This window comes from Cherax quadricarinatus, chromosome 51 (genome assembly GCF_038502225.1).
Source record: "Cherax quadricarinatus isolate ZL_2023a chromosome 51, ASM3850222v1, whole genome shotgun sequence".
NCBI lineage: Eukaryota > Metazoa > Arthropoda > Malacostraca > Decapoda > Parastacidae > Cherax > Cherax quadricarinatus.
In genome coordinates this window covers 29,316,449-29,460,627 of record NC_091342.1, presented here as the reverse complement: position 1 = coordinate 29,460,627, position 144,179 = coordinate 29,316,449, and the positions used below count along the sequence as shown (strand labels likewise).

Sequence of the window (144,179 nt, the reverse complement as noted above, 5' to 3'; positions counted from 1 at the left end):
AGCAAAAATAAAATTAACCATTAAATATTAGGACAATATTAGGACCGATACTGCTTCTAAAACACTTGAATAAATTAATTTAATAAACTGTGTATCGTTGTTTGTCGACGACGTAAACCTAATAAGAAAATGAACAGAAGACAACGATAACCCTCAGGGCGACTTCAACAGACTGCATATGTGGTCGAACTGGTGGGTTCTCGAGTTCAATCCAGAGAAATGTTAGGTCATGGTAGGTAGCGTAGGCAGATAGAACACAGCACAGGTGGAGAGAAGCTGCAGGTTTCAGACAACGAAAATAACCTAGGTTTAAATAAATACTAAACATAGCTTCAGATATTCACACAGAGAATAACATGTACAAGATAAGCAAACCTTAGAACAGCATTCAGGAACTTTTCTATAGAATCCTTCCACACTTTATATATGATAAATGTTTGGACAATAATTAAGTACGCAGGCACAGCATGAAGCTCACACCTAGTCAGTCACATGAGCAGCTCAAAATGGTCCAAAGATTTCCAACCAGACAAGTACCAGAACTGAAAAGAATGCACTGTCAGAAAAGGCTGAATGAAGTGAATTTGACGACCTTGGTGGAGTAAATGGTGAGGGGAGACAAAATTATGGTAACCAAAATTGTAAGAGGAATTAACAGAGCAACAGGGGCAGTGAGAGTTAAGATCAGGATCAAGGGGTATGTAGGTGGAAGATGAAAACACTGATAAACCATTGGAGTGTAAGGCAATATTTTAATCTCAAAGAGGTTGAAAAGTGAAATGACTTGAATGAGAAAGTGGTGGAGGCAAACTCAATACACAACCTAAGAGACCAGAGATATATAAAAAAAAATGCCAATCAAGTATTCTAGGAGGCGGGGCCAGGAGCAGAGTCTCAATCCTCACAAAAAAATCGATAAGCACAACTCGGCGAGCATGCATGCATACATTCATATTCATTTTCTTTGTCTCTGTCTGTCTCTGTCTCTGTCTGTGTCTGTCTGTGTCTGTCTGTGTCTGTCTGTGTCTGTCTGTGTCTGTCTGTGTCTGTCTGTGTCTGTCTGTGTCTCTCTCTCTCTCTCTCTCTCTCTCTCTCTATCTCTCTCTCTCTCTCTCTCTCTCTCTCTCTCACACACACACACTATTCTGTTCCAGGTAATTTTCCACCTTCTGGTCTGTACAGAATTGACTTGATCTCATAGTATAAACAAGGGCAGGGACAAACATTATCCACATTACCCAATAATAAGTTGCAATAAGCGCAAGTTATTTGATGTGGCCGAGTGAAACTCAAAATATATAATGGAAATCACAAAGGCAAATAAAAAAATGGGGTGGTTGAGGAGGAAATAACTGAGTGAACAGAGAAAGACCTGATGCTAACTTGATACTGATGCAAGATGGAGGAAGAATGAAAAAGGATAAAGAAAAGTTTTGGAGGCAGTAAACACCCTAGAGAAAATGGAAATAGCAATTTTCGGAAAAATGCACAGAGTGGGAGAGGATCCAAGGAAGCTGACATTTGAAGGATAAGGGAAGAAAGGCAGAGACAAATGAAAATGACAGGTGGTGAAACTGAAGGAAAGAGGGTGAAAAAAAAATTGCAGAAATGCTCTTGGGAGACTGAAAGGCACAGGAGATGAGGAAATTGGAATTAACAGACAAAATAATCTGTAGGGAAAGATGGGAGGAAAGAGGGCGACCCTAAGAGAAATGGCACGAGTCTGAATTATGAGAGAGAAACCACTATTAAGGAGGAGGAGAAGATATCGACAAATGTGCTTGAGAGGGACAGAGAAAAAAGGGAGAGGAAATGACTGAGGGAGAGAGTAAAACACCGTGAAACTCAACCAGAAGATATAGGGATGAGTCATATTGTAGCCAGCTGGACCAGCAGCGTCTTATGCACTGGCCTGGAGATTTACGACCCTGACCCTTACCGTGGTTATGGAAATGGATAATCGGGGCAGAATCTCATCCTCCAGAGTTGCACCAAATAAAGCCCCAAAGAAACAATTTCAAGCCCCAAACTCTTCCCCAGCACAAAAAAAGCCAATACCAAACATTTCACTCCCGTCTTCTCTCACCTACACTTACAATTCTTTTCCTTCCAGTGAAAGAACCTTTCCCACGACCATCCCAACCCTTAACCCCTTTTTTTCCCTCTACTCCCAATCTTCCCTCACCAACATGCATAATCCTAACCCTTTCTAATGAAAGAATCATCAGTATAACCACCCCTCACCCTAGCCACCATTTATCTTTTCAATTCCCTCCCATACCCATAACACACGAACATGGATCAGGACAACGAAAACTAAAACATTGTGAAAGAAAAAATATGGAAACTAGCACAAACACACGAGACAAGGAAACTACTGAGGGAGCTATGGGACCAGATCTCTTTCCAGGAAAACTATGTAGACCGCTAAACAAAATCTTCGTTAACTGATAAAGTAACTGTGGAAAACTGCAGTCTAATTAATTAAGAAAGGGGACATACGGATAGCATTAAACTATAAACCAGCTATTGAAGGGATAATCTTGACAAGGGTGCTGGAGCATTTTAGATTCAGGCAACAACCAGCATGGTTTCAGAGAATATGTACCCCGTCAGTTCCCAGAATAAGTATGGGCTCAAACCCAAAGATAAACAGTCACTCCCACACCCCGGAATACCAGGCTAGTGATAAGTTATCTCATCAACACAATATTATATAATATATATATATAATTATATATGCAAAACAACCACTGTGAAAGAATAGAGAAGTTCCTAGCGCTTTCGTAACTACTCACATTATCAAGGAACAATGAAAGTAAAGCATCAAAGGAAGGTATATAAAGGGGTAGCCCACACCTCACTATCAGATCCCACAACAACGAAGCACCTGACGCGAGACAGCAGGCCCGCCGGCCGAACTAGACAGGTCCTTCATACAACCCACCAACAAACTATTCTACCCAAGAAATAAGAAATTTAAAAAAATATATTACTTGTCCAATGTATTATTAAATTCTTCCCAAACTCTATTATTTATAAATGGATCTAATTTATATAAACCAAAGGAAATATTCATATTATTGTCAAAACTACTTTTTATGAAACAAGATTCAATTATATTCCTGTCGACCATGGACTTGCTTGATACTACTTTCTCAACTTTTCGAAAATCAATTGGATGGTTAAAATCTCTTGCATGAATAAATAGAGCATTGGAATCTTGTCCAGTTCTAATGTTATATTTATGTTGTTTTAATCTTAGTTCGAGATTTTTACCAGTTTGACCGTAATGAACTTTATCGCAAATTTTACAAAGAACCTAATACACACATCCATCAGCATTTTGGGGGGAATTCTTTATCAAAAGATTTTTTTTACAGTATCAAGATTTTTGAATACAACTTTAATATTAAAAGTCTTAAGAAGAGAAGGCATATCAACCAAGTTTTCATGGTAAGGGAGAACCAACATATTTTTAGTTGAATAAGGCTGGTTGTCCCTTTTTGGATTGTAAAAAGTATTTTTAGCAACTTTAAAAGATTTATCAATTACATTTCTTGGGTATTTCAAATCATTAGCTATTTCATAAATTTTGGATATTTCCTCATCTATGAACTCTGGACTACAAATTCGTAAAGCTCTCAAAAACATTGAATTTGTAGTCCAGAGTTCATAATGTGAGTAGTCACGAAAGCGCTTGGAACTTCTCCATTCTTTCACAGTTGTTGTTTTGCATATTCTGAAATCACCTGTTTACTGTGTTACTGTGATCTTATTGCATATATATATATATATATATATATATATATATATATATATATATATATATATATATATATATATATATATATATATATATATATATATATATATATATATCGTGGTTAATAGGTAAAACTGGCCAATTAGCAAGAACTCATTTAAAATAAAGTCCTTTCTAAAATTTTCTCTTATACGTTTAAAGATATATATTTTTTCATTAATGTTGATGTAAAAATTTATAATTTTGCACCAAAAGGAACTTAGAAAACTTATCTAACCTTATTATAACAAGCGCAATTTATTTTAGCCTAACCCAGCCAAATATATTTTAGATTTGTTTACAATAATTTAATACTAAACAAACACAGTGAAATGTACTTTTTTGTTAGGTTCAGAATGATTTTGGCGAAATTATTGCATACAAAAATTTTCACTTGTCCCATATGGCAAGATGAGCGTTGCTATTTAAGCCAAGATAGCAAGTTCTGCCTATTCGGCACTATATATATATATATATATATATATATATATATATATATATATATATATATATATATATATATATATATATATATATATATATATATATATATGCAAAACAACCACTCTGAAAGAATAGAGAAATTCCAAGAGCTTTCGTGACTACTCACATTATCAAGGAACTAGTTCCTTGATAATGTGAGTAGTCACGAAAGCGCTTGGAATTTCTCTATTCTTTCAGAGTGGTTGTTTTGCATATTCTGAAATCACCTGTTTACTGTGATCTTATTGCATATATATATATATATATATATATATATATATATATATATATATATATATATATATATATATATATTGAAAAAGAAAGCTCAAGAGAGTGGTGAAGCAATGTAAAAAGAGAGCAAATGAGTGACTGGGTGAGATGTTATCAAGTTCTGGAGTGAGATTAGTAAATTGAGGAAGCCTAGGGAACGAATGGATTTGACGGTTAAAAATAAATAAGAGAGGAGAGTTATTAAATAGAGAGTTAGAAGTATCGGGAAGATGGAGGGAATATTTTGAGGAACTGTTAAATGTTGATGATAGGGAAGCTATGATTTTGTAGGGGTGAGGAAGAGCCAGTTGAAAGTGTGGAGGAAGTTCGTGAGGCAGCGGGTAGAATAAAAGGGGGTAAGGCAGCTGGGATTGATGGGATAAAGATAGAAATGTTAAAAGCAGGTGGGGATATGGTTTTGGAGTGGTTGGTGCTTTTATTTAATAAATGTAAGGAAGAAGGTAAGGTACCTAGGAACTGGCAGAGAGCATGCATAGTTCCTTTGTATAAAGGCAAAGGGGATAAAAGAGTGCAAAAATTATAGGGGAATAAGTCTGTAGAGTATACCTGGTAAAATGTATGGTAGAATTATTACTGAAAGAATTAAGTATAAGACGGAGAATTGGATAGCACAAGAAACAGGAGGTTTTAGAAAAGGTAGGGGATGTGTAGACCAAGTGTTTACATTGAACAGTAGTTACAAAAGTGTAAAGTGGTTTTTGTGGCATTTATGGATTTGGAAAAGGCGTGTGGCAGGGTGGACAGATTACGAGGATAGCGAGGCTGAAGTTAGAGTATGTACGAGAGAGATTATTTATCAGTAAAATTACGCCTTAAACAAGGATGTGTGATGTCACCATGGTCATTACATGTATTTATAGATAGGGTTCTAAAAGAAGTGAATGATCAGGTGTTGGCAAGGGGTGAGGGGTTAAAAGATAAAAAATCTAACAAAGTGGGAGTTGTCCCAGTTGCTCTTTGCTGATGACACTGCTTTTGGGAGATTCTGAAGACAAGTTTCAGAGGTTGGTGGACGAGTTTGTTAGGGTATGCAAAAGAATATTAAAATTGAATATAGGAAAGAGTAAGGCGATGAGGATAACAAAAAAAAATAGGTGACGAAAGATTGGATATCAGATTGGAGGGAGTATAGAGGAGGTGAATGTATTCAAATATTTAAGAGTGGACGTGTCAGCAGATGGGTCTATGAAGGATGAGGCGAGTCATAGAATTGACGAGGGGAAAAAGGTTAGTGGCACAATTAGGAGTCTGTGTAGGCAAAGAACTTTATCCTTGGAAGCAAAGAGAAGAATGTAGTACGAGAGTATAGTAATACCAACACTCTTACATGGGTGTGAAACATGGGTGGTGAATGTTGCAACGAGACTGGAGGCAGTGGAGATGTCATTTCCGAGGACAATGTGTGGTGTGAATATAATGCAGAGAATTCGTAGTGTGGAAATTAGGAGTAGGTTCAGGATTACCAAAACAATTATCGAGAGGGCTCAGGAGGGATTGTTGAGGTGGTTCGGACATGTAGAGAGGCTGGAACAAAATAGAAGGACTTCGAGAAAGTACAAATCAGTAGTGGAGGGAAGGCAGGGTAGGGATCGGCCTAGGGAGGGTTGGAGAGAGGGGGTAAACAAGGTTTTGTGTGAGAGGGGCTTGGACTTCCAGCAACCATGCGTGTGTTTGAAACGAGCAAATGAAGACAAATGTTTTTTAGGACTTAACGTACTGTTGGAGTGTGAGCAAGGTAACATTTATGAAGGGATTCAGGGAAACCAGCAGGCCGGACTTTATTCCTGGAGATGGGAAGTACAGCGTCTGCACTCTGAAGGAGGGGTGTTAATGTTTCAGTTTCACATCTGTAGTGTAAGCGCACCTCTGGGAAGACAGTGAAGGAGTGAATGATAAAGTTTTCTTTTTCGGGCCACTCTGCCTTGGTGGGAGACGGCAGATGAGTCAATAAAATAATTATAATAAATATAAATATAAATATATATATATATATATATATATATATATATATATATATATATATATATATATATATATATATATATATATATATATATATTAGTGTGTGTGTGTTTTAATTACCTATATGAGCTCACCTTTGTGACTGCAAGGGCTGAGTCTCCATTCCTGGCCCTGCCTCTCAGCTGACCGATATTTGGTTTCTCCCCTAGCTCTGTGAACCCTATCATACCTATTCTTAAACCTATGTATTAATCCTGCCTTTAACACCCGTTTGTCGTTTCACTTTCTAAGGCTAAAGAAGTATTTCCTAGCGTCTCTCTAATGCACATGCATTTTTAACTCTCAGCAATACCCACGTGTACCCGATTCCCGCCTATCGAGAAGACTGACTCTGTCTACCCAACCAATTCCTCTAATATTCTGTACTTCTTTATGTCACCCTCGGTCTTCCGTCCTCTGATGTAATCAGGTTAAACTCTTTTAGTCTTTCCTCATGGATCATTCCCTTTAGTTTTATGACCTGCATGAGTGAGCGAGTGTGAGTGTGCACACACCTAATTGTGACTGCAGGGTTCGAGACTCAGCTCCTGGCCTCACCTCTTCACCGAGTGCTACTAGGTTCTCTCTCTCCCTGTTTCATGAGCTTTATCATACCTCATTTTAAAGCTGTGTGTGGTTCCTGCCTCCACTACATCACTTGGTAGGCTATTCCACTTCCTGACTGCTCTATGACTGAAGAAATACTTCCTAACATCCCTTTGACTCATCCGGGTCTTCAACTTCCGAGTGTGACCCCTGGTTTCTGTGTCCCTTCTCTGGAACATCCTCTCTCTGTTCACCTTGTCTATTCCACGCAGTATTTTGTATTTCGTTATCATATCTCTCCTAACCCTCCTGTCCTCCAGTGTCGTCAGGCCGATTTCCCTTAACCTTTCTTATAGGACATTCCCCTTAGCTCTGGAACTAACCTTGTCGCAAACCTTTGGACTTTCTCCAATTTCTTGACGTGCTTGATCAAGTGTGGGTTCGAAACAGGTGCTGCATACTCCAGTATGGGCCTGACGTACACGGTGTACGGTATCTTGAACGATTCCTTACTAAGGTATCGGAACGCTGTTTTCAGGTTTGCCAGGCGCCAATATGCTGCAGCATTTATCTGGCTGATGTGTGCTTCCGGAGACGTGCTTGGTGCTATACTTGCCCCAAGATCTTTCTCCTTGAGTAAGGTTTGCAGTCTTTGGCCACCTAGCATATACTCCGTCTGCTGTCTTCTTTGCCCTTCTCCGATCTTCATGACTTTGCATTTGGCGGGGTTAAATTCGAGAAGCCAGTTGCTAGACCAGGTGTCCAGCCTGTCCAGGTCTCTTTGAAGTCCTGCCTGATCCTCATCTGATTTAATTCTCCTCATTAACTTCACATCATCTGCGTACAGGGACACTTCTGAGTCTAACCCTTCCATCATGTCATTCATATATACCAAAAATAGCACTGGTCCTAGAACCGACCCCTGTGGGACCCCGCTCGTCACAGGAGCCCACTGTGACACCTCATCACGTACAATGACTCGTTGCCTCCCTGTCAGGTATTCTCTGATCCATTGCAGTGCTCTTCCTGTTATACGTGCCTGATCCTCTAGCTTCTGCACTAATCTCTTGTGAGGAACAGTGTCAAAGGCCTTCTTGCAGGCCAAGAAGATGCAATCAACTCACCCCTCTCCTGACTTACTTCTGTTACTTTATCATAAAATTCCGGAAGGTTTGTGACACAGGATTTGCTTTCCATAAATCCTTGCTGGTTGGCATTTATACTCTTGTTCCGTTCTAGGTGCTCCACCACTCTCCTCCTGATAATCTTCTCCCTGACTTTGCGTACTATACACGTCAGTGACACTGGTCTATAGTTTAGTGCCTCTTTTCTGTCTCTTTTAAAAATGCGAACTACACTTGCTGTCTTCCATACCTCATGTAGCTGCCCGGTTTCAAGGGATATGTTGAAGATTGTGGTTAGTGGCACACACAGCATTTCTGCTCCCTCTCTAAGGAACCACGGGGAGATGTTGTCCGGTCCCATGGCCTTTGAGGTATCAGTGTCCCCTAGCAGCTTCTTCAACTCCTCCTCAGTTGTATGTATGTCATCCAACACTTGTTCGTATATTCCTTGCTGGTGTCCCCCTCTGTTCTGTCCTCCCATAGGCCTTCCTGTCGCCACTGTAAATACTTCCTTAAATCTCATGTTGAGCTCCTCACACACCTATTGATCGTTTCTTGTGAGTTCCCCACCTTCTTTCCTCAGCCTTATCACCTGGTCTTTGATTGGTGTCTTCCTCCTAATGTGGCTATACAGAAGTTTTGGATCACACTTGACTTTCGAGGGTATGTCGTTTTCGTACTGTCGTTGGGTCTCCCTCCTTACCTGTGCATACTTGTTTCTGACTCTTCGACTAATCCCTTTATTTTCCTGGGTCCTTTGCCTCCTGTACATTTTCCATTCTCTAGTGTACTTAGTTTTTGCCTCCCTACACCTTCGGGCAAACCAAGGTGTGTGTGTGTGTGTGTGTGTGTGTGTGTGTGTGTGTGTGTGTGTGTGTGTGTGTGTGTGTGTGTGTGTGTGTGTGTGCACTCTCTCTCTCTCTCTCTCTCTCTCTCACCTACTTGTACTAACCTGTTTGTAGTTGCAGGGCCCGCCTCTTCACTGGTCCTTTTATCAAACCTCGTCTTAAAGCTATGTATGGTTCCTACCTCCACTACTTCACTTGATAACTATGACTGATGAAATACTTCCTAGCATCCCTTTGACTCGTCTGAGTCTTCAACTTCCAACTGTGACCCTTGTTTCTGTGTCCCATCTCAGGAACATCCTGTCTGTCCACCATGTCAATTCCTCGCAGCATTTTGTATGTCGTTATCATGCCTCCCCTAACCCTCCTGTCCTCCAGTGTCGTCAGGCCGATTTCCCTTAATTTTTCTTCGTAGGACATTCCCCTTAGCTCTGGAATTAGTCTTCTTGCAGTCCTTTTGCACTTTCTCTAATTTCTTGGCCAGCTTAACCAGGTGTAGGTTCCAAACTGGTGCTGCATACTCCAGTATGGGCCTGACGTACACGGTGTACAGTCTTGAACGATTCCTTACTGAGGTATCGGAAAGCTATTCTCAGGTTTGTCAGGCGCCCGTATGCTGCAGCAGTTATCTGGTTGATGCACACCTCAGGAAATGTGCTCAATATTATACTCACCCAAGATCATTTTCCTTGAGTGAGGTTTGCAGTCTTTGGCCACCTAGCCTATACTCTGTCTGCGGTCTTCTTTGCCCTTCCCCGATCTTCATTACTTTGCATTTGGCGGGGCTAAATTATCCTCATTAACTTCACTTCATCTGCAAACACACACATTTCTGAGTCTATCCATTACTTCATGTTAATCACGTATACCATAAATAGCACCGGGTCTAGAACTGACCCCTGTGGAACCCCGCTCGTCACAGGCGCCCACTCTGACACCTCGCCACATACCATGACTCATTGTTGCCTCCCCGTCAGGCATTCTCTGATCCATTGCAGTGCCCTTCCTGTTATGTGTGCCTGATCCTCTAGCTTTTGCACTAATCTCTTGTGAGGAACTGTGTCGAAGGCCTTCTTGCAGTCCAAGAAAATGCAATTTACCCACTCTCTCTCTCTCTCTCTCTCTCTCCTCTTATTTCCGTTACTCTGTCATAAAACTCCAGTAGGTTTATGACACAGGATTTCCCATCACTGAAACCGTGCTGGTTGTTGTTGATAAGCACATTCCGTTTAAGGTGCTCCACCACTCTTCTGATAATCTTCTCGATGACTTGGCATGCTATACATGTCAGTGACACTGGTCTGTAGTTTAATGCTTCGTGTCTGTCTCCTTTTTTTTTAAAATTGAGACTACATTTGCTGTCTTTCATACCTCAGGTAGCCGCCCTCTTTCGAAACATGTGTTAAGATTGTTGTTAGTGGTACACACACTGCCTCTGCTCCCTCTCTCAAGACCCATGGAGAGATATTATCCAGCCCCATCGCCTTTGAGGTATCTAGCCTCGCTTAGCAGCCTCTTCACTTCCTCCTCGGTTGTATGTGTTGTGTCTAACACTTGGTGTACCCCACCTCTCCGTCTTTCTGGTGTGTGTACACTCACCTAGTTGTGGTTTCAGGGGTCGATTCACAGCTCCTGGCCCCGCCCATTCACTGGCCGCTACTAGGTCACTCTTCCTGCTCTATGAGCTTTATCAAACCTCTTCCTAAGTTATGTATGGATCCTGCCTCCACTATATCACTTCCCAGGCTATTCCACTTCCTGACAACTCTGTGACTGAAGAAATACTTCCTAACATCCCTGTGATGTGCGTGTGTGGTGTGGGGGGAGAGAGAGAGAGAGAGAGAGAGAGAGAGAGAGAGAGAGAGAGAGAGAGAGAGAGAGAGAGAGAGAGAGAGAGAGAGAGAGAATGAGAATGAGAATGTATGTTTATTTAGAGAAAATCATTAGAAAATTCATTAATATATGTTAGGCAAGAGGACAGAACAACAATTAATGGGACATTTATTACGGTTAGCTTTCGTTACGTAGCTGTAATAACTGTCATTACTTGCTGGCGAGTCCTTTTACCTAACATGTTGTCGATAATTCTGCCAGTGTTTATATTGATTAATGTAGCTGAAACTGTAGTCAGCTATGAGCTTTCCCTACACCTACACCACTCACTGTGTACCTCACTGTTCCGTGTCCAATTACAGCAACACAACATACAAAGAGAATTTTGTTTCATACAAACATCATTTCTGTAACAATTTGTGTGAGGTTAAATCATTTTTAGTGGCAGATTGAGCTAGTTAAAGTTCAACGAATGTATCCACTTTGATAACGTTTAAATCTTGATTGACAATTTTTTGGGGGGTTAAATTCAATGTGTTTTCATTACATTTTTCACAATATTTGTTGAAATACTTATTTTATTTTCAACACTGTTTATTGTGTGAACTGGCACATGCTCCTACTTACTGTGCTGCCGCTTAATAAGTTGGGTATTTAAGTGTCGTGCTTGCAAGTCACATCTCAGTGACTTGGCTTACGAAGCAACGATTGTTTTGCCGAACAAGGTGAGTGAAAAATCGATAATAGCCAAGCTTGATCAACGTGTTTGAGAGCTGGGACGATGTGCGTTTTACTTCAACTAGGAATGGATGGATCCGTCCATCCATGGTGCCCAGTAGCTTGATCGCTAGCGCGCTCAGCTCAGATCAGTTCGAATCTTCGGTGCAGCTGGAAAACATTAGGGACGTGTTTCCAGAAGACACCTGCTGTCCAGGTTCACCCAACACTATGAAATGGGTACCTGGGTGTTAGTCGACTGGTGGGGGTCGCATCCTGGGACAAAATTGACCTAATTTTCCCGAAATGCTCTGCATAATAAGCGACTTTCTATATAGCAGTATGTCACTGATGTCAGCTAGGACTGTAAACCTTGTACATGTACTTGTAGAAATAAAGATATTATTGTCAGTATAGTTGCTGATCCCTGTGTTGTATAGCATATTAGTATCATCCATGTGCTTTAGATAGGAGATCCCTTTTAGGCCTGTGACTGTGTGACGTCACAGGATGCGCATGTGTACGGTCGTACCTCTGCCTCCCTCTCAGTCGGCGTAGACATCCAGGCTAAGACAGGCAGAGGCTGGGCTCCATTTCTCTCATCACAGTCTGACAATATATATCGTTACCATCCAACAAGTGTGTGTACCTTCAACCCTCGATATCTCCATTTAAGAACCCCTACGATATTATTATTATCCATATCCCCTTATTTCCCCTATCCCTATCCCTCCCCCACACTCGCATCACATCGCCTGAGGCACAACTGAATCACTGCTGACACAAAGGCGCCTCTGGTAAATTAAAAAGTATCTTTCAGAAATCTAAGAAAGGAGTCATTGACGATACTGTACGTCAGGCCCATGTTAGAGTATGTAGCACTAGTATGGAACCCACACCTCAAGTATGTTAAAAAACTGGAGAAAGTGCTGAGGTTTGCAGCGAGACTAATCCCTTCACATTAGCTGAGGAGAGTACACGCACGCAAGCCCACTCTCTTACACGAATTCACGTTCTCTGGTAGCTGCTGCAAACTACATGAACAGAGATTTCAGAGCAAGTATTGAAATGCACACATATATAGCTTGTGAACAGAAGGCAGCGGTTAATGGTAAAGAAGGTTTTGGAGTGCTTACAACCCTATGGTTCCTGACAGACGTAAATGGCCTGGCAGAGAAAATGCTATCCTATGTACCACTGTTTACGGACGCCTTAACAAGGTAACTCCAAGAGGACTTGAACAGGTTGCAAACATAGTCAAGAAAGTGCCTACTTGAATATAAACATAAGTGCAAAAATAATGATAGTAAGTGAGTGAGAAGGGCGGATATGGATTACAACTTCGGAGAGGAGATGCTGTAGACGTTGTGAGAGGGGTGAAAGTAGTGAATTGACTTGTCTAGTGAAGACCTGTCGAGTATGTTTTCATTGTTTGTGCTAACGATGTGTCAATGGCAGCTTCTCCAAGCTTTGAGCAACTGTACATTCAGGTGAGGGTAGAGCTGGAAGAAGCTGGAAAGAGGCAGCTTTTATAGAGGAGCTTAATAATGAAATCAATTAAAAATTGGTAAGCAAGAAAGGAATGACAAAAATTATGGTTCAAAACACTGCTTTACAGACTACAATTAATTAGATGTTCTAGGCAATTGGTGTCAAATGTTGCTTGGGCAAACACTAAGGATATTGCAGTACCATTCATCTACAATTGAGACAACTTCTATGGCAAAAAATGATGTACACACCAGGGCTGAAGGTCATTTATCTGAGGCTGGGGTTAAGGCACTGGCTAGTTAAATGGTGGGAGGTGTTAGTACTTTAAGTAGAATTTCTAGTTAGGGTTGTGTGGTAAAATGAAATATGACACAACAGAAGTGAGCAGTGTGAAATATCAGGGTAGCTACATTGTGGGCTCGGGGGATACCAGCTTTAGGCAAAATAAAGCAGGATTATTTGCTAAAATTGGAAAATTCGTGGCATTAGATAATAAGAGCAGCAACAGAGATAATGTAAGTGTGGGAATGAACAGGGAGAGGAAAGAGAAGAGTGGGTTTCTCTGAGATTAGTTACACGTGTGGGTAGCACTGACATATTTGCCATATTTGCTTAATTTGAAAAATCTGGTGGTGCTTGTCGAATGTCATATTGAGGGTTGATTTGAGAAGGTCCTAATCAGTATGGGTCAGTAGACTTGCTACAGTGCCTCTTATTTTCCTACATTCTTTCTTCTACTATTGGTCCCCTGCCTCTTATGTCTTCAAAATTGCTTGCGTCTCAATTTTCATGCTTCAGCTTTACGTTCTTCCAGACTATGGAGCTGAGGTCAGTGGTCACGTGTTGTCATACCTATCCAAAGCTGTCTGGGATTAGCGTGGGGTGTTACCTAGCACCATGGCTTGTTGTAGTGTTTTAAAATCTCAGGTTATAGTGTTGAAGATGATGATTCTACTTCTTCAGGACGAAAATAGGAGGCTGAAGCTTCGTCTAGATGGGTTTGGGAGTGAGTGTGGGATGGTGGTAGCTGATGAGGAGAAAAAGTTACCAGTAGTGATTTGGAGAATGGCAACCGCTTTAAGTAGCAAGTGGTTCACAATTTAGGAAGAAGGATGATAAGGAAGGTTAAATAATAGAGATGTGAAGGTAGGAAATCGATTTTCTGTTCTCCAGGACGAGTGTACTTCAATGGTTAGTGAGATTAAAGGTACCACTGACTCCCCTTGCTTATCAGGGTAAGAATATTCTGATTGTGGGAGATTCTCAGGTAAGATACTATATGGACCGTGCTTTTTGTAACAGAGATAGAAAGGTCAGAAAGAGTGTCTCCCCCAGAAGCTGGTGTTGGTGATTAGTCAGCAGCTTGGATATGTCAGGCAATGGGAGCAAGTCCATTATCTATCTTAGTGCTGGTGGAAATGACATCGGGAATGACAGGAGACAGGAGCTGCTGGATAAGTATAGGTCAGCCATAGATGTAGTCAGGTTTAAGGGAGGGATCCCAATCATATGTAGCATCTTGCCTAGAAGGGAAGTGGGCAATGAATGGATGTCTAGGGCAATTGGTATAAATTGCTGGCTAGACAGGTGCTGCAAGGATTTTGCAATCCCATTCATTGATAATTGGGACAAATTCTATAGCAAGCATGATATGTATGCAATGGGCTGGAGTTGGAATGGTTGCATTAGCCAATTCGATTGAGGGGGTCATTGATGACTTGTCTAGGACTTTAAACTGACAAATTATAGAGGTATGGGTATCTCTGGGGAACCAATCAGGCTGCAGTACTAGGGCTGAAAACATTAGATATAACCAGGATACTTCAGGGATATGTTTAAAAGACAATATTCAAAATAAAGTTGCTAGTAAAGACAAATCAATTGATCAACAAACAGATAGTAGAGGGCAACGAGTGACTAACTCCATTAAGGTTTACAATACAAATAATAGTAGTCTAAGAAATAAGATAGACGAGCTAAGATTACTTGCAAGTGCAGGTAATATAGATATTATTGCTGTAACAAAGACGTGGTTCAACTTGAAAGGTAGATAAATGCCTTCTGAATGCAACAGAGTTATAAACTATTCCATACTGATAGGGTCAACAGGAAGGGTGGTGGAGTGGCGATGTATGTCAAGAGATAATTTAAATTGTTGTGTTAGACAAGATGTAAGATTAGAAACATCGGACACAGAATCTGTTTGGCTACAGTTTCTCGAGGGTCGTGAAAAGTAAATTTTGGGAGTGATTTATAGGCCCCCAAACCTTGATAGAGTGCAGTAAGCTGCTATGGGACGGAATTCCTAAGGCATCTAGATATAAAAATGTGTTAATGGGAGATTTTAATTTTAGACAAATTGATTGGAACAATGTGACAGGAAATCTTGAATCTAGTGACTTTCTTGATACGGTTCAGAATTGCTTTTTAAAACTGTGACAGAACCAACTAGAGGAAACAATCTACTTGACTTGGTTCTTGCAAACAAAGAATCACTAGTTAATAATCTTGAGGTTAATGATGAGCTAGGGGAAAGTGATCACAAATCGCTTAGTTTCAATATATCGTGGAGTTACCCGGATAACTGCTATCAAATCTGTCCCAGACTTTCGCTTAGCCGATTTCATGGGATTGAAAAATTACCTGGGTGGGCTAAATTGGGATGTCCTGACTATGAGTCAAGTAGGTGGTCTTGGTTGCTAATATGACGTTTTTCAGAGCATAGTTCTAGCTGCCCATGCAACTTAAGTTCCGAGTAGGGAAATTAGATGTAATAAAAATTATCCCAAATGGATGAACAATATATTAAAACATCTCACTTGTGTTATACTCACTCCAAGAGCTTTCTCCTTGAGCGAGGTTTGCAGCCTTTGGCCACCTAGCCTATATTCTGTCTGCGGTCTTCTTTGTCCTTCCCCGATCTTCACGATTTTGCATTTGGCGGGGTTAAATTCGAGAAGCCAGTTGCTAGACCAGGCGTCCTGTCTGATCCTCATCTGAATTAATTCTCCTCATTTACTTCACATCTTTTGCGAACAGGGACACTTCTGAGTCTATCTCTTCCATCATGTCATTCACATATACCAAAAACAGCACTGGTCCTAGGACCAACCCCTCAGGGACCCCACTCGTCACAAGTGTCCACGGTGATACCTCATCACGTACCATGACTCATTGTTGCCTCCAATGTCATTCACGTATACCAAAAATAGCACAGTGGATAGTGGCACACACAGAAACGTTGTGTGTGCCACTAACCACAATCTTCAACACGTCCCTTGAAACTGGGCAACTACCTGAGGTATGGAAGTCGGCAAATGCAGTTTCCATTTTTAAAAGGGGAGACAGAAAAGAGGCACTAAACTACAGGCCAGTGTCACTAACGTGTATAGTATGCAAAGTCATGGAGAAGATTATCAGGAGAGTGGTGGAGCACCTGGAACGGAACAAAAGTATAAACGACAACCAGCATGGATTCATGGAAGGCAAATCCTGTGTCACAAACCTTCTGGAGTTTTATGATAAAATAACAGAAGACACAAGAGAGAGGGGTGGATTGATTGCATATTTTGGACTGCAAGAAGGCCTTCGACACAGTTCCTCACAAGAGATTAGTGCAGAAGCTAGAGGATCAGGCGCGTATAACCTGACAGGGAGGCAACAACGAGTCATTGTATGTGATGAGGTATCACAGTGGGCACCTGTGACGAGCGGGGTCCCAGAGGGGTCGGTCCTAGGACCAGTGCTATTTTTGGTATATGTGAATGACATGATGGAAGGGATAGACTCGGAAGTGTCCCTGCTCGCAGATGTGAAGTTAATGAGGAGAATTAATTCAGATGGGGATCAGGCAGGACACCTGGTGTAGCAACTGGCTTCTCGAGTTTAATCCCGCTAAATGCAAAATCATGAAGATCGGGGAAGGGCACAGAAAACCGCAGAGAGAGTATAAGCTAGGTGGCCAAAGACTGCAGACCTCGCTCAGGGAGAAAGATCTTGGGGTGAGTATAACACCGAGCACGTCTCCAGAAGCACACTTCAACCAGATAACTGCTGCAGCATATGGGCGCCTCGCAAACCTGAGAACAGCGTTCCGAAACTTTAATAAGGAATCATTCAAAATACTGTACACCGTGTGCGTCAGGCCCATACTGGAGTATGCAGCACCAGTTTGGAACCCACACCTGGTCAAGCACGTCAAGAAATTAGAGAAAGTGCAAAGGTTTGCGACAAGGTTAGTTCCAGAGCTAATTGGAATGTCCTACGAAGAAAGGTTAAGGGAAATCGGCCTGACGACACTGGAAGATAGGAGGGTTATGAGAGACATGATAACGACATACAAAATACTGAGTGGAATAGACAAGGTGGACAGAGACAAGATGTTTCAGAGAGGGGACACGGAAACAAGGGGTCACACTTGGAAGCCTAAGACTCAGATAAGTCAAAGGGATGTTAGGAAGTATTTCTTCAGTCATCGAGTAGTCAGGAAGTGGAATAGTCTAGCAAGTGATGTAGTGGAGGCAGGAACCATACATAGCTTTAAGATGAGATATGATAAAGCTCATGGAGCAAGGAGAGAGAGGACTTAGTAGCGTTCAGTGAAGAGGCGGGGGCCACGAGCCGAGTCTCCATCCTTGCAACCACAATTAGGTGCATACACAGACACACCACCCTCACACACACACATATATACCACACACACACACACACACACACACACACACATACCACCCTCACACACACACGCACACACACACATACCACCCTCACACACACACATACCACCCTCACACACACACATACCACCCTCACACACAAACCACCCTCACACACACACACAAACCACCCTCACACACACACACACATATACCACCCTCACACACACACACATATACCACCCTCACACACACACACACACATATACCTCACTCACACACACACACATATACCACCCTCACACACACACACACACACACACATATACCACCCTCACACACACACATATATACCACCCTCACACACACACACACACACACACACACACACACATATACCACCCTCACACACACACATATATACCACCCTCACACACACACACATACCCCCCTCACACACACATATATACCACCCTCACACACACATATACCACCCTCACACACACACACACATATACCACCCTCACACACACACACACACACACACATATACCACCCTCACACACACACATATACCACCCTCACACACACACACACACACACACATACCACCCTCACACACACACACACATATACCACCCTCACACACACACACACACCACACACACACACACACACATATACCACCCTCACACACACACACACATATACCACCCTCTCACACACACACACATATACCACCCTCACACACACACATATATACCACCCTCACACACACACACACACACACACACACATATACCACCCTCACACACACACATATATACCACCCTCACACACACACACACACACACACACACATATACCACCCTCTCACACACACATATACCACCCTCACACACACACACACACACACACACACACACATATACCACCCTCACACACACACACACACATATACCACCCTCACACACACACACATACCACCCTCACACACACACACACACACACACACACACACACATATACCACCCTCACACACACACACACACATATACCACCCTCACACACACACACATACCACCCTCACACACACACACACATATACCACCCTCACACACACACACACACATATACCACCCTCTCACACACACACACACACATACCACCCTCACACACACACACACACATATACAACCCTCACACACACACACATACCACCCTCACACACACACACACATATACCACCCTCACACACACACACACACACACACACACACACACACACACACACACATATACCACCCTCACACACACACACACATACCACCCTCACACACACACACACATATACCACCCTCACACACACACACCACCCTGCCAACCGTCACACACACCACCCTGCCAACCGTCACACGCACACCACCCTGCCAACCGTCACACGCACACGCACGCACGCGCGCACTACCCCTAACACTCACTCGCACACACCACCCCTAACACTCACTCGCACACACCACCCCTAACACTCACTCGCACACACCACCCCTAACACTCACTCGCACACACCACCCCTAACACTCACTCGCACACACCACCCCTAACACTCACTCGCACACACCACCCCTAACACTCACTCGCACACACCACCCCTAACACTCACTCGCACACACCACCCCTAACACTCACTCGCACACACCACCCCTAACACTCACTCGCACACACCACCCCTAACACTCACTCGCACACACCACCCCTAACACTCACTCGCACACACCACCCCTAACACTCACTCGCACACACCACCCCTAACACTCACTCGCACACACCACCCCTAACACTCACTCGCACACACCACCCCTAACACTCACTCGCACACACCACCCCTAACACTCACTCGCACACACCACCCCTAACACTCACTCGCACACACCACCCCTAACACTCACTCGCACACACCACCCCTAACACACCGCTCTCTCTCACCGCTCACACTCGGAGGATGAACATTGCAGTCACTCTGTGATGCCAGGAAGAGGTGCCAGGTTGTCTCTGGCTCAGGGAGCACCAACTTTGAGCTAAGTGTCACACGTCAGAATGGTTAATGAGAGCTCTCCACACTCTCCTCAGCGTCTCCAATTCCCTTCCTAGAACGCGCGTCCTAAATCCACCATTCTCTGAGAACTCTGGGAACTGGTGTGGGAAACGAATCCGTGTTGATAATAGCCATCAGTGAGAATGTATTGAAGTGAGCATATGGGTATGAACGTTGGGAAATAAACGTTTGGAAATGAATGGAAAAGAACGTGAATTAATGAACGTACTGAAATGAATGTGGATGTAGGTGAAGGTGGAAGATAACGTGTAAAGTGAGCGTATACGAATGCGGGAGTTTGAATTCATGGAAATGATAAATTAAGAATACAATGATATATGAATGCATGACGATGCATTCATTTTATTACTGAACTAAAAAAAAGTTAATATGAACGCACGGAAATGAAAGCGAAGGTTAAGCTCATGAACGTTAGCACGTGAATTTGAATGCATGAACGTAAATGCACGAGGAAGTGTCTCGCTCTTCCTCAAGGTAAACTAATTAATGGTGAAGAGCTTTCGAATTAAGCCTGATTACCTCTCTTTTATTTTCACTTGGGCAATCCACACTTTCAACGATGAGAGCTTATGGGTCGAGTCTGGCGAGCTTCCTTTAGAGCTCTTCCATGGGGAGCTGGGTTGATGCTACTCGTTTCATGTCTGCCATACACCTGTCAACCCAAGCTTAGCTGCGGCTTGTTAGGATGCTGCCTGCTCGCCTGGTGTAGTTTCAGTGTGTCTATGGTAAGAGCGGTTGAGTTCTCTCCTTGCAATCGTTGCACAATGCCTAATGTACGTCTTTGTAGATGGGGGATGGGAACCTGCAGGTACCAAGCTCCCATGGTGGCGTCCACTAACTCCCTGAAGTATGATTTTGTCTGTGCTTCAGGATTCAAGGCCTTTTGTTATGGGTTAAACAGCAAGGATGGTGATAGGTTTATGATTACTTGTTAGAACTCGCTGCACATATAGTTACCATAAAAGTAATTTGCTTTCATCCTTATAGCTGGTTTAAGTGGATTGTGGTTCACTGTTAGTCGATATGCAGAGTGAAACGCTGCTACAATTAAGTCTCATTAGTTACATCTTTGTGCATTTACCTAACAGGATAGTACATATTAAGATTTGCTTATTTGCAGGCAAATTTGTTACAGTAAAACAATTCAAAACAAAACCTGGAATTGTTCCTCGGATAGGTCTCAAATCTTCACTGTTGGTGTTGATTTCCCGAACACAAGACTATCTGTTAGTGGCATAGGTCTCAGTTTACCAATTTTACTGAATACTAAAACTAATTTTTATTCAAAAATCCAGAAGTGACAAGAGATTAAATAAATCTGAAAATAAAAATTATGGACTATGAACACCGACAAAGCTTCATGTACAATGTAACTCCAGAGAAGTTACCTCACAAGCAATGTCCAGTGATTGCCGTAGCTGTCAATGCATTCACACATACAGACACAAACTTATGAACATATATACATAAACACTCGTGGGTGATAAATCACGGAACATGGCTGATTTCCCGAACAGTTAGACCTCCCTAAGTGGGGAAGACTAGCAGTGAACTCTTAAATTATAAATCTAGTATTGAAGCTTCCATAGGCTAATGTATTATACGCTACTACTTTCACGCATTTACGCTAAGCAAGAGTTAGACGCACAGTAGTTTAGTTTAGTATCTGCATCACTTCTTACAGCCTACACAAATTGGCAATCGACCCCCCTTTGCTCCGGTGACCAGGCACTCAGCCCACCCAGGCTTCAATCATGACAAAACCCTGTTCGCGAATAAGACCTTTTCGTTGTTGCTTACGAAACTAATTTGTAGTTTCCCTCGTGGACAAACACAATTGCAGATTGTGACTCGTACAAGCATCTCGGGGATTCCTTCCTGAGGCACCATAGACTCTTCATACACCATAAGTAGTACCCAATGTATCATTATATGCGCGTTTCGTGTACTATTACACTACCCTGTGTAAACATAGGTAAGAGTTCAGGTAGGGAAAATGGGATGGCAGGTTTCTGGGCTGAATTCCATTGATGGTTTGATTAGATCTAATTAGTCATGACCTACGAACACCCTCTATTCTACACATGCTTGTACTTACGTATATGTCGTGCCAAACAGGTAAAACTTGCAATTTTGGCGTAAACAGCACCGCACATCTTTCCGAATAAGGCAAGCGAAAATTTGAGTATTCAATAATTTCGCAAAAATCATTCAGAACCTAACGAAAAAATGTAGTTTATTGAGTTTATTATTAAATTATTGAAAACTAATCTAAAATATATTTAGTTGCATTAGGCTAAGTTAAAATGCGCTTGTTATGAAAAGGTTAGATAAGTTTTCTAAGGTGGTTTTGGTACAAAATTATTATTTTTCATATTAACATAAATGAATATATATATATATAATATATAAATATATATATATATATATATTTTATATATATATATATATATATTATATATATATATATATATATATATCTCGTGAGGCATAGTTGCTCTGCACATTGTGATATCCGTTTACTGTGATCTTATTGCACATATATATAAAATATAAACAAGAATACGTATAGACATATGACTATGCACATTCATACATTCACAAAAATTCATATATACACACATTCACTAGTGCATACATACTACAAAGTTCATTCACGAATGCTTACATTAAACAAAGTATGCATATGCATATTCCTGCATGCGAGAAAGCATATATAAATACATGCACACACAGCATACACACGTACACTACATAGATACATTTCATATTTTGCAGCAAAAGAATTTTATCACCATTAGAATTTTGTCATCTGATGGACAATGACCCATGTAGGTTTAGTGCTAAGCACATGTGATCTCTAGGAACTAGTGAGCGGATTATTGCACGATTTTCCTGGACAAGTTAACAACGTACTTCACGAGTGTCACTTTGTAAATGGCCCAAGTCGGTCCAAAACATCGTCGTAAGCTCCTATGTGCGGGTGTTTGTTGTTTAATTCACGGTATTGTACCTTGGATCAAGAGCCCATCACTAGCATCAAGACAATAATACTAATAATATATAATTTAACTGACATCAGGTTTTCTCCCTTGCCACTTGTATGGCCTAATGCGTCTTATATGACCTAACGTCATTTATACGATCTTATGTCATTCATACGAGTTTATGCCTTTTATATGATGTAATCCGATCACAGAAATTCTCTCGATGACTGCGGTCTTATAGGCGTTCCCTCTTTGTCCGATCTGCTCGGTCTTTCTTCGCAATCTCTTGGAACATTCCGTCTTAGTTCGCTCGCTTTCTCGTTACTGAATTTCTCACAGAGAGCTTTTATTGTGTCTGTTTCGCTTACTGTAGAGCTTAAGTTAATGAACATAATAAGCTCTGGTTTAGAAAGACACGTGAGCAAACGCTAAGATATTAGAAAACGTTTCTGCCCTGGGACCTTGAGAAGTGATCAAGGTTCCAAGACCGAAAAGTTCCCTAATAAATATGTCCGTGTTTGTTCACGTGTCTTAACCAATTTGGTGGTATCTGTTACGTAACGTCGTCACAGTAAACGCTCGCTCTGTACCGGTGTGGTATACATAAACAACTTATCCCAGGAAAACAAACAAAATTAAGTTTACCGTATCTTTTGTGCGGTAAACTTAAATTTTATATATGAATCTTCAGAAGCGAATGCGAGTCCACAGCTATTTACTTCAATTAAAATTACTTTTAATTCATATTACTTAATGTAAATATACCTATAAGCCTTATAATGTTTTTTTTTCGATAAATGCATGTTTACCTGGAGAATGTTCCGGGGGTCAACGCCCCCGCGGCCCGGTTTGTTCATATTCAAACTGGCGTAACTAGTTTTAAGTAATTTCACTAAAGATAACAGTAATTCTAAGAGTAATGGTAATAACGGTAATAGTAATGATGCAGTAGTAGTAATAGTAATAATAGTAAGAGCAGTAATAATAATAGTAATAATAGTGGTAATAAGAATACCACTACAAATACCATCATACCAGCTATCACAAATACCATCATACCAGCTATCACAAATACCATCATACCAGCTATCACAAATCCCATCATACCAGCTATCACAAATCCCATCATACCAGCTATCACCACAAATATCATCATACCAGCTATCACCACAAATACCATCATACCAGCTATCACCAAAAATACCATCATACCAGCTATCACAAATACCATCATACCAGCTATCACAAATACCATCATACCAGCTATTACCACAAATACCATCATACCAGCTATCACCACAAATACCATCATACCAGCTATCATCACAAATACCATCATACCAGCTATCATCACAAATACCATCATACCAGCTATCACCACAAATACCATCATACCAGCTATCACCACAAATACCATCATACCAGCTATCACCACAAATACCATCATACCAGCTATCACCACAAATACCATCATACCAGCTATCATCACAAATACCATCATACCAGCTATCATCACAAATACCATCATACCAGCTATCACAAATACCATCATACCAGCTATCATCACAAATACCATCATACCAGCTATCATCACAAATACCATCATACCAGCTATCATCACAAATACCATCATACCAGCTATCATCACAAATACCATCATACCAGCTATCACCACAAATACCATCATACCAGCTATCACCACAAATACCATCATACCAGCTATCATCACAAATATCATCATACCAGCTATCATCACAAATATTATCATACCAGCTATCACCACAAATACCATCATACCAGCTATCACCACAAATACCATCATACCAGCTATCACCACAAATACCATCATACCAGCTATCATCACAAATACCATCATACCAGCTATCACCACAAATACCATCATACCAGCTATCACAAATACCATCATACCAGCTATCACCACAAATACCATCATACCAGCTATCACCACAAATACCATCATACCAGCTATCACCACAAATACCATCATACCAGCTATCATCACAAATACCATCATACCAGCTATCACCACAAATACCATCATACCAGCTATCATCACAAATATCATCATACCAGCTATCACCACAAATACCATCATACCAGCTATTACCACAAATACCATCATACCAGCTATTACCACAAATATCATCATACCAGCTATCACAAATATCATCATACCAGCTATTACCACAAATACCATCATACCAGCTATCACAAATACCATCATACCAGCTATTACCACAAATATCATCATACCAGCTATCACCACAAATACCATCATACCAGCTATCATCACAAATACCATCATACCAGCTATCACCACAAATATCATCATACCAGCTATCATCACAAATACCATCATACCAGCTATCACCACAAATATCATCATACCAGCTATCATCACAAATACCATCATACCAGCTATCATCACAAATACCATCATACCAGCTATCACCACAAATACCATCGTACCAGCTATCACCACAAATACCATCATACCAGCTATCATCACAAATACCATCATACCAGCTATCATCACAAATACCATCATACCAGCTATCACCACAAATACCATCATACCAGCTATCACCACAAATACCATCATACCAGCTATCACCACAAATACCATCATACCAGCTATCACCACAAATACCATCATACCAGCTATCATCACAAATACCATCATACCAGCTATCATCACAAATACCATCATACCAGCTATCACAAATACCATCATACCAGCTATCATCACAAATACCATCATACCAGCTATCATCACAAATACCATCATACCAGCTATCATCACAAATACCATCATACCAGCTATCATCACAAATACCATCATACCAGCTATCACCACAAATACCATCATACCAGCTATCACCACAAATACCATCATACCAGCTATCATCACAAATATCATCATACCAGCTATCATCACAAATATTATCATACCAGCTATCACCACAAATACCATCATACCAGCTATCACCACAAATACCATCATACCAGCTATCACCACAAATACCATCATACCAGCTATCATCACAAATACCATCATACCAGCTATCACCACAAATACCATCATACCAGCTATCACAAATACCATCATACCAGCTATCACCACAAATACCATCATACCAGCTATCACCACAAATACCATCATACCAGCTATCACCACAAATACCATCATACCAGCTATCATCACAAATACCATCATACCAGCTATCACCACAAATACCATCATACCAGCTATCATCACAAATACCATCATACCAGCTATCATCACAAATACCATCATACCAGCTATTACCACAAATACCATCATACCAGCTATCACCACAAATACCATCATACCAGCTATCATCACAAATACCATCATACCAGCTATCACCACAAATACCATCATACCAGCTATCATCACAAATATTTTAACGCCAGCATCATTTAAAAACATTAAAATACTAATGTCCAAAGACTCTTCTAAAAGTTCACCGAGGTCCCTACAAACACCTCGGAAATTATAAAAACCATAGGTAGGTTACTGAAAGCATTGAAGAATTTTTACGAGGATAGTGAGGCTCAAGTTAGAGTATGTAGGAAAGAGGGAGATTATTTCCCAGTAAAAGTAGGCCTAAGACAAGGATGTGTGATGTCACCGTGGTTGTTCAATATATTTATAGATGGGGTTGTAAGAGAAGTGAATGCGAGGGTCTTGGCAAGAGGCGTGGAGTTAAAAGATAAAGAATCACACAAAGTGGGAGTTATCACAGTTGCTCTTTGCTGATGACACTGTGCTCTTGGGAGATTCTGAAGAGAAGTTGCAGAGGTTGGTGGATGAATTTGGTAGGGTATGTAAAAGAAGAAAATTGAAAGTGAATACAGGAAAGAGTAAGGTTACGAGGATAACAAAAGGATTAGGTGATGAAAGATTGGATATCAGATTGGAGGGAGAGAGCATGGAGGAGGTGAATGTATTCAGATATTTGGGAGTGGACGTGTCAGCGGATGGGTCTATGAAAGATGAAGTGAATCATAGAATTGATGAGGGGAAAAGGGTGAGCGGTGCACTTAGGAGTCTGTGGAGACAAAGAACTTTGTCCTTGGAAGCAAAGAGGGAAATGTATGAGAGTATAGTTTTACCAACGCTCCTGTATGGGTGTGAAGCATGGGTGATGAATGTTGCAGCGAGGAGAAGGCTGGAGGCAGTGGAGATATGTCTGAGGGCAATGTGTGGTGTGAATATAATTCAGAGAATTCATAGTTTGGAAGTTAGGAGGAGGTGCGGGATTGCCAAAACTGTTGTCCAGAGGGCTCAGGAAGGGTTGTTGAGGTGGTTTGGACATGTAGAGAGAATGGAGCAAAACCGATTGACTGCAAGAGTGTATCAGTCTGTAGTGGAAGGAAGGCGGGGTAGGGGTCGGCCTAGGAAAGGTTGGAGGGAGTGGGTAAAGGAGGTTTTGTGTGCGAGGGGCTTGGACTTCCAGTGGGCATGCGTGAGCATGTTTGATAGGAGTGAATGGAGACAAATGGTTTTTAATACTTGACGTGCTGTTGGAGTGTGAACAAAGTAACATTTATGAAGGGATTCAGGAAAACTGGCAGGCCGGACTTGAGTCCTGGAGATGGGAAGTGCAGTGCCTGCACCCTGAAGGAGGGGTGTTGATGTTGCAGTTTAAAAACTGTAGTGTAAATCACCCTTCTGGCAAGATAGTGATGGAGTGAATGATGGTGAAAGTTTTTCTTTTTCGGGCCACCCTGCCTTGGTGGGAATAGGCCGGTGTCTCAGTAGTAGTAACCAGTTACCAGTAACCAGTGTACCAGTAGATGACTCGCTACCAACCGTCTCTGCCTGAGTCACTGTCTATTCATATTGCGCTGACCACAGCAGTATTCAAAGACCCCCTCACATATGGGTACTGTGGGCGGTCAGTGTTACGAGAGTGAGCAAGAAGACAAGGTTACGGCTGTTAGGGCGCTCCCCACATTATCCGTAATTATACGTACTTCCAGCCTACGTGAGTATTACTTTACCCTATCCATGTGTTCGAACCCCACATGATAAATGGTGGCACCGGTGTGGAGCGTGGAAATTAAGCTTTTTAAGGGTATTTCAAGAGGTTAGAAGACTGTTTGTGAGTAGCCGGCGGGTCAAAGGTGAACCGTCTCACCCATCTCAAGCTTCAGTAGTAGTAACCAGTTACCAGTAACCAGTGTACCAGTAGATGACTCACTACCAACCGTCTCTGCCTGAGTCACTGTCTGTATTCATATTGCGCTGACCACAGCAGTATTCAAAGACCCCCTCACATATGGGTACTGTGGGCGGTCAGTGTTACGAGAGTGAGCAAGGAGACAAGGTTACGGCTGTTAGGGCGCTCCCCACATTATCCATAATTATACGTACTTCCAGCCTATGTGAGTATTACTTTACCCTATCCACGTGTTCGAACCCCACATGATAGGTGTGTTAATAATAAAATAATATATATATATATATATATATATATATATATATATATATATATATATATATATATATATATATATATGAAAACTTGGTTGATATGCCTTCTCTTCTTAAGACTTTTAATATTAAAGTTGTATTCAAAAATCTTGATACAATAAAAAAACTTTTGATAAAGAATTCCCCCCAAAATGCTGATGGATGTGTCTAAGATTCCTTGTAAAATTTGCGATAAAGTTTTTTACGGTCAAACTGGTAAAAATCTCGAACTAAGATTAAAACAACATAAATATAGCATTAGAACTGGACAAGATTCCAATGCTCTATTTATTCATGTAAGAGATTTTAACCATCCAATTGATTTTCAAAAGTTGAGAAAGTAGTATCAAGCAAGTCCATGGTCGACAGGAATATAATTGAATCTTGTTTCATAGAAAGCAGTTTTGACAATAATATGAATATTTCCTTTGGTTTATATAAATTAGATCCATTTATAATTAATAGAATTTGGGAAGAATTTAATAATACACTGGACAAATAATTTTTAAATTTTCTTGGGTAGAATAGCTTGGGAGTGAGTTGTGCAAAGGACCTATCCAAGTTGGCTCGCCGCGCGTCACGTGGGATCTGATAGTGAGGTGCTGGCCGGACCCCTTATATAGCTTCCTTGGATGCTTCACTTTCATAGTTCCTTGATAATGTGAGTAGTCACGAAAGCGCTTGGAATTTCTCTATTCTTTCAGAGTGGTTGTTTTGCATATATATATATACATTATTTTTTTTTTTTTATTATCACACTGGCCGATTCCCACCAAGGCAGGGTGGCCCGAAAAAGAAAAACTTTCACCATCATTCACTCCATCACTGTCTTGCCAGAAGGATGCTTTACACTACAGTTTTTAAACTGCAACATTAACACCCCTCCTTCAGAGTGCAGGCACTGTACTTCCCATCTCCAGGACTCAAGTCCGGCATGCCGGTTTCCCTGAATCCCTTCATAAATGTTACTTTGCTCACACTCCAACAGCACGTCAAGTATTAAAAACCATTTGTCTCCATTCACTCCTATCAAACACGCTCACGCATGCCTGCTGGAAGTCCAAGCCCCTCGCACACAAAACCTCCTTTACCCCTCCCCCTCCTCCAACCCTTCCTAGGCCGACCCCTACCCCTGCCTTCCTTCCACTACAGACTGATACACTCTTGAAGTTATTCTGTTTCGCTCCATTCTCTCTACATGTCCGAACCACCTCAACAACCCTTCCTCAGCCCTCTGGACAACAGTTTTGGTAATCCCAAGACCTCCTCCTAACTTCCAAACTACGAATTCTCTGCATTATATTCACACCACACAGCCCTCAGACATGACATCTCCACTGCCTCCAGCCTTCCTCCCCGCTGCAACATTCATCACCCATGCTTCACACCCATATATAAGAGCGTTGGTAAAACTATACTCTCATACATTCCCCTCTTTGCCTCCAAGGACAAAGTTCTCTGTCTCCACAGACTCCTAAGTGCACCACTCACTTTTTTTCCTTTTCTATCAATTCTATGATTCACCTCATCTTTCATAGACCCATCCGCTGACACGTCCACTCCCAAATATCTGAATACGTTCTACCTCCTCCATACTCTCCTCCTCCAATCTGATATTCAATCTTTCATCACCTAATCTTTTGTTATCCTCATAACCTTACTCTTTCCTGTATTCACCTTTAATTTTCTTCTTTTGCACACCTATATATATATATATATATATATATATATATATATATATATATATATATATATATATATATATATATATAATATAATATATATATGGGGACTAACCCGGGGCAACCCCCCTCACCTGCTCGACTCCCGGAAACCCTCCTCACCTGCTCGACTCCCCGGCAACCCCCTCAACCTGCCCGACAACCCCACAACCTGCCCCCGACTCCTGGCAACCCCTCCAATCTGCCCGAATCCCGGCAACCCCCAACCTGCCCGACTCTCGGCAGCCCCCCACAACTCCCGGCAACCCTCCTCCCCCACAACTCCCTGGCAACCCCCTCCTCCCACAACTCCCGGCAACCCTCCTCCCCCACGCACTCCCAGCAACCCTCCACCCCCACGCACTCCCAGCAACCCCCCTCCCCCACACACTCCCGGCAACCTTTCTCCCTGCCCCCCTTCAGCCACACACTCCCGGCAACCCCACGCACTCTCCCGAGAGGTGAAATGCAAGGGTAGGCCTCCTCCTTGCCTCACTACCCCTTTCCTCGCCCGAGAGGCGAAGAATGGGGTAGTGAGGCAGGGAGCAGGCGAAGGAATAGGTGATGAAGTAGGGGAGAGGAGGGAGGGAGGGGAAGCGAATGAGGGGTGACGTAGTAGGAGTTTAGGTATGGGTGTCTTGGAGGTGAAGCGAGGGAGTTGTGGGGTAGGGGGAGGGCGAGGGAGGAGGCTGTGAGGGAGGGAGGGAGAGGTGAGGGAGGGAGGGAGGAGGAGGGAGGGAGATGTGAGGGAGGGAGAGGTGAGGGAGGGAGAGGCGAGGGAGGGAGAGGCGAGGGAGGGAGAAGTGAGGGAGGGAGAAGTGAGGGAGGGAGAAGTGAGGGAGGGAGAGGCGAGGGAGGGAGAGGCGAGGGAGGGAGAGGCGAGGGAGGGAGAGGCGAGGTAGGGGTGGGGGCAGTCACTCATCCTGCTGAACACCTTCACACGATTTAATTTCCTTTTCTCCAGAGAAGTTTTGAGAGTCCACTGCAAGCACTGAATGAATAGAGAGAGGCGGGAAAAAGTCAATGAATGGCTCAGTGTAGAATGCCTTCTGACTCAACTGCAAGCATTGATCTACTCCAGTTTAATCTAAGTTTTGGTGACGTGCTAGTGGCAGCGACTGCCATTTTTTATTTATTTTTTGTTGGGGGGGGGGGGTTTGTTTTTGTTTTTCGTAAAGCAATGAAGGAAGCCAAGACGGGGGGCTGAGTGGTCTCATGGACACTGACAGTAAGAGAGACGAACTTTCGGCAACATCCCGAAATACTGAAATAGGGCATTTGCCCTATGTTCTTGGGGCCTTAAAGCTGAAGTAACCTGCTCTATTCAGTTAGATTAAAAGAAAAAATAAACAGTTTTATACACTTCTAAATCTTGAAAAGGTTGAAGGCTCTTCTCCACTGGTACTTTCAGGAGGCCAATGTTATTGTCTGGATCTCTGTGAGGGTATTTTTCTTTTTAGAGTTCATACAGTAGTTGGGTCTGTAGGGGCTATGGTATTCTCACTAATAATAATCGTTAATGCTCTTGTAATATTCTCCATTTCTGTTTTCTTGCTTGTTAGTAGTTTAATTTTAGAGGATTAAGTTTTGACTTCTCCAGCAGATGTTTTTCGCAAATCGGGTAAAACAGAGGAAACTCGTTTAATGAATAAAAATGCACAATACCGTGACTGGAACAATACACAAATAATCCGCACACAGAAGACAAACTTACCAGGGAGTTATTTGTAAACGAAACCCCTTGTGGGAGTTTTGTCTGTATCTCACTACGTAACATCTGATATCAAATTATACACATCTGTTTTAATATAATCTTGGCTCCACCTCGCTCGTAGCCCTCAATGAACTTGCAGTTACTATCATAGGCGGCCTTAGTAAGCCAGTTCTCCTAAATTTCCTTGAATAATTATAATTGTTTATTAAAGCTCAAATTAGCATGGACTGTAATTTCAGTTAACATATCAGTGTTCTCAAAATCGGTTATAAGTTGCTTACTCAAAATGATTCATCACTTGTCGTTGAGTAGCCTTGCTTACCAAGCAGCTAATCAACCAGCGAGACTTGACACTAAGATACGGGACATATCTGATCCTGCTAGAGAAATGTTACTGTTGTTACTGACTGCTAGATGTTTGGTAACTGGGTGGAATCCTGCTGACCGCTTGCTACTGCTGTTTGGTCACACTCGGCCACGCTCAACTATGAAAGACTTTCATTGTCCATAATCCTTTGTCTGGTGCTGATCAACCCCGCAGCTACTAATGATTGCTGTCAGCAGTAGCTGCGGACGGTCGCTGCTGCTGTCTGAGTGGTGTTCCACCCCCACACAATGCTGCATTGCAGTGACATCTGCTTATACCCGAAACTCCTGCTCACTGAATACTTCTCCATTGACAGCCTGATAGCTATTCCTGCTCGGGTGTCACTGCTATTGCTGCCTGGCTAGTCCTACTTGCCGTAGTACTTGATAAGCGTTTGCTATGACGTTCATGAACTGGTTGTTACTGCTGCCCCCACACTTCCTTGTGGTCTATATAACTTCTCTAACTTCACATTATACATTTTACATTAACAACTTCAATACTACTGAAAAAGTTTTTGCTACTATAACTGCTAATTACTATTACTATTTTTACTATTCTATTGGTGTAGTTATTTCTACTAATACTACCACTACTCTCGTGTTTATGCACTCGTTGAAATCTCCTCTCCCCCTCTACCTATCTCCCATCTGGAGTCATCTGTTGTCCAACATTTTCATTTGATCAACTCCTCCCTCTCCCTCTCTCCTTCTCTCCCTCTCTCTCTCCCTCTCTCCCCCTCTCTCCCCCTCTCTCCCCCCTCTCTCCCCTCTCTCTCTCTCCCTCTCTCTCTCTCTCCCTCTCTCCCTCCCTCTCTCCCTCTCTCTCCCTCTCCCTCTCCTCTCCCTCCCCTCCCTCTCCTCCCTCCTCCCTCCCCTCCCTCCCTCCCTCCTCCCTCCTCCTCCCCTCCCCTCCCTCCCTCCCTCCCTCTCTCCCTCTCTCTTTCTTTTTACACAGGGTTTGACAAGGTTAGGTTAAGGATCCCTAGCTTTGACAAGCTATTTACAGGTTAAGGATTCCTAACTTTATTGACAAGCTAAGAGCTGTTACCTACATCAGCTTATTTGAAAGCATTTTTATTGTTATGAGACATACAAGTAGGGAACAGGATGAAGTTGGAGCCATCTGTGGGCCAGCATTTTCATTTGATCAACTGACTATCTCGTTGACATCATTATGCTGTACGAATGTGTTCCATACTCGAGTCATCCTGGGTATATAAGATCTCAGATGGAGTGATGTTCTGGAGAAGGGTACAGCCAGAGTGAAGTTGCTGCTTTCTGCCCGTCTTGTGGCATAAAAGCTTGTTTCACGCTGTCCTCGAAGTGGATCCAACTGTGATATTTTGACAATATTGGTCTTGTACATAACAGTAAGGCCACCCACATCCCTCCTGTGTTGAAGGCTCTGCTGAAATGACAGATCTATCCAGGATGGGTCCAGGCGAGAGATGAGACGTCTTGCTCTATTCTCTACTCTGTCAAGCAGTCGCAGATGAGAGGGGGGGGGGCAGGCAAGCCAAGAAAGTGGAGCATACTCAAGGTGTGAGCGTACTTGTGTCTCGTACAGAATTTTACAACCCCTGCTGTCAAGCAGATGCGAGATACAGCGAAGTGCTGTAAGCTTCCTGGCTGCCTTGTTTGCAAGATTTACAACATGGTTCTTCATGGTTAGTTTGGAGTCAAATTTCACCCCAAGGATATCAACTTCTTCTCCAGGTGCCAACACCCTCCCATTCATCCTTACTACTGCACCAGCATTACCATCATGGTGCCTAGAGACCATCATTTGCGTTTTCTCAGGTGCAAATGTTACTTGCCATCTATTTCCCCAAGCTGATATAGCTCTTAGCTGGTGATTGATGTAGCTTAGAGCAGCTGGCATTTCTTCTCTTGGATAAGTGAATGTCAGTGTACAGTCGTCTGCATATGCATGGGATTCTGGGATTCTCTCCTCTTCTTTCTCTCTCCCTCTCTCTCCTCCTTTCTCTCCTCTCTTTCTCTCCTCTCTTTCTCTCCTCTCTTTCTCTCCTTTCTTTCTCTCCTTTCTTTCTCTCCTCTCTTTCTCTCCTTTCTTTCTCGCTTTCTCTCCTTCCTTTCTCTCCTTCCTTTCTCTCCTTCCTTTCTCTCCTTCCTTCCTCTCCTTCCTTTCTCTCCTTCCTTCCTCTCCTTCCTTCCTCTCCTCCCTTTCTCTCCTTCCTTTCTCTCCTTCCTTTCTCTCCTTCCTTTCTCTCAAAACTTGTGTATCTTTATCGCTACGATAATCAGATATGTAGAAAGGATTCGAAACAATTTAACTTTTATTCTGAGTTAAAGTGAGGATAAATACCTTACTCTCACTTATCGTTTGGAAAACGAAATTAAATGTTAAATAATGTGAAGGATAGGAGGGAATAAATAAAGAGAAATAAGGTAAAATAAGGCTAGACTGGAATAAACTAAAGTACTGTCAAACAAGAGAGTTAAATTTATCGTTGAATATATCCTCTTCAACTTGTAGGTGAAAAATTAAGACTATTAACCCGTAAACGGTCCAAACGTATATATACGTTTTTTCAACATTTGAATGTAAAAAAAGTATTTTTTTTTTTTTACATTTGAAATTGTGTAAAAAAAACTTTGATCTACTTTTTTGTTATATTTGAAAATATGTAAAAAAAAAAACGTAGATCTACTTTTGGAGCACTACACATGTGAATGTAGATCTGCTTGGACCGTTTACGGGTTAAATATCACCACTCTTCCGTGTCAGTGCAAACACTGGGGGAGACAGATGCACTCCATGGAGGGGATGAGTTATCTGACCATTACCTGCAGATCGAGGTAAATCTCTCCCCAATGCAGTGGATAGAAACACTGGTGGTATAAACCTTGGTAATAAATACCGACAAGTTGGTTTAGAAAGACACGTAAGCAAACACTATAACATATTTATTAGAAAACGTTTCGGTCCTGGGACCTTGATCACTTCTAACATACAGAGGTAGAAAGACATTATATATATAGGCTATATATATAATGTCTTTCTACCTCTGTATGTTAGAAGTGATCAAGGTCCCAGGACCGAAACGTTTTCTAATAAATATGTTATAGTGTTTGCTTACGTGTCTTTCTAAACCAGAAACACTGGTGCCACAGTAACGTTCGTGATACACATGTCTCGTTGAGACTTGGAAAATTTCCGCAGGTCAATTGAATAACCTCGTGAAAGCACAGAAATTTTTCGTTAGAAATGGAGTACCTTGTGAATATAGAAAAGTTCTGGGTTTCAAATGGAGCGTTTCATCGAGGCAAAAAAAAAAATGTCAGATGGAGTACCTCGTGAAGATATAGAAAAAAAATATGATACAAATGGAACATTTTTGATGCTCATGATAGGGTCCTGTGACATTGTTGGTATATATGATTATAAATGTCATTGATGTTTGTAGTTTTGTTGTTACTGGATTGTTGCAATGTTGCTAATGATGAAATTTTATATGATAGAAATGTTAATTTTGCATCTAAAATTATTAGAATGGTTGGATGTGAGTGGGACTTGCAAACAAGTTAACAGGGTTATTAAGGCTTATTCCTTGTGTAGCACTTAAATGGGTCGGGCAAATATTTTTGTTAGTGGGTTTGGGTTTGAGAAGGACTTGCCTGGTATGGGCCAGTAGACCTGCTGCAATGTTTTTCCATTCTTATGTTCTTATAAGAACATAAGAATGGAGGAACACTGCAGAAGGCCTACTGGCCCACACAAGGCAAGTCATTATCAAAACCACCCCTACCCAAAGCTACCCAAGAATTTACTCCCGTACCCACGACACCAATCAAACCCAGCCCCTCCCATCAAGCCCCTCCCATCAAACCCACACGTTATGTATATAACGTTAATAGCATTTTGAAAACGCATTTAGGAGGATGAATTAATGCAGTTTATAAAGAATGTAATTCAGGTTAAGCTTTAGATGCAGAAACGAGAGGAAATTTATTTATGGCAGAATATTTGAAATAAATTAATAAAAAGGAATTTGTAATGGGGACTTTTGACAGTATTTTGAGAGAAAGACGCAAATCTATTTTAGATACAGGAAGGAATAATGTAATATATACCTCTTGTAATATGTGAGGGCGATGTGGGTGGAATAGGAGGGCGGGGGGGGGGGAAATAAATGAGTGGGGAGGTTAAAAGAGAAGAATGTCAAGATTAAACCCGATTAAGAGATGTTAAAGAGGGTAATTTACATGATTATTCTGAAATATGGGTTTTTAACTAATTTTGTTATTTTACAAGTATACGATTAATGAATGCAAGATTAAGAATACAACAGAATAATGGTTTTTATTCTCTCCCACATCCGTAAAAAACATCAGCCATAATACATTATACAACCTCTACATAGGTTTAATTTTAATGTATTTGCTGTGGCTTCCTCCTCCTCTTTGCAGCATTGCAAGCTCCTGATGTGTTGATTGCACCACGAAAGGCCTAGGGCTATCATTCAATTTAACCCCCCCCCCCGTCTCCGTAGTTGTTATGCAGTAAAATTTATGTTAAATTATCAAGTTTACATTTTAACGTCATCGGAGCTTTGCATTGCCGCCAAAGCTAAATATTGACTGATACAAGTGTTTTTTCTATCATGTTAAGCGGGTTGTCTCCTCTTATGCAGGTTCTCTTCTAGTATGTGGGTTCTCTTCAGACTCTCTCCTACTATGTGGGCTCTTTCCTATTATTCAGGTTCTCTCTGAATTTAGACAAGCCGAGCACATCAACAAGGTTTGTAAATCAAAATTATCCTTCCAGTCCAGTGACAGCTTTGATCCCTCGCTGGATTTGTATTATAACCGAGTTTTTGTCGTGTTTCACTGAAAGGAGAGTACACAGAGGCGGGAGGGAGAGTACACAGAGGCGGGAGGGAGAGTATACAAAGGCGGGAGGGAGCATACACAGAGGCGGGAGGGAGAGTGTTACAGAGGCGGGAGGGAGAGTAAACAGGGGCAGGGAGAGTATTCCAGGGCAGGTGGGAGGGGAGCGGGAGATAATTCTTTCCAGCACTATCTTCCAACCTTCTACCTTATCCATTCCTTTCTCTCTCCACCTTTTCATCTCGTCATCCTTTCATACCTCTACCCACTCCTTCCTCCAAATATTTATTTCCTTCCTCCCTCCCTCCCTCTCTTTCTTCCATACCTAAAAATATTCGTCTCTCCACCCGTCCATTCATCTCTTATGCACCTCTCCACCCCTTCACTGCCCAAGAGGTCAGGGATCATGAAACAGGACCAGATGCTCAAACTCAACCACCACCACATAAATACCGACGTCTTCAATGCCCACGTAGCCACGTATACAGCAGAAATGCGTAGCTTTATGCCTTTAAAACCTACATGGACGCACATACATCTTCAAAATCGCATGCATATGCAACAAGGACCAAGAGCTGAAGCTTAACATTAGAAAGCACAAGAATAAACGCGGTAACTGTATCCCTAGCAAGGGACTGGAAGGGAGCGTTGAAACAGGAGTCATGTATGGTATGTGGGATAATGGAGAAGATAATCCCTTCAAAGGGGTACATCGTGAGGTGAGGTGCTCTTGATCCAAGGATTGTCCCTCCTCTTCCTCGGATCAAGCGTAATTACCTCCCATGCTCCAGGTGCTTTCCTGTAATAATAATAATAGTAATAATAATAATGACTAAATGTATTCCAAAGGCTGTAAGATCAGAGAAAGGTATCCCCATATTGCAGTAACCCAGCCCCCTCTACCGCAGTGCACGCCAGCAGGGTGCAGCAGAATTTTCTAATGCAGTTAAATATTAGTACTGAAGATATGAAGCAAATCAGATGAGACATTCGCAAGACATCACATGGAAACTAATACTAAACTGAAGAGGCATTCTCTTGTTATCTCAAACCAATTTACTAAAATACACAGACCCATTAAGTTTAAAGCTGCTCGGAAGTTTAAGTAAACTTGGCAACAGCAATAAGTGATGATCGAGAAATCCGTTGTCTCAAAGAGGCAGAAGGTTTTCCTATGCTATGGCAGTCTCTCATCTACGCCTTCAGGGAAGACCTCCCAGTATTTCTTATTCTCGAGTTGCTAAACGACCCCCCACCTCTGGGGTCCCAACTTCTGCAGCCTCCTCTGTGATCACCCCTTCCACAGTCACCCCTGTCTCTAATTCTTTTGCTGTCCTGGACTCAGAGGACCCTACCTCGACACCTCATTCTGTTCTCACCTCTTTCTCTTCTCACTCAAGTTTCTGTGCCTACAGGACCTCGTACACCAACACCTCCCCATCGCCCCTCTACTTCTCCGAAGTCCAAAAAAAAAACCATTGTTAAAATCTCCTTTAACCCCTCCGATTCTTCCACCTGCACATTTTTCCTTTCCAGTCTCTGTACCTGGTTCTTCACCTCTTACTGGCTCTGTTACGAGTGTGGAGGTTCATTCTCCTCGTACAGTATCTTCCTCCCCTGTCTCCTCCCAAGTTTCTTCCTCTTCTGTCCCCTCCCAGGTCGCTTCCTCTTCTGTCCCCTTCCAAGCTGCATCTCCAGTTCCCTCTACCTTTTCGTCCCCCCCTACTTTGGTACAGTCCATCGTCGCCCCGATCTTTACTCACCCTCCTTCTTCCATCTCCAATATCGTCCCACCTACAACGTCTTTGTCCTCTGAAACACTTGAAGCTGTCTCCAAATATATTGAGGAGACTAGACGATTGATGGACACCAATCCACCTCCAGTTCCTCCTCTTCACTATCCTCCGTGTGCACAGCTCCTTTCTTCTCAGCATCCCAATCCTTCCCTGCTTGAACGTTTTCTGCCTCCACTTGTGGATTTTTCTAACCCTTCTAGTCCATAGATACCTCTTCCTTCAGATTTCTGGTATCTTTTTTTTAGCAAATCATAGCTTATTTACAGTGAAATATCTACGACCTCAGAGGTAACTGGGGCGAGCTTCAGGTGTTGCTCTCTCAGTTTTCCCGTTTGCGTTTATTTACAAGAACCAAAATTATGCTCCGCTATAATCCATCCCATCTTGGGCTATGATTTATTATATTCATCAGATCCTTTTCCCAATGGAACCTTTAAAGTGCACTTCTCATACGCACCGGTATTCCATACCATCATCTCTTTGTTCATACTTCGCTGCATTACACTGCAGCCCCCACCCACTTGAATAAGTGGTAAACAATCTGTTCTTTGTATCTCTCTCCTTCTCGGGCATTATCTATCCCAGATGTTGCATTTCTGGTTTCTTCATTATCGCTACCACTTCTGTTACTTGGCCATTTTAATGCCCACCATTTCCTCAGGGGAGGGTCTCACTGTGATTCCCGTGGCATTCAGTTGGAGGCTTTTCTCGCTTTTCTCCCCCTCTATGTTTTAAATATGGGTATTCCCACCCATTTTGATCCTCGTACTCATTCTCTCTCTTGCATCGATCTCTCGGTTTGCTCTTCCTCAACTGTATTAGAATTCACCTAGTCTGTCCTCCCGGACTTGATTGACAGCAAAATTTTCCAACCACCTTTCCTTCTCCTTTGCATTCACCACCTCCTCGTAGCCCACTCTGGCAATTTGACCGAGCGAATTGGGACCTTTACTCGCTTCAAACTACTGTTAGTGAGGATCCTTCTTCGTCCTCCATTGATAAGCTTTTACACCTCTCCTCGACCTCAGTTTTAACCACAGCTTCACATTCTATACCCCAAACCTTGTGCAGGCATTCTCAGAATTGTATGCCTTTGTGGTCTCCTGCTAGTGCTCGGGCAGTATGTTTGAGAAGCGCTGCGTGGGGCAGGTATCGGTACAATAGACCCACAAAGAGACTCCTTGATTTTATGCAGAAGATAGCCATCACTCACAGTGTAGTACATGATTCTGAACACACTTGCTGGTGGGATTATGTTTCTATCGTCACTTCGGTTTCCTCTGTGAGTGCAGTCTGGAAAAAAGTACAGAAACTGAGTAGCAAATACTCTCCAGACCCGGCTCCTGTTCTTCCGGTTGCCAGTGTCGCTATAGCAAACCCTCTTGACGTTGCCACCAAAATTGGTAATCATCTTGTCTGTATCTCTCAGGGGCTCCATCTATGCCCCTCATTTCTTTCCTCCAAGTCTCCCAGAGAGATAGAGCCCTTAAACTTTTCTTCTATCAGAGAAGAATCTTATAATATGCCTTTTACACTTCTGAAACTAGAGGTAACACTCTCCACTTGCCGGTCATCTGCAGCTGAGCCTGACAGCATTCATATTCATATGCCACAGCATTTACATCAGTCAGCCCTTGCTGCTCAATTACGACTCTTTAATCTTATTTGGTCACAAGGAGTTCTTCCTCACCTGTGGAAATCTGTCATTGTTCTCCTTTTCCGCAAACCGAGTACTACGGGACATGATGCCTCCCACTATCGTCCCATTCCTCTTACCAGTGCAGTTTGCAAAGTGATGAAACGTCTGGTAAATAGACGTTTAAAGTGGTATTAGAGACACACAATAGCCTCTCCACTAGTCAATATGGCTTTTGTAAGGGCCGTTCTACCATTGACCCCTTACTACTTTTGGATAACCACAATAACCGCTCAGTTATCGCAATCTTTTTTGACCTTGAGAAAGCATATGACAACTTGGAGGTATATCTTGGCCTAGGCCCACTCCTTAGGCCTCTGAGGCAATATACTATTTATCCTTAAGAACTTCTTAACCGAGAGACATTTCCATGTTCGGGTTAATAATATGTTTTCCCTGGACTTTGTCCAAGCTGAAGGCGTCCCCCAGGGATGTGTTCTGAGCACAACACTTTCTCCTTACTATAAATGATCTGGCCTCTATTCTTCCATCCAATATTTGGTCATCACTGTTGACGACTATGCTATAGCTTTTGCAGGTACTGACTGTCACCTCATTGCAGTTTCTCTCCAGCACCCGATCAACCATTTTTTCCCATTAGGCCACTATTCATGGGTTTAAATTTTCTAGTACTAAAACTCACCAAATTACTTTCATTAAACGTTCTGTCGTCTCTGATCGTCCATTGTACCTGTATGGCTCACGTATCCCAGAACGTGATATGGTCAGGCTTCTCGGCCTTCTGTTTGACCGTAGGTTATCCTGGAAACTTCACCTTACCTCTCTGAAGGCAACTTGTCATAGCCGGCTGAACCTCTTCATAACCCTCGCTCATCTTTCATGGGTGGCTGATTTTAGAACTCCCCTTCAACTACATTCAGCCCTAATTTTATCGAAACTATTATGGCGACCAGATATATTCAGTGGCCTCTCCTGCAACTCTTTCTAGCCTTAATCCCATCCATCACCAGGGATTACGTTGATGCCTTGGTGCTTTTCAATCTTCACTGGTTGAGAGCGTCTATGCAGAGGCGAATATAACATCCTTCTTTGTCTGTCGCCCCTGTTCACTCCATCCCTTTTCTCTTCACGTACATTCGTTCATGTCTTCTCTTCAGTTACCACCTTTCTATGTTCATGTAGCACTTCACTTTTCCCTACCTCCTTGAGAAGTTCCGACAGTTCATGTCTGTTTTACCCCATTGCCATGTGCGAAAGCCTAACTGCCGGTGGCTTCTCACTCTCATTTTCTTAACCATTTCCGATCTCATTCTCATGCCATCGCAGTTTACATCGATGGTTCCAAGTCTCGTGACGGTGTCAGATTTGAAGCAGTGTTTCCAGACAGCATCATGCGAGGGCGTTTATCACCATCGGCTAGGATTTTTGAGACTGAATTATATGCTATTCTCGTAGCACTTATCCGTATTGCATCTATGCCTGTGTCATCATTTGTGGTAGCTTCAGACTCCCTTAGTGCTTTACAGGCTATATGAAAACTTGATACACCTCATCCCCTGGGTCTTCGTATCCAACTTTGGTTATGTCATATCTATAGCAACCACAAAGATATTGTTTTTTGTTAGGTCCCTGGTCATGTTGACGTACAGGGCAATGAACAGGCAAACTCTGCTGCGCGGTCAGCAGAGTTGAGAAATGGCATTACCAGTTAAGCTTAATTTTAAATTTAAATATAGGGAACACTTAGCTGATAAAAGACAGCAAATCGTCTACACAGCCGCCCCTGCAGACGAGGTCTTGAATTGTTGTCATGATCATCTCTCAACGGGCTGGAATAGATCATATTATGTAAACAATAATTTACCCCTAGGGGGTGTTATGTCAGCATATTTCATTCACTGATGGTTGACAAACTTACTTGTGTGGACTCAAAAGTCCGCACCTTACTGCCGACTATAGGTTGATTACAAACTCCTTGTGACTCAAGAACTGCGCAGTCCCCCGTACTACAAGAAATTCGTAACCTACCTTGCTCTTGTAGCGTGAGCTATGGTGTTCTTCACACCTTCGACAGGTATCGGTGACGATAGAAGCTGAAATCTCCTTGGATGTCCACGTCTTCCATAGTCTAGGGATACGCACACTGGTACACTATGTTCCACAAGATTTGTCTTTATTTTTCACAATCTTATCACTAAAGAAGCTGATCACACTTCTCTGTAAGTGTTTATTGTGTTTTGTGAGACACTTTGTTCACACTAACGCACAGATCGTTCTTTGTTGGTTATCCTGGCGTCAGTGTCACTCTCAGTAGAGTCAAAAGTAATCTGAAGACGCCACAGCGCCCCACGCCGTTACTGCCCCCAGTACAAAGGAAAAGCTGACATAGTACCTTTGCTTCCTTGCCGCTTCCTCCATGAGGCAAAGCAGAATGTTTAAATCTTGCTGTCTTAAGCATAGACAACAATGTCCACTATCTTTACTATGGTAATAAAGTGGGAGCAGGATTTTCCTTAATTGTCCTGCTAAGGTAAGAGATGTACTGTCTCTTATTAAAATACACTCTGCAACACTGGACTGCAAGGAGCGGCGGTCGCTTGACCACAGGTCGTATGCTGGTACTGCATCTGGGATCAATTACTCACTGTAGCAGAAAACAAGATATTTGCCCCTTCTGAGAGGGCTGGGCCCCTCAGGGCTGAGAGGGCTGGGCCCCTCAGGGCTGAAGGGGCTGAAGGGGGCTGATACCCCCTTCCTGGAGAAAATTTCTCCACAACCTCCCAGTTTCATATAGAGGTGTTCCATTCACAGACTATTTTGTTGTAATTGCTACCCACCTTCGCACCCACTGGCAACAACGTTAGCCTGATCTGCTACATAAATTACATTCTATTAAACCAAGTATAGGTTTTTGGCCGTCTTCATGTCATCAGTGTCGAGGTTGGGAGACTACGCTTTCCTGTCTTTGCATCGACCACATTCTTCTTACTCATGAGTATCTCATGGAGAGGTGCTCTGTCCCACTCCGTGAGAATTGTCAGGTTCCTGGTAATGTTAGCCATATTCCGTTGGACTATCCATTCTGTCAACAAGCACGCAGAATTTACCTCCAACGTTGTCACTGCTCTACTGCCCTTACTTTACCTTCCCTTCTTGCTGATAGACCCTCCTTTAACCCAGACTCTCTCACTGGCTTTGACAGCAACTGATTTACTGCACAAACTCTGTTGATGATGCCTCTAGCACTCCTCACAGCCCTTGCTACCTAGATACCCTCTACCCCTGCACTATCCACTGCCCCATTGCACTCCATGACCTAATAATCATCCCTCCCTCTTGTTACCCAATACCAGTGCACTCTTCCCTGCCCTGCTGTATGACTCATGTAGGTTTAGCGCTTCTTTATTATCATAACATCTTTTCCACATTTTTTTCCCATTTTTCACGTTATCCTTCTCGATATTTAAAATTCTTGTTTAAATCTGCTTTCCAATTCACAAAAAAAACACGAATGCAGTATAATGCGATCCTTTAATAATGTTTCGCTTACACAATGGCCTTTATAAAGTCAAATAGGCTTGCAGCCTAATAAAACCGACTACCGTTTACCTCCATCCAAATAGGCTTGCAGCCTAATAAAACCGACTACCGTTTACCTCCATCCAGATTTCCTGTACATAATCTGTATTTAAAATTCGATACAGTTTGTTACTGACATCTCGGTGGGTCTTTATTTTATGTGATGGGCGTCAACTGCTCTGTAACTGTATTTGTGCAACAAATTATGTTACGTTGAGGGAAAGTGATGCACAATATCACTTTCTTCCGTATATAACTTTCCTCCTCCTGGGTGTCACTCTCCTGGGTGTCACTCTCCTGGGTGTCACTCCCCTGGGTGTCACTCTCCTGGGTGTCACTCTCCTGGGTGTCACTCTCCTGGGTGTCACTCCCCTGGGTGTCACTCTCCTGGGTGTCACTCCCCTGGGTGTCACTCCCCTGGGCGTCACTCCCCTGGGTGTCACTCTCCTGGGTGTCACTCTCCTGGGTGTCACTCTCCTGGGTGTCACTCTCCTGGGTGTCACTCTCCTGGGTGTCACTCTCCTGGGTGTCACTCCCCTGGGTGTCACTCCCCTGGGTGTCACTCCCCTGGGTGTCACTCTCCTGGGTGTCACTCCCCTGGGTGTCACTCCCCTGGGTGTCACTCTCCTGGGTGTCACTCTCCTGGGTGTCACTCCCCTGGGTGTCACTCCCCTGGGTGTCACTCCCCTGGGTGTCACTCCCCTGGGTGTCACTCCCCTGGGTGTCACTCTCCTGGGTGTCACTCCCCTGGGTGTCACTCCCCTGGGTGTCACTCCCCTGGGTGTCACTCCCCTGGGTGTCACTCTCCTGGGTGTCACTCTCCTGGGTGTCACTCTCCTGGGTGTCACTCTCCTGGGTGTCACTCTCCTGGGTGTCACTCTCCTGGGTGTCACTCTCCTGGGTGTCACTCTCCTGGGTGTCACTCCCCTGGGTGTCACTCTCCTGGGTGTCACTCCCCTGGGTGTCACTCCCCTGGGTGTCACTCCCCTGGGTGTCACTCCCCTGGGTGTCACTCCCCTGGGTGTCACTCCCCCGGGTGTCACTCCCCCGGGTGTCACTCCCCCGGGTGTCACTCCCCCGGGTGTCACTCCCCCGGGTGCCACTCCCCCGGGTGTCACTCCCCCGGGTGCCACTCCCCCGGGTGCCACTCCCCCGGGTGTCACTCCCCCGGGTGTCACTCTCCTGGGTGTCACCTCACTGGGTGTCACCTCACTGGGTGTCACCTCACTGGGTGTCACCTCACTGGGTGTCACTCCCCTGGGTGTCACCTCACTGGGTGTCACCTCACTGGGTGTCACCTCACTGGGTGTCACATCACTGGGTGTCACCTCACTGGGTGTCACTTTCCTCTCGTGAATGACATTGTGGCAGGTGCGTGTTGCCCTTCAGCGAGCATCACAATATTGCAAGGACAATAGAGCTCCATTTCCTTATCAAGTGCATGACAGAATGACCTGAATAGACCGGTCTGACTACAGCGCCAGCCTGAACCACCCAGATTATTTCGGCTCGCGAATCGTCACTGAAAGCTTATTTTGGCGCGCGAATAGTGCGATTATATGGCGCACTAGTAATTCGACTAATTTTTATTTGTAGACAAGTAACGAGTCGATTATTTTGGCGAGCTAATAGTTCGGGTATTTTAGACCGCGAATAATGTAAAGATTTTAGTGAGCGAATAAACATTTTGGCGCGCGAATATTGTGAGAGGTAAGTTTGGCGCACAAATAGTGTGAAGATGATTTTGACGAGCGGAAGGTGAAGATTTTATAGGAGAATAGTGTGGGCAAGTTTCTTGGAATAGAGTAGATATTTTTGACTTGGGAATAGTTTCCATTATTTTGGAGAGAAAATATAAGTTAAATAAACCAAGAGAATGGAAGTGGATAGTGTATCCCAGTTCCAATACCTTGGTGAGTGTATCCAGGTTCCAATACCTTGGTGAGTGTATCCAGCTTCCAATACCTTGGTGAGTGTATCCAGGTTCCAATACCTTGGTGAGTGTATCCAGCTTCCAATACCTTGGTGAGTGTATCCAGCTTCCAATACCTTGGTGAGTGTATCCAGCTTCCAATACCTTGGTGAGTGTATCCAGCTTCCAATACCTTGGTGAGTGTATCCAGCTTCCAATACCTTGGTGAGTGCATCCAGCTTCCAATACCTTGGTGAGTGCATCCAGCTTCCAATACCTTGGTGAGTATCCAGCTTCCAATACCTTGGTGAGTGTATCCAGCTTCCAATACCTTGGTGAGTGTATCCAGCTTCCAATACCTTGGTGAGTGTATCCAGCTTCCAATACCTTGGTGAGTGTATCCAGCTTCCAATACCTTGGTGAGTGTATCCAGCTTCCAATACATTGGTGAGTGTATCCAGCTTCCAATACATTGGTGAGTGTATCCAGCTTCCAATACCTTGGTGAGTGTATCCAGCTTCCAATACCTTGGTGAGTGCATCCAGCTTCCAATACCTTGGTGAGTGCATCCAGCTTCCAATACCTTGGTGAGTGTATCCAGCTTCCAATACCTTGGTGAGTGTATCCAGCTTCCAATACCTTGGTGAGTGTATCCAGCTTCCAATACCTTGGTGAGTGTATCCAGCTTCCAATACCTTGGTGAGTGTATCCAGCTTCCAATACCTTGGTGAGTGTATCCAGCTTCCAATACCTTGGTGAGTGTATCCAGCTTCCAATACCTTGGTGAGTGTATCCAGCTTCCAATACCTTGGTGAGTGTATCCAGCTTCCAATACCTTGGTGAGTGTATCCAGCTTCCAATACCTTGGTGAGTGTATCCAGCTTCCAATACCTTGGTGAGTGTATCCAGCTTCCAATACCTTGGTGAGTGTATCCAGCTTCCAATACCTTGGTGAGTGTATCCAGCTTCCAATACCTTGGTGAGTGTATCCAGCTTCCAATACCTTGGTGAGTGTATCCAGCTTCCAATACCTTGGTGAGTGCATCCATCTTCCAATACCTTGGTGAGTGCATCCAGCTTCCAATACCTTGGTGAGTGCATCCAGCTTCCAATACCTTGGTGAGTGTATCCAGCTTCCAATACCTTGGTGAGTGTATCCAGCTTCCAATACCTTGGTGAGTGTATCCAGCTTCCAATACCTTGGTGAGTGTATCCAGCTTCCAATACCTTGGTGAGTGTATCCAGCTTCCAATACCTTGGTGAGTGTATCCAGCTTCCAATACCTTGGTGAGTGTATCCAGCTTCCAATACCTTGGTGAGTGTATCCAGCTTCCAATACCTTGGTGAGTGTATCCAGCTTCCAATACCTTGGTGAGTGTATCCAGCTTCCAATACCTTGGTGAGTGTATCCAGCTTCCAATACCTTGGTGAGTGTATCCAGCTTCCAATACCTTGGTGAGTGTATCCAGCTTCCAATACCTTGGTGAGTGTATCCAGGTTCCAATACCTTGGTGAGTGTATCCAGGTTCCAATACCTGGGTGAGTGTATCCAGGTTCTAATACCTGGGTGAGTGTATCCAGGTTCTAATACCTGGGTGAGTGTATCCAGGTTCCAATACCTTGGTGAGTGTATCCAGCTTCCAATACCTTGGTGAGTGTATCCAGGTTCCAATACCTTGGTGAGTGTATCCAGCTTCCTATACCTTGGTGAGTGTATCCAGGTTCCAATACCTTGGTGAGTGTATCCAGGTTCCAATACCTTGGTGAGTGTATCCAGGTTCCAATACCTTGGTGAGTGTATCCAGGTTCCAATACCTTGGCGAGTGTATCCAGGTTCCAATACCTTGGTGAGTGTATCCAGGTTCCAATACCTTGGTGAGTGTATCCAGGTTCCAATACCTTGGTGAGTGTATCCAGGTTCCAATACCTTGGTGTGTGTATCCAGGTTCCAATACCTTGGTGAGTGTATCCAGGTTCCAATACCTTGGTGAGTGTATCCAGGTTCCAATACCTTGGTGAGTGTATCCAGGTTCCAATACCTTGGTGAGTGTATCCAGGTTCCAATATCTTGGTGAGTGTATCCAGGTTCCAATATCTTGGTGAGTGTATCCAGGTTCCAATACCTTTGTTGAGTGTATCCAGCTTCCAATACCTTGGTGAGTGTATCCAGGTTCTAATACCTGGGTGAGTGTATCCAGGTTCTAATACCTGGGCGAGTGTATCCAGGTTCCAATACCTGGGTGAGTGTATCCAGGTTCCAATACCTTGGTGAGTGTATCCAGGTTCCAATACCTTGGTGAGTGTGTCCAGGTTCCAATACCTTGGTGAATGTATCCAGGTTCCAATACCTTGGTGAGTGTATCCAGGTTCCTATACCTTGGTGAGTGTATCCAGCTTCCTATACCTTGGTGAGTGTATCCAGCTTCCTATACCTTGGTGAGTGTATCCAGCTTCCTATACCTTGGTGAGTGTATCCAGCTTCCTATACCTTGGTGAGTGTATCCAGCTTCCTATACCTTGGCGAGTGTATCCAGCTTCCAATACCTTGGTGAGTGTATCCAGCTTCCAATACCTTGGTGAGTGTATCCAGCTTCCAATACCTTGGTGAGTGTATCCAGGTTCCAATACCTTGGCGAGTGTACCCAGGTTCCAATACCATGGTGAGTGTATCCAGGTTCCAATACCTTGGTGAGTGTATCCAGGTTTCTATACCTTGGTGAGTGTATCCAGGTTCCTATACCTTGGTGAGTGTATCCAGGTTCCTATACCTTGGCGAGTGTATCCAGGTTCCTATACCTTGGTGAGTGTATCCAGGTTCCAATACCTTGGTGAGTGTATCCAGGTTCCTATACCTTGGTGAGTGTATCCAGGTTCCTATACCTTGGTGAGTGTATCCAGGTTCCTATACCTTGGTGAGTGTATCCAGGTTCCTATACCTTGGTGAGTGTATCCAGGTTCCTATACCTTGGTGAGTGTATCCAGGTTCCTATACCTTGGTGAGTGTATCCAGGTTCCTATACCTTGGTGAGTGTATCCAGGTTCCTATACCTTGGTGAGTGTATCCAGGTTCCTATACCTTGGTGAGTGTATCCAGGTTCCTATACCTTGGTGAGTGTATCCAGGTTCCTATACCTTGGTGAGTGTATCCAGGTTCCAATACCTTGGTGAGTGTATCCAGGTTCCTATACCTTGGTGAGTGTATCCAGGTTCCAATACCTTGGTGAGTGTATCCTGGTTCCTATACCTTGGTTTGTGTATCCAGGTTCCTATACATTGGTGAGTGTATCCAGGTTCCTATACCTTGGTGAGTGTATCCAGGTTCCTATACCTTGGTGAGTGTATCCAGGTTCCAGTACCTTGGCGAGTGTATCCAGGTTCCTATACCTTGGTGAGTGTATCCAGGTTCCTATACCTTGGTGAGTGTATCCAGGTTCCAATACCTTGGTGAGCGTATCCTGGTTCCTATACCTTGGTGAGTGTATCCAGGTTCCTATACCTTGGTGAGTGTATCCAGGTTCCTATACCTTGGTGAGTGTATCCAGGTTCCTATACCTTGGTGAGTGTATCCAGGTTCCAGTACCTTGGTGAGTGTATCCAGGCTCCTATACCTTGGTGAGTGTATCCAGGTTCCTATACCTTGGTGAGTGTATCCAGGTTCCAGTACCTTGGTGAGTGTATCCAGGTTCCTATACCTTGGTGAGTGTATCCAGGTTCCTATACCTTGGTGAGAGAACCGTGTATCAATCATTTTTAAAACCAATATGTGATGATCATCTTAGTAGGTAAGTGTGTAAGCAGCATTTGTGCGAGTTCATTGTTGATAATCATTTTAGCAAGTATCTGGTGGGAATTATTTTAGCAGGTGCTGTGGAAGGATTACTTTAAAGAGTGCATGACAGTTTTTCTTACAAGAAAATTAATTTTGGCGATGACACGAACAAAAGAAATCTAGTGCACAGTAACAAATACATTGGCGAGTGCACGAGATGAGAAAAATAAGGAAAAATATTTTGGCGAGTGCCTAAGTTACACATCGCTTCTCGTCAGAGCAGAAGTCAAGACTCCCGGCCTGATGGAATCCACTCTGTCGATCGTAACATATTAAAAAAAATATATATAAATGATTATAAATCATTATTAACGCAGGGAACGAAGTATTCAACTCTCTCAATCTGGAACCTAACCCGCCGTATTAGCGAGGTATGCCTGTATAGGAATCACATTGTCTGGAACTTAATCTGCTGTATTAGCGAGGTACGCCTCTATAGGAATCGGTTTACAATAATTCTCAGTAATTAAAGTTTCATAACTTTTTTAACTTCTGGATGTTGTATCACTTGACGTGAAGGTTCTGTAAGTAGTGAGCGAAGACTATCGCAAAACTGAAAATTTTTCTCGATAAGCCACTCCATATCATTTTTTTAGTCAATGATGTATTTTTGCACTTTTTGCTTCTAAAAACTTTCATACTTTTCTTGCAGCATTGTCTTGGTCTTCGAAGAATATCTTAAATACTCGTTTGCAGAGTAAAATTTCATTGCTAGCACTTCCATATCAAGATCACTTTTGAAGATAATCCCCACTTCCCGTCTCCAAATTTGTTGTTTCTGTGTAGCTTCACTTTTCAAATTTAGTTCTGTGAAATTTCAGGATCAATTATGCCATATAACTTGACCCTTAGCGATAGTTCATTACAATCCCGATAGTGACAACCATTTCTTTCCCACCATGTTCCTTCAAATTCAGTCCCGATAAATAATAACCCGATGAGCAACAGTCGTCCATGTTTCTAAATATATTCTTCTACAGATGTAACAAAGTCTTCCCGGGACACCTATCCTAAATTTACCCCTAAGATATAGTATGTTTTACTTTTTATTTAATCTGAGAATTATTATAATCAAATAAAGCGCTAAACCGACAAGGGTCATGCATATTTCATCTGAGAAATTCTTGTTTAGCTACTAAGCATTGACGTGATTCTCTGGGCCTCTAAGCTTCCTGGCTGTCCTGATCATTCTTCAACAAGCATCAGTTATCTCTTCCTCACGGACCAACTTTAAGGTTTAAACGTCAGAGTTTGTAATTTATGGAGTCATTCAGTATTAATTTCTTTAAATTCTTTCAAAATCTATAGTTCAAATCTGTACACTGTTTTGGATCCCCCATCTGCACACTGCTCGTGCCGGCACTCACATCTGCACACTGCTCGTGCCGGCACTCACATCTGCACACTGCTCGTGCCGGCACTCACATCTGCACACTGCTCGTGCCGGCACTCACATCTGCACACTGCTCGTGCCGGCCCTCACATCTGCACACTGCTCGTGCCGGCACTCACATCTGCACACTGCTCGTGCCGGCACTCACATCTGCACACTGCTCTTGCCGGCACTCACATCTGCACACTGCTCGTGCCGGCACTCACATCTGCACACTGCTCGTGCCGGCACTCACATCTGCACACTGCTCGTGCCGGCACTCACATCTGCACACTGCTCGTGCCGGCACTCACATCTGCACACTGCTCGTGCCGGCACTCACATCTGCGCACTACTCGTGCCGGCACTCACATTCGCCCACTGCCTGTACTGGCCAGTATATAAGCACTAATCTTCCTGTCAGTGTTTCAGATTATACCAGACTACGGTGCTCATCACCTGCTCTTAGGCTTACGAGCTGATTTCCTCAGCTGCCACTATTTTCTGTGTATAGTTCTATTATGTCCATATATTGCACTGATAAAGCTACTGGATGGCGAAACGTTTAAATGTAAAGGTACCCAGATGTTGCACAATGCACATGTGTCTAATACATCATTTGTTTAGGGTGAGATGAGTTAAAGGGATCCTTGAAGGCACAGTCTGAACTAAAGTAAGAAATATTAACTTGTGTATAAATGGTAAGTACAACTTCAACACCAGTCATAAACGAACAACTGTGTACCGGAGTAAATTAAAACCTAGAGACAAATCACACGAAACTTACAAATTTACTAGTGACTAAGCTTATAATAATAATAAATCTGTATTTATACAAGTATATATACAAGGTATACAGACTTAGCTGACATCTATGACATACTACTACTATATAGAAAGCCTCTTGTTATGCAGAGCATTTCGGGCAAATTAGGTCAATTTTTGTCCCAGGATGCGACTCACCAGTCGACTAACACCCAGGTGCCCATTTTACAGATGGGTGAAGATGGACAGCAGATGTCTTATGGAAACACTTCCTAATGCATAAGAAGGAATACCACTGTTTTGCTCCTCAGCTGACAGCGAGATAACTGACCAACAATCAAGGCAACAGAACTACAAGGCTCCCTAACTCGAAGACTTAAAACAGGTATAGCACTACCCTGGACTTGGGGAATTAATAAATAACCCAAACGTAGGAAATAGACTTATGACGACGCTTCGGTACTACTTGTACCATTAACTAGTCACACAAAGACAAGAAAACTATAACGCTAACGAGAGGGAAGTGGAGGACGGGAGTGGTAGAATGGGAGAGAGTATTATGGTAGTATTAGTGGTACTAGTAGTAGTAGTGGTGGTGATGGTAATTAGTAATAGTGGTTAGTAATACTAAGTAGTAATAACAAATATCAAGTAGTAGAAGCAATAGTAATATAGTATTAATAGTAACAGCATTAATACTAATGGCAGCAACAGTAATAATAGCAGCCACAGTGCAAGCAATAGCAATAATAGCAGTAGTGCAGTGATAGAGGTGGGAATTAGTAGTAGTATAATCAAGGGGAGCGCTAAATCCGTAGGATTATACAGCACCTGTGGGGGGGGAAGGAAGGTATTCAGGCTCAATTCAGAGAACTGGAGCACAGATCCATTTCCCTAGATCAAGAGCACCCCCCCCCCACTCCTAGCGAGTGGTAGTAGTAGAGGTAGGCTTAAAGGAACAAGAGAACGGAGAAGCACTGCAAGAGATCTTTAATGGCCCTCCTTTCGTATATATTCTAGCTCCCTTTCCTTCGTGCTTCTCTATGTTACCAGTTAATGGCTCAAGTCAGACCAAAACGTCGTCCTAAATTTCATTCTCTTACGTGAGGGTTATTTGTGAATTGTTCCAGTCAAGGTATCATGCCTTTTTTTTTATTCCATAGGGAATTAAGGTATACCTTCAAAATAACTTCATAAATATACATTCAATGCTCTCTTGAATAACTTCTCGTCCCATCTTCAAGAGACTTAAGTATATTAACTATGCAGAAGGTTGGATTAAGGGAGGATATAATTGGAAGGGTGGGAATGCTATGCCCCCAACTTGTTCTCAGCGACCTGATTAAAAATATTTCCTCACACGAAATTAATTATGCTCAGGCCTGCCCTAAATGAAAAGAAACTCTGCCTCACCAGAACATTTCGATCCGACACGACATCTTCACTAACATCCTCCTAGGACGCCAGCAAAGAGACAGCAACTGAGACAGATATAGACTCAGAGCAGCAACACCACTTCCACAACAAGCACCACCACCATCACCTCCCCTCTTTACCCTGTCTCTCTCAATCTGACTAATTCACGAACGAGAGGCGAGTTATCAAGGCAGAAGACACCCCCAACCTGATAATCAGATCACCCTGACAAATCTGCCTTACCCTGACAAATCTGCCATACCCAGACAAATCTGCACTTACCCAAGTTGAAACAAGCGGCCACTACTTGTGCCAGTAGCCTCCCTTTACAGAACATACGAGACACAAGAGAACATGGATCACTAGGAACTTACCTTAACCCAGGATAACTGACAAAACTATATTATATACGCAAACACGTGAGAATTGTGTACAAGTGGGCATCATCATCCCGGCCACTAACAATAAAATAATAACAGTTCGTTAACATAAGAGTGAAGTATGGAGAGATTATATATCATGTTCGTACAGATTATGTCAAACAGAATGAGGCAGGGAATGTAACAATAGTGAAAAGCATTCTGGGAGTGCAGAAAATGAAGAATATAACCAGTATAGTGAGAAATATACGAGTGTGATAATAGAATGAGGAATGCTTCGGCGTACCAGTAATAGAATTTTGTCTGTCTTTGTGCGAAGAATTTGTTCACTAGTTGGCTACCTGAGAAAGACATAAAACTTCTCGTGTATGTGAAATATTATACTTAGCTTATGCAATAAGCAATATCTTGCCTCGTATTTAACAAGGGGGAATATTTTTGCGATTAAGTTTCATAATAAACCTAATTTAGCATCTGTGTTATTGCCCTTCGGAATAAGTTCATTATATTAATAGGAAGGCTCTAAACCAGTCAAGAATATACAGCACCTGAGTAATAGGCGATCATTAGGTTTGATCAAAGGGAAGTGTAACTCCAATTCCATAGACCGAGATTACTTCTCCATCAACAAGGCAGTGTTCCCCTTCCCTTCCCTTCCCTTTGAATTATCACTTCAATGGAGTCCTCAACACCTGAGTGATATCAGTGGCGTTACTGCTAACTACAAGAGGAATAATCTCGAGGTCCTTCGACTGGCCTGACTTCGTAGACAGCTAGCAAACAGCTATCACACAACGGGCAGCCAAATATAACTTCACTCTGGCTGTAACCGTCTCAAGAGTTCCGCGTCATCAGCGATTATTCAGTTTAGATAGTGTAAAAAAAAAAGGCACAATACCGTGACTGGGACAATGCACAAATAACCGACACATAAGAGAATCATACTACGACGTTTCGCCCCGGCTTGGACTATTAACTAGTCACACGGACCGAAACGCTGTAGTAAATTTCATTCTCTTTCTATGTGCGGGTTGTGCTTTCAGTTTTGAAACAGACTATGTGAAGAACAACTTTTTACTTATAGGCTACGGCTGTAGATAGAGCTTTATTGAAAAAGCTTTATTTAGAGCAGTGGTTCTCAGCTATGAGTGTGAACCATCCTCACTAAAACATCCTCCTAGGACGTCAACAAGGAGACAAAAACTGAGACATTGATAAAGACTCAAAACTCCTAGAGGAAACTCAGTATGACGCAGATGGCCACTCAACCAGGAGGAAGAGGAAAAGCAGCACCACCACATAGGAGATAAGAATCACAGGAAGAACTAAAAGCCATAAAGGAAACTGAAAAAAAAATACTTCTTCTCTTATGCCAAATCTAAGGAAAAAACAACATCCAGTATTAGGCCCCTGCTTAGGCGGGATGGGACATACACAGATGATAGCCAAGAAATGAGTGAGATACTAAAGTCCCAATATGATTCAGTGTTGAGCAAGCCACTGCCCAGACTAAGGGTGGACAATCCAAATGAATTCTTTATGAACGAAACCCAAAATTTGGTCATCCCAAAAATCTCTGATATTATTCTAAACTCCACAAGCTTTAGAAGAGGCAATTAATGACATGCCCATGCACTCTGCCCCAGGCCCAGACTCGTGGAACTCCGTGTTCATCAAGAATTGCAAGAAGCCCCTATCGCGTGCCTTCAGCATTATACGGTGAGGGAGCATGGACACAGGGGTCATCCCACACTAAAAACAACAGACATAGCCCCACTCCACAAAGGTGGCAGTAAAGCAATTGCAAAGAACTACAGACCGATAGCACTAACATCCCATATCATAAAAATCTGAGAGGGTTCTAAGAAGCAAGATCGCCAACCACCTAGATATCCATCAGTTACACAACCCAGGGCAACACGGGTTTAGAGCAGGTCGCTCCTGTCTGTCCCAGCTACTGGACCACTACGACAAGGTCCTGGATACTGTAGAGGATAAACAATATACAGATGTAGTATACACAGACTTTGCATAAGTTTACGACGTGTGTGACCATGGTGTAATAGCACACAAAATGTGTGATAAAGGAATAACGGGAAAAGTTGGTAGATGGATCTACAACTTCCTGACAAACAGAACACAAAGAGTAATAGTAAACAGAGTAAAGACCCAGGCAGCCATGGTAAAAAGCTCTGTTCCACAAGGCACAGTACTCACTTCCATTCTATTCCTCATTTCTGACAGAGATGTAAGCCATAGCTCCGTGTCTTCCTCTGCGGATGACACCCAAATTACCATGGCAGTGACCTCCATCGAAGACACCGCGAGACTCCAAGCGGACATTAACCAAATCTTCGAATGGGCCACTCAAAACAATATGAAGGTCAACGAGGAGAAATTTCAACTACTCAGATATGGGAAACTTGAAGAAATTAAAAATGTGTCAGGGTATACCACAAATTCTAACCATGCAATAGAGCGGAAAAGTAATGTGAAAGACCTGGGAGTGATAATGTCACAGGATCTCGCCTTCAAAGACCACAACAATGTATCTACCTCATCCGCTAGGAAAATGATAGGATGGATAATGAGGACCTTCAAAATTAGGGACGCCAAGCCCATGATGGTTCTCTTCAAATCTCTTGTTCTCTCTAGGCTGGAATACTGCTGAACACTAACTGCCCCCTTCTAGGCTGGCGACATTGCAGACCTGGAGAGTGTACTAAGAACTTTCACGGCACACGTAAGTACGATAAGGCACCTAAACTAATGAGAACGGTTGAAGGTCCTTGATCTGTTTTCCCTCGAACGCAAGCGAGAGAGATAAATTGATAATATACACTTGGAAGGTCCTGGAGGGATTGGTACCAAACCTGCACACGAAAATCACTCCCTATGAAAACAAAAGACTCGGCAGGAGATGCAACATTCCCCCGATGAAAAGCAGGGGCGCCACGAGTACACTGACAGACAACACAATGAGTGTCCGGGGCCCAAGACTGTTCAATTGCCTCCCAGCATACATAAGGGGGATTACCAATAGACCCCTGGCTGTCTTCAAGAGGGCACTGGACAGGCACCTAAAATCAGTACCTGACCAACCGGGCTTTGGTTCGTACGACAGCTTGCGTGCGGCCAGCAGTAACAGCCTGGTTGATCAGACCCTGATTCACCATGAGGCCTGGTCTCAGACCTGGCAGCGGGGACGTTCATCCCCGAAACCCTCCCCAGGTAAACCCCCAGCACAACCACCACCAGCAGCACCACCACCAGCAGCACCACCACCAGCAGCACCACCACCACCAGCAGCAGCACCACCACCAGCACCACCACCAGTCTTCGAGGAAATGATGAAAAAGGAAGACAATGAATATTTTACTAACACGCCGTGTGACTTTGGACAGTGTTCCTGAGGACCAGTTGAGAGCCACCGATTTAGAGAGAGAGCTTATAAATACACGCTTGCTCAACACACACTAGCTCTAAACCCATAAGAGACATAAGCGCCTGGGAAATTTAAAGCATTCAGGTTAGATCCAGGGATAAAATGAGTTCAGTTCTTAGGATCAAGAGCCCCTTACTGACATCAAGGCACCTCCCTCTTATTTTCAAGTCTTGCCTTTCAAGCTGTCATTCGTGCTTCAGGAAAGCTCGTTCATGGTGTCACTAAGAAATCAAACCATACCACGGGTGGGGTTAGAACCCGCGATCAGAGAGTCATAAAATTCCAGACCGACGCGTCAGCCACTGGACCAGCTGGCTACAATAAGATTCATCCAACTAGGTATATTTGTACACAACTAAGTCACAAAGAAATTACATTTACGGTATACAATACCGATGTGTTGGTAGCTTTACCGGCAAACAAAGATACCCAAACTTTCGCGCATGTCTTATTTATCGACTTTGGAACGACACGGTTAATTAAGACGTTTCAGTCCTGGCACTCCTGTAGCTCCAGCTTTACGTTGAGTCTTTTTTAATGGTAATATAATGGTATGGATGGTAGAACAAGACTATTATCACAAAGGTTTGCTCACAGATGAGCTTTTTCAAGTGTCTTGATCATGCTCGCCTGTGAGCGAAACTTTGTGTTTGCTCGGCTGTAGGTGACTGACGGTGACTATTATCATACTCGTCAATACATTTCTGCTTTTCAAGCCATATTAAATTATGTAACTAGTAATATTGTCCACTAAGATACTGCTCAGGCTGGCTAATGACCCTTAAGAAACCGGTTAAGCTCAGTTTTGACCATTAAGATACTTCTTTTATATCAGATGAGGTAGGATAACAGCTCTTCACCCCTTAAAATCCTCCCTAAGTTCCCTCAATATCTTCTTACTTTAATCCCAGATCTACTCCCAACACCTTCCACCCCCAACCTTTTAGCCCTGATTCCCCAATACCTCGGTACGAAATCCCCAGTACTCCCTACTCCAGAAAGGACCCCAATGGAAATAAGTCACTCTGTCTGACTTTTTTGGGTTATCCTAGGTTCTCTACACATATGCTGCTATGTATGATAATTCTATGTAACTGTATTTGTGTATACCTGAATAAACTTACTTACTTACTTACTTAGATTAAAATCACTAACCTACACTCTGACCTTCCTTGCTGTCACCTAGCCCACAATCCCCAACCCACTCCCCAGCTTTCCGTTCATAATCCCTGACCCAAACTCCGTACTCTCCTATTTCTACTCCGCATTGTTCGGCCTGTAACAATAAACACTTCATGGATATAACTATTTTTTTTTAATTTATGATACTAATATACTTTTTGCCCTGGTGTTGACATGGTAAAAGAACGCTAATGAAAAGAACCGTACATATATGACAGAACGGGCTCTATAGTATATACAATTTATACATGCACACAAGCGCGGGTATTATTGAATGTAGTTCGTTTGCCTAGACTTTATTCCAATTGATACGCTGGGAATGAAGATAGAAACATACATGACAGCATATATCCAGTAATTTGGATACTCTCTCCCTTCACTGTGTACCTAGTATGAAACAGGCATTTCTTCTCAAGATAGCAAAACAGGATTTGGAAAAGTCTGTTACGCTTGATTTCCTTATGTAGTATCACATAATACACTCAAGGACTTCAGTGTGCACTCTCCTCAGTATTCAAGGGTCTCCAGTTCTTTTAATACGAAGCTATAGCATGCGGCGGGGGGCAATGTGTATAAGAGTCTTCTGGGTCTTTCTGAAATTGACAACACCATCTTCAACTTCTGTGTATGGAAAGTGTGTAATTCCAGGCTATCAGCTTACCATCTGCCCTGGGTATCACATTGAATATACAGGCACTTCTGGCAGCCGCCATGTTTAGCCGGGATTCCTTTTAGACAGTCTTGAGAGAGGCTTCTTTTTATATTCTAATTCGAAATTAGAAAAAGTGAACGAGAAAATCTTGGTTATAGTCCGTTCTACCAGATATATAATACACGTTTAAAGGACCTTTGTCAGCTTTGAAGGTGGTTTGGTTGCGTTAATAGAGTCCTTCAGTAAGTACAACTCCTACCTTGCAGTAACGCACGTCGGTTCGCGATCTGGAGAAGACCCAGGCCGGAAGTACCGGCGAACCAACATCAATCAATATTGAAGTAACACTTTCCTTTTTCACACTGACGATCAAGGTGAACTTCCTGATATTACTAGAGTAATAGAGGTACATCTAGAGAGCTCTTACTTTTTAATCTCTAGACATTTTTTTTATATAATTTGTCACCTAATAAAGCTGCTGGCATTAAACCTCTGCTTCTAGTTCGCCAGTCTCTTCCAAGATGTTTCTTAGTGGTGTATATTAAGGCAACACGATGTTGATGTTCAAGGTGATGTCCCTATCAACCAAGCTCCATACAGAATGGGTCCTGTTAGAAGGCTCTCAAAGACAAAATAAAATTTTTATTGGACGACGGTCTGACTGATTAAAGCAAAAGTTCATAGGCCTCACTATATATGATGGGATTTATACGGTAAAGTGAATGCTGTAACTAATAGATAGTTACCCTCTACCTCGAACAAATGACACCAGAGAGTCTCAGAAGCAACTTATGTCCGTCGTCTGGACCTACTTCATGGACACTACCAGGTACATCTTACCCCTTGAGCAAGAAGGTTTCTGCCTTCACCGTGCATAATGGTCTTTGCAGCTACCTCGTGATACTTTTCGGGATGCAGAATGCACTCGCCTCATTCCAACAAATTTACAGCAGCTAACAGAGGACTCAGGTGTGGAAACACATCTAGACGAAAGCAGCATCTACATTAAGAAAACTTTTGAAAAAATGGGGCGAGTTCAGATTCACAGATGATCTGAAAAGCGTGATTTTGCAGAGGCCAGAATCAGGCATCGCCTGTTGATGCAAAAATACAAGCCATCATTCAATTCCCAGTACATCATGGCTACTCTTAAACATCACGAGGTGACGGCTTCTCTCAGCATGGACATAGCTATTGTGAATATTTATTAACATTTAAAAGCCAATAGGCCAAGTGTTGCTTTTCATTTATAGCTCACTTATAGCAATTAAATTATATGAGCATATCTTTTTACTTACACCAAAAGAGAGAGGTGATTAACATTAATAATATTAAAATTAAAGGACCCTATATAATACATATTCCCCAAAAGGATCCTGGTATCTGTCAGGTTTCTCTGGGAGGTAACAATATGCGTCACCGGATATTTCCTGGACGTTAATTATATTATTTAAGACAGCACAAACATGTTAGTTTGATGCAAAGCTTGGCTATTCTGCTATTGGCCGAGTCTATAAAGATGACGTCATTATTATCCAATACCAGGCCATTTGATCCGTCTCGTTGGAAGCATAGTACATGGAAAACAAATTTGCTCTAATTGGCGTGAGTAACGATGAACAGTAATGGAAGCAATCTAATTATTTATGAATTAACCTGATATTACTGAAAGGGATATTCACCATTACATGATACTTCGGTTTAATTAGTTCACCTCAGAATAGTCACAATGTCGTCGCATGTATAGTTCAGGAAAAAAATCCTCGCTTAGGAGAGGAACTTTATGACGATGTTTCGCTCAGTCCTGGACTATTGTCAGGTCACGGCTTATGACTTCACAATAATTCGCTAAAACTCTCCTTTGTAAGAGTTTTACTGAATTACTCCTGCCATGGTATTGACAGTAATAACACTTAATTAAAAAATTTCACTTTTATCGTGTTCCTGGGATATAAGCATCATTTCCCAGTTCTTTATAACTAAACAAAATTTAAAAAAGCAATTTTGATCCTAGAACTTTGATCTTGCTGTCAGGACACTTCTGGAACACTTTCATGGAAGACTGATGTAAAACAGGGGCTCACAAACTAGCATTCAGTTCAACTCTGGCTACCTGAGAAGACACAACAGAATTGAAATGGCATCAAGAGGCTACAGTCATTATCCAGATGCATTCTGCTACGTAAGTGGTCAATTTATTAAGACGAGAGCAAAGAAGTTCTCTGTAACAGCATCTAAATAAATATGTGAAGCTTCCAAAGCATATTTTGACATGCCAGTTGTGGACCAAGACAAGACCTGGGCGCCTCATGTTGCTGGTGAATATTGTAAGAAAACATTGGAAGCTAAGAGAGCCATTAGTTATATGAAGGGTAAAATTCTGAATAGGAACCTTTTTTAAATGAAATGTATGTAGGAGAAATTAATTCTTTTGTTCTTTTACAGGATGGTATAGAGGAGAAAAAAAAAAGAGCCGTGAAGTTTGCTGTTCCTAGAATATGGTGTGAACTCACTGATCACTCAACCAACTGCTGGATCCACCCAGATACCGAACTAGGAAAATCCACCTGTTATTTCTTATCCAGATCTTCCCTCTTCTGTTGCACCAGTACCACACAGTGCTGATCTTCCTGTACCTACACCTCCAGAAAGAAGTCAACCCTCAGAAGAAGAAAGCAGAAAATCAGAAAATGAAGAGCACAGTGAACAAGACTATGATCTCACAGATGCAACTGTTGGGAGGAATCGTTACTACCCAAACCAGACTTCAATGACCTTATCAGAGATCTTGATTTGACAAAGTCAGATTCTTAGCTTTTGATTTCAAGGCTCAAGGAGTGGGACTTGGTGGATGAAAGTGTGCAAGTGACAAGCCGATGAAAATGTCACCAACAGTTCTCAAGCTTCTTCACTCATGAAGACAGACTGTGCTACTGTAATGATGTATCAGGCCTGTTTGATGCAATAGGAACTGCATGCAATCCAGATGAGTGGAGACTCTTCGTTGATAGCTTCTCCAGAAGCCTAAAAGCTGTACTTTTGCACAATGGGAACAAGTATCCATCTCTTTCCTTGGCTCATTCAGTGCATCTTAAGGAGGACTACAACAGTGTCAAACTTCTACTGGAAGCTTTGAACTATGATAAATATGGATTGGAGGTTATTGGAGACTTCAAAATGGTGGCATTTTTGATGGGACTCCAAGGAGGTTTTACCAAGTTTCCCTGTTATCTCTGTCATTAGGATAGAGCAGCACATTACCAGAGGAAGCACTGGCCTCAAACTGAGTTCTTAGTAAGAAGACATAATATCAAACATAAACCATTGGTGGATTTTCAAAAGGTTCTGTTCCCTCCATTACAACTCAAACAAGGGCTAATGAAACAGTTTGTTACAGCTCTTGACAGTCTGCAACCTTCAAGTATCTTCAAGACTTCTTTCCCAGGCTATCAGAGGCAAAGGTGAAGGTTGGCATCTTCACTGTACCACAAGTCAGGAAAATCATGTAGTGCTCAGAATTTCCAAAGAAATTCACAAAGAAGGAAAAGGAAGCCTGGGAGAGTTTTGCTGCTGAAGCACAGGACTTTCTGGGTAACAACAAGGCTGACAATTATATGGAACTTGAGACTATGGTAAAAAACTATGGTCAGATGGGCTGTAGGCTGTCCTTTAAGGTATATAACCTTGATGTTCATCTTGACAATTTCAAGGAGAATATGGGAGCATACTCAGAGGAACAAGGGGAGCACTTCCACCAAGATATAATGGACTTTTAACACATCAGGGACTGTATAATGAAAACATGATGGGAGACTATATTTGGGGGCTTAACCGGGAAGGTGATTTGTTGCTGCTCGTAAATCTAGAAAAACTGCTCAATTTTAACTTTAAATATTTTTCAGAAATTTCAAAATAAAATGTGTAAATTTTATTTCATGTAAATTTTATTTTATGTAAATTTTATTTTATTATATGTTTTTGTTTTACATCCAAAACTAGCAAAAAATATTTAAATTTACCCATTCTTTTGGTAAAAAAATTCACCCTGTAAGCCACAAAAGCAAAGTTTAAAAGGAATAATGGGCATTTTCTATCGTTTTGCAATAAAAGGAGTTGGAAAATAACACTTGCTTGCCAGGAACAAAAATTGTGTTACATAGTGTAATTCATCAGCTGAGCAATTCAGCTCATCTTTCGTCTTAGATATAAATGAGACACTTGTACAGCATTTTAGTACATTTCGCCACATAGTGATTTATTCAGTCTAATACAGAGAAAAGTGAAAGATGTAGAGAAGTTTGAGGTAATCAGTCCCTCAGCCTGGAGGGACTGATTACCTCAAACTCCTCCTCAACTGTCACGTTTGGACTGAAGAAGCCACTTCGTGGCGAAACGTTTCAAAAATAAAGATAACCAAATGTTGCACAGGTGTCACATTTATCAACTTATCAGTTTCACATACATAAAATATTAAATATCTGGAAAATACATTTTCCATAGGACTGGCAAGTCTTTGGCTCAGGCTGACAACATGGTTAGGCCTCATGTGCTATTTTTCAATGTTTAAGCTTATTTATATCGAATTAACTAGCAGTTTGCTGAGACATGTTTTTTGTCCATAACCGTATAAAACATAGCATTAGCTATTATGTAATTGTGGGATAAACAAAATCTGTAGAATTTAAACTTGATCCATTCATAAATGGTTTTATTGCTAGGTCACTTTACGACCCCCATAAGGTCGAATTTTCCCTCCTCACATCAGTCACAACCCTTCAACATATGAAACTTGGGATAAGGCAGGCATCGTAGCCTAAAATTCTCCATTATACTGGACCATTACTAGAATCCACTGTTCTCACAAAACAAGGTGACTGGATCACTGGACCATTTCCAAAGTCATGTCAAGACACACAGGTAACACACACTTGCCAATTCAGAGTAGGCGTAGGAACATCTCACACTCTTATTCCTTCTGGCTGGCAGGAGAGCCCATATCAGCGGTACAAGCAGACTAGCAAAACAGCAAACAGGTCTTGTGGTGAGACAGCAGCAGTAGGTAGTGTATCCAGGCAGGGATTGCAATATTTAATTAATGAGAAAGGGTTCTGATATGAAAATATCCTGGACGATATAAAATATTTGGGGTAAGGGTATACAATAAACTGAACCTAATAAGTATAAACCAGTCAGGTTTCACCAACAGCTAATACAAAGTATAGCTTCCACAAGGAGTATACTACGTGCTGGCCCTTTCAGTGGCCAGCACGTACATCTACGTCACTGAGACCAGGGTCCCTCTCATAGTTCAATTTAATGAGCTCAGTTAACTCAGATAAGCTGTAAGCTTTAAATTTTGGCCCAGATATATGAGAATATGTCTGCGTGGCGAGTGTCCACGGTACAAAAAATCCTGCTCCACATTTTTATTATAATCAAGGGGGAAGCGCTAAACCCTTAGGATTATACAGCACCTGTGGGGATAATGTGGAAGGTATTCAGGCTTAATTCAGGGAACTGGAGCACAGATCCAGTTCCCTAGATCAATTATTATTTTTATTATAATCAAAAAGAAGCGCTAAGCCACAAGGGCTATACAGCGCTGCAGGGTAGGGAAGGAAGCGAGGGTATTGGGCGGCAGAAGGGGGGAGGGATGATCAGTAGGTCACAGAAAACAGCAGGGCAGGGGATAATGCAGGGCAGGGGATAGTGCAGGGGTATAGGGTAGCAAGAGATTGAGGTAGAAAGGGCTGAAGGTATCAGAGTTTGTGAAGTAAGTCAGTTGTTGTCAAAAAGTCAATGAGAGTGTCCAGATGAAAGGTGGGTCCATCAGCGAGAAGGGAAGGTAAAGAGAGAGCAGCGGAGCGAAGACGACGATGGAGGTAAATTCTGCGTGCTCGTTGATAAAGTTGGCAGTCCAACAGAATGTGGCTGACTGATAATGGAACCGGACAATTCTCACAGAGAGGAGCAGGGCGCCTCTCCATGAGATATCCATGAGTAAGACGAGTATGGCCAATGCAAAGATGGGAGAGAGTAGTCTCCCAACCTCGACACTGGTGACAAGAAGACGGCCAGTAACCTATACTCGGTTTAATAGATTGAAGTTTGTTACCGAGCATAGTAGACCAACGTTGTTACCAATGGGTGTGAAGGTGGGTAGCTATTGCAGCAAAATAGTCCATAAATGGAATACCTCTATATGAAACTATGTCAACATGACCAGGGACCCAACAAAAAACAATATCTTTATGCTTGGTAAAGATGCGGAGTAGCAAAAGTTGGATACAGAGGACTAAGGGGTAAGGTGTATCAAATTTCTGTATAGCCTGTAAAGCACTAAGGGAGTCTGAGACAGCCACAAATGATGACACAGGCATAGATGCAATATGGATAAGTGCTACAAGAATGGCATACAATTCAGCAGTAAAAATACCAGCCAAAGATAGTAAATGCCCTCGTACGACGCTGTCCGGAAACACTGCTGTGAATCCTACACCGTCAGAAGACTTAGAGCCATCTGTGTGCACTGCAATGGCATGAGGAGGAGAGTGGAAGTGGTCAAGAAAAAGAGCGAAAAGTGACTATAGACAATTGGGCTTTCGAGCAAGGGAGAGAGAAAGAACAGACTCGAACAGCTGAAACTTTCCAGAGGGGTAGGGAAAAGTGAGATGCTACATGAACATAGAAAGGTGGTAATTGAAGAGATGACAAGAGCAAATGTAGGCGAAGAGAGAAGGGATGGAGTAAACAGGGGCGGCGGACAAATAAAGAATGTCTACTAATATCAGTGACAATTCTATAAATGGAAGGATTGCGGAGATCATGAGAGCATACATAGTAGCGAAGGCAATGGGCATCACGGCGATTGGATAGGGATGGAACGTTCACTTCTGCATAGAGGTTCTCAACAGGGGAAGAGCGAAAAGCACCAAGGCATAAACATAATCCTTGGTGATGAATGGGGTTAAGGCTAGAGAGAGTAGCAGGAGAGGCTGCTGAATAGATCTGGTCACCATAATCAAGTTTCGATAAAATGAGGGTGGAATGCAGGCGAAGGAGAGTTCGACGATCAGCTCCCCATGAAAGATGAGCAAGGGTTTTAAGAAGGTTCAGCTGGCTGTGACAAGTTGGCTTCAGAGAGGTAATGTGAGGTTTCCAGGATAACCTACAGTCAAAGACAAGGCCCAGAAACCTGACTATCACGTTCAGGGATACGGGAGCCATAGAGGTACAAAGGATGATCGGAGATGACTGTGTGTGTCTAGTGAAAGTAATTTGGCGAGTTTTGGTACTGAAAAATTTAAACCCATGTGTGGTGGCCCAATTGGAAACACGGTCGACCACATGTTGGAGAGAAACTGTAATGAGGTAACAGTCAGCGCCTGCACAGGCAATAGCGAAGTCATCAACATAGAGTGATGACCAAATATTTGAAGGAAGACTAGAGGTCAAATCATTTATAGCAAGGAGAAAAAGTGTTGTGCTCAGAACACATCCCTGTGGGACACCTTCAGCTTGGATAAAGTCTGGGGAGAGCACATTAACCCAAACACGGAAATGTCTGTCAGTTAAAAAGTTCTTAAGGAAGGATGGTAGATTGCCTCGGAGGCCTAAGGAGTGGGCTTGGGCCAAAATAATATACCTCCAAGTTGTGTCATGTGCCTTCTCAAGGTCAAAAAAATATGACAATAACTGAGTGGTTATTCGCAAAGGCATTACGAACATAAGTATCCAAGCGTAGTAAGGGGTCTATGGTAGAACCTCCCTTACAAAAGCCATATTGACGAGTGGAGAGACTGTTGTGTGTCTCTAAATACCACACTAAACGTCTATTTACCAGGCGTTCCATCACTTTGCAAACTGCACTGGTAAGAACAATGGGACGATAGTGGGAGGCTTCATGTCCCATAGTGCCCGGTTTGCGGAAAGGGAGAACAATGGCAGATTTCCACGGCTGTGGAAGAACTCCTTGTGACCAAATAAGATTGAAAAGGCATAATAGGACTAAGGGCTGACTGATGTAAATGTTGTTGCATACGAATATGAATGTCGTCGGGCCCAGCTGCAAATGATCAGCAAGCTGAGTGTTTTGCCTCCAGTTCTTGAAGTGTAAAAGGCACATTATACTGTTCTTCTCTGAGAGAAGAAAAGTCCAAGGGTGCTAACTCTCTGGCAGACTTTGAGGAAAGAAACGAGGGGCATAGATGGAGCCCCTGAGAAATACGGACCAGATGATTGCCAATTTCATTGGCAACATCTAGTGGGTTTGCTATATCAACACCGGCAACCCGCAGAACAGGAGCCGGGTCAGGAGAATATTTACCACTCAGTTTTCGTACTTTTTTCCAGACTGCACTCAGAGGAAGCAGAGGTGATGGTGGACATAATCTCGCCAGCAAGTGTGTTTAGCATCACGGATGACACGGCGAGCGATCGCATGCTTCTGCTTAAAATCAAAAAGTCTCTCCGTGGTTCTATTGTACCGGTACCTGCCCCATGCAGCACATTTCAAACGTACTGCATGAGCACAAGCAGGAGACCACCAAGGCACGCATTTCTGAGAATGCCTGTTCGAAGTTTGGGGTATAGAATGAGAAGCTGCGGTTAAAATGGAGGAGGAGAAGAGGTGTAAAAGCACACCAATGGAGGACGAAGAAGGAACCTCACTAAAAACAGTTAGTTGTGAGTAAAGGTTCCAACTTGCCTGATCAAATTGCCAGCGTGGGTTACGAAGAGGTGGTGAATATGAAGGGGAAGTAAGAATGATTGGGAAATGATCGGTCATGTAAATCTGGGAGAACAGACCAGGTGAAGTCTAATGCGGTGGAGGAAGAGCAGACAGAGATCGATGCAAGAGAGAGTGCGAGTCCGAGGATCAAAATGGGTGCAAGTACCTGTATTTAAAACATGGAGGGGGTGGGTAGCAAGAAAAGCCTCTAACAGAATGCCACGGGAATCACAGTGAGACCCTTCCCCCCAGAGGAAATGATGGGCATTAAAATCGCCAAGTAACAGAAGTGGTGGCGGTAATGATGAAACAAGGCAATATCCGGAATAGATAATGCCCGAGAAGGAGAGATATATAGAGAACAGAGCGTATACCACCTATGCAAGTGGATACGGGCTGTTATGTAATGCAGCGAAGTATGAACAAATAGCTGATGGTAGGGAATATCAGTGTGTAGAAGAAGGACACTTTCATTAAAGGTCCCATCAGGAAAAGGATCTGTAAGCAAACACCAACAGGGGAAAACTGGGAGAGTAACATCTGAAGCTCACCCCGATTACAGCTGAGGCCGCATATATTCCACTGTAAATAGGCCATGATTGGCAACGATAAAGATACCTGAAATCCGCAGGTAAGGGTTCCTACGGACTAGAGGGGTTAGAAAAGTCCACATGCAGGGGCAGCGGAAAACGTTCAAGCAGCTAAGGAATGGTGCACTGCGAAGAAAGGAGTTGCACAGAAGGAGGAGAGGAGAGAGAAGGAACAGAGGGTGGATCAGTGTCCATTAATGGTTTGGTCTCTGCAATATATTCAGAGATTGCTTCAAGTGTTTCAGAATTCAGAGACGTCGTATGGGAGACAATATTGGAGATGGTAGGGGGAGGATGAGTAAAGATTGGAACTGTAATGGAATGCACCAAGGTAGGGGGAGGCGAAAGGGAACTGGAGAAGAAGTGAGGAAGGGGACAGAAGAGGCAGAAACCTGGGAGGTGGCAGAAGAGGAAGAAACTTGGGAGGGAACAGGGGAGGAAGGTACAGTACGAGGAGGAGGGTGAACCCCTACACTTGTAACAGAGCCAGTGAGAGGGGAAGAACCAGGTACAGAGACAGGGAAGGTAAAATGAGGAGGTGGAAGAAGAGAAGGAAGGGTTAAAGGACCTTTTTTTGACTTCTGAGAAGTAGAGGGACGATTGGGAGGTGTTGTACGAGATCTCGTCGATACTGAGGCTTGTGAGGAAGAACACTAAGAAGCGATAACAGACTGAGGCATTGAAGTAGGGACGTCTGAGCCCAGGACAGCAAAAGAATTAGATACAGAAGTGACTATGGGAGAGGTAACCACAGAGGAGGTTGCAGAAGATGGGACCCCAGAAGTGGGGGGAAGTTTTGAAACACGGGAATAAGAAACACGAGGTAGTCTCCCTTGGAGGTGGAGATGAGAAATTGCCATGGCATAAGGGAGACCTTCTGCCTCTTTGAGGTAACGGATTTCCCGCTCATTTAAGTAGACTTGGCAACGGTGAGAGTACGAAGGGCGAGCTTCATGACAATTAAGGCAAGAGGGAGGTCGATTGTAAGACATATTAGAATGGTCATCGGCACCACAGACTGGGCATTCGGCTATAGATCTGCAATATTTCTCTGGATGGCCAAATCGCCAGCAATTTCTCCACTGTTGCGGTGTAGGGATCACCTTTCGAACTTGTAACCGATTTCCTGCTACATAAACTGAGGATGGGAGTTCACAGCTGTCAAAAGTTAAACAAGCCACATTGCTAGGGTATCGTCTCCGCCCGCGAGCAGGAAGAACATAAGTGTCTACCTTGAGGATTGGGAGATCTTGGAGTTCCAGCTGTTCAAGAATGTCATTGCCATATGTCTGGAAATTTTGTTGAACTATGGTATGGGGCAGAATGACGGTACCACTACAAGAATTGAGGGAATGATGTTTTTCAATAGTGACAGGAACAGTATCGATATGGGAAAGAAGAGAAAGATCATGAGCGTGGGTAGCATTCTGTACAGTGATGATGCGCATACTGCTCTTAAGAGCATGAAAAGAAATATCTTTACCAACATGGCGTAGGAGTGCCTTGCCAATACTATGGTCATAAAGATAGGCAATAGAGGAAGTCGGTCGTAAAGTGAAGAATTTAGTCCATTGCATATTCTGAAACTGAACGTGGAAAGGGAGTGCAGGATGTGTCGATCTTTTCTGAGAAGAACAAAAAGGCGGAGAAGTATCATCAGCAGGTAATTGTCATTGGCGTTTAGGCATGGGACCAGAGTTGGTCCAACGTGGAAGGGGCCCGGGGGTAGCAGGTTCATGGACTAGGGCTTCTATGGTTAGGTTATTTCTTTCTTTTAGTTTTTAAGAAAAAAAAGAAAGAAAAGAAAATAAAAATAAAAAAAAAATGAAAAAAGGGGGGACTGGGGAGGGATAGTTCCTAGGAGGAATGAAAGGGCCAGAAGTCTCCCTCTGCGCCCAAGAGGACCTCAGCACTGCATATAGCGCAGATGCAGCATGGAACCCGTGCCATACCCTACCCATCATGCCAGTAAACCAGCAATCTGGGATAGCAACCTCACATCTGCCGAGCTACCTCTGTGGACAAAAGAGAGGGTGGCCAGATATCTGCCACAAAGCATACCTCCTTCGGCCACCACCCTGGAATCCAAAAGGTGGCTTCCAGAGATACACCCGTTGCCCGAAAGACACCCAAAGTCATCCTCCAGGATACTGGAGAGGGATCGGGACATCCTCAGGCAATCCAGATTCCACGGCAAACTACGCCACCGCCAAGAACCTCAACGGAATGGGATGGACCCCGGTACCCTTTCCCCTACCTAGGAACTAGCGTGCCTGTGGGAAAAAAATCCCAAAGGCCAAAAAGGAAGGGCAAAAGGGAGGGTTGGGGAGGAGGAGGAGGAAAGGAAAAAGGGGAGGATGGGAGAGGGAAGGGGGGATTGGGGGTAATTAGGTTCGGTCTGAGGAAGGAAACCGACAGGTCTAATTCCTCAGACCAAGAGCCTCTTCACCATGCCAAGGAGCCCCCCTTGAAGAGGTCCATAGATCAAGAGCCCCTCACCAGCCTCAAGGATCTTTCCTTGAGGGCTCCCACGTTATGCATGATGGAAAAAGCAAAACTCTGACCATATATTTGGTTTAAAAAACAAATTTGAAGTGTTTTCCAGGACGTTTAAGGTTTTATTAGCTGTTTCTTGGAATAATTTGATAGAGTCGAAGACATGCTACTAAAATAGCAATGATTTTGGTTTATTTCAGGAACGGAAGCAGCTTGAAACTAGGCTCAAATTAGCGAAAATATTCGAGTTTTCTAGATTTTCCTGAGGACAAGTTAGGCACACTAGTTCCCCGGTCTGTTTTATGGGCTGTAAACTATGACCAATCATCCCTGGGTATACTGTAGTATCTGGGAATTATGGTAAACCTTTGTTTGTGTGATAAAGAATTCAGAATGGAAGTCAAGTGTAATAGAGGAGAGGCCTGGGAACTTGATTAATGATTAGAGGAAATGTTTTAATTCCAGAAATGTTTATATCGTTTATTTTCGCATTAATATATATATATATATATATATATATATATATATATATATATATATATATATATATATATATATATATATATATGTTTTTTGTTGAAAAGTGGTAAAATTACCGATAAGTATTAGTTGAATGGGCTGTTTCTTGAGCACAATCTACAGAACGTAAGGCCAGTAGCGAAACAGGTAAGAATTTCGTCAAACTGAGCAATGGAATTGATTTAAAGTAGGACACAAAATCAACGAAATCACTGATGCGTAAATTGCACTCAGATCGCTAACTTTACGCCTGCGCAATTTCCCTAAGTTTTTCCATAAATTTTCATACTTTTGGAGTCATTATCTTCAAAAGAAATGTTTTTTTTTTAAGAGGACACGGGAAGCAATATTAATTTCGAGGAGTCTGGACAATGACAGGAAAATTCTATCTCTTCACCCAGAGCCAGAGCTCTGCTGCGTACTATCGCTACCCACTAAGTTCTTCCTGACGACTCACTACTACAATTTAGGCAAGGTTATCTCTTTCACTAGATCAGGTCTTCCCACTGGAACTCCAGCATGTGCTGGCTAACAGAGCTGAGATTACCCTAACAGAACAAGGGTGTGGAGGTTTACAGCCTTAGACTGAAGATCTAGTTTGAAGATATCACAGTATGAGTAAATATATGTGAATGCGAGTGTGTTTGGGTATGTGTATGTTAATGTATGAGCATGAGAATGTAAATGTATGTTTATGTGAATGACCATGTGCATATAAGTGCATGTGTATAATCACTTGTGTGGTTGCAGGGGTCGAGTAATAGCTCCTGGCCCCGCCTCTTCACTGTGTGTGTCCGTGATGTGAGTCCCCTCCCTTCTCCCCTGCCTCTCTAGCGGTCCTCCATCCCCTCCAACCAGCTGCGAGTCTTACACATATAAATCAGGGCGAGCACAACACGGGCGATAACACCATTGTCACCACTGCCTTCATCTGCATACTGAGTGCACTCCTCAAGCTGGCGAGTGCTGCACAGCTTCAACACAAGGGAAGCAATTACCGAGTTTTAGCCTCGTTTGACTGAGACGTCGTCTATCTAACTGGTAATTACAGCTGCCGACGGAAACACTCGATGCAAAAAGACTCCTAGACAGAAACGGAGATTATATTCATGGGGAAGTATTGAACCCATACTGGCCATACAGCTCCTGGGGAATGGGAAGTGATCTTGTCTGATCCGAGGATGGGAAGAGAAGGTCCAATTCATGAGAATATCGAGTACTGTCATCATTAGATGGCTGGTTGAGGCTCCAAGCCCAACAGCTAGAGACAAATACAATCACACAAGAATAACTCAAGCACACAGTTACAGAAGCACTCATACAAACAATAATAATTAAACGAAGAATCCAATGATACAATTTCCAAAAGCACCTAACAGGAAACACCGAATAAAATATTTCCTTCGTAAATTTTATTTTATTTTTTTATTATCACACCGGCCGATTCCCACCAAGGCAGGGTGACCCGAAAAAGAAAAACTTTCACCATCATTCACTCCATCACTGTCTTGCCAGAAGGGTGCTTTACACTACAGTTTTTAAACTGCAACATTAACACCCCTCCTTCAGAGTGCAGGCACTGTACTTCCCATCTCCAGGACTCAAGTCCGGCCTGCCGGTTTCCCTGAATCCCTTCATAAATGTTACTTTGCTCACACTCCAACAGCACGTCAATTATTAAAAACCATTTGTCTCCATTCACTCCTATCAAACACGCTCATGCATGCCTGCTGGAAGTCCAAGCCCCTCGCACACAAAACCTCCTTTACCCCCTCCCTCCAACCTTTCCTAGGCCGACCCCTACCCCGCCTTCCTTCCACTACAGACTGATACACTCTTGAAGTCATTCTGTTTCGCTCCATTCTCTCTACATGTCCGAACCACCTCAACAACCCTTCCTCAGCCCTCTGGACAACAGTTTTGGTAATCCCGCACCTCCTCCTAACTTCCAAACTACGAATTCTCTGCATTATATTCACACCACACATTGCCCTCAGACATGACATCTCCACTGCCTCCAGCCTTCTCCTCGCTGCAACATTCATCACCCACGCTTCACACCCATATAAGAGCGTTGGTAAAACTATACTCTCATACATTCCCCTCTTTGCCTCCAAGGACAAAGTTCTTTGTCTCCACAGACTCCTAAGTGCACCACTCACTCTTTTTCCCTCATCAATTCTATGATTCACCTCATCTTTCATAGACCCATCCGCTGACACGTCCACTCCCAAATATCTGAATACGTTCACCTCCTCCATACTCTCTCCCTCCAATCTGATATTCAATCTTTCATCACCTAATCTTTTTGTTATCCTCATAACCTTACTCTTTCCTGTATTCACCTTTAACTTTCTTCTTTTGCACACCCTACCAAATTCATCCACCAATCTCTGCAACTTCTCTTCAGAATCTCCCAAGAGCACAGTGTCATCAGCAAAGAGCAGCTGTGACAACTCCCACTTTGTGTGTGATTCTTTATCTTTTAACTCCACGCCTCTTGCCAAGACCCTCGCATTTACTTCTCTTACAACCCCATCTATAAATATATTAAACAACCACGGTGACATCACACATCCCTGTCTAAGGCCTACTTTTACTGGGAAAAAATTTCCCTCTTTCCTACATACTCTAACTTGAGCCTCACTATCCTCGTAAAAACTCTTCACTGCTTTCAGTAACCTACCTCCTACACCATACACTTGCAACATCTGCCACATTGCCCCCCTATCCACCCTGTCATACGCCTTTTCCAAATCCATAAATGCCACAAAGACCTCTTTAGCCTTATCTAAATACTGTTCACTTATATGTTTCACTGTAAACACCTGGTCCACACACCCCCTACCTTTCCTAAAGCCTCCTTGTTCATCTGCTATCCTATTCTCCGTCTTACTCTTAATTCTTTCAATTATAACTCTACCATACACTTTACCAGGTACACTCAACAGACTTATCCCCCTATAATTTTTGCACTCTCTTTTATCCCCTTTGCCTTTATACAAAGGAACTATGCATGCTCTCTGCCAATCCCTAGGTACCTTACCCTCTTCCATACATTTATTAAACAATTGCACCAACCACTCCAAAACTATATCCCCACCTGCTTTTAACATTTCTATCTTTATCCCATCAATCCCGGCTGCCTTACCCCCTTTCATTTTACCTACTGCCTCACGAACTTCCCCCACACTCACAACTGGCTCTTCCTCACTCCTACAAGATGTTATTCCTCCTTGCCCTATACACGAAATCACAGCTTCCCTATCTTCATCAACATTTAACAATTCCTCAAAATATTCCTTCCATCTTCCCAATACCTCTAACTCTCCATTTAATAACTCTCCTCTCCTATTTTTAACTGACAAATCCATTTGTTCTCTAGGCTTTCTTAACTTATTAATCTCACTCCAAAACTTTTTCTTATTTTCAACAAAATTTGTTGATAACATCTCACCCACTCTCTCATTTGCTCTCTTTTTACATTGCTTCACCACTCTCTTAACCTCTCTCTTTTTCTCCATATACTCTTCCCTCCTTGCATCACTTCTACTTTGTAAAAACTTCTCATATGCTAACTTTTTCTCCCTTACTACTCTCTTTACATCATCATTCCACCAATCGCTCCTCCACGACTATGGTGCTCTTCGCACCTACTCCTAGGTTGAGGGACTGATTACCTCATCTTCTGTACATAGTTCTACTGTCTTCAAGTTATGTCCTAGAATTTGTATTGATAAAGCCACTGGATGGCGAAACGTCTACAATAAAGATACCCAGATGTTGCACGTGTGTCTTAATCTCATCTTGTCGGTATTGTATACCATTCGTACACATGCATATGTATATACGAGTATGGAATTGTCTGCATGCGTGTGTGTGTTATTACTTTCTTGTAATCAACAAGGGCTGAGTAGCAGAAATGGAGAGTAGAGAAATGTGTCTTATTAAACTCGTTTTTCTAAACCTTCATTCGGAAAACCCAATCCGGCTATTTATAACAAACTGCAAAAAAAAAAACTATTTATTCTCGTCTGTTTTTTTTTTTTCTTGACTTTATATTACGACTTCATGTTCTTCCTACTGTCAATTCTTAAATATTTATATTGTCTTCATAGTCACTGTTATAATATTCGTGAGGAAGGATTCAACTTAAGTTGTACAGCGCCTGAGAAATGGCAGGCAATCAGATTTGATCCAGGGAAGTAGAAGCTGGTTTCAATTCCTTGGATCAAGATCCCGTCACCAGCATCAAGGCACACCCATTAAAGAGTGTATCCCATAATAAAATATAAATTTCAAAGTATCATATGAATTCTAAAGTACTCAGCGGCAGGTGTATGGATTCGTGATCTAACTAAAGTGCTCAAGCATGTGGATTCGTGGCCTAACTCATTTTATTTATGGCATGAACCTCCAAGACGAACCCAATCGCAATTAGCGGAGGAAAGTCAATAAATGAATAGAATCACCTGGCAGAGGGAACCAACTTCCGGCAAGAAATTTTATTTCGTCAAGTTAAATATTTGTTTCGAAAACGCAAAGATTGACATTATTATTATTATTATTATTATTATTATTATTACTACTACTACTACATTCACGGGAAAGCACTGAACACAGGTCACTCAGAGGTCGCGCAGTGTCTGGGAAATAGGTTTAATAAGAACATAAGAAAGAAGGAACACTGCAACAGGCCTACTGACCCATGCGGAGCAGGTCCATGTCCCCCCCCCAGGATTAGCCCAATGACCCACCCAGTCTGGTCACCTCCACTCAAGGATGGAGCACGGCACCAGACCCAGCAGCACAAGCTAGTCAGGTCCAACTCACACCCACCGACACCCACTCATGTATTTATCTAAGCTATTTTTAAAACTACACAACGTTTTAGCCTCAATAACTGTACTCGGGAGTTTGTTCCACTCATCCACGACTCTTACCAAACCAGTGCTTTCCTATATCCTTCCTGAATCTGAATTTTTCCAACTTTAAACCATTGCTGCGAATCCTGTCTTGGCTGGAAATTTTCAGCACGCTATTTACATCCCCTTTATTTATTCCTGTTTTCCATTTATACACCTCGATCATATCCCCCCTAATTCTACGCCTTTCGAGAGAGTGCAGATTCAGGTCCCTCAGTCTACCCTCATAGGGAAGATTTCTGATGGTTTAGAAAGACACGTAAGCAAACACTATAACATATTTATTAGAAAACGTTTCGGTCCTGGGATCTTGATCACTTCTTACATACAGAGGTAGAAAGACATTATATATATAGGCGGAGAGTGAGATGTGACGCACGTGACCTGAGGAATGTCATAAGAACATAAGAATGGAGGAACACTGTAGAAGGCCTACTGGCCCATGCGAGGCAGGTCCTTATCAAAACAACCTCTACCTGCCTCGCATGGGCCACTAGGCCTTCTACAGTGTTCCTCTCCGCCTATATATATATAATGTCTTTCTACCTCTGTATGTTAGAAGTGATCAAGGTCCCAGGACCGAAACGTTTTCTAATAAATATCTTATAGTGTTTGCTTACGTGTCTTTCTAAACCAACTTGTCGGTATTTATTACCAAGGTTTATACCAAGATTTCTGATACATGGGATCATCTTTATCATCCTCCTCTGTACGTTTTCCAGAGCATTTGTATCCCTTCCGCAATACGGTGACCAGAACTGAGCAGCACAGTCTAAATGAGGCCTAACCAAGGATATATAGAGTTGAAGAACAACCTGAGGACTTCAATTATTTATACTTCTAGATATGAAGCCAAGAATTCTGTTAGCTTTATTGCGAACACTAATGCACTGTTATCTTGGTTTTAGGTTACTGCTAACCAGAACTCCTAAATCCTTTTCGCAATCAGTAGTGTTAAGATCTACATTATTTAGTTTATATCTGGCATTGTTATTTAACTGTCCAACATTCAGAACTTTGCATTTGTCAATAATAAACTGCATCTGCCACTTCTCCGACCATTGCATCAGTCTATTCAAATCATCCTAGAGTGCTCTAATGTCCTCATTAGAATGAATTGGACGGCCTATTTTGGTGTCATCAGCAAATTTGCTTATGTCGCTATTTATTCCCTCATCTAAGTCGTTTATGTAAATTGTGAACAACGGGCCCAACACTGACCCCTGAGGAACACCGCTTGTGACGTGCCCCCATTCTGATTTCTCCCCATTTATGCAAACTCTCTGCTGTCTATTTGTCAACCATGCCTCTACCCAGGAAAAAATTTCTCCTCCTATTCCGTGTGCCTTAAGTTTCCTCAATAGCCTCTGCCTTACTGTCAAGGGGGAAGGCTAAACTATCGAAAGCTTAATTCCTTACTGAACTGAAATCCATATACACAATATTATATTCATTACCATGATCTACCTCCTCAAACACCTTGGTGAAAAAAGTTAGTAAATTCGTAAGACAGGAACGCCCCTTTGTAAAACCGTGTTGAGATTCATTAATCAATCTGTGCCTGTCAAGATGGCTACGAATTGCTTCGGCAATTATTGATTCCATAAATTTTCCCACTATGGAGGTAAGGCTTATTGGTCTATAGTTCGAAGCCAAGGACCTGTCACCTGCCTTGTAAATAGGTATTACATTTGCCATTTTCCACTTATCAGGCACTATGCCAGTTTGTAGTGATATGTTAAAAAGTTTAGCCAAAGGTATGCTAAGTTCCTCTTTACATTCCTTTAACACCCTTGCAAACAGTTCATCAGGGCCTGGGGATTTGTTAGGTTTTAGTTTCTCTGTTTGTCTGAGGACCATGTCACTAGTTACCGCAATAGTACATAGTTTATCATCCTGCTCTACATAATCTATTATTTCAGGAATATCGCTAATATTTTCCTAGGTGAAAACCGAGAGGAAGTAGGTATTGAGAATTTCACACATATCCTTATCACTGTCAGTGATCTGACCAGAGTTACTCTTAAGTGGGCCAATCTTGTCCCTAATCTTACTTTTGTATACCTGAAAGAACCCTTTTGGGTTAGTCTTTGAATCCCTTGTGACATCAGCCTTATAATTCCTTTTTGTTTTTCTTATTCCTTTCTTTCTCTCTTTAATTGAATATATTGATTTCTTAACTGCCTATCCCCTCTTTTGATACGCCTATATATGCCTCTCTTTTGACCAATGAGATGTTTTAATCTATTGTTCATCCATTTGGGATCATTTTTGTTAGATCTAATTTCCCTACTCGGAACAAAAGTTGTCTGGGCAGCTAGAACCATGCTCTGAAAAACGTCATATCGGTAACCAAGATCACCTACCTGACCCATAGTCAGAACATCCCAATTTAGCCCACCCAGGTAATTTTTCAGTCCCATGAAGTCGGCCAAGCGAAAATCTGGGACAGAAATTTGATTGCAGTTATCTGGGTAATTCCATGATATATTGAAACTAAGTGGTTTGTGGTCACTTTCCCCAAGCTCATCATTAACCTCAAGATTATTAATTAGTGAATCTTTGTTGGCAAGAACCAAGTCAAGCAGATTGTTTCCTCTAGTTGGTTCTGTCACAACCTGTTCTAAAAAGCAATCCTGAACCGTATCAAGAAAGTCACTAGACTCAAGTTTTCTGTCATATTGTTCCAATCAATTTGTCTAAAGTTAAAATCTCCCATAATCACAACATTTTCATATCTAGATGCCTTATGAATTTCGTCCCATAACAGCTTACTGCCCTCCCTATCAAGGTTTGGGTGCCTATAAATCACCCAAAATTAATTTGTCACGTCCCTCGAGAAACTGTAGCCAAACAGATTCTGTGTTCGATGTTTCTAATCTTATATCATGTCTAAGACAATTTAAATTTTCTCTGATATACATCGCCACACCACCGCCCTTCCTGTTGACCCTGTCAGTGTGGAATAGTTTATAACCCTGTATGTTGCATTCAGAAGGCATTTCTCTATCTTTCAGGTTGAACCAGGTCTCTGTTATACCAATAATATCTATATTATCTACACTTGCAGGTAATCTTAGCTCATCTATCTTATTTCTTAGACTCCTACTATTTGTATAGTAAACCTTAAGGGAGCTAGTCACTCGTTGCCCTCTACTATCTCTCTTTGTTTGATGATCAATTGATTTGCCATTACTAGCAACTTTATTTTGAATATTGTCTTTTAAACATATCCCTGAGGTATTCCGGTAATAACTGCTGTTTTTAACCCTAATGCTGCAGCCTGATTGTTTCCTACAAACACCCATACCTCTATTATCTATCAGTTTAAATTTCTAAACAAGTCATCAATTACCCTCTCAATTGAATTGGCTAATGAAACCACTCCATCCCCAGAGAGATGAACCCCATCCCTTGCATACATATCACGTTTGCCAAAGAATAGGTCCCAGTTATCAATGAATGGGATTGCAAGTTCCTTGCAGTACCCGTCTAGCCAGCAATTTATACCAATTGCCCTAGACATCCATTCATTGCCCAGTCCCTTTCTAGGCAAGATGCTACATTTGACTGGGATCCCTCCCTTAGACCTAACTACTTCTATGGCTGACCTGTACTTATCCAGCAGCTCCTCTCTCCTGCCCTTCCCAATGTCATTACCCCCAGCACTAAGACAGATAATGGGCTTGTTCCCATTACCTGCCATAATATTGTCCAACCTGCTATGTCACCAACACCAGCTCCAGGAAGACACTCTTTATCTGACCTTTCTGTCTGTTACAAAATGCACGGTCCATATATCTTACCTAAGAATCGCCTACTATTAAAATATTCTTACCTTGATTAGCAGGGCAATCAGTGGTACCTTCAACCTCACTAACCACTGAAGTACACTCGTCTTGGAGAACAGAGAATCGATTTCCTACCTTCACATCTTCTCTAACTCTCCTCATCTTTCTTCTTCCTGAACTGTGAACCACTTGCCACTTAAAGCGGCTGCCACTATCACTGCTGGTGACCATTCTTTCCTTACCAGCTAAATCCTTCTCACACTCGCTCCCAAACTCATCTATACGAAGCTTCAGCCTCCTATTTTCCTCCTGAAGAAGTAGAATCTCCTTCTTCAACACTTGAACCTGAGATTCTAAAACACTACAACAAGCCATGGTGTTTGGTAACAGCCCACGCTAACTCCCAGGAGCTTAGGTAGGTATTAATCCAAGGAAGTTTAGGGCAGCTCATATTTCTTAGATCTAAAGCCCTTCATTTGTATAGGATAGGAGAGGGCATTGTAGTTTTAACCTAAACTTAGTCACTGGGCGACATTTATGTCACCTACACAAATAAATTTGTCATTCAACCAGTTAATTCTGGTTATTATTGTAATAAAAAAGAAGCGCTAAAGATCTTTTGTTATGAGTCTAAGAAGCTCATGAACTGTTACTGTGGCAAATGACAATGGTTTATTAAAAAAGATGGAGAACTAACTTGTGTTTGAAGGGAGCACAAAATCCTTAGTCACTCTCGTGGGTTTGCGATACACACATTTTATTATTTTCTAATTTAAAAGATTTTCTGCTCACCAATAACGTTTTTCTGTAATAAAGAAATCATCTTGTAGCAATAATAGCTTCATACATTGTATATTTACGAAACAGCTAAGCAGAAATTGGAAGGAAGAGGGAGAGTATCATAATTATCACCCCCCAATATTTTGTTTATGGAGGGGGTGACACTACACTTCAAATATCAGATTAATTTTAATTTTATGGGTAAAAGTCCTCTTCAAGGGGCTGCTGCTTGGCGTGGTGAAGAGGCAATCAGTCTGAGGAAATAGACCTTTTGGTCTTCTTCCTCAGACAGAATCTAATTGCCCCACAATCCACCCCTTCCCTATCCCATCCTACCTGTCACCCTTTCCTTTTCCTCCTCCTCTCCCCATCCTTCCACTCTCCCTTTCCTGTTTCTGCCTTTGAAGTTGTTCCCTTAGACTTCGTAGTTCCTAGAGCTGAGAAGGTGTTCTGGGATCCTCTACCTTCCATTGAGGTCTTTGGTGGTAGTATAGTTTGCTGTGGAATAAGGATTATCTCGAGATCCCGATCCTTCTCTGGGCTACCGGTGGGGAAAGGGGAGTCTTCGGGTGTCTTTCAGGTCATAGGTGTATCTCTGAAGGCTGCTGCTGTATAGCCCTTGTGGTTTAGCGCTTCTCTTTGATTATAATAATAATCTGGAGGCTGCCTGTTGGATTCCAGGTGGAGGTGGCCGAAGGAGATATGCCTTGTGGCGGGTTTCCGACCACCGTCCCTTTTGTCCACCGAGGTGGCTCAGTAGATGTGAGGTTGCTATCCCAGATTGCTGGTTTACTGGCTTGAAGAGTAGGATATGGCACGAGTTCCATGCCGCATCTGCACTACCGGCTGCACTGAGGTTGTCCTCTTGGAGATGGAAGGAGAGACTTGTGGTCCTTTACCCCTGAAATCTGCTCCCCCTTTTTTTATTTTTCCTTTTTTCTTAAAAAGGAGACACAATCATAAAATCCCAAGTCCATCTACCTCCTCCTCCTGGGCCCCCTTCCTGTAGCATCACCCTCTGACGACCCTGCCTTGTTATCAGACAATTCTTTAGACCTTTCTCCTGCCCCTGTATCTTCTGCAGGTGACATTTTGTTCCACGCTCCAGATACAGAGGCTCGGCCTGACTCTTGACACCTCTGGCCTTCGCACATCTTTAACTATGCTTCCAGCTTCTCCCCATATGGTGCTATGGCTTTCGGATCGCGTGCCCACCTCACAATGGACCACCTCCGGTCCTGTATCTAAACAACCACGACCTGCTTCTGATGACCATGTTTCGACTGACTCATTCTACTCAGAAAAGACCAACACGACAATCACTTCCTTTACATACTATGCATCATAGTACACAGTGGACGAAGTTTTTCACTCTACAACCAACATCTTCAGAATATCTTTCTGATCAAAGTATCAGCAAGGCGCTCCTACGCCGTGTTGCTCGTAATATTCTGTTTCATGCTCTCAAGAGCAGTGCATACATTGTCATAGTACAGAATGCTAGCCAAGCTCACGATTTTTCCTCTCCTTACAACCATAGATGCCATTCCTGTGACAACTGAAAAACATCACTCTCAATTCTTGCAGTGGTACTGTCATTCTCTCACATACCATTGTTCAACGTAATTTCCAGACATGTGGTTATGACATTCTGGAACAGCTTGAGCTCCAAGACCTCCCGATTCTTAAAGTAGAAGCCTCCATAGGAGACTTACCCGTATTTCTTATTCTCGAGTTACTAAGAGACCCCCAACCTCTGGGGCCCCAATTCCTGCAGTCTCCCCTGCAATCACACTTTCCACAGTCACTTCTGTTTCTAACTTATTTGCAGTCCTGGACTCCGAGGTCCCTACCTCGTCGCCTCCTACTCTTCTCCAGTCATCTCATTTGCAAGCTTCTATATCTACAAGACCTCGCACAACAGCCCCTCCCGCTTGCCTCCCTACTTCTTCAAAGTCCAACAAATCCCCAAAGGGTAAATCGCTTTCATTTCCAGTCTCAGTACCTGGATCTTTACCTCTTATTCGTTCTGTTGCAAGTGTGAATGTCCATCCTTCTCGTACCTACCTCTCCTGTCCCTCTCTTGCATCGATCTCTCGGTTTGCTCTTCCTCAACTACACTAGACTTTACCTGGTTTATCCTCCCAGACTTGCATGACAGTGATTATTTTCCAATCACCCTTATTTCTCATTCGTCCTCTACCTCCTAGCAGCCCTCATTGGCAATTTGACTAAGGGAATTGGGACCTTACTTGCGTCATACTGCTTTTAGTGAAGATTCTTTTACGTCCTCCATTGATAAGCTGTTACACCTCTTCTCGACCTAAGTTTTAACCGCAGCTTCGCATTCTATACCCCAATTCTCGGGCAAGCATTCTCAAAGGTGCATACCTTGGTGGTGTCCTGCCTGTGCTCGTGCAGTATGTTAGAAACGCGCTGCATGGGGCAGATATAGGTACAATAGGACCATAGAGTGCCTCCTTGATTTTAAGCGGAGGAGAGCAGCCGCCCGCTGTGTTATCCGTGAAGCTAGACAGTAACCATACATGTTGGTGAGATTATGTTTCTACCGTCACTTTGGCTTCTTCTATGAGCGCAGTCTGGAAAAAAGTATGGTGAGTGAGTGGCAAATACACTCCCGACCCGGGAACCATCCTTTGGGTTGCCAGTGTCGCTATAGCTAACCCTCTTGACGTTGCCGCCGAACATGGTCATCATCTTGTCCATATCTCCCAGGGGCTTCATCGCTGTCCCTAGTTTCTTTCCTTCAAATCTTCCCGAGAGTTTGAGCCCTTAGACTTTTCTTCTAACGAAGAAGAATTTTACAATGTGCCTTTTACGCATCTAGAATTAGAGTCAACACTCTCCGCTTGCTGATCATCGGCAGCTGGGCCGGATGGCATTCATATCTGTATGCTCCAGCATTTACAACCGTCAGCCCTTGCTGTCCTCTTACATCTGTTTAATCTTGTTTGGTCGCGAGGAGTTCTGCCCCAGCTGTGGAAGCCTGCCATTGTACTGCCTTTTCGTAAACTAGGTACTCTGGAACTTGATGCCTTGCACTATTGTCCCATTGCTCTTACCAGTGCGGTTTGTAAGTTGTTGGAACATCTGGTAAATAGACGTTTGGTGTGGTATTTAGAGATACACAAGTCTCTCCAATAGTCAGTATGGCCGTTCTACTATTGACAGGTTACTCCATTTAGATACATATGTACGTAATACCTTTGCCAATAATTACACTGTTATCGCTATCTTTTTTGATCTTGAGAAGGCATATAACAATTTGGAAATATAACATCTTGACCCAAACTCACTCCTTAGGCCTCCGAGGCAATCTACCATTTTTCCTGAAGGACTTCTTATCCAATAGACATTTACGTGTTCGGGTTAAAAATATGCTTTTCCGGACGTCATCCAAACTGAAGGTGTCCCCCATGAATGTATCCTGAGAATCACACTTTTTCTCCTTACTATAAATGACTGCTATAGCTTGTGCAGGCGCTGACTGTCACCTCATTGCAGTTTCTCTCCAGCATGCGGTCAACAGTGTTTCCAATTGGGCTACTGCTCATGGGTTGAAATTTTATAGTACTATACACACCAAATTGCTTTCACTGGACGTTCTATTGTCCCTGATAATCCACTGTACCTCTATGGTTCGCGTATCCCAGAATGTGATACTGTCAGGTTTCTCGCCCTTCTGTTTGACCGTCGGTTATCCTGGAAACTTTACATTACCTCCTTGAATGCAACTTGGCATAGCCGGCTGAACCTCATTAAAAAATCCTCGCTCATCTTTCATGAGGGGCTGATCGTAGAACTCTCCTTCGACTACATTCTGCCCTAATTTTATCGAAACTAGATTATGGCGACTAGATATGTTCAGCGGCCTCTCCTGCAACTTTTTCTAGCCTTGACCCCATCCATTACCAGGGATTACGTTTATGCCTCGGTGCTTTTCGCTCTTCACTTGTAGAGAGCCTCTATGCAGAGGCAAATATTCCATCCTTGACCGATCGCTGTGTTGCTCATTGCTTCCGCGGTTTTGTTCTCTCTCATGACTTCCGGAATTCTTCCACATATAGGATGGTAATGGACGTTAGCATTAGTTCCTTATTTGTTCGCCGCCCCGATTTACTCCATCCCTTTTCTCTTCGCCTATATTTGCTCTTGTCTTCTCTTCAGTTGCCACCTTTCTATGTTCACATAGTATCTAACTTTTCCCTTCCTCCTTGGGAAGTTCCGATGGTTCGTGTCTGTTCTTCCCCACAACCATGCTCGAAAGCCCAAATAACAACAGTTGCTTCTCACTCTTTCTTAATCACTTCCAGTCTCATTCTCATGCCATTGCAGTGTACACCGATGGTTCCAAGTCTTCTGACAGTGTCGGATTTGCAGCAGTGTTTCCAAACAGCGTCGTACGAGGCATTTATTAGCATTAGCTAACATTTTTACAGCTGAATTTTTTTTGCAATTCTTGTAGCACTTATCCGTATTGCATCGATCCTTTAGTGCTTTGCAGGCTATACGAAAATTTGATTCGCCTTGTGAGGGAAAAGTTCAACAGATAGGAGTAGCGAGCGAGTATATGGTAATGATAGTTTGATTGCCGGCTGCTTGTTAAGGTAGGGCAAGTCTAGCTCCCGCTATTCCCCCCCCCCCCGTAAGGTGACGTGGGGGGCTCCGGCCAAACAGTAATCACTCGACTCACAGCTCCCAGCACAACAAAGTAAAAGCCTGCTCCTATTCTAGTGGACTTATTGGTTGAAAGCTTCACTCTTGACCAATAATAAACTTAGTTCTTTCAGCCTTGATCTCCATGTTAGATGTTTTGATAATCACCACGTCTTTTAGGTATTGTACTTATCATGGAGAGTGATTTCTTAAGCAGTGGGTAACCTGTCTCTTTCCAGCTTGGAATGACAGATCGGGTCACCTGCCAACCAACGAGAAGTGTTGAAGGAGAAGGACTTTTGCAAAAGTCCGGAGACGTCACCTTTTGGATCTGCCTACCTGATTAACTGTAGGCGACAGCAGACAACAACCCCTCATCTTTGTAGTGGTAAAGAACCTGCTTTCCTGTCATCTGGACTGACTATTCAAGGCTATAGACTCTGAAGAACTAGCCGTTGGGTTGTCACCAACACCTGTGACCCCCCCCCCCACATCATCAGTAACGGCTACAATTTCTACAAGACTGTGTCAACCTCCACCAGACACCCCAGTATAACTATATAATAGCGTTGAATTCAAATGTCATTTTTTCATTTCATTTTTCTTTCAAATAGGATACACCTTCATGTTTCACTGTTTTATCTTTGCATTAATAAATAATAAAGTGTTTATCTTTGTGAATTATTTCTTTTTCTCTTCATTAATTTTCCTGAGGAGGAGCCAGCCTTGGTAATACTGTCCGAAGTTGTTACAGGGCTGAGTAAGCCTTCACACACCTCATTCCCTGGCTCTTTGTATCCAACTTTGGTTAAGCCTTATCTCTATCAAGCACAAAGATATTGTTTTTGCTGGATCCCTGGTCATATTGACGGACAGGGCAATGAAAAGGCAGACACTGCTGCGTGATCAGCAGTACATGACCTCCCAGTTTCATATAAAGGTGTTCTATTCACAGACTATTTTGCTGTGATTTCTACCCACCTTCGCAACCTTTGGCAACAACGTTGGTCTGATCTGCTACATAACAAACTGCATTTTATTAAACCAAGTATATGTTTCTGGCCGTCTTCTTGTCATCATTGTCGAGGTTGGGAGACTACACACTCCGGTCTTCGCATTGCCACACTCGTCTTACTTACGGGTATCTCGTGGAGAGGTGCCCTGTTCCACTCTGAGAATTGTCAGGTTCCAGTTTCTATTTGCCATATTCTGCTGGACTGCCTATCAACAAGCACGCAGAATTTACCTCCAACGTCTTCACCGCTCTAATGCCCTTACTTTATCTTCCCTTCTTGCTGATGGACCCTCCTTTAACCCAGACTTTCTCATTGACCTTTTGACAGCAACTGATTTACTGCACAAACTTGGATGATAATGCCTCTATACTCCTCACAGCCCTTTCTACCTCTCCCTCTTGCTACCCAATACCCCTGCACCCTTCCCTCTTCTGCTGTGCTGTATGACCCTTGTGGGTTTAGCACAATCCTTTTTATCATAATAATAATAATTAAAAATGAATGAAGAATCCTTCATGAAAAAAATGCTTATTACATCTCGCAAAATTTTTGAAACAGTCAAGAAAAATTATCTCCTAAACTCTGGTTACGTTCTCGAAATCATGGCCTCAAAAACCTAAGCCCCATTTCTGAGACAGTTTTGAAAACAGTTAACCCTGTTACTCATTCCTTCCTTCACCACAGATACAGGAGAGAGAGAGCCACAGTTGCACATATGGGAAACTCCTCAATAAGACTCAGAATGAGATGGAAAGCTGGGATCACATTGAAGGTAGAGGAGGATGTAATGACTGCTGGGATGGCCTGCTTCATGACCTGAGAGCACTAGGTTTTCATATGGATTTGACAGCAGTGAATCAGCAGATCGATTTGGGTACCATGGTATAGTTTGCCGTAGATCCAAGGGAAAGACTCCAAGACATGAAAAGGTAAATAACATCAAGAGGAGCATCGCAACTGCCGGATGCCCAGTAATAAGGGAGCCAACCCAACTATGCAGATCTGATGGTAACCAAAAGCGTCCAGATGGAATCACCCTTCAAGCCAGGACAGCCCACAAGCAGGTGGTGTGGGACCACACATGTGCATCTACATTAGCTGATACCTATCTCCAATACACCAGGGCGGAAGGAGAGGTAGCTGCCAACTTCAGGGAGTTCCAAAGAACTAGAAAATACGGTGAGCTTTCCCATTATACAGTGCTAGCCATGGCATTATGCCGCCCTCTCCCCTACACATGTACCAAAACACAAACACCAAATGGAAGATTATAATATATATAATTGCACACTTACTGAGGTTTTAATACTTAGTGCTGCGTCCACTTTATCACATCCCTCAGCCGTGTAGGAAGACTCACACAAATTCTTGAGGGTTTAGGGAGGTATATTATTCCATGTCTCGTGTAAAGCAGCCTCCAGCTGCGGGATGGAACCGATATCCTTGCCCAGTAAATTTCGTTTCACTGTTGACCAGAGGTTCTCAATAGGTTTTAGGTCTGGGGAATTGTCTGGCCAGTCATTAAAGAACCACACTTCACAATCCTTAAGCCAATGAACTACACAGATTTGGCAGTATGACATAGTGCACTGTCCTGCATAAAAACCATAGCCCCCCACACTTGTCAAATGCCTCAGGTAAATTGTCACACAACTCCAGGTAATTATACTGGTTCATAGACAGGTTTTTGGGAAGCATAATGAGCTCACCAACACTGAGTACTGAAACACCCTCAAACCATGAGCGAGTCTGGGTGTTTGGTGGTTCCACAGGTGTAGCATGGGTCTAGCGGGTCACTACTTCTGGGCCGGTATACATATCCCCCATGGTTACAGGTGATGGTGAAGGTTACTTCATCACTCCAAAGTACTTCAGACCACTGTTGAGGATTCCAGTTAAGATATTTCTTTGCATAATCCAGCCTATGTTTCATCTGTGGCTTGGAGAGGATCGGAATCTTAACCTAGCAGTGACTGCTGTAGCCCAGTTCTGACACGTCTGTTAACAGTTCTTACAGACACCTCTAAGTGAAGATGTGGGTTTCTTTCAATTCTCTATCAGTTATCTTATGTGCACTCTCTAAGTGCTTCTTTAACACAGTTAAGGTATGAACAAAACTAACACATGTCTTCTTCGAGTGGCCAGGCCGAGGTTTGGCAGACAGTAACTCGACACTGCCACCAGCCTTGAAACACTGCACCCAGTTCCTCACTGAATGCTCACAGAGAATTGACCACTTCGCTCTCAGGCTGAGTGGTTGTGCTGCGCATAAACTCCAGGTTTCACCTTTGTGCAACTTCCTATTTTCTCCAAGATGGTGGCCAGTTGCCACAGGAGGAATAACACTGTGTTGACTTGGTCAGAGGGGCAGTTTACCAGAAGAATGCCTCTGTTTTACTACCGGAGATCGTCTGGGACATGTTCTGCATTTACAACGATGAGCTATATGGGATTACTCTTAATGGATCTTCAAGGATTTTCATCAAGTTCTGCACAGTGGCGGCTTACGAGAGGATGGTGACTCGATATCAGGAGAAGTGTATCACCGTATCATCTGGGCTGGAGGTGCGCCTGCGGGATGCCTCCAAATACTACACCTGGGTGAGAATTCGAAATGTTAATTTTGAAGCGGATGATGTGGACATTCGTGAGACATTTTGACACTATGGTGAGGTGCATGCTGTGATATTGGGACGTTGGACGGAAGGAATATACGAGGGGCTTCCTGAAGGTTCTTACACTGTCAAGATGACATTGTGAAGACCCATACCCTCGTATGTAGTCCTAGAGGATTTTAGGACACAGGTGTTTGCGACTTATGCGGGACAACATAAGATGTGTCGTTTATGTGGTGCTTTTGACCACATGGCGGCCGGGTGTGGTAAAGCAGCATCCCCGCGATCATCAGAAATGCCAGTGGTTACGGAGCCTTTGGTGGCTTCTTCGTCTGCTCCTGTGAATGCAGAAGGTACTGGAAGATGGGTGGACGAAGTGGATGGTGTGGAGGAGCATTGTGTGACACTACCATTAGTTTTGGACGCTCCCACACAGGAAGGATCTGGTGTTGGGCAGGAGCCTGTGGGGGTGGGGGAGGCAGGTGAATTACAGGACTTATCTGAACCCCTGCAGGAGATGATTAAGTCTTTCTTGGAAGTGCCAACAGAGGAGATCCCCTCTGTAAGTGGGGGACTTATGATGGTTGAGGAGAACCTGCATGGGCAGGTCCCAGGGCCTCCGGGGTCGGGGTCAGGGTCTGGCTTGTTGCAGTTGCATCAGGTGGAGGCTGAGGTGTACAGGGAGAGTGAGAATGCTGGGAAGGAGATAGAGGGTGCATCTAGAAAGAGAGCTGGAGGCTCGTGGGATGACGAGGTCATTACTCCAGCTCAGCGTTCTGGTAAGAAGACGTGGGCAGGTGTGACTAAGAAAGGGCAGGGTAGTGCACAGGGGGAAGGGGTCCAAGGGGGGAAGAGTGCATGGGAGAAGGCAGGAGCAACGAAAAGTGTAATAGACAGGTCACAGAGACAGGAAAATCTCCTTTTCTGCACATTTAAGTGTCTAACTGTCAATGTGAACAACCTTAGGGCTGAAGTTAAACGTGTATGGTTGGAGGATGTCTTGTGGCGTTTAGACATGACATTGACCTGTGTTTTATTCAAGAACACAATTTTAAGTGTGGAAGAGAGTTGAGGATGAAAGGTTTTAGGATGTATGCTGGTAGTTCAGGGAAATTAAAGGGTGGGGTGTCAGTGGCGGTGAGGGATTCTAGCCCATTTCAAGTGCTCGTGTGGGAAGAGGGGGGGGAGGGTAGTGAGGGTGGAGGGGCTATGGGGGGTGGTTAGGGTGTGTTTTCTGGGGATTTATATGCCGGCAGATAGTAAAAGATGGGTAAAAGTGGATTTTGTATGGGAGGTTTTGCTTATTCACTTGAGGGATTTACCCATGGTTTCTATAGTAGACAGTAACTGGAACTGTGTAATTAGACATAAGGATGTGGAGCCGAGATGGGCAGGGTGCGTGCTTGGGGTGTTGAGGGATTTGTTGAGGGAGGTGGGGGTTAACACCTTAGTCAGGGCAGATGGGTGGAGAGTGGAGCACACGTTTGTGTGGCAGGGTTATGCTGCCAAATTGGATCGCATTTATATAACTCATGGGATCACAGTGGAACGTGTGCTGATGGTAGACTTTCGTTTTTCGGACCATCGTGCAGTTTTCGCAGAGGTGGCATGGAATGGTATGGTTCACCAGTCTGCTGGTTATTGGAAATTGAATGCAAGGTTACTTCAGGGGTAGAAGGAGGGATTGTCATTTAGGGACTGGTGGAGGCACCTCTGGGATGCATGCACCCAGGAGGAGGATGTATTGGGATGGTGGGAGAAGTGTGCTAAACTGCGGGTTAAGGAGTATTATCAGCATAGAGAATGGGATGAGGCACAGTGGGGGGTTTGGTTTACAGAAATACCTTGAGGGGCAGCTCAATGATCGTTATGAAGGGGGAGGGGGTGGTAGACATGGGGATATAGAGGACCTAAGGGGAAGATTGAAGGATATACAAAATTCTCGCTTGGATGCGATATGTATGAGGGGTGGGTTAGAGGAGGTACTATGGGGACAAATCGTCGGGATGTGTTTTGCGGAGGTTCAGGGAAAGGCAGCAGATGACCACGATTATGGAATTAGAGGTGTGTAAAGGGGTGGGGGATATAGGGTGAGACAAGTACTAAGTACCACTGATAGAATGAGTAACTATGCGGATTTTTGGTTTAAGGAGAATTTAAAGCAGGGGGAGGGTGGAGGAAGGGAGGGAGAGATTATAGGGAAAGGAATTCTGGGAGCTTTAGGGGAGAAGGAGAGAGCGGCGCTAGGGGGTAGGATCAGCGAGCAGGAGGTGGGGGAGGCGGTAATGAGCTTGTGTAGGAGAAAGGCACCGAGGGTGGGAGCGGTCATGGAGGATGTGAGGAAATGGTGGCAGGGGAAGGCGTTATTGGTGTGTGAAGATATGGTGCATAATTTGTTAATCCGGGATGAAAGGAAAGCAAGGGTAAGTAGGCTTGGGAGGACGGGTAGGCAGGGTGAGGCGATTCAGGGTGCAGATACATACCCGATGTATGATTGGAGGGGCATTTGGGAAGACTTTCGAAAGATTGAAGCCGAAGGTTCATGAACTGGTATATAGGTTCTTGCTGGGAATTCTTGTTTCAAGATCTCTGCTATATAGGATGGGTTATGTAGGTGCGGGGTTTTGTCTGCGTTGTGGGGAGGAGGAGACGTCTTTCCATGCTGTATATTTTTTGAAAATTTGGGGGTTGTAAGAACATGGTTAGCGAGGGTCATAGGTATAGTGGGGGGGAGGTAACATTTCGACTTTGAGCGCTTTGCATTTTAATGTGGGTGGGGTAACCAAGGACGTTCGGCAGGCAGTGATGTATGTGGTGGCAAATTTTTTTGTATGCCTTGGGGTATGCGGGAGATGGGGGGTGATTGTAGGGTGCGGGCGCTTGCAGCGAATGTGTACCGTATGGTTTGCAGGAATAGGCTACTATATGGGAGGGTGTGGGTAAATAGTTTTCCTTGGGGTTATCATAATCTGACGGTAGGTGTTTTGCTAGGGTTGGGAGTAGGGTAGAGCTGGGATGGGTTGATTTCCCTGCGACTGTCACTTTTGTTTTGTTTTGGGATTAGTGGAGTTTGGAATGTGAAATAAGTGTGTGGTAGTGGAGAATATGGGTGTGCAGTTAAGTGTGAGGGGGGGTATAGTTGGGGGGGTGGACGGGAGACACATGGTTAAGAGAGTGGGGTTTTGACTTAAACTTCAGGTATGGGCTTGAGTATAAAAGGAGTGTGTGTTTGTGGTTAATATAGGCAGTGTCGAGTCAGGGGCTGGTAGGGGGGGGGGCTTTCTGAAGTGTCAGGAGCCAGGATGGTTTTTAATGCTTGATGTATTTCAGTACTGCATATGTACCACTGTGTGTGTTATGTACGGTTTCAGGAGTTTTGCTCCTGTGTGGGACTGTATGTTTTACAATTGTTATGTGCTGTTTAGGTGGGGTGTGCCATGTTCTTCCTGCGAGGTTAGACACTTCATTAGGTGTTGGGTTTTTTATGTGGCGAGTGAAACATGTCCTGGTTAGGGCATTCAAAGGAGACCCTTTATTTGATGCTTAAAGATAGGGAAGTAATACAAAGGCCCAATGTTTCCACTTTGGTTTATACTTATAGATCCAAAGAAAATCTTTTATAACCATTATATGTTTTGTTTCGGAATCCCGTTGTCAGAAACCTAACTGTTACAAGGTTACGGGATATGTTCATATAATGTACTTACTACTTAATTTGTATTATTTGTATGTTCTTTTACCTTTTACAAGAATAGCAAACTCTTTGTTTGGTTCTTAATGTTCTTTTGTGTGTGTTTGTAATTGCTGTACCACACTTGTGACATTGTGCATTTTATGTGGTGGTACTGTAAGCCAAGTGGAAGTTACCTTTGTATTATGATTTACGAACTTGGTGTATCATTGTAGAATTTTATATTTTATGTTCATTAGTGATGAGTTTACTTTTGGCTCGTATTGTATATATGTGTTAGGTTAACGAAAATTTTTATTGTGCACCTTTCGTAGCTTATTTTACTTTGTATTACTCCGATAGGGGGGGGGGTTTGGCTGGAGTAGGGGGGAGTTTAGTTTGAAGGGTGTTATGGAATTAAACATACTATATTACCTTGTTTTGGTATCTAAGATGTTCAAGTCATGGTTTTGGATATCAGATTTTATCTTAGTAGAGAATTGTTCTTTTTTTTTTTTCGTTTTTTTTTTTTTTTTTTTTTTTTTTTTTGGTGTTATTTTATGTTACGTATTGTCAGGTTTCTACAGAGTATGTGTTTCAGTTTTCTCCTTAAGTTGGTTCTAGTTTGCGTTTTCCTTTTAGATACCTTTTTGTTATAAGATGATATACTTTTTTATAATTGTATGTCAAACGTATGTTTAAGTTTCTTTTAATAAAATATAAAAAAATGCTCACACACACACACACACACACACATACATGATAACGACATACAAAATACTGAGAGGAATTGACAAGGTGGACAAAGACAGGATGTTCCAGAGATTGGACACAGTAACACGGGGACACAGTTGGAAGTTGAAGACACAGATGAATCACAGGGATGTTAGGAAGTATTTCTTCAGCCACAGAGTAGTCAGTAAGTGGAATAGTTTGGGAAGCGATGTAGTGGAGGCAGGATCCATACATAGCTTTAAGCAGAGGTATGATAAAGCTCACGGTTCAGGGAGAGTGACGTAGTAGCGATCAGTGAAGAGGCGGGGCCAGGAGCTCGGAGTCGACCCCCGCAACCTCAACTAGGTGAGTACAACTAGGCGAGTACAACTAGGCGAGTACAACTAGGTGAGTACAACTAGGTGAGTACAACTAGGTGAGTACAACTAGGTGAGTACAACTAGGTGAGTACACACACACACTCACACACACACACTCACACACACACACCCACACACACCCACACACACCCACACACACCCACACACACCCACACACACCCACACACACCCACACCCACCCACACACTCACACACTCACACACTCACACACTACAACTAGGTGAGTACAACTAGGTGACTCACACACTCACACACTCACACACACACACTCACACACACACACTCACACACACACTCACACACGCACACTCACACACTCACACACTCACACACTCACACACTCACACACTCACACACTCACACACTCACACACTCACACACTCACACACTCACACACTCACACACTCACACACTCACACACTCACACACTCACACACTCACACTCACACTCTCCACTATTTCTTTCGTCTGGTGCCCAGCTTTGTTGAAGCCCTATGATTTGTGCTCTAGTTTCAGGTGTTCAAGACTTCCTTTTACCCATAATCAAACATGTACAGCCAGAAAAACAAAGGGAACACCAGACAAAAGAAGAGACAAATGAGAGAAAAGTGCAACACTTCCTCTCACCATGGCAGCCATGTGAGCACTGCGGAATCACTGTGGAGTGTGGTGGCAGGCCGTGACATCATGCTAACGGCTGCTACCCGGCATAATGCACTGACGAAAAAAAACACCCAATCCCGTATGGTAGGCCTTTAATTTTAGTCATGACATTATGCTGGGCCGCTCATCCGGCATAATGCCGTGACTAGCACTGTATGTATGTTCCCAAAGATTCTGACTCGTGGGGAAAAAGCGCAACAAAGTTCCTTAAGAAGCCAGGCAAAAGACTCCTCAGGGCAACTATGGATCCCAGAGTGGCTAGTTTTCTATTCCAGAGACTCGGCACTGCTGTTTTGAGGGGTAATGCCTGCTGTATCCTGGGTATGCGGCCCAGCTCTGAGAAGCTGGATAAGATTTTCACATTGTAGTCTTTGACAAACACACACGAATATGTACTTGAAATGAATCCCTCAAACCTTATGTACCATATATGCCATTTGTGTACCATAACTACATCTTTTAAGCCTTGTGTATCATATTATGTAATTACATATACTTACTGGTAAAACAAAATGGGAGGTAAGAGGTGCAATATTCAAATGGCTTCAAGAAGAAATCCAAATATTTTTTCCATGAAGCCCTTTTACCAACTTTTCCTAGATTACTGATCCCACAATTTGCAGTGTTTTTATTGGATATATATATATATATATATACATTATATATATATATATATATATATATATATATATATATATATATTTATATATATATATATACATTATATATATATATATTCGAACCTATATATATATAGTGCTATACCTATATACCACATATATATATATATATATATATGAACACTGATCTCTGGCTGGAGGAGATTCGAACCTACGAACCTCGGAACAAGGTACGCAGTGCTATACCAATCTCACCACACTGGACCAATACCTTGGTGAGATTGGTATAGCACTGCGTACCTTGTTCCAAGGTTCGTAGGTTCGAGTCTCCTCCAGCCAGAGATCAGTGTTTGTGTATATTTCGCCTGCTCTTGCTAATTCCTTGCATATATATATATATATATATATATATATATATATATATATATATATATATATATATATATATATATATATATATATATATATATATATATATATATATATATATATCACATCGGCCGTTTCCCACAAAGGCAGGGTGACCGAAAAATAAGAAACACTTTCCGTCATCATTCACTCCATCACTGTCTTGCGAAAGGCACGCTTACACTACAGTTAAACTACAACATTAACACCCTCTCCTTCAGAGTGCAGGCACTTTACTTCCCACCTCCAGGACTCGAGTCCGGTCTGCCGGTTTCCTTCGAGTCCTGGAGGTGGGAAGTACAGTGCCTGTGCTCTGAAGGGGTGGTGTTGACGTTGCAGTTTTAACTGTAGTGTAAGCGTGCCTTTGGCAAGACAGTGACGGAGTGAATGATGAAAGTTGTACATAACTCTTTGCTTTTATATTTACCACCGATCAGCAAAATCTGTCCACATCAACTTCGGGACTGTGCCATGTCTGGACAAAGGAGAGAAAAGTTTCAGAAATAAGCGCTTGTCCTGCGCTCTCCCAACTTTCCTGTTCTCCCCATTGAGCTGCGAATTAAATATCTGACGGGTCCTCAATAAAAATAAAAATCCGTAAATAAAATACACAGTGCTTTGTTCCACAACAATAGAGTCCAGACGAAATGTATGAAAGTTTGGCGCCCGCGTTCCAGGTTGTCACCAGACAGTAAAGCAGAGGACGTTCTTTACTCCCTTCCTCACCTCTACTTCCCTTCCTTGCCTCTTACCTTCCTCGCCTCTACTTCCCTTCCTTGCCTCTTACCTTCCTCGCCTCTACTTCCCTTCCTCGCCTCTACTTCCCTTCCTTGCCTCTTACCTTCCTCGCCTCTACTTCCCTTCCTTGCCTCTTACCTTCCTCGCCTCTACTTCCCTTCCTCCCCTGTTCCCTTCACCTCTACTCCCCTCCCGCCTTTCCCTTAATCTCTCCTTCCCACTATGCCTCCTTCCCTATCTCACTCTCCCCTTTCCTGAAGTTTTGTATATTTAATAGTAGTAATAGTAGTATTAATAGTAATATAGTAATAGTAGTATTAATAGTAATATAGTAATAGTTGCAGTAATAGAGTAATATAGTAATAGTAGTTGCAGTAGTAGTATTAGCAATAGTAGCAGCAATAGTAGTAGTAACAATAGTAGCAGCAATAGTAGTAGTATAGTATTAGGAATAGTAGCAATATTATTAGCAATAGTAGTAGCAATAGTAGTATTAGCAATAGTAGTAGCAATAGTAGTATTAGCAATAGTAGTAGCAATAGTAGTATTAGCAATAGTAGTAGTAACAATAGTAGCGATTGTAGTAGTAATAATAGCGATTGTAGTAGTAGCAATAGTAGTAACAATAGTAGCGATTGTAGTAGCAATAGTATTAGTAGCAATAGTAGTAGCGATAGTAGTAGCAATAGTAGTAACGATAGTAGTAGCAATAGTAGTAACAATAGCGATAGTAGCAATAGTAGTAACAATAGCAGTAGTAACAATAGTAGCGATAGTAGTAGTAACAATAGTAGCGATAGTAGTAGCAGCAATAGTAGTAGCAATAGTAGTAACAGTAGTATCAATAGTGGTAGCAATAGTATTAGCAATAGTATTAGCAATAGTAGTAGTATTCGCAATAGTAGTAGTAGTATTCGCAATAGTAGTAGTAGTATTCGCAATAGTAGTAGTATTCGAAATAGTAGTAGTATTCGCAATAGTAGTAGTAGTATTCGCAATAGTAGTAGTAGTATTCGCAATAGTAGTAGTAGTATTCGCAATAGTAGTAGTAGTATTCGCAATAGTAGTAGTAGTATTCGCAATAGTAGTAGCAGTATTAGCAATAGTAGTAGCAGTATTAGCAATAGTAGTAGCAGTATTAGCAATAGTAGTAGCAGTATTAGCAACAGTAGTAGCAGTATTAGCAACAGTAGTAGCAGTATTAGCAACAGTAGTAGCAGTATTAGCAACAGTAGTAGTATTAGCAATAGTAGTAGTATTAGCAATAGTAGTAGCAGTATTAGCAATAGTAGTAGCAGTATTAGCAATAGTAGTAGCAGTATTAGCAATAGTAGTAGCAGTATTAGCAATAGTAGTAGCAGTATTAGCAACAGTAGTAGCAGTATTAGCAACAGTAGTAGCAGTATTAGCAACAGTAGTAGTATTAGCAATAGTAGTAGTATTAGCAATAGTAGTAGTGTTAGCAATAGTAGTAGTGTTAGCAATAGTAGTAGTAGTGTTAGCAATAGTAGTAGTAGTGTTAGCAGTAGTAGTAGTAGTGTTAGCAGTAGTAGTAGTATTAGCAGTAGTAGTAGTATTAGCAGTAGTAGTAGTATTAGTAATAGTATTAGCAATAGTAGCAGTACCAATAGTAGCAGTACCAATAATAGCAGTACCAATAGTAGCAGTACCAATAGTAGCAGTACCAATAGTAGCAGTACCAATAGTAGCACTAGCAATAGTAGTAGTGTTAGCAATAGTAGTAGTGTTAGCAATAGTAGTAGTGTTAGCAATAGTAGTAGTATTAGCAGTAGTAGTAGTATTAGCAATAGTAGTAATAGTATTAGCAATAGTAGTAATAGTAGCAACAGTAGTAATAGTAGCAACAGTAGTAATAGTAGCAGCAATAGTAGTAGCAGCAGCAGCAGCAATAGTAGTAGCAGCAGCAGCAATAGTAGTAGCAGCAGCAATAGTAGTAGCAGCAGCAATAGTAGTAGTAGCAGCAATAGCAGTAGTAGCAGCAATAGTAGTAGCAGCAATAGTAGTAGCAGCAATAGTAGCAATAGTAGTAGTAGTAGCAGCAGCAGCAATAGTAGTAGTAGCAGCAGCAGCAGCAGCAATAGTAGTAGCAGCAGCAGCAGCAGCAATAGTAGTAGTAGCAGCAGCAGCAGCAATAGTAGTAGCAGCAGCAGCAGCAATAGTAGTAGTAGTAGCAATAGTAGTAGTAGTAGCAATAGTAGTAGCAATAGTAGTAGCAATAGTAGTAGTAGCAATAGTAGTAGTAGCAATAGTAGTAGTAGTAGCAGCAATAGTAGTAGCAATAGTAGTAGTAGTAGCAGCAATAGTAGCAGCAATAGTAGTAGTAGTAGCAGCAATAGTAGCAGTAGTAGCAATAGTAGTAGTAGCAATAGTAGTAGCAGCAATAGTAGTAGTAGCAGCAGCAATAGTAGTAGTAGCAGCAATAGTAGTAGTAGCAGCAATAGTAGTAGTAGCAGCAATAGTAGTAGCAGCAGCAGTAGTAGCAGTAGCAGCAGTAGTAGTAGTAGCAGCAGTAGTAGTAGTAGTAGCAGCAATAGTAGTAGCAATAGTAGTAGTAGTACCAATAGTAGTAGTAAAAACACTACTATATCTAGTTTACACAAATACCCACACATAGAATGAAACTTGTGACAACGTTTCGGTCCGATTTGGACCATTAACCAGTTAATGGTCCAAATCGGACCGAAGCGTCGTCATTAATTTCATTCTATGTGCGGGTTATTTGTGTATTGTTCCAGTCACGGTATTGTGCCTCTATTTTTCCCATGTTTTTCTTAGTGTTTCTATAGCAATTGTTTCAAATGAACAGACAGAATTAATTAAAAAGATTCGTATCTAAAACAAGACGATATTATACAAGAAAATTTTCCCTTAATGCAACTGCAATATATACACCTATATAGGTGTAAAGCAAGAGTTTTAAACATTACAGTGAAGAGGATGGAAGCATTGGAAATGTCTGGTGAATATTATGCAGAGAATTCGTATTTTGATAAATTAGACACATGTGCAACTCTTGGGTATCTTTATTGTGGAAACGTTTCGCCACACATTGGCTTCATCAGTCCGTACGTAGGAGAAACTTGAACAGGAGGAGAATGAGGTAATCAGTCCCTCAACCTTGAGTCGATGTGGTCAGTCCATCAATCTTGAATAGAGTACGGCATATGAGCGAAGAAGGAGCTTATAAACCGTAGGCAGGAGAGGTGCAGCAGTCGTAGGTGGTGTCACCTCTCCTGCCTACAGCTCTAAGCTGCTTCTTCGCTCATATGCCGTACTCTATTCAAGATTGATGGACTGACCACATCGACTCAAGGTTGAGGGACTGATTACCTCATTCTCTTCCTGTTCTTCAAGCTTCTCCTGTGTATGGACTGATGAAGCCACTGTGTGGCGAAACGTTTCCTTAATAAAGATACCCAAGAGTTGTACATGTGTCTAATTTATCAACGTGTCGGTTCTGTGAACCATTCATCCATATTTTTGTTGTTTAACTCTGGTCTCAAGAGACTTGCCAGTAGGTTGTGTATACACAACCTACTGATTCCTTGGGAGAATTTTTAATCAATTTTTGTTTTACGGTATTGCCACATTTAATGCCAACTTTAACATTAAAAGTATGACAAAATCGTATAACAAAAATTAATTAAAAGCAAAAATTAATTTAAAATTCGGAATGGTTGAAGTTCCTTTGTATGTCGGGACGCCAGTAACACTGACACCTTGACATGTATTCCCTGGAATGCAGGCGAGAAAGATGCATGATAATATACACTTGGAAAATCCTAGAGGGATTAGTACCAGATCTGCACACGAAAATCACTCCCTACAAGAGCAAAAGATAAGATTTTCTTCGGATTTTTAACCCCGGAGGGTTAGCGACCCAGAATAACCCAAGTCAGTGCCTCATCTGTCTAACTTATTTCCATTGGGGTCCTCAATCTTGTCAACCAGGATGCGACCCACACCAGTCGACTAACACCCAGGTACCTATTTGCTGCTAGGTGAACAGGGCAACAGGTGTAAGGAAACGCGTCGAAATGTTTCCACCCGCAGAAAATCGAACCTGGGCCCTCCGTATGTGAAGCAAGAACTTTAGCCACCAGGCCACCAGATGGTGCAACATCCCCCAAATGAAAAGCAGGGGCTCCACAAGTACAATAAGAGAGAACACAATAAGTGTCAGGAGCTCAAGACTGCTCAAATGCCTCCTAACATACATAAGGGGGATTACCAGTAAACCCCTGGCTGTCTTCAAGAAGGTGCTACACAGGCACCTAAATTCAGTACGTCGGTTTACGTACGCTCGTACGTCGGTTTACATGCGACCAGAAGTAACAGCCTGCTTGATCAGGCCCAGATCCACCACGAGACCTGGTCACAGACTGGGCCATGGGATGGACTTCGAACAGGCGATAAATGACATGCCCATGCACTCTGCCCCAGGGCCAGACTCATGGAACTCAGTGTTCATCAAGAACTGCAAGAAGCCCCTATCACGAGCTTTTACCATCCTATGGTGAGGGAGCATGGACACAGGGGTCGTCACACAGTTACTAAAAACAACAGACATAGCCCCACTCCACAAAGGAGGCAGTAAAGCAATAGCAAAGAACTACAGACCGATAGCACTAACATCCCATATCATAAAAATCTTTGAAAGGGTCCTAAGAAGCAAGATCGCCACCCATCTAGATACCCATCAGTTACACAACTCATGGCAACATGGGTTTAGAGCAGGTCGCTCCTGTGTCTCAGCTACTGGATCACTACGACAAGATCCTAGATGCACTAGAAGACAAAAAGAATGCAGATGTAATAAATACAGACTTTGCAAAAGCCTTCAACAAGTGTGACCATGGTGTAATAGTGCACAAAATGCGTGCTAAAGGAATAACAGGAAAGGTTGGTAGATGGATCTATAATTTCCTCACAAACAGAACACAAAGAGTAGTAGTCAACAGAGTAAAATCTGAGGTGGCTACGGTGAAAAGCTCTGTTCCACAAAGCACAGTACTCGCTCCCATCTTGTTTCTCATCCTCATATCTAACAGACAAGGATGTCAGCCACAGCACCGTGTCTTCCTTCGCAGATGACACCCGAATCTGCATGGCAGTGTCTTCCATTGCAGACACTGCAAGGCTCCAGGCAGACATCAACCAAATTTTTCAGTGGGCTGCAGAAAACAATATGAAGTTCAACGATGAGAAATTTCAATTACTCCTATATGGTAAACATGAGGAAATTAAAACTTCATCAGAGTACAAAACAAATTCCTTTCACAAAATAGAGCGAAAAACCAACGTCAAAGACCTGGGAGTGATCATGTCGGAGGATCTCACCTTCAAGGACCATAATATTGTATCAATCGCATCCGCTAGAAAAATGACAGGATGGATAATGAGAACCTTCAAAACTAGGGATGCCAAGCCCATGATGACACTCTTCAGGTCACTTGTTCTATCTAGGCTGGAATATTGCTGCACACTAACAGCATCTTTCAAGGCAGGTGAAATTGCTGACCTAGAAAATGTACAGAGAACCTTCACGGCACGCATAACGGAGATGAAAAAAAACCTCAATTACTGGGAGCGCTTGAATTTCCTGAACCTGTACTCCCTGGAACGCAGGCGGGAGAGATGCATGATTATATACACCTGGAAAATCCTAGAGGGACTAGTACCGAACTTGCACACGAAAATCACTCACAACGAAAGAAAAAGACTCGGCAGACGATGCAACATCCCTCCAATGAAAAACAGGGGTGTCACTAGCACATTATGAGACAATACAATAAGTGTCAGGGGCCTAAGACTGTTCAACTTCCTCCCAGCATACATAAGGGGGATTACCAATAGACCCCTGGTTGTCTTCAAGTAGGCACTGGACAAACACCTGAAGTTGGTACCTAACCAGCCTGGCTGTGGCTCGTACATTGGATTGCGTGCAGCCAGCAGTAACAGCCTGGTTGATCAGGCTCTGATCCACCAGGAGGCCTGGTCACAGACCGGGCCGAGGGGGCGTTGACCCCCGGAACTCTCTCCAGGTAAACTCCAGGTATACTCCCTCTCCAGATATACTCCAGATTGTGTATACTCCATCCTAAGTAGACGATTAAAGCGTCATTGGTTCTCAAGAAGTTGGACAATTTCACCTGTAGTGCGGTCGTCAGGAGTGTGGCCAAGGTCCTCTTCGACGAGTCAGAGACTGACCCACGAAGTGGGCGAAGGTGCACAGGGTGCGTCCTGTCATGGGTAACACGACTGCAAACAAATCACGGAATGGGTGAGGGTTGAACCATTGGTAAGAGAGAGAGAAAACTCAAAGGCCACCTGGACCAGTGGTTAACGAACTGGCCTGAGAGTCTTATCACTCGCTTGCCTTGGTCTTAAACCCCACCCGTTCCCTGATATGAGCGAGAGTTTTAAAGGGTAGATGTAAGAGTGGGATGGCCCAATAAAGCAATAAAAATTACTTTCCTTAGTGACTATACAGTGCCTGAGGAATGGAAGGTAATCATACTTGATCCAAAGAGTAGGAGCAGCTCTTCTTCCTTGAATTAGGGGGCTTTAGAGGCATCACTTAATCACGTTTTGTCAAAAACACGAAGTATATAAATTTCGGTGTCTCCGCTTAATCATAAAGTCATCATTTTCTGTTATAGACAATAGAAAACTTTTATTCATGTACAACTAAAGAATTCTTAAAGATATGATAAGTTCAAATCAAATCCTTTATTTTCTTGTACAGTACAATGTGTAGTTTACATGTAATAAAATATTGTCCACCACAAAGAAACCCCTTAGAATGCATGGAATTTTTAACCCGGAAGGTTAGCCACCCGGGATAACCCAAGAAAGTCAGTGCATCATCGAAGATAAGATAAGATTTCGTTCGGATTTTTAACCCCGGAGGGTTAGCCACCCAGGATAACCCAAGAAAGTCAGTGCGTCATCGAGGACTGTCTAACTTATTTCCATTGGGGTCCTTAATCTTGTCCCCCAGGATGCGACCCACACCAGTCGACTAACACCCTCTTATTTCCATTGGGATCCTTCAGTATTTTCACCCAGGATGCAACTCACCGGTCGACTAACACTCAGGTACCTACTTACTGCTAGGTGAACAGAGGTAGTGTGTGCAAGGAAACAAAAGTCCAGCATTTTCCCTTGAACTGAGGCCTGGCTGTCTTCAAGCAGGCACTGGACGAGCACCTGAAGTCGGTACCTGACCAGCCGGGCTGTGGCTCGTACATTGGATTGCGTGCAGCCAGTAGTAACAGCCTGGTTGATCAGGCTCTGATCCACCAGGTCTGGTCACAGACCGGGCCGCGGGGGCGTTGACCCCCGGAACTCTCTCCAGGTAAACTCCAGGAACCAGGCCCGGTGGCCTGGTGGCTAAAGCTTCCGATTCACAAACGGAGGGCACGGGTTCGATTCCCGGCAGGTGAAAACATTTTGACACGTTTCCTTACACTTGTTGTCCTGTTCACCTAGCAGCAAGTAGGTACCTGGGTGTTAGTCGACTGGTGTGGGTCGCATCCTGGGGGACAAGATTGAGGACCCCAATGGAAATAAGTTCGACAGTCCTCGATGACGCACTGACTTTCTTGGGTTATCCTAGGTGGCTAACCCTCCGGGGTTAAAAATCTGAACGAAATCTTATCTTAACTCAAATCCTTTAGATGTAAGCAGAAGACGCTACCGCTCGAGCGATGAACCCCTTTACATACTTCATCGAAGTGGAGGTAAACTTCAGTCCCTTAGATCAAAATCCTTTCACAATTATCAAGGCACCCTCTCCTCCTCCCTTCGTTCCCCTAGATAGGTCTTATGCAACAAAATATATTTTTTTCTCAATTAAACAAACGGATCAATGAAGCTGCATTTCCACTTTCATTGAACCATAGAACATCTACTCTTCAAGAACTGACTAAACTAGACGTGTTTGAGAGAGCCATCCTCCGTATCACTTGATCCCAGCCCATGGTGCCTCAGTGCATGCATGAAGGCCAACACCTGTACCTCAAAACCCACAAGAGACAGAGCATCCACTCATCTTCGGGAAGACCCGGATCCATCAATCTACACAACACCTTCCTATACTTACTTACCAACACCCTCCATTCCATGCACTCGCATCAAACCAGCCCCACTCACTCACCTAAAAGTAATCACCCTTTGCATCCTCTGATGTCCATGTGCTGTACGACCCATGTAGAGTACTTAATATCTTGAAAGAGCTCAAAATTACCAACATCGGAGATTAATCAATGATTACCCTCAGATATCTATATTAGATGCTTATTACCTAATCCATAGTCTTTATGCGGCCCGTTAATGTTTCCTCTTATTTCCTTAACACGGTGCCTATCTACAGGTATTTGTCTGTGTACTTACCAAGTTGTGATTACAGGGGGAACTCTCAGCTCCAGGCCTCTCCTCTTCCTCCCAAACGATGACTTTTTACAGACTAGCTTCTTGGACCCAGTAACACTCATACCTGAAGACACAGCGCTAGCAGACTGCTGCTGTCATTTCATCCGGATCCAGCCACTTCCTAACTGCTCTGGAACTAAAAAATAATTTTTATGTCATTACTGGGCATTTTCGTTTTTAACTCCCCCCTCCCTCTCTATCACCCTTCCTGCCTTTCAAATTTCCTGTCCCTATTTACTCCTAAAAAATGTACAGAGAACCTTCACGGCACGCAAAACTGCGATAAAACACCGCAATTAATGGGAACGCTTGAAGTTCCTCAACCTGTACTCCCTAGAACACAGGCGGGAGAGATACAAGATTATATATACTTGGAAAATCCTAGAGGGATTAGTACCAAGCTTGCACACAAAAATCACTCCCAGCGAAAGCAGAAGACTCGGCAGACGATGCAACATCCCCCCAATGAAAAGCAGGGGTGCCACTAGCACGATAAGAGACAACACAATAAGTGTCAGGGGCCCAAGACTGCTCAACTACCTCCCAGCATACATAAGGGGGATTACCAACAGACCCCTGGATGTCTTCAAGCAGGCACTGGATAGGCACCTAAAGTCAGTACCTGACCAGCCGGACTGTGGTTCATACGTTGGATTATGTGCGGTCATCAGTAACAGCCTGGTTGATCAGGCCCTGATCCACCATGAGGCCTGGTCACAGACCGGGCCACGGGGGCGTTGACCCCCGGAACTCTCTCTAGGTATATTCCAGGTATACTAGTCAGCAGAAGTGCAGCATATGAGAACAGTTTCGAGGATTGGCGAAATCAGTTGCAGGAACAAAGTCACGAGGGCGCTCTGTAAGCTATTTAAACTGTACGGTTACTTGTAAGATAAGTAACTACAAGTGGAATATTTAAGGTGTGTTATCAACTGCAGCTAAAGGTCTAAGTTGCTGTTGTAAGGTGATCAACAGATGAAACTGTAAAGTTAACTTGAAGTGAAAATGAATTGTAAACCACAGGTGGAGTCGCGTGAACCACAGGTGGAGTCGCGTGAACCACAGGTGGAGTCGCGTGAACCACAGGTGGAGTCGCGTGAACCACAGGTGGAGTCGCGTGAACCACAGGTGGAGTCGCGTGAACCACAGGTGGAGTCGCGTGAACCACAGGTGGAGTCGCGTGAACCACAGGTGGAGTCGCGTGAACCACAGGTGGAGTCGCGTGAACCACAGGTGGAGTCGCGTGAACCACAGGTGGAGTCGCGTGAACCACAGGTGGAGTCGCGTGAACCACAGGTGGAGTCGCGTGAACCACAGGTGGAGTCGCGTGAACCACAGGTGGAGTCGCGTGAACCACAGGTGGAGTCGCGTGAACCACAGGTGGAGTCGCGTGAACCACAGGTGGAGTCGCGTGAACCACAGGTGGAGTCGCGTGAACCACAGGTGGAGTCGCGTGAACCACAGGTGGAGTCGCGTGAACCACAGGTGGAGTCGCGTGAACCACAGGTGGAGTCGCGTGAACCACAGGTGGAGTCGCGTGAACCACAGGTGGAGTCGCGTGAACCACAGGTGGAGTCGCGTGAACCACAGGTGGAGTCGCGTGAACCACAGGTGGAGTCGCGTGAACCACAGGTGGAGTCGCGTGAACCACAGGTGGAGTCGCGTGAACCACAGGTGGAGTCGCGTGAACCACAGGTGGAGTCGCGTGAACCACAGGTGGAGTCGCGTGAACCACAGGTGGAGTCGCGTGAACCACAGGTGGAGTCGCGTGAACCACAGGTGGAGTCGCGTGAACCACATTTGGTGTCACGTGAACCACAGGTGACAGCAGAAGACAAAGTGCACACGACGAGTTATTTGTCCTCTCTGACGTATAAGAAAAGTCAGTTACAAGAGACCAAGGGGAAAAAAAATCAGAGAAATGTAAGGAAAAACTATGAAGGGAAGAGTGGTGAATTTGTGACCTGGATGTGAGAAGCGTCAAGACACTCACGGTTTATCTCATGATGTTCGCACGTCTCTTCTTAGTGATAAGTGATAGATTATACTAACAGTATAATTTATTAGGTAAAGATAGTGAAGAGGGTGATGTCCCACAAACATAGTATACTTCAAGAAAAGACAGAAGAGGGCGAGTGCGCCAAAAACCCTACGGAAGTTGTTGTCCAGCAAACTTAGTTAAGGGAGTGATATTCCACAGAGTGACGACGGTGATGTCCCACAAATATCTAGAAAAGGGCGATATCTTGCCAGCATACAAAACCTTTAACTGGTTTTTGTTTCATTCTCCACCGACATGAGGTACCTTCCTGGATCGTTACCATCTACAAGCCTAAAATATGTTGCGGTTTCCATTTTATCTCCATTATTTTTCACTAACTTCATTGGACGCCTCCCTCATTATTTTTGATAGATTCTTATAACCTATCTGCTGCAGTATATGAGCTGTGATACACAAGTCACAGATACTCTGAGATCTGAGCTCAGTATTAACCACGGTGAACTGTATGTCGCAAAACACTGTATGATCAACGTGCAACGTCTGTTACATTATGTGAAGCAACTGATTGTTCTACATATTCTGTATGTTACTGTACTTTTGTGTTTTACTCGACTTCATACATCTTACTGAACTGTTTATACGTTATTATTCAGCTTTTGCATGTTACTGTACTGTTGTTGCAAATTAATGAGCTGTTCTTGTACGTTGCTGAGCATGACTCACGAAATCGTAATGACACGATTGCAAACAAACCATACCACGGGCGGGGATAGAACCCGCGATCAGAGTGTCTCAAAACTCCAGACCGTCACGGCCACGGTAGCTGGAGATTCGTCTGTAAAAACTTGCATTTGTGGTCACAGTTGTGCCTATGCTAACCTTTCTATGGTGTAGAAATATACCTAGTTGGACGTATCTTAAAGTGGCTAGCTGGTCCAGTGGCTAACGCGACGGTCTGGAGTTTTGAGACACACTGATCGCGGATTCTATCCCCGCCCGTGGTATGGTTTGCTGAGCGTTTTTGTATGTCACTGCATATTTTTTTGCGTCTTACTGTACCGTTTTGTGTATTACTTTACATTTCTTATACATTCATATGCTGTTCCTTTATGTTACTACAATGTTTATGTATGAGAAAGGTTCCAAATACTCTAAACTTCCCTGCTACATCTTTCACATCAGTGTCTCGCATATTGGAATTCTTGTTTCCCAGGATCCCATTGTCTCATCTCTTATTTACCTATGCAATAATAATTCATATAATAAGCACAAGAAACTAATTTTAAGATTTTAAAGAGGTGAACTGGTAAGCCAGTGGAAGGCCTCGGTCAAATGACCAAAAGCTCCTGACGAATCTTACCTAAACAAAAAACATTAACTATGAGAATTAAGCAGACCTGAAGCCTGGCAAGTACGCCATGTTGCTAATATCTCTTACATTGTTGTTTATTTTAATTATTAATTGCTTTCCTACGTTTGTAACTAGCAACACAAGTCATGTCTCGTTAAATTTTAATGTAAGCACTAGCAATCTCTTCTTCTATCACAAATCTATCATATACATTATCTGTAATAGAAAAACACCTGCTGTTTAATTCACTTAAATATTTTATAATTCTTTCTGATACTATGTCCTGCTGTTCTGAACTGTATCAGACAAAGTGTGACACTTCAGATGGAAAAAAATGGTATAAAATACAGACAATGGAAATATAAACACATATGCAGTATAATGTGATCCTTTATTGACAACTTTTCGCCCACACAGTGGGCTTTTTCAAGTCACAAACAGATCTACCTGGGGTGGAAGGTATGCGAGTATGTGTTTATATTTGCAGTGTGACACTTCAGCTTCTCTTCGCTAACGAAGAGATTCTTAAAAATATACCCAGAAATAATTGTCGTAATTTCTATAAAATGCTTCAGTAACTACGGCAGTTTCAAAAGTTTCCTTTCAGCAGTGAAAGATATAACGGGTTCATTAGCCATGACAGTGTTAAAGGTTACTTTCCTAAAGAGCTGGAGTCACTTTGGTTACAGTGGCTATGAAGAATATAAATTTACAGTATTTAAAAGATAACGCTAGAATGTGGAAACAAGATAAGTGAAATACACTGGCTAATCTTTAACTTATGAATGGTTAAGAAATAAATAACTAAAAAATCTCTCTTTCTTAGTATCTTTCACATTTACATTTATCTCAGATTCTCAAAAAATCTCTTGATCTCATCAGCTAGAAAATATAATTTACCACCTGATAAGACACGTAAAAGCTACGTTTACCCTCACACTGCCATCACCTCGCTGTCTGCTCTTTACCGACTCTAATTTACCTAAATCAGCTGTTACCTCTCACCCTGCTTACTACTTAATAATCCTGTTATCTCCCTCATGCATACATATACATACTTTTAAACATGCATACATACATGGCTGAAGCTGCTGGAGAGGTATATCCCTCACTCACACATTGGCTGTTTATTCACACAACTCCAAGCTCACACTGACCTAAAAATCAGGTAACACAGCCGGTCAACCTCAAGTGACGTAGCCAGCGACCTCCCCTGCTCGGCTATTAACCAATACAACTAACTCTTAGAACCATTCACATAATTTATAATAATTCAATAAGATAAGGTGCACTTACGTTAATATTTAGGAGAGTTTAATATAGCAAAGATTTAAATTTAACAACAACCATCGTTACCTCAGTTTTTCCAGAGAATTGCCATGTAAACAGATAAACCAAACCAACAAACTCTTGCCAAGAGAGTGTTAACAATAATTAATTCAGCCAGAATCTTGACTACAGAGGATCTGTTGACAAGATAGTGTGGAGTATGACACTAATTTTGTTTTATAGGAAGGAAGAGTGTTAAAAAGCCTTAGTCCCCTCACTTATATTTTTTTTTTTATATTTTATTTATAACATACAATACATTAACAAAAGCATACAGTATGAGAACATCGACAGACAATATAAATTCATCAATTTCTATACACTGGAATACGCAGTAATATGTCAAATATATACACTTCATGCAGCTGATAGGTGAATACCGCCATATACATAATTCATTACTACAAAATATAACTATTCAAGTAATACAAAATAAAGAATCCTCTTACTCCTTCCCGACTGCTAATTTCAATATACACACACAATAATTACATGCCGCAAAAAATGCAAGCAGTATAACCCCCCCCCCCTATTTACCCCAGCTCACCAAAATGTACAGCATTTCACCGTTGTTTATTTAACTTATAAACTAACCATACTAAATTAAACTTAAGAACATATTATATTGAAAATAATAAATACTCTACAGTAGTGAAAATGCCAGCTGCTGTCCTAACATTATTTATATATACATATGTATATATATACATTATAAACCGAATTAGTTTACAATGGGAGTCAAATCCTATCTTTATTGCTGTCCCATGCAGCATTCTCAGACTTCTACTTTTATACGCTACTACGATAGACTTCAGCAGAAGGCATTAATTAACAAATATTAAATAACTTTAAGAACGCATGAACTCAGCACTCCCATGCACATCCCAATTACACACAATCGTTCTCTCTTGCACTTATCACTCACCCACGCACATGCACACCAAACCAACATCTTTCGTTTGGCAAGCCCGTTTGGTACCCCCCCCTTTTTTATCGAATGCTTTACACAACAATCTAAAACCACTCCCCCCCCCTCACAACTCTAGCAACTCCCCAACAGTGATGGACTTGTAACCCTCAGTTAGGTTAGGGTAGGTAAGGTTCGTCAGGAAACAGGACAAATGTTTCCTGACGCGGGTCTTAGTCAGATGATGACCCGCCTTTGGAGCTTTTGGTCATCTGACCGAGGCCTTCCGCTGGCTTACCGGTCCACCCCTTTAAAAATTATGGTCATTTATAACCATTGTTTTTTTTTATGTAACCCTCAGTGAAATCTCCCTCCCATCTCCTCCCATAAATTTCCCGATTCCTATTCATTGTCCTACAAAAAAACCTCACTAAAACTCGTTTCCTCGTCTCCCCATTATCCACCCCTCTCATTCCCCACGATATGTACACGAAATCCACCATGATATAAGCTACTCCCCGTGCCACATTCTCCCCCACCCCCCTTATATCAAGACTCAGCGCTCTCAACACTGACACCCCAGTTCCTCCTATCCTCCTGACCGCTTTCCCCAGCCATTCCCTCACACTCCCCAAATAATCGCAAAAGTATACCACGCGATAGGCTGTCTCCAACTCCCCACATAACCCACACCAACCCTCCTCTATGACACGTCTATTTCTGAGGACTGATCCAGTAGGCAAAATCCCGTGTAAAAATTTAAACATGATCTCTCGCACCCTGGGCCCTAGCTTTAGTTTACCGAACAGACTCCATATAGTGCCCCATGCATACATCGGGAACAGCCCCTCAACTGGGGCCGTCTCCTCTACCCTCAATATTCGATATAAATCCCTCGCCTTTAATTTGTCTTGCTCGCGCGCCCACAAAAGTGCCCTCAACAAAATCTCACACTCCCTCCATTCCCCACCCACATACATTCCCCTCAAAATATCATGCAACCTTTGCATGCATGTCCCCCTCTGTCCCCCTAATCTTTTCCACTCCCACCTGACGAAAATGCATTTCACCCTCCTTCCCAGGTCCAACAAACCTAAACCTCCCTTCCTCACCGGCAAAGTCACCACCTCCTTCTTCATCCATTCACATCCTGAGCCCCATAAGAACCTTAAAACACTTCTAAGGATACGAGTAATCTCAGCCCTCAGCAATGGAAAAACTGCTGCTACATACCATACCTTACTGTACAGCAATACATTAATAACAATTGCCCGTTGCAATAATGTCAAGTGATAAGGCCGTAACATCCCCAACCGATGTTCCACGCGTTCCACCATTCTCAACGAATTCCACGCGTTCCACCATTCTCAACGAATTCTCCTCCCTAGCCTCCCGTATGGTCGCTCCATACAAAATGCCACATATTAATAACTGCCCTTCCTGCCTTCTCACCACATCACAGCCCCAATCAACTCTCTCCACTTCCCTAGCCCCATGATCTTTGTTTTCTCAACGTTTACCATCATGCCTGTCGCCCCTCCAAACATGCCAACCACCCCTCCCAGCTCTCTCAATCTTGTTCCCTTCCGGACTAGGAGTGTCGTGTCATCCACATAACCTACCACATGATGCCTAATCAAGCCCTCCCTCGACCCCTCCCCCCCACACACTCTGGTCTCAACCAACCTATAAAATGGATCTTGCACACATGCAAATAATAACTGTGATAGCGGGCAACCCTGCCTCAAGCCCCTATCCATTTTCACCACACCTCCCACACGTCCATTGATCTGAATTCTCGCTTTTGCCCCTTTATACAACGTTTCAACCCACCCCACAATCTCATCCCCAAAACCTTGTTTGCTAAGGATCTGTCTTAAACCCTCCCTTTCCACCTGATCATAAGCACCCTGCCAATCAATCGCCACCATACCCCCAACTTCCTGCATCCCCTCAAAACTCTCAACAAACCCCTTTAGAATTCAGTGCCCCATGACCATCGACCGTCCTGGCAACCCTAGTTGACCTTTTGAAACTACACGTCCCACTACACATTTTAACCTATTCCCCAAAATCTTCGCGAACAATTTATATTCCGCACACATGAGAGTAATTGCCCTGTAATCCTTAAGTGTACTCTGCCCCTTACCCTTAGGCACAAGCACAATGACCCCTGTACTTTGCGTCTCGCCCAGTTCTCCCCCGTCTTTCATTCTATTGAACAGCGTTACTAAAAAACCCCTTAACAGATCCCAATGTTTTAAGTAAAATTCACTTGGTAGTCCATCAATACCTGGTGCTTTGTCTCTGCACATGTCTACAAGCGCTCTCCATATCTCCCCCTCTTCAATCTCACCACCCAAAGCTTCCCTGTCCTTTCTCCCCAGAGCTACGGGCTCTACAGCACACACCCCATCAAGATCCTCCCTATTAACTCCTTTACTTTTCCAATAATGCCCATACCACGCATCCGCGAACATACTCATCCCCTCCATTGTTTTTAACACCTGCCCCTCCCTAAAACCTTTCACCTCAGTGTGCATTTCCAAATCTGCTATTGTGGTCGCTGTCCTCCTCTGCTGTTGTCTCCTCAACACACATGCTGATGGCTTGTCCCCCCAAAGCACTTCCTCCACACCCACCTGCACCCGCACCGCATGAAATCTCTCCTCCTGCACCTCTCTTAACCTGCTCTTCAGATCATCTATTGCCTCTGTTTGGAATACTCCTCCCACCACTCCTTGCTCATGATAGTATCCTATTCTACTTTCCAAATAATTTGTTAATCCATACTTCAGTCGATTTGTACGCTTCCCCTCACCCACGTAAAACCTACAAATCCTCTCCTTGGCCACACTGTCCCACCAACGTACAACATTATCAACCCTTTTTGCCTCCTCACTTAGCTTCCTCCACAATGAAGCAAATCCCACCTCCACTTCCTCATCCTCAAGGAGTCGCGTGTTTAATTTCCAGTAGCTTTCAAACCGTTTCACTAACGAATCCCATGCCACCCCCACCACCACTGCCCTGTGATCTGAATAAATTGCTTCTATAGTGTTAAAAGACTCTACTGAAACCCCTTGTGTTACATAGATCCTATCCAGTCTAGCTGCGTATTCCCTCCTTACATACGTATGTTGCACTTCACCTATTCCACCCCAAAATGCATCTCGTACCCCAATATCTCTACACAGATCTCGCAACACGTTTGAAAAATATCCCGCCCCTGCTGGCATCACATCAAATCTCCGTATTATACAATTTCAATCTCCCCCAATCAATGCAACCCTGGGCAGCACTCTCAAGAAATACACCAGATCATCCCTTACAAATGCCGATTTTACCCTCACATCGTTCTCCACCAGAGCATACACTCCAACAAAGGACACGCGTTCACGCATCCACCACCCATCCACTCTCATTATTCTACCCTCACCCCCCCCCTCAAACCTTTACAAAACAAACGGGCTTGCCTCACGAATTAAAACACCTACTCCGCCTTTTAAACGAGTCGTTGGCATTACAAAAGCCCTATATCCATCCACCTCCAGCAATTTTCCTGCTTTCAAGTTATGCTCTTGTATAAAGGCAACATCTACCTTGTAATGATACAGCAGTCCTCGCAACCATACACACTTACCACTCTTACATAAACCATTAACATTAATTGTCATACACCTTAGGCCTGCTTACATTTTCCACCCACTTTTCCCCACCACATTTTTCCGCTGTCCAGTAGCCTCATACACACCGTCCTTGGCACTCACCCCACCCCCTCCACTCCTAACCCCTTGCTGGTGTTTCTTTTTCTCTGTGCCTCTACACACACCTTCAATCCCCTCCTTTTTCCCTGGTCTTTGTGCTGGAGTGAGGACGTCATCCGAGTCAGACGTGACAGCTGCCCGCTTCCTCGACACTTCCTCTTCCGCCATGCTTGTCTCCTGACCTTCCTCATTGTGCACCTCCACCTCTATCACCTCATTCCCCTTCTCACTACTTGGCCAAGCCGACATTACATTCCTTTCTCCAGACCCGCATGCTTCCCCTTGTCCTGGTACCTGGTCTCCTGCCGTTACCTCTGTCAAGGCTTCCTCCGATTTAGGGAACATCTCCTGCAAAACTGTCTCAAGCACTATGTCAATTTCTACGTCATTCGGTACGTCCTTGTCCGCCTCGTGCATCACATCCTCTGCATACGCACTCAATTGCTGCACTGCACCCTCATGCTCCACCTCATGTTGCATTTCCTCCACTTCCTCACTCCACAACCGACCACGCCTATGTCCATCCTGGCGGTTCTGATCAGTCACTGTAGGTCCTTGCCTCGAAATGTCACTCCTTGGTATTCCCTGGCCAGTCCTCCGCCGCGCACATTCAGCCACTATGTGATCATAACCATCACACAGTCTACAAGTTCTACGTTGGCCAGCGTAAGTTACAAGTATTTGTGTCCTAAATTCCTCTAAGAACATATACGAAGGTATAGGTTGCCTCAGAGTCATCTTTAGGCTAAAACTACCTTCTGGATAACCCACATAAGCCCCTGCCGTCCACTTGCCTTGTTGAGCTACGTGTTCAGTTCCAAACTTCCCGAACACACTACGTAGGTCAGCTTCATTTGCCTCGAAAGGCACATTGCGTAACTTTACATACGTAAATTGACTCGAAACATCGACCATCTTTACCAGGATGTCCTCGTTAACCTCGATAGCAACATCCTGATAATGAGCAAGTAGATCCTCATACACCTGTGATGACAGCAGTTTCACGAACATTCTGTAGTTTCCATTTAAGGCTACACCGTAAAGGTCGCAATCCTCAATCCCATATGTCTCTCGAATAATCAGAGGCAACAACGTCAACGCCGAATCTTGATTAATTGTACCTCTCAGTAATTCTATGCCGACAGTGTTAATTCTGCGTCGCACCCCAACCACCATTGTGCGCCTGTCAGAGAGGAGTAGCAAACGTCCACCCTCACCAGCAGCTGGGCGAGGAATGACTCACTTATATTTAGTTATCTTGTAGTGTAAGTTTTGCACCCTCGCAAAATTCAGTGTCATTAGCAATAACTTAGGCATCTGAAGTTGACTCTCCGCCGTCGGCAAATTAGGAAATACATTATGTTGAGACTTGAAGCTACACTACTGAAAGTTTTTGAAGCTTTCCGAGCCAATCCATAATGATAGGAATGGATTCAACGATTTTAGTCATAAGGCACGTGAGCATGCCATTTTAGTCATAAGGCACGTGAACATGCCATTTTAGTCATAAGGTACGTGAACATGCCATTGTTCCAAGACTGTATGGTATAAACATTGGCAACTGATACCGATATATTGGTTTAAAAAAGACGTGTGAGCAAACACTAGGACATATTTATTAGATAATGTTTCGGTCCTGGGACCCTGATCACTTCTAACAATTTAAATTATTATTATTATTATGATCAAAAAGAAGTGCTAAGCCACAAGGGCTATACAGCGCTGCAGGGTAGGGAAGGAAGCGAGGGTATTGGGTGGCAGAAGGGGGGAAGGGATGATCAGTAGGTTACAGAAAATAGCGGGGCAGAGGATAGTGCGGGGGTAGAGGGTAGCAAGAGATTGAGGTAGAAAGGGCTGAAGGTATCAGAATTTGTGAAGTAAGTCAGTTGTTGTCAAAAAGTCAATGAGAGAGTCCGGATGAAAGGTGGGTCCATCAGCGAGAAGGGAAGGTAAAGAGAGAGCAGTGGAGCGAAGACGACGATGGAGGTAAATTCTGCGTGCTCGTTGATAAAGTGGGCAGTCCAACAGAATGTGGCTGACTGATAATGGAGCCTGGCAATTCTCACAGAGAGGAGCAAGGCGCCTCTCCATGAGATATCCATGAGTAAGATGAGTATGGCCAATGCGAAGAGAGGAGAGTGTAGTCTCCCAACCTCGACACTGGTGATAAGAAGACGGCCAGTAACCTATACTCGGTTTAATAGATTGAAGTTTGTTACCGAGCATAGTAGACCAACGTTGTTGCCAACAGGTGTAAAGGTGGGAAGATATTGCAGCAAAATAGTCCGTAAATGGAATACCTCTATATGAAACTGGTAGGTCATGTACTGCTGACCGCGCAGCAGTGTCTGCCTGTTCATTGCCCTGTACGTCAACATTCAAATTCAAATTCAAATTCAAAGTTTATTCTCTATAAGGATTACAATGCTGAGTTTACAGAAATTTGGTTATTGTTTGGTTTACATGTAGTAAAATTGTGATTACAGAGTGTACCACTAGAACGCTTAGCATGGCTAGGAATTTCGGGCATACTTAGTTTTATTCTTAATTGTAAAATATTACAAATTATGAGGTAAGTTGGTATTATGGCTAAGTGACTAAATACTAGTTTGTGAGTTTAGCAATGTGAATGCTTTTGTTTTGGCACAGTACATAGTTTCAGTATTGGAGTATCACAGGATTCATTATTTTAAGACTGAGATTAATATTTCCGTTTATGGTCAAATGAGTGAGTGAGTGTAAGTGTGAACCACCAGGTGGTATTCGTGTAGTTAGTTGACGGGGTGTATCAGGGAGATAAGATGTTTTCTAATGGTAGTTTTGAAGGTGATGAATGTGTCTGCAGTTCTAGAGTTCTCAGGTAGGGTATTCCAGATTTTAGGGCCTTTGACATACATTGAATGTCGTAGAGATGTTTGTGTCTGGTGTTATGCCTGTGGGTTCTGTCACAACTATCAAGAAAGCATTTTAGGTCAAGGTTGATATTAGAGTTTAAGGCCCTGTAGATATAGATTGCACAGTAGTAAGTGTGGATGTACTGAACTGGGAGCAAGCTTAGATCTATGAAGAGTGGGGGGTGTGTGTTGCCAGGGATGGGATTTAGTGATTATTCTTACTGCAGCTTTTTGTTGGGTTATTATTGGCTTTAGGTGTGTTGCTGCAGTTGATCCCCAAGCACAAATAGCATAGATGTGGTATGGATAAATAAGTGAGTGGTATAGTGTGAGAAGGGCATTTTGCGGCACGTAGTATCGTATCTTGGAGAGGATCCCAACATGACCAGGGACCCAACAAAAAAACAATATCTTTATGCTTGGTAAAGATGCGGTGTAGCCAAAGTTGGATACGGAGGACTAAGGGGTGAGGTGTATCAAATTTCTGTATAGCCTGTAAAGCACTAAGGAAGTCTGAGAGAACCACAAATGATGACACAGGCATAGATGCAATACGGATAAGTGCTGCAAGGATGGCATACAATTCAGCAGTAAAAATACTAGCCGAAGATAGTAAATGCCCTCGTACGATGCTGTCCGGAAACACTGCTGCGAATCCTACACCGTCAGAAGACTTAGAGCCATCTGTATAAAAAACAATGGCATGAGAATGAGAGTGGAAGTGGTCAAGTAAAAGAGAGCAGAAAGCGACCGTAGACAGTTGGGTTTTCAGGCAAGGGAGAGAGAAAGAACAGACTTGAACAGCTGGAACTTCCCAGGGGGGTAGGGAAAAGTGAGATGCTACATGAACATAGAGAGGTGGTAATTGAAGAGAAGACAAGAGCGAATGAAGGCGAAGAGAGAAGGGACGGAGTAAACAGGGGCGGCGAACAAATAAAGAATGTCTACTAATATCAGTGACCATTCTATAAATGGAAGGATTGCGGAGATCATGAAAGCGTACATAGTAGCGAAGGCAATGGGCATCACGGCGCTCGGATAAGGATGGAACGTTCGCTTCTGCATAGAGGCTCCCAACAGGGGAAGAGCGAAAAGCACCAAGGCATAAACATAATCCTTGGTGATGAATGGGGTTAAGGCTAGAGAGAGTAGCAGGAGAGGCCGCTGAATAGATCTGGTCACCATAATCAAGTTTCGATAAAATGAGGGTGGAATGTAGGCGAAGGAGGGTTCGACAATCAGCTCCCCATGAAAGATGAGCAAGGGTTTTAAGAAGATTCAGCCGCCTGTGACAAGTTGCCTTCAGAGAGGTAATGTGAAGTTTCCAGGATAACCTACGGTCAAAGAGGAGGCCCAGAAACTTGACTGTATCACGGTCAGGGATATGGGAGCCATAGAGGTACAAAGGATGATCAGAGATGACAGAGCGTCTAGTGAAAGTAATTTGGTGGGTTTTAGTGCTGGAAAATTTAAACCCATGTGTGGTGGCCCAATTGGAAACACGGTCGACCACATGCTGGAGAGAAACTGTAATGAGGTGACAGTCAGCACCTGTACAGGCAATAGCGAAGTCATCAACATAGAGTAATGACCAAATATTTGATGGAAGACTAGAGGCTAAATCATTAATAGCAAGGAGAAAAAGTGTTGTGCTCAGAACACATCCCTGAGGGACACCTTCAGCTTGGATAAAGTCCGGGGAGAGCACATTATTAACTCGAACATGGAAATGTCTATCAGTTAAAAAGTTCTTAAGGAAGGATGGTAGATTGCCTTGGAGGCCTAAGGAGTGGGCTTGGGCCAAAATATTATACCTCCAAGTTGTGTCATATGCCTTCTCAAGGTCAAAAAATATGGCAATAACTGAGTGGTTATTCGCAAAGGCATTACAAACATACATATCCAAGCGTAGTAAGGTGTCTATGGTAGAACGTCCCTTACGAAAGCCATATTGACGAGTGGAGAGACTGTTGTGTCTCTCTAAATACCACACTAAACGTCTATTTACCAGGCGTTCCATCACTTTCCAAACTGCACTGGTAAGAGCAATGGGACGACAGTGGGAGGCTTCATGTCCCGTAGTGCCTGGTTTGTGGAAAGGGAGAACAATGGCAGATTTACACAGCTGTGGAAGAACTCCTTGTGACCAAATAAGATTGAAAAGGCATAATAGGACTGCAAGGGCTGACTGATGTAAATGTTGTAGCATACGAATATGAATGGTGTCGGGCCCAGCTGCCGATGATGGGCAGGCTGAGAGTGTTGCCTCCAGTTCTTGAAGTGTAAAAGGCACATTATACTGTTCTTCTCTGAGAGAAGAAAAGTCCAAGGGTGCTAACTCTCTGGCAGACTTTGAGGAATGAAACGAGGGGCATAGATGGAGCCCCTGAGAAATACAGACCAGATGATTGCCAATTTCATTGGCAACATCTAGTGGGTTTGCTATATCAACACCGGCAACCCGCAGAACAGGAGCCGGGTCAGGAGAATATTTACCACTCAGTTTTCGTACTTTTTTCCAGACTGCACTCATGGAGGAAGCAGAGGTGATGGTGGAGACATAATCTCGCCAGCAAGTGCGTTTAGCGTCACGGATGACACGGCGAGTGATCGCATGCTTCTGCTTAAAATCAAGAAGTCTCTCCATGGTTCTTTTGTACCGGTACCTGCCCCATGCAGCGCGTTTCAAACGTACTGCACGAGCATAAGCAGGAGAGCACCAAGGCACGCATTTCTGAGAATGCCTGCCCGAAGTTTGGGGTATAGAATGAGAAGCTGTGGTTAAAACGGAGAAGGAGAAGAGGTGTAAAAGCTCATCAATGGAGGACGAAGAAGGAACCTCACTAAAAAAAGTTAGTTGTGAGTAAAGGTTCCAATTTGCCTGATCAAATTGCCAGCGTGGGATACGAAGAGGTGGTGAATATGAAGGGGAAGTAAGAATGATTGGGAAATGATTGCTGTCATGTAAATCTGGGAGAACAGACCAGGTGAAGTCTAATGTGGCAGAATAAGAGCAGACTGAGAGATCGGTGCAAGAGAGAATGTGAGTCCGAGGATCAAAATGGGTGTGAATACCTGTATTTAAAACATGGAGGGGGTGGGTGGCAAGAAAAGCCTCTAACTGAATGCCATGGGAATCACAGTGAGACCCCCCCAGAGGAAATGATGGGCATTAAAATCGCCAAGTAACAGAATTGGTGGTGGTAACGACGAAACAAGAAAGGCAATATCCAGAATAGATAATGCCCAAGAAGGAGAGAGATATAAACAGAGCGTATACCACCTATGCAAGTGGATACGGGCTGCTGTGTAATGCAGCCAAGTATTAACAAATAGCTGATGGTACGGAATACCAGTGCGTAGAAGAAGGGCACTTTCATTAAAGGTCCCATCAGAAAAAGGATCTGAAGAATACAATAAATTATAGCCTGAGATGGGAGAGATAACAGCAGAGTGTAATTTTGGTTCCTGTAAGCAAACACCAACAGGGAAAAACTGGGAGAGTAACATCTGAAGCTCACCCCGATTACCCCTGAGGCCACGTATATTCCACTGTAAATAGGCCATGATTGGCAATGATAAAGATATCTGAAATCCGCAGGTAAGGGTTCCTATGGACTAGAGGGGTTAGAAAAGTCCACATGAGGAGGCAGCGGAAAACGTTCAAGCAGCGAAGGAACAGTGTGCTGTGAAGAAAGGAGTTGCGCAGATGGAGGAGAGGAAAGAGAAGGAACAGAGAGTGGATCAGTGTCCATTGATGGTTTGGTCTCTGCAATATATTCAGAGATTGCTTCAAGTGTTTCGGAATTCAGAGACGTCGTATGGGAGACAATAGTGGAGATGGTAGGGGGAGGATGAGTAAAGATTGGAACTGTAATGGACTGTGCTAAGGTAGGCTGGGGCAAAAGGGTGGAGGGAACTGGAGAAGAAGCGTGGAAGGGGACAGAAGAGGCAGAAACCTGGGAGGTGGCAGAAGAGGAAGAAACTTGGGAGGGAACAGGGGAGGTAGGTATAGTACAAGGAGGAGGGTGAACCTCTACACTTGTAACAGAGCCAGTGAGAGGGGAAGAACCCGGTACAGAGACAGGGAAGGTAAAATGAGGAGGTTGAAGAAGAGAAGGAGGGGTTAAAGGACCTTTTTTTGAGTTCTGAGAAGTAGAGGGACGATTGGGAGGAGGTGTCGTACGAGGTCTCGTCGATACTGAGGCTTGTGAGGGAGAACATGAAGAAGCGAGAACAGACTGAGGCATTGAAGTAGGGACGTCTGAGCCTAGGACAGCAAAAGAATTAGATACAGGAATGACTATGGGAGAGGTAACCACAGAGGAGGTTGCAGAAGATGGGACCCCAGAAGTGGGGGGACGTTTTGAAACACAGGAATAAGAAACACGAGGTAGTCTCCCTTGGAGGCGGAGATGAGAAACTGCCATGGCATAAGGAAGACCTTCTGCCTCTTTGAGGTAATGGATTTCCCGCTCATTTAAGTAGACTTGGCAATGGCGAGAGTATGAAGGGTGAGCCTCATGACAATTAAGGCAAGAGGGAGGTCGATTGCAAGGCGTATTAGAATGGTCATCGGCACCACAGACTGGGCATTCGGCTATGGATCTGCAATATTTCGCTGGATGGCCAAATCGCCAGCAATTTCTACACTGTTGTGGTGTAGGGATCACCTTTCGAACTTGTAACCGATGTCCTGCTACATAAACTGAGGATGGAAGTTCACGGCTGTCAAAAGTTAAACGACCCACATTGCTAGGGTATCGTCTCCGCCCGTGAGCAGGAAGAACATAAGTGTCTACCTTGAGGATTGGGAGATCTTGGAGTTCCAGCTGTTCAAGAATGTCACTGCCACATGTCTGGAAATTTTGTTGAACTATGGTATGGGGCAGAATGACGGTACCACTACAAGAATTGAGGGAATCATGTTTTTCAATAGTGACAGGAACAGTATCTATATGGGAAAGAAGAGAAAGATCATGAGCTTGGGTAGCATTCTGTACCATGATGATGCGTGTACCACTCTTAAGAGCATGAAAAGAAATATCTTTACCAACATGGCATAGGAGTGCCTTGCCAATACTGTGGTCGGAAAGATAGGTGGTAGAGGAAGTCGGTCATAAAGTGAAGAATTTAGTCCATTGTGCAGTCTGAAACTGAGCATGGAAAGGGAGTGCAGGACGTGTCGATCTTGTCTGAGAAGAACGAGAAGGTGGAGAAGTATCATCAGCAGGTAATTGTCATTGGTGTTTAGGCGTGGGACCACAGTTGGTCCGACATGGAATGGGCCGGCGATTCGAAAATTGCCGCACCATAGAGGGAGAGGCCGGAAGCATAGTCAAAGGAGAGCGGAGGTCAGATAAATCAAAGGAGTCAATCGAGACCTCAGTACCTGAAGCAGGTGAGGAAACAGCACCGGCAAGAGGTACAGAGGCATGAGGAGTGTCCGAAGAGTGGTCCAAAGACAAGGCGGGGTCAGAACAGGGTGCGGTATCAAGAAGGGGTCCGGGGATACCAGGTTCATGGATTGGGTTCTCCATGGTTAGGTTACTTCTTTCTTTTTGTTTTTAAGAAAAAAAAAGAAAATAAAAATAAAAAAAGGATAAAAAAAAAAGGGGGGACTGGGGAGGGATAGCTCCTAGGAGGAATGAAAGGGCCAGAAATCTCCCTCCGCGCCCAAGATGACCTCAGCACCGCAAGTAGTGTAGATGCAGCATGGAACCCGTGCCATACCCTACCCATCATGCCAGTAAACCAGCAATCTGGGATAGCAACCTCACATCTGCCGAGCTACCTCGGTGGATAAAAGAGAGGGTGGCCGGATATCCACCACAAAGCCTACCTCCTTCGGCCACCACCCCTGGAATCCGAAAGGTGGCTTCCAGAGATACACCCGTCGCCCGATAGACACCCAAAGCCACTCTCCGGGATACCGGAGAGGGATCGGGACATCCCCAGGCGATCCAGATTCCACGACAAACTATGCCACCGCCAAGAACCTCAACAGAATGGGATGGACCCCGGTACCCTTTCCCCTACCTAGGAACTAGCGCGCCTGTGGGAAAAATCCCAAAGGCCAAAAAGAGGAAGGGCAAAAGGGAGGGGTGGGAGGGGGAGGTGGAAAGGGAAAAGGGGAGGATGGGATAGGGAAGGGGGGATTGTGGGGTAATTAGGTTCGGTCTGAGGAAGGAGACCGACAGGTCTAATTCCTCAGACCAAGAGCCTCTTCACCACGCCAGGGAGCCCCTCTTGAAGAGGACACAATTTAAAAATGACAGTATATATAGGCGGAGAGTGAGGGGTGTGACACGTAGTGACCTGAAAAATGGCACCAACTTGCAAACTGCACTAGAAAGAGTGATGGGTCGATAGTGGGAGACATCATGGCCCAAAGTACCCGGTTTATGAAAAGGCAGACAACGGCATTTTCTATGGATGAGGAAAACTTCATGTGACTAAACCAGATTAAAAAGACGTAAGAGGACTATGAGGGCTAATGGATATAAATACTGGAGCATACTAATATGAATACCATCAGGTCCAGTTGCCGATGATCGACAAGCAGAGTGTTGACCTAAGCATAAAAGGCACGTTATAATACTCTTCTCTGGTAGAAGAAAAGTCTAAAGGTGGCAACACTCTGGCAGACTTGGAGGAAAGAAACGAGGGGAGATAAATGGAGCCCCTGAGAGATGTATGGGCAAGATTTCTAATTGCTATGGCAACCTCAGTAGGACTTGTAAAGCTGACACTGGCAACCCTAAGAATAGGAGCAGGGGCTGGAGAGAACCTGCCATTCAATTTCTGTACTTTTTTTTCCAAATTGCACTCATAGAGGAAACGGGAGTGACGGTAGAAACATAATTCCTCCAACAAGTGTGTTTTGCTTCACGGATTACACGTCGGGCAACCGCCCACACATGCTTAACCCTTAAACTGTCCAAACGTAGATCTACGTTTTTTCAACATTTGAAAGTATGTAAAAAAATGTAGATCTTTTGTTTTTTTTACATTTGAAAACGTGTAAAAAAACTTTGATCTACTTTTTTTTGTTATATTTGAAAATGTGTAAAAAAACGTAGATCTACTTTTGGAGCACTATGCATGTGAACATAGATCTGTTTGGACAGTTTAAGGGTTAAAATCAAGGAGTCACGACTCACGAATCATAATGACACGATTGCAAACAAACCATACCACGGGCGGGATTTGAACCTGTGGTCAGAGAGTCTCAAAATCTCGGGTTTAAATCCCGCCCGTGGTATGGTTTTTTTTTTTTTTCAAGGAGTCACTCTATGATCCCATAACTCGATCGCTAGCGCACTCAGCTTACACACTGAGGTCAGATGTTCGGATCTCTGGTACGGCTGGAAAACGTTAGAGACGTGTTTCCATAAGACACTGTTGTTCCTGTTCACCCATCAGCATAAAATGGGTACCTGGGTGTTAGTCGGCTGGTGTGGGTCGCATTCTGGGAGAAAACTGACCTAATTTGCCCGAAATGCTCAGCATAACAAGCGGCTTTCTATATACAGTGGACCCCCGGTTCGCGATGCTATCGGTATCCAATAAATCCGGTAACCGATGCATTATATCGCCAAAAATTTGCCTCGGTTCCCGTTACAAAACCCGGTATGTGATACGATTCGTATGAGACGTGTCCAGTGTTTACAAGCCAGCCAGTGTGCGTGCATCTAAGGATACATTCGGTACATTCCATATTATCCATATTAACACTGTTTTTGGTGCTTGTTTCTGCAAAATAAGTCACCATGGGCCCCAAGAAAGCTTCTAGTGCCAACCCTTCAAGACCAAGGGTGCTAATGACTATTGAAATGAAGAGAGAGATAATTGCAAAGTATGAAAGTGGAGTGCGTGTATCGGAGCTGGTCAGGTTGTATAGTAAACCCCAATCAACCATCTCTACTATAATGAGCAGGAAAACGGCAATCAAGGAAGCTGTTCTTGCAAAAGGTGCAACTGTGATTACGAAACAGCAACCGCAAGTGTTAGAAAATGTTGAGAGACTGTTATTGGTGTGGATAAATGAAAAACAGATAGCATCTCTCAAGCGATCATTTGTGAAAAGGCTAGGCAGTTGCATGACGATTTGGTAAAGAAATTGCCTGCAACTAGTGGTGATGTGAGTGAATTTAAGGCCAGCAAAGGTTGGTTTGAAAGATTTAAGAATCGTAGTGGCATACATAGTGTGATTAGGCATGGTGAGGCTGCCAGTTCAGACAACAAAGCGGCTGAAAAATATGTGCATGAATTCAAGGAGTACATAGAGGCTGAAGGATTGAAACCTGAACAAGTGTTTAATTGTGACAAAACAGGCCTGTTTTGGAAGAAATTGCCAAGCAGGACCTACATTACTCAGGAGGAAAAGCTACCTCAAGGCCTAATAGAGGGGGATTCCCCTTCTAAATAATAGGTTCAACACACTCCCCTCCTCCCATCCCATCAATCATCACCAGATCTTCATTAAAGGTAAGTGTCAATTATTCTATTGTTATTATTCTGTTATTGTTGTTATTGTAATTATTCTATTGCATTAAACTTAATATTTCATGTGGTAAGAGTTTTTTTTCATACTTTTGGGTGTCTTGCACGGATTAATTTGATTTCCATTATTTCTTATGGGGAAAATTGATTAGCTTTCCCATAATTTTGGTTTACGATGAGCTCTCAGGAACGGATTAATATCGCGAACCGGGGGTCCACTGTAGTAATATGTCATTGATGTCCACTAGAACTGTATACCTTGTACATGTACTTGTAGAAATAAAGATATTATTATTATTATTATTATTATTATTATATCGGCCCCACGCAGCAAGTTTCAATCGCACTGCACGAGCACATGTAAACCACTAGGACACACATTTCTGAAAGAACCTACTCAAGGTTCGGTGGATTGTATGTGAAGCCGTGGTTGAAACCGAAATCAAAGAGAGTTGTAATAGCTCAGTAGGGAAGGACAAAGAAGGTTCCTCACTTAAAACGGTTTGACGCGAGTAAAGGGCCTAATTGGCCAGTTCAAACTGCCAATGTGGGCTACGAGGAGGGCGAGAATATGAATGGGGAGTAAGGAGGATAGGAAAATGATTGCTGTCATGTAAATCTGGGAGCACAAACCAGGTCAAGTCGAGTGCAGTTAAAGAGGAGCAAATTGAGATATATATACAAGAGAGAAAATTTGAGTGCGAGGGTCAGAATGAGTGGGAGTACCCGTTTTTAAAACATGGAGGGGAAGAGAAAGGTGAAGAGCCTCTAACTGATCGCCATGAGTCGCAGTAAGATTTCCCCCATCCCCCCAAGGAAATGATGAGCATTAAAATCATCTAATAAGAGGAAAGGTGGAGGTAGGGAAGAAACTAGAAATTTAACATCGGAAATACCTGGAGTTTACCTGTTGAGAGTTCCGGGGGTCAACGCCCCCGTGGCCCGGTCTGTGACCGGGAGAAAGATACAAAGAGCAGACTTGTTCAAGTTGATACAGGCTGCAGTGTAATGCAGCGAAATATGAACAAAGATCTGAGAGTGTGGTATACCGGTGTGTACAAGAAGTGCACTTTCGTATTTCCCATTGGGAAAAAAGATCCGATGAATGCAATAAAATTTAGCCCGAGACGGGACGGAAAACAGCGGAGTGCAATTTAGGTTCTTGTAAACAGACACAAACAGGGAAAAACTGGGAGAGCAACACCTGAAGCTCACCTCGATTACCCCTGAAGCCTCAAATATTCCACTGTAAGTCATGATTTGCCAATAGAAGTATACTGGTAACATGAAGCAGTAAGTGTCTACAGACTAGGAAGTATTGTAAAATCTACATGCTAAGGTAGCGGAAAATTAGTAAGGAGCGAAGGATTGGAATGCTGCGAAGGAGTTGTGTAGAAGGTTCAGTAAGGAGTGATGGGAGGTGATAGGTTTCCATAATTGGTTTCGTCTCCTCAATATATTTTGAGATGGCTTCAAGCATTTCAGATGATGAGGAAGTTGCAGACAGTACGATATCAGAGGCAGAAGATGGAGGGTGAGTAAAGAATGGAGAGACAATAAAAGTTACTACAGAAAGAGGAGACGATAGGTTAGAGGTAACTCGAGAAGAAACGTTGGAGGGGACAGGAGAAGAACTTCAGTTGAAATAGGAGAGGAAGAAACTTGAGTGGGTACAGGAGAGGAAGAAACTGTATGAGGGGGGTGGATGAGCCTCTACACCAGTAACAAATACAGTAAGATACTTTAGACTTTGAAGAAGTAAGGACGCGAGGTGATGATGTAGTTGTGAGAGGTCATGTAGACATAGAAACGTGGGAGGATGAAGATGCAAGAAAAGTAGAAGTCGACGAGGTAGGTACCTCGGCTCCCAGGGCTACAAAAGAGATAGACACAGAAGTGAATGTGGAATTTGTGACTACAGAGGAGATTGTGGAAGTAGGTACCACCAAGGCCGTCAATTATCTCTAGAATAAGAAAGCTGTATATTATTATAATCAAAAAGAAGCGCTAAGCCACAAGGACTATACAGCAAGAAAGCCGTAGAAGTCTCCCTTGGAGGCGGAGATGGGAGACTGCCATGGTGTAAGAGAAACCTTTCTCTTTGAGACAGCAGATTTCACATTAATATAACCTGGCAACGGCGACAATAAGCCAGATGAGCCTCATTACAATTAAGGCAAGAGAAAGATTGGCTGCAGGATGTATTGATATGGTCAGCAGTACCATAGACCGGGCCTTTTGCCATGGACCTGTAATATTTCGCCAGATGGCCAAAGTGCCAGAAATTTTCTGCATTTTTTTGTGGTGTAGGGATGAATTCCTGTACTAGTAAATGGTGTCCCGTAATATAAACACAAGATGAAAGTGCAGTCAGTCAAAAGTTAACTGGAGCTCCAGTGGTTCCAGAATGTCCACATCACACATCAGGAAATCATGTTGAACTATGGTATACGTGGAAGAAAAACAGTTCCACTGCAAAAATTGAAAGAAATGTATTTATGAATCTTGACAGGAATATTGTCAACGGAGGTAAGAATAGAAAGATTGTGAGCCTATCTAGCATTTTGCACCATTACGATGCACGCACCACTCTTAAGAACATAAAATGAAATATTTTGACTAACATGGCATGTGAGTACCTTGTTGATACTATGACCTTAAGACAGTGGGAGATGTCGGGTGTAAAGTAAAGAACTAGACCATTGTGTACCTTGAAACGTTGTTTTTGCTTTTGAGAAGAGCGAGAGGTAACCGAGACAGTGTTGTCCGTTAATGGTTGTGATTATGTAGGTGGGGAACCGGAGGTGGTCTATCCTGAGGTGAGTGGGCGATCTGAAAATCGTCGCACTGTAGTTTTTTTTAGTTTAATGTGTTTATTATGCAACCCATACCCATCATGTGGGCTGTAGTCAAAAGATTACAGAGGTACATAATGGGTCCAGGGACTGGGCCCCCAAAGTTTTGATAGCTGAACTAGGTACAAAGGTAATGAATCCTGTAAGAATGATTACTTACGTTTATACATGGCTACAATCATGAACAAATTATAGAGTACGCAATTCACACTTCCACACCCGGTCACAACTGTAATGAGTTATTGGTGCAAATATTGATTGTTGAGTCACACACACACACACACACACACACTAAGCTAAGACTCGACCCCTGCAACCACAAATAGGTGAGTACAAATAGGTGAGTACACACACACACACACGTCAAGAAATTAGAGAAAGTGCAAAGGTTTGCAACAAGACTAGCCCCAGAGCTACGGGGATTGTCCTACGAAGAAAGGTTGAGGGAAATCGGCCTGACGACACTGGAGGACAGGAGGGTCAGGGAAGACATGTTAACGACATATAAAATACTGCGCGGAATAGACAAGGTGGACAAAGACGGGATGTTCCAGAGATGGGACAGACACAAGAGGTCACAATTGGAAGTTGAAGACTCAGATGAATCAAAGAGATGTTAGGAAGTATTTCTTTAGTCATAGAGTAGTCAGGCTGTGGAATAGCCTAGAAAGTGACGTAGTGGAGGCGGGAACCATACATAGTTTTAAGGCGAGGTATGATAAAGCTCATGGGGCAGGGAGAGAGATGACCTAGTAGCAATCAGCGAAGAGGCGGGGCCAGGAGCTATGAATCGACCCCTGCAACCACAAATAGGTGAGTACAAATAGGCGAGTACACACGCGCGCGCACACACACACACTCATACACAAACTCATACACACACACACACACACACACACCCATACACAAACTCACACACACACACGCTCATACGCTTAGAAGTGATCAAGGTCCCAGGACCGAAATGTTTTCTAATAAATATGTTATAGTGTTTGCTTACGTGTCTTTCTAAACCACACAAATTCATACACACACACACACTCATACACAAACTCATACACACACACTCATACACACACACACACACACACACACACACACACACACACACACACACACACACAAACTCATACACACACACACACACACACACACACACACACACACTCATACACAAACTCACACACACACACTCATACACACACAAACACACACACAAACACACACACACACACACACACACACACACACACACACACACACACACACACACACACACACACACACACACACACACACACACACACACACACACACATGGAGAGCCAAGATGTTGGATGTGGTGCTGGAAAACCTCATGCACCAACATGTTAAGGACACTACCAGAGTGAGAGGGGAGGATGAACCAGGAAGATTGGACCTTGTGTTCACCCTGGGCAGTTCAGACATTGAGGACATCACATATGAGAGTCCCCTAGGAGCTAGTGACCACGTGGTTCTGTGCTTTGAGTACATAGTAGAGTTGCAAGTGCAGAGAGTAACAGGAGTTGAATGGGAAAAGCCTGACTATAAAAGAGGGGACTACATAGGGTTGAGGAACTTCCTGCAAGAGGTTCCGTGGGACAGAGAACTGGCAGGAAAGCCAGTAAATGAAATGATGGAATATGTAACAACAAAATGCAAGGAGGCAGTGGAAAGGTTTATTCCCAAGGGCAACAGAAATAATGGGAAGACCAGAGCGAGCCCCTGGTTTACCCGACGGTGTAGGGAGGCAAAAAACAAAGTGCAATAGAGAATGGAAAAAGTACAGAAGGCAGAGAACACATGAAAATGGGGAGATCAGTGGCAGAGCCAGGAACGAGTATGCACAGGTAAGGAGGGAGGCCCAGCGACAGTATGAAAATAACATAGCATCGAAAATCAAGACTGACCCGAAACTGTTGTATAGCCACATCAGGAGGACGACAACAGTCAAAGACCAGGTGATCAGACTGAGGACAGAAGTTGGAGAACTCACAAGAGATGAACAGGAGGTATGTGAGGAGCTAAACAGGAGATTTAAGGAAGTTTTTACAGTAGAAACAGGAAGGGCTCTGGGAAGACAGCACAGAAGGGAACATCAAGAGGGAATATAGCAACAAGTGTTGGATGACATATGAACAACCGAGAAGGAGGTGCAGAAGCTGCTAAGTGACCTTGATACCTCAAAGGCGATGGGACCGGACATCTCCCCATGGGTCCTTAGAGAAGGAGCAGAGATGCTGTGCATGCCCCTAACCACAATCTTCAACACATCCCTTGAAACTGGGTAACTACCTGAGAAATGGAAGACAGCAAATGTAGTCCCCATATTTAAGAAAGGAAACAGAAATGAGGCACTAAACTACAGACCTGTGTCTCTGACATGTATTGTGTGCAAAGTCATGGAGATTATCAGGAGGAGAGTGGTGGAACACCTGGAATGGAATAAGATTATAAATGAAAACCAGCATGGGTTCATGGAAGGCAAATCCTGTGTCACAAACCTTCTGGAGTTTTATGACAAGGTAACAGAAGTAAGACACGAGAGAGAGGGGTGGGTTGATTGCGTTTTCCTAGACTGCAGGAAGGCCTTTGACACAGTTCCCCACAAGAGATTAGTGCAGAAGCTGGAGGATCAGGCACATATAACAGGGTGGGCACTGCAATGGATCAGGGAATACCTGACAGGGAGGCAACAACGAGTCATGGTACATGAAGAGGTATCACAGTGGGCGCCTGTGACGAGCAGGGTCCCACAGGGGTCAGTTCTAGGACCAGTGCTATTTTTGATATATGCGAACGACATGATGGAAGGAATAGACTCTGAAGTGTCCCTATTCGCAGATGACGTGAAGGTGATGAGAATTAAATCGGATGAGGATGAGGCAGGACTGCAGAGAGACCTGAACAGGCTGGACATGTGGTCCAGAAACTGGCTTCTCGAATTCAACCCTGCCAAATGCAAAGTCATGAAGATTGGGGAGGGGCAAAAAAGACCGTAGACAGAGTACAGGCTAGGTGGACAAAGACTACAAACCTCACTCAGGGAGAAAGACCTTCGGGTGACCATAACACTGAGCACGTCACCGGAGGCACACAACCAAATAACTGCTGCAGCATACGGGCGCCTGGCAAACCTGAGAATAGCATTCCGATACCTTAATAAGGAATCGTTCAAGACACTGTACACTGTGTATGTTAGGCCCATACTGGAGTATGCAGCACCAGTCTGGAACCCACACCTGGTCAAGCACATCGAGAAGTTAGAGAAAGTACAAAGGTTTGCAACAAGGCTAGTCCCAGAGCTCAGGGGAATGTCGTACGAGGAAAGGTTGAGGGAAATCGGACTGACGACACTGGAGGACAGAAGGGTCAGGGAAGACATGATAACGACATACAAGATACTGCAGGGAATAGACAAGGTGGACAGAGATAGGATGTTCCAGAGAGGGGACACAGAAACAAGGGGTCACAACTGGAGCTGAAGACTCAGACGAATCACAGGGACGTCAGGAAGTATTTCCTAAGTCATAGAGTCATCAGGAAGTGGAATAGCCTAGCAAGTGAAGTAGTGGAGGCAGGAACCATACATAGTTTTAAGAAGAGGTATGACAAAGCTCAGGAAGCAGAGAGGGAGAGGACCTAGTAGCGATCAGTGAAGAGGCGGGGCCAGGAGCCGAGTCTCGACCCCTGCAACCACAATTAGGTGAGTACGTACACACACACACACACACACACACACACACGTCGCACTGTAGAGGGAGAAGCTAGGACTCGACCCCTGCAACCACAAATAAGTGAGTACACACACAAAAACACACACCCACACACTCATACACAAACTCATACACACACACACACACACGGGGCCAGGAGCTATGACTCGACCCCTGTAACCACAAATAGGCGGGTACACACGTCGCACTGTAGAGGGAGAAGCCGAAAGTATGGCCAAAGATGCACAGTCAGACATATCATAAGGGTCAGGTGAAACTTCAGTACCAGACGTGGGCAATGAAACATTACCTGAAGAAGGTACTGGGTTGCGAGTGGTCTGAAGAATGGTCTAATGACGAGGCAGAGTCGTGATGGGGGGGGAAGGGGTGCCGCAAAGGAAAGGGGTCTGGTTGGAGGAATTTCATGAACCTGGGACTCCATGTTAAGGTTTCTTTTTTTCTTCTTTTCCAAAGAAACACAAAGAGCTACATGGAGGAGTAATTTCTAAGAGGAATGCGAGGGATTGTATACCCCAATCCATGCCCAAGATGGCCCCCAGTGCTGATGCAGCGTGGAACTCTTGACCTACCTTACCCTTCACGCAACTTTACATCCACCAAGCCACCTCAGCAGACAGAAGAGAGGGCAGCAGAAGCCCACTGCAAGGCATACTTCTTCAGCCACCACCTCTTGGAACAGACAGAAGGCCTAGAGAGATACACCCATCACCCAAAGGACACTGAGCAGCCCTCCAGGGCTCCGGAGGGTGGATCGAAGCATCCCCAGATGATCCAGATTACATGGCAAACACCACCACCAGCAAGGGCCTCAACAGAATGGGGTGGACAAGAACACATTTTCCCCAACCTAGGAGCTAGAATTTCGGAAGGAAGGACCCCAAAGGCCAAAAACAGGGAAGAAAGGAGAGAGGAGGGATGGGGAAAAGAGGAGGGATGGGAATGAGGGGGGCATAGAAGGGAAGAGTAGCTAGGCTCAGAAGGAGGAAGACAACAAAAAGGGTCAATTCCTCAGACCAAAAGCCTCTTCGCTACTGCAAGGAGCCCCCTTCCCCTTGCAGGGATGCCATTGACTAGAAGCTCCCTTTTTCTCGAGTGCTTTCAGGTACAATCACATGTTATTGTTATAAACAACGATGGCTTCAAATTCGCCATTTATACAGTGGAACCTCAAAAATCGAACTTAATCCGTTCCAGGAGATAGTTCTAAATTCGAAAAGTCTGAAATTCGAAGCAATATTTCCCATAAGAAATAATGGAAATACAATTAATCCGTTCCAGAAACCCAAAAATATTCACACAAAAAAATACATTTTATAGAGATTAATTACAGTTTTACATACAACAAATACTATAGTTTTTAATTATGTATTGTAATACATATAAAATAACATTTTTACATACCTTTATTGAAGATTGGTGATGGCATCTGGAAGATAGGGAGGAGGAGAGAGGGAGCTGGGGTTAGTGTTTGGAAGGATGTGATGTAGTCCAGCTGGGCTTGTGAGGTCTCTGGGGAGACCTAATTTAACCAATTATATGGTCACACCTTGCCTTGGTAAACGTCTGTAGCCACGCCCACGTCTGAGGTCTTTTGTTCTTGACGCCTCAGACCTAGGCGTCAGGTCGTACACGTGGTTGTGGAGGGTGCTTGGACCACCATAAAAGCCCAAGGAAGAGCATGATCAGGAGATTCGAGCGGAGCTGCTGCTGGGGTGCAGGGCTCGGGAGAAGGCTGCTGAAGTCTCTGGAGGAGAATGTTGGAGGCATTGGGCAGAGTACTGGCTTGGCGCATTACTCGTGCTGTATAGGTCTTGGGACCTGTGGCTTAGTTCCTGTAGTGAACTGTCCTCTGTGCTATATTGTAAGTTATATTCATTTTCGTCAAGTTGATTGTATTTCCCTGTCTCACTGCCTATGTGTACCACCCCATTTATCTAAACCCCAATGATATACTCCTGTTCCCAAATATATTATTGTACAAGGACTTAATAATAAACTGTGTTTGAGTAGAATAGTAATATTCACTGGCCCCATTATTTTCTCCATTTATTTATATTTAGTTAAAGTAGTGAGAGGGTGAGCAGTGTGGAGTGGTGGGTAGAGTAATGAGAGGTGAAGTTGTAGTCACCAGTGACCTCACATTACCTACCTACCTCCACATACCTCACTCCTACCACCTCGCCTGTCCCCTACCTACTGACTCCCTCCGCTTACCCCCATTATTCCTATTCAATCATTACCCCCCCTACATGACAAGGAGAATCCCCCTCCATTAGGACTTCAGGTAAAGCCCTCTCTGGGATTACTTCCCTTCTCTGTCTTTTAATGCCACTAGGACCAGCTTGAGTCACTGGACCCCTGTCTCACAAAATAACTGTCCACAGTCCTCTGTTTCTGGCGCCTCTTCAACATTTCCCTAAAATGGAACATGGTTCTGTCACTGAACTTGTTGCAAAGATGGCTTGTTTCAGCTTGCTCAGGGTGGTACTTCTGCACAAACATTTGGACATCATTCCACTTGGCGCAAATCTCCTTAATCTTTGAAGAAGGCACCTCATCCACTCCCTATATTAACACCTTTCGCAACATCAGCTTCCTTGATTTGTTCTTTCTTTGACAGGATAGAACCGATGGTCGACTTGTTTTTCCCATACATCCTGGCAAGCTCAACAAGTCTCACACCACTCTCATACTTCTGTATTATTTCCTTCTTCACATCTATGGTGTTTCTCACTTTCTTTACCACAGGGGTACCACTAGCAAGTTTCTTTGGGCCCATGGTAGCTTATTTCACAGTCCCACAAGCATTAAACACAACGAAATAATCATAAAATGCGTGAATGAGAGTGCAGGTTAGTGTTCACTCAAGCATAAACAAAGCTAGACTGCTCACGGAGCCTGCGCGGGGACGCAGACAGAGCGGGCCGGCAGACAGGTCCCGTACCCGGCAGTCCGAAAATAGGGGCGCGTTCAATAATAGGGACACAGTTTGTCCGAAAAAATGGTCCTATTTTCGAAACGTTCAATATGTGATACGTTCGATTTTTGAGGTTCCACTGTACGTATATGCAACTGTTCATTACCATATAACTTGACTAAAGGATGCTTGCTGGCCTGGCAAGTATTTTCACAGCAGTTACTGCATATGCAGTGTTTTCAATTTCATTTGTTGTAGTCTGTCTCCAAAGTGTAATCCAGAATGTCGGTTCCTCACATCCCATCATCTTTCACGTTCACAAGTGGCAGTATTACGTGTTCAGCAGAAATAAGATCATATTTATCTGGATTACTGAATATTCTGGTGTTCAGTGTAATGAGCTTGCATACTCAGCAAGATGTGCAGTTAATGACCCTAAAATTTTTCAGGAAGGTTTCTCTTACTGATTATTTTACAGTGCTATTCTAGTACCTAAGAAATTATTGGCAGCTTCAAGTTAATAACCAACAAGGTGTTTTTAATCAAATCACAGTGAAATAATGATGGTCAGGAATTCAATTGCTTTTTGATAGAAAAAAAATTGGCGACTGGTTCAGAATAACGACTTTACCAGCAGTCTCAAAGGCACTAAGACAATACTGGAGAAAAGCCTGAAAAAGAAAACAGGAAAAAATAGCTGCATATCCCACTCCCTTTAGGATCTAGAACCACTGATATGACTGCAGTGGCACCGACTGTCAAAGTTTTTAAGGAAGAGAGCACTCGTTCATAGCAGAAGTTATAGACATTGGGCATAAAAGGAAGAGAGCACAACCCATTCAAGAAAATGATAAATAATATAGCTTACTCCACAAATCCAGGCATTGCATATGCGTCTTATTCATCTACACCAATAACCACAGCCTTCCAACTCAACCAGCTATGACAACATTCATTAATGCTATCTATTCAACTACAGGAAATTAGGTCTACCACTACATAATTATTATATTCACAGGGAAGAGCTAAGCCTGTAGGGGTCATACAGCATCTGGGAAAGGCAATTAATTTTCATTCAAGAAGAGGGATGCTAGCTCTAATTTCTTGAATCATGAGCCTCTTTCACCAGTGATTTTCAAGAAAGTCTAATGCATTTATTCCATGTCAAAATTTAATTCCGGTGCACTCGTGGTCCTGAAGTGCATATATCAGGGAGCCTTAAGTATATGTATCAGGGAGCCTGAAATGCATATTTTTTTTTATTAACACATCAGCCATTTTCCATCAAGGCCCATAAAACAAAAATTTTCATTATTCACTCCATCACTGTCTTGCCAGAGGCATGCCTACACTACAGTTATAAAACTGCAACATTAACACCCCTCCTTCAGAGTGAAGACACTGTACTTCCCATCTCCAGGACTCGAGTCCGGCCTGCCGGTTTCCCTGAATCCCTTCATAAATGTTGCTTTGCTCACACTCCAACAGCACGTCAAGTATTTAAAACTATTTGTCTCCATTCACTCTTATCAGATACGCACATTATCCAAAGACAATATACGTGTATGTCAGAATTCACGCTGAGTCTTTTGAAGGAATTGAGTAAATTTAACACATAAAATCTCTGAAAACATTTTATTACTAATGACATTTTGAACATAGGACTGAAAAGTTCTACACAGCACCAATAGAACATGTACACCAACAGCTGTTCAATGAGAACATCACGTAACATTACTCTCACAGCTTCTACTTCTCATCTGCAATGATTCATGACTGGAAATGGGATACTTCTATTTTTTTTATGGTCTACAGTGACTCAACCTAATTATGAAAAGTTTTGAAATAAGTAACATAGAAGACAGATTAAGAACCAGGGCATGGAGACAAGGAACCAGGCCTCTGAGACAAGGAACCAGGCCACAGAGACAAGGAACCAGGCCACAGAGACAAAGAACCAGGTTACAGAGACAAGGAACCAGGTCACAGACAAGGAACCACATCACAGAGACAAGGAACCAGTCCACAGAGACATGGAACTAGGCCACAGAGACAAGGAGCCAGGCTACAGAGACAAGGAACCAGGTCACAGAGACAAGGAATCAGGCTACAGAGTCAAGGAACCAAGGAACAGAGACAAGGAACTGGGTCACAGAAATAAGGTACTAGGTCACAGACAAGGAATTGGGTCACAGAGACAAGGAACCAGATAGCAGAGACAAGGAACCAGTCCACAAAGGCAAGGTACCAGGTCACAGAGACATGGAACTAGGCCACAGAGACAAGGAACCAAGTCAAAGAGACAAGGAATCAGGCTACAGAGAGACAAGGAACCAAGCCACAGAGACAAGGAACCAGGCCACAGAGAAAAGGAATCAGGCTACAGAGACAAGGAACCAGGCCACAGAGAAAAGGAATCAGGCTACAGAGTCAAGGAACCAAGCCACAGAGACAAGTAACCAGGCCCCAGAAACAAGGAACCCGGCCACAGAGACAAGGAACCAGGCCACACAGAAAAGTAATCAGGCTACAGAGTTAAGGAACCAAGCCTCAGAGACAAGGAACCAGGTCACAGAGACAAGGAACCAGGCCACAGAGACAAGGAACCAGGCCACAGAGACAAGGAACCAGGCCACACAGAAAAGAAATCAGACTACAGAGTTAAGGAACCAAGCCTCAGAGACAAGGAACCAGGTCACAGAGACAAGGAACCAAGTCACAGAGACAAGGAATCAGGCTACAGAGACAAGGAACCAAGCCACAGAGACAAGGAACCAAGCCACAGAGTCAAGGAACCAAGCCACAGAGACAAGGAACCAAGCCACAGAGACAAGGTATCAGGATGTACTCCAAGGTAAAATTTCCCTCTATTCACATAATGAAAAAATGAACAGTGTTGCATATTGCAGAGTCTGTAAACTAGACAAAGGCTGAATTTCTGTTAAGATTTCTTAGCTTCTGCTGACATAACATAATATATAGCACAGTACTCTACTGTATTGATAACCTACAATCAATCAATTACAACACGTTTATAACATACAATACTCGTGTAGATTTTTACATTTTTTCTAGACAGTCATCTCATTATACATTTGTTCAACAATGTTCATCATATTTACAAACTGTATTATAAAAGTGATACAAACTATATTTGTTGTAAATACTTGTTACAGGTGTAAAACCAAGTATGATTTAAAATATACAGGTATTTACATTTGTACAAAGAAAGGAATACAATTCATATCGACTAGATTGCTTTGATATATCATATACGGAATATCAGACAAGAGGCTCACCCACGTTCAGTACATTACCTTAGGAGAAAGGTTATGGTCACATAATATAAACATAATGTACACATGAATATGTAAAGTCAACACGGAATATCAATTATGAAGTAGAAAGTTTCTTTATATTTCTGTCTCAATTAGACATCCTCTTCAGTAGATGAAGAAAGTCTTTGAGGCTGCTATATACAAATGTTTTCTACCCTACATTTGATTTTCCATCCATGTGGAATTTACCTGCTTAATGATAAGCATTTATAGCATTTATATCATAGCTGTGTATATGAATATATACTGTACTACATACCATATATACTTCAGTATACATCTAGGTCTGTACGTCAAATGTTTGATTAAAATAATATAGGTAATTGTAAATGAGTACAAGAAAAAATTATATTAGAAAATACCAGATTATGGGACATATTTGGTTAAGTCTTGATTCCTCCTCTTCCCCTCCTCCCCATCCTTTTCCAGTTATTTCCATCCTTCCATATCCTTCTTCCTTCCCATCTTACGACAGATCTCGTCGTCCTCGATTCGATTCGATTTTAAATGCCTACATGCAAATTGTTACTTTTACATGTGCTGTCTCCCACCAAAGTAGGGTGACCTAACAAAGGAAATATTCACAATTACTCAGTTAACAGATGTCTTACCAGACATCTGTTAACTGACAGCACAAGTCAAATGACCCTCAGAATTACAACATCCCCAGCACATCAAATCCATAAAACTACTTGTCTCCACTCTCCTTGATCTAACATGCTCACTCACACCTTCTGGATGCTCAAGTGCTCCTTCCATTTGAAACCTGCTTCACACCTTTCCAACCCTTCATGGAAAGACCTCTCACCCTTCCTTCCTTCCATCTCAGATTTACCTGTATATACCTTTTTGATAATCTTATTCAACTCCATCCTCCATTCCAAGCCATCATAACTATTCCCATACTGCCCTGTCATTACAACACACAATCATTTAATTTCTATGCACTTAATTCTTGGCGTAATACGCACACCAAAAATTTATCTCAAACGTGGCCTCTCCACTGCCTCCAGCATCCTCCTCCTTTCAGCATTGGTAATACTATATGTACTCTTATACATTCCTCACTTTGCCTTCATGGATAAAATTAGTTCTCTCCACAGATGCCTCAGCACCTTTCCTCCTCCATCTACTCTATGGTTCACCCTTTCTTTCATAGACTCATCTTCAAACTGGATTCAAAGCATAAGTATTTTAAACTTACTCCAGAATAAGAACCAGTAAAATACTAGTATTCTCAGATGTTCTACTACATACCTTAAAAACTAGAGTTGACTTATATAAACTTTTGGCAAAAATATGGAGATTAACCTAAGGACAAGGCTGACCTGCAATCAAGTATAATACAGTATGTGGTATGAAGCATAATTTCAATCACTAATGATAAAATATACAGAAAAGAGTGATGAAAATTTTAAACTGTTCAAAATTTCTCATCAGTGCCAAATTAGGTTCTTAAGGTAAGTATGCTTAAGAAGTGTCAATGCATGGAGAAGAACCAGAAAAATGGTGTAGAGAGCAGCACCAGTTCCAAGCAAGAGAAAAATTATCTACAAATAAAACTTTACACTTTGAGACACCCAATGAGCAGACTTATCATACTGCCTCAATACTTAATTTAGCTTTGATGACGAGTTTCAAGCAGTTTTATTTTTTTTTATTTTTAGTTATATTTGGCAATTAAAACATCTACTAATGAAGAGACCTTGTGTTTGGGGAGCATGAAGTCACATCATCCTAGGGTGTTCAGCAAGGGGATCATCTTGCAACGTATCTCTTGTGCTTAGCAGATAGGTAAATCAGTCAGCTTCCTGGATGATGGTAAACTGGCAGACACCAAGGAATCCCTTTTAGTAGATCTTGATCAGGTGACAGGCCATGGGACTTGGTCATAGCCCTTTTAAACACAAAATCATCTTAACCAACCAGCAAGCAAATGATGCAGTGATCATTATACTATAAAGTGCTTCAGTCATTGCTCTCCATTCATAGCATCTTGTCTGAAGCTCCTCTGAGAACTAATGCCATTTATGTCATTCATGAGGACACACTGAATGACTCAAAGAGGATGGAACAACAAATAGGCACTCTCAAATCCCAGAATGCTTTGTAACTTCTCACAGAGTGCTTGAGCCTGCTCATGTTCCATATTTCCTAACAGCCCAAAACTAAATAAATACGAATCTCCTCAAGATGATTTTACAAAAGCACTCAGTCCTACTCTAGTTGGTAAGTGGGATCAAATTACAATTCCAGTCAGACTAGGAGGCATAGGTGTCTGCAAGGCATCACAGACAACCCTCCCTTTATTTCTGTCTTTGTGTTTAGCTTCCACTGAATTAGTAGAAACGATTTTGCATGAAAGCATCACTGACAATACCAGAGTTTATGTCCCCAATTTTGTCAGTGGTGCTACATGATGGGATACACTAACAGGCCAGTTTCTTCCCAAAGTGGAAAATATAGCTTCAATAATGCTTGAGAATGTCATGAAAGTGTATAACTCACCTCCTGGCAATTAGAGCTCCTCAGGTGAGGGACCTAAGTATATGCCTTGTCCCTCACACAAATTGTTTTAGTGTTGCTCTTTGCTTTGCTACTCCTATCCTCACCAAACACAGGCGTATCTGCAGCAGAGCATCAGCAGACCAATTCAAATACCATGTTCTGGTTTGCCATGGATCAGAGGGAAAAACTGCAAGGTATGAAGATGTTATCATCATCAAAAAGAAGCCTTGCAACAGCTGGATGCCAAGCAGTTACAGAGCTCCCCCAACTATGCAGATCTGATGGTGGCCAAAAGCATGCAGATGTAATACCCTTTCAATCCTGGACAGATAGCAAGCTCATGGTGTGGGACTACAGATGTACATCCAGAGTAGTTGAACCTTGTCTTCGATACAGCAGGGTAGAAATGCATCACCAGCTTTGGGGAGCCCTAAAAGTCTAGAAAATACAGTGGAAAATACATTTTTGGTCCCACAGTTTCAGAGATCCCTCAGCTTATGGGAAAATGTGCATATAAATTCCTGAAAGAATTAAGTGCTGCATGTCAGAGGGGTAATGCCTGTCGTATGTTGAACACCGGCCCCCCCAAGCTATGAGGAGCTGGATGATACCTGGAGTTTACCTGGAGAGAGTTCCGGGGGTCAACGCCCCCGCGGCCCGGTCTGTGACCAGGCCTCCTGGTGGATCAGAGCCTGATCAACCAGGCTGTTGCTGCTGGCTGCACGCAAACCAACGTACGAGCCACAGCCCGGCTGATCAGGAACTGACTTTAGGTGCTTGTCCAGTGCCAGCTTGAAGACTGCCAGGGGTCTGTTGGTAATCCCCCTTATGTGTGCTGGGAGGCAGTTGAACAGTCTCGGGCCCCTGACACTTATTGTATGGTCTCTTAACGTGCTAGCGACACCCCTGCTTTTCATTGGGGGGATGGTGCATCGTCTGCCAAGTCTTTTGCTTTCGTAGTGAGTGATTTTCGTGTGCAAGTTCGGTACTAGTCCCTCTAGGATTTTCCAGGTGTATATAATCATGTATCTCTCCCTCCTGTGTTCCAGGGAATACAGGTTTAGGAACCTCAAGCGCTCCCAGTAATTGAGGTGTTTTATCTCCGTTATGCACGCCGTGAAAGTTCTCTGTACATTTTCTAGGTCGGCAATTTCACCTGCCTTGAAAGGTGCTGTTAGTGTGCAGCAATATTCCAGCCTAGATAGAACAAGTGACCTGAAGAGTGTCATCATGGGCTTGGCCTCCCTAGTTTTGAAGGTTCTCATTATCCATCCTGTCATTTTTCTAGCAGATGCGATTGATACAATGTTATGGTCCTTGAAGGTGAGATCCTCTGACATGATCACTCCCAGGTCTTTGACGTTGGTGTTTCGCTCTATTTTGTGGCCAGAATTTGTTTTGTACTCTGATGAAGATTTAATTTCCTCGTGTTTACCATATCTGAGTAATTGAAATTTCTCATCGTTGAACTTCATATTGTTTTCTGCAGCCCACTGAAAGATTTGGTTGATGTCCGCCTGGAGCCTTGCTATAGTGATAGTGAATTTTTCACATAACATGCTGGTACATACTCTAAATGACACTATGTAATTTTGTGGTATGCAATGTGAATAACATTTTGGAATAATATGGTTCATTCTCACCATCTCCAAAAATGTCAGTCAATTATTTAAAGTGTTTATTTCATCAAAAATAATAGTTTTGATACTGCACATTGTAAATGTTTCTTCTTGACCTTATACCACCTAACACACTAAAATCTATCAACAATATCCTCATGTAACACTACCATCGGTCATTAACATCACTGCCTAACATTACCATCTATCACCAACATCACTTACCCCAACCTTCTACCATTACCTTTTACTAGTATATTATGAACTGTAACTGCTACCACCACCACCACATACCATCACTATCACCACCCATCACCATCATCAATGACCAGTGTTAAGTACTGAAGATGCTGCTACCACTTATCACTGCCATCTATTTTCCTCTACCACCACCTTCCACCATCACCAGGGAGAGGCTTAACTGTAATTCAGTTTAGTGTGCATGATATACTGTACCTTCCATAAAAAATGGTCTGGGTATTTTTTCCAGACCCGAAAAATACAGCACAAATGACCATTATAACATCTGTTCTCAATTTTCTAAGTTTAAAATATTACATAAAATATGCTTTTGTTATTATACCTTAAAATCTGGACTTCAGTGAAGAAGAATGCTGCAGCCTTATATGACTGAGGTGGATGGCTGTGGGTCATTGGCTGAAGTGGACGACTGTGATTTGTGGAAGAGATGGTTGGTTGTGGTTCGTGGGAAGAGATAGTTGACTGTCATCTGGAGGATGTGGTGGATGCTTGTGGTTGTTGGGTTACTCACTGTATATGCCCTTATGTTCACCTCATTATCTTGAAATAGCCAAATTTTTTTATTCTTTAACCCCAAAGGCATGTGCCACTTCTACCACAGGTACCACCTTCAAATATATCTATCGCCTAAATTTTTTTTGAGAGAGGCACTTCCACACTTAAGCTTTTTCTTGGCAGTTTCAGCATCACTAGTATTCCTTTTTCGTTTTTTTTTTTTGGTGCCAGAGATTACATAAAGCAACAAAAATATAATAAAGAAACATGGAGTGATTAACATTTGAAAATGTTCTGGAACACGTCCACAAAATGACGACGGGTGGATATCAACAGAAAGGAGAAGAACCAAGCTAAAACAACAGAGATACATAAGACAGAGGGAAATTTTCCATGCAAGTACCAGACTGAGCACAATGTTTTCAGCAAGTTTATGGCATGAACATTCATTGAAAACTACGTATACTAATACTTATTGAAGAGAAATGTAAACAACATTCTAATAAAACGAACTTCAATGCGCATGGTATGAAAGCTTACTGTACTGCAAATGTAATTAAATAATTTTTCTCTATATTTGCACTTGCAAAGAATCTTATAAACCCTGTGAATAAGATTGCCTAATAAAATGCATATGCATGAATAAATGATGGAGTGGTAGAAGGAAAAATTATTAAAACCCCTTCAAGGAAAAATTCCAATTAACCTGACTGCACTACAGGTAAACCCTAAACAAGTTCAATTACAGAAAATAAGTAATATAAAGGAAAAAAATGAATTATAGCAAAGGCATATATA

At 43.1% G+C, this 144,179-nt stretch overlaps 1 long non-coding RNA gene across 1 annotated transcript; it reads right to left on the bottom strand.

The window, feature by feature from the left end:
- Positions 1-36,416: 36,416 nt before the first annotated feature.
- LOC128694745 (uncharacterized) lies at positions 36,417-109,442 on the bottom strand. Its single transcript, XR_008407893.2, has 3 exons — positions 109,307-109,442; positions 104,837-105,011; positions 36,417-37,878 (listed from the first exon to the last, which is right to left on the bottom strand). It is a non-coding gene; the product is annotated as an uncharacterized lncRNA (long non-coding RNA).
- Positions 109,443-144,179: the final 34,737 nt, after the last annotated feature.